This window comes from Leucopleurus acutus (assembly GCF_964270905.1).
Source record: "Leucopleurus acutus genome assembly, chromosome: 11".
Taxonomy (NCBI): Eukaryota; Metazoa; Chordata; class Mammalia; order Artiodactyla; family Delphinidae; genus Leucopleurus; species Leucopleurus acutus.
The window spans coordinates 37,901,037-38,045,215 of NC_139152.1; the positions used below are offsets into that span (position 1 = coordinate 37,901,037).

General features: G+C 38.3%; 1 protein-coding gene across 7 annotated transcripts; it reads right to left on the bottom strand.

The window, feature by feature from the left end:
- Nucleotides 1-2,089: 2,089 nt before the first annotated feature.
- Nucleotides 2,090-73,930, bottom strand: SCAF11 (SR-related CTD associated factor 11). 7 transcript variants are annotated; one of them, XM_082850793.1, is made up of 16 exons: nt 73,706-73,930; nt 51,731-51,784; nt 44,562-44,643; nt 42,294-42,451; nt 32,505-32,582; nt 29,240-29,340; nt 27,254-27,315; nt 14,946-15,004; nt 14,584-14,693; nt 13,514-13,615; nt 11,625-11,734; nt 8,276-10,978; nt 7,049-7,185; nt 5,599-5,817; nt 5,116-5,235; nt 2,091-4,835 (listed from the first exon to the last, which is right to left on the bottom strand). In XM_082850793.1, the coding sequence occupies exons 3-16, from the start codon at nt 44,620-44,622 to the stop codon at nt 4,689-4,691; spliced, it is 4,167 nt and encodes a 1,388-aa protein (XP_082706919.1). In that variant the 5' UTR covers nt 44,623-44,643; nt 51,731-51,784; nt 73,706-73,930; the 3' UTR covers nt 2,091-4,688. The 7 variants fall into 7 exon arrangements, with proteins under 7 accessions (XP_082706921.1, XP_082706919.1, XP_082706918.1 ...); XM_082850792.1 differs by having other exon boundaries at nt 6,950-7,185; XM_082850791.1 differs by having other exon boundaries at nt 5,647-5,817; nt 6,839-7,185.
- Nucleotides 73,931-144,179: the final 70,249 nt, after the last annotated feature.

Consider the following 144,179-nt stretch of genomic DNA (forward strand, 5'->3'; position numbering starts at 1 on the left):
TTTTCCCACTGAGACTAGATTGAAAGAAGGGAAGGGATGAAGAATGGTAGATTTGTCTACCAAAAATCTAAACAATGGCTTTGAGTTAATTGCTGGCCTCTGGATTTTTTTTACAAATTTTTTTACTGTGAAATATACCACCACATATAACAAAGTGCATAAAGAGTAGTTTATTATATAACAACTGACCAGGTCAAGAAGTAGACCTTGGTAGTCCCCCTCCTTCCCAGGCCTTTGTCCCATCTCAGTCACAGCCTCCTCCCTCCCCCATATCAGTGACCACTATCCTGATTTTGAAAGCAGTCACTCCCTTTAAAGGTTTTTTGGTTTTATCACCCTTCCTCGCACCTTATTCCCCCAAGCAAAGTCAGTTCTGTGCTCTCACTGTACTTTTTTATTTCAGCCATTACTCCCACATGTGGTATGTTGGTTTACATCTGTGAGCTCAACACCCCAAGTCAAGCAGACTTTGGCGTCTACCGATCCTAGGTCTGAATCCTGGCTCTATCACTAAGTAGCTGTGTAACTAGGTAACTCAGTTAAAGCTTTATGCATCTCAATTTTCTCATCAGTAGAACAAAGATATTACTAGAATTAGTTTTATAGATAAGGTAAATATGTCTGACAGAATGCCTATCACATAGTACAAGCTTCATATGCTATTATTGTACCATTCTTTTAGAAAACTGTGGTATGATTAAACCCGGTAATATGTGAAGAATCCAAGAATTCCTGACACACAGTAGGTGTGCACTGTTTGATAAAATGAATGTTCATTAAGACCCTAAAAACAAGAGCAATCTTAAATGCTGTCACAATATCGAAGTTGGAACTAAGAGTAAACTATAAGCTCAGACACTGTGGAGGGACTATAAATTAGGACTTTTCAGAGAGCAACTTGGCAACATCTATCCAAATGAAAAATGTGTATATCCTGAAATTCAATGTAACCTTGTATACAAAAAGATTGGCAGAGGTAAGTCACACAGGGTGTTAGTTAAAACATTGTTTCTAGTAACCAAAACTTGTACATAACTTAAAATGTCCATCAACAGAGGAACACGATATAGCCCCTATAAAATAGAACATGGACATGACTATACCTTCAAGTTATTAAGGGAACTAGAAATGCACACGTTTACAGGATATAATTCATGTACTGGGGAAAAAGATCTGTGAAAACTATTTTCCGGGAGCCTTAAAAAGCATCTTGTAAATGCATTGAAGCGTTTGGGAAAAATAACTTTCTGATGGTTCTCTTTGTAGAGACAAATCAGCTTAGGAAAACAATGGAGTTTTAAACTAAATATATTCAGTTTTAAACTCAATTTAAAAAATTACACTTCAAGTGTATGTATATAATTACATCTTAAATTTTAGGGGGAAATAAAAACTGATCAAGATATTCTACTTACAGGAATCAAGTCCCAGAAAATAATCTGAAACGGGTACAATTTATGTATAAAGATGTTTACATCAGTCATTTAATTAGTACAATTTATATTTTGCTAATTTTATTATTTATATTAGTAAAAATAGCTTAATATCCAATAGTGGAGGACTGTTTTAAGTAATGGTATATCCGTGTAATAGAATACTATTATAGCTATTAAAAGTCATGCTGCAGAATTTTTATTAAAATGGAAACTTCTCAATACATTAAGTGAAAAAGATGTTACAACACAGTTACGTGCAGTTTGATCAGTGTTAATAGTTGTTACCTTTAAGTGGTAGGATTACAGGCTATTTTTCTCCTTTTGTTTTTAGGTTTCTTCCTTCTTTTACAGATTTTTTAATTTACTAAATAAGCTTTTCTAATTTCCTACAATGATATGTAATTAGGAAAAAATGCTACTAAAATACATGCTTATAGCTAACTCCCCTTGCTTTACAACTTGGACATTTACGTTAACTGTGATGCTAAGCCTAACTACTTTGGTACAAATCCGAGAAATACTGCAACACATGTTTGGAAAGAGCTTATGTGGTGAAAGTCACCATTTCCCAGGAATCTTAATAATAAAATGTTAAAGACACTACTTTGTTTATCAAAAGAATTTATTAGAAAATATTACATACTACATATCTGTTTAATAAGAGTATTGTTTCAGTAGACAGCACTCCATCCTCATACTACAAACAACGTCTCACGGACCATGGAGCAAGCACTGTGCTCGTGAAGCTACATCTTTCGGATGGAACGTTCAAGCAGTACACACTGTGGCCATTTAAAGGAAAATGATGGAAAAATATAATTACCAGAGGAGAAAAATCAAAAATTTTGGAATGTTAAAATAACTAATTTTAGTCTCAAAATTCTAGGCGTCACTATAGCCTAAAACATCAGTCAATGTGACTAGGAAGTTAAAGAGACCAAGGTTTCAAAAGTTAATACTGAATCTTCATAAATAACAAGAGGAATCTGTAACCCCACAAAATGTTTTTAAGTTTGTGCACATGCAAAATTAATGTAAATTTCTGATAAAAGCAAGAATGGGAAATGTTAAAAAGCAATATATTTTTTTAACATAAAGCATGCACTTTCTAATACATTCTTAAATATTTCAAAGTTGATTCTAGTCCAGTAATATTCTTCATTAGCTATTTCAATTGCAGGCCAACCAGTACCCCAACCAGATACAGAGTAGTACACTGTTGTTATTCAAGAAAGGTGGAATTAATTCTTAGCACTGCTACCAAAGATGCGAGACTTTTAACTCTTGACCACACCACCTATTTTTCTTCAAAACTTTTAAACATGTTTGCACAAGCTAAACGGTATAAAGCAAATTTTAAACTGTCCTCCAACTCCCAAATGTCACTGAAAGAAAATGTCGGAAAAATATGTTGTGTGATTAATCAATTTAGGCAATTTGCTACAAAATTTTCTAAATGTGAACCAGCTTTAACCCAAAATAGATTAAAAATTCACACAATTGTTTCTAGAGTTCAAAACTGAAACAAATGAGGTGTGCATTGATATTTAAAACACTGTCTTAATATTTTATTAGAAGAAATATACTTCCAAAACTCTTTCCCCATCATAACCTAAACACAAACTTTAATTAAAAATATATATAAATCAGTAGAATACCATATTACAAATGCCCAGAAATGCAGAATAAAGATCAGAAACTGCTTGGAAATATTTCTACCACTTTTGGGATTATACTCATAATCTAATAAAGATTATGAACTAGCACAATCATTACTGGGGCCAATATTTCAAAATTCGCCTATCAAAGCTAGCACCAGGAAAGTATTATACACATAAAATTGAGAAACAGATAATCTTTACTTCAGAAAAGCACAGTCCTAAAGAGTATTGCTTTCACTATTTAGCTAGAACAAGGGTCAGTCTGTCTCACTGAGGCACAGATCCATCTTTGTGCCATTAAGATCTTATCTGAAGTGCCTTCCAATCATTTGGTATCTACTGAAAACTGTTACTGGAATGAAACAGTTTATCATGGAAATAATCCATTTTTTCTTCCAAGATGCCAAATAAAATAATAAGGCTAGAACATTTTAAACTTACCTTTAATAAAAATAGTACTAAAAAAAAAAACCAATCTCTAGTCCCTGAAAGCCTAACCAAGACTCCATTATTTAATTCCTCTCCTTTTTCCAAAACACCGGTTTTAATGTCTAGAATTTTGCAACATGGTTAATGGCCACCAAATGGTCACCAAATTAACACTTTATTCACTGTAAAGCATTTGGAGATTTCTAAAATGTGAGAAGAATTTCATTAGTAATTAGTCAGATGAGCAACAATCTGAAAGCCACTGAAGCAAATGTCATGTTTCTACCGCAGCCACAGGGAAGGGAGGGTCACTACGTAAAAGCAATTCTCCAATTGGCACAATCAATTTACCATCTCTGATAAGTAGAAGATGTTATGGAAGAACATAATTTTTACAAAGTCAACACTTTCTCCAAACAGGTCTTCTAAATTCAACAGAGCTTAGACTGCCGAAGTTGTAAATCTAGCAAATCAAATTGCTTCATCTCAACTGGGGGAAAAAAAGGCACAAAAGAAAACCAAGCAGCATAACCTTTATTTGGTGATACAACAGGTGAACAGTGTTCTAAAGTTTTGAACACTGAATTTTACTCGTGTGATAATTTGTTTTCTATCTAAGCAATTTACTCAGATGTGTGCTTTAAAAATACACAGTAGGAACCCTGCAATTGGTATGTTCTGTTATTAGAAATATTTTTCATGGTAATACATTATTTATCTTTGTATAATTAGAGAGAAAAATCATAAAGATCATACTTTATTTTTAGCCTGACAGAATAAATGTATTATATATATCTCTTCCAAAACCAGTGCACTCAGAAGTTCATTTATGCACTCCACTGTTCAAATCAAAGAGCTGTACATCTTCTTCCAGTATCCACAATATAACACAGTCCTTGTAAAAATGCACATTCCTTTAACCCCTTTACTTTCCCTTGAATTTGTTTTTTTTTTGGGGGGGGGGTGGAAGGGAGGAAAAGATATAGAAGTTGCGGTGCAGAACTATATTTATTTAGAGCAAAACATTATATCCTACATTAAAAAAAATAATTTTATCAAAACCAAATTTCAATCACAGTTACGTATGATTTTCCATTAAAGGTACATGTTGAAATTGCACTTTGCAGGTATCTTGATAGTGTCCTTTATAGTGCTCCCCACTTCAGCCTATGTTTTTATCAGCAGACACAGGTTCTTCCAGAGTTTTCTTTTGGCTTCCCTTCCGTGAATATTTGTATTTGTCTACATAGGCTTTAACCAGATTTGCCACTTTAGTAGAATTTACTTCTCCACTCTTACTATGACAAACCTATAAAAAAAAAGAAGGGGGAATATTTTTCTCATACTTAAACAGATTAAAGGAAAATAGCTTTATAAAAAACAAATATGCCAAAGAGATAACCAGACATTTTTTAATGTTTCATTATCTCCTGTTGGGTAGATGTTTCGTTATCTCAAAAGGTAAAAAAACAGACAAGAATGGTAGAAGCTACCTCTTACTATTTTAATTAATTTAATTAAGCATTCCTTTATTAAAACAGGCATGTTCAAAACAATATGTACATAACTTCACTAAAGCTATAACTTACTTTATCTACCGCTTTCCGCACAATCTCTTTATATTCTTCCTTGGTGATATCTTTATTTTGATAAAATGGCTTAATGGCCAATTTTACCTCCTGTGCTGCTTTTTCTTGAATTTGCAATTTCTGATAAGAGGAAAATGTATAATTATTATTTGCCCAATCATGTACTTTCAAAAAAAATTCTTTAAAAATATAAAATTGAAAACACTGTACATTTACATTATTGCAAGGAACTATTCAAATATTAGTGTTATAAATATAAAATAGTTATTTACTAACACATACCAAACATTTCTAAAAATAAATATGAAATACTACCAGTAATTCAATTGGCACCAACATATTCAGACAGAACCCTTTAAATAATATTGGAATTTAAGACTATCAACAATAAATTCCCTTCACCACTTATACAATAGAAAGCTGTTATTTTTTCATCTTTATCATATACAGAATCATGTAAGTTGCTCTCAACTTTGAACTTGCCTTGTCTGTCTTCGAGCTATCTGCGCTGGCTTCCACTGTAACACTTACTTTGCTTTCTGCCAATTTTACAGCAGCATTAGAAGCTCTGCTGTGACTTGATGACGAAGTATTACCAGAACTTGGTCCCTGAACTGTTCCCACATTTCCTGGGGCTGCTGTCGGAGCAGGCAAGACTGGTGTACTCATGTTATTACTTACATGAGAAGCACTAGGAATACCCTGTTTTAAAGAGTTATCATCAGTTAATGAATTACTTGTACTCAATAGAAGTCTTTTAGTCACCTATTAGAAATAACATCAAAAAAAAAAAATCAAAGCAATCCAATACCTAAGTACTTAAGGGAAATGCATATTTCAGGTCATTTATATCTAAAGGACTCTGAAGAAAAATGAGTAACATTCTTAAACAGAGCCCCATTTAAGTATTTCATGATGACTTTAAAAAAATATATATGTATTGTAATGTTCTGACAGCAACACTAAAACCAACAAGAAGCAGAGCAGCATTAATAACAGTATCTTTCCTACAAGGCTCTTGAGAGTAGATGCCCCCCCCTTCAAAGATGGAGGAAAGTGAGACTGAAGTCAAATGACTTGCAGTGAGTTGACAGCAGAAAAAGATACAAGATCCCAAATTCCCACTCCCCTGCTCTTCCAACTCTTGCTGTCAGGATTCTAGAATTTCTGAGATGTAGACATGAAACTATAATCAACACAATGTTTATAGATTATTATTGAAATTTTTCTATATTTAAGAAGTGCCTCAGAGGCACTTTTTTCACATGGTAAATTCATGAAAATGAAACACAGAGGGTAATGGACGATGAACAGCTTTATCTGGTGTTTGAACAAAACAGTACAAGGTTTATCACAGTACCCAATCACAACAAGTTCCCACCCCCTAAAAGTCCAATAAATCAGGGAAAGTGTCCACCACTTGATTCTAGTTTGGCTCATAATTTGGTCTTTTTAACCTGACCAAAAAACCTGTTTGGGTATCAGCAACAGCCTGTATGTAGCTCAGATTTGATACTATGCATTCAGTTCATTTTCTCATTTGGGAGTGGGAGGTTTGGGGAAGGACAGTGAAAAGGGGGTTATAAAGGTTTACCATAAACCTAACCGAATAAGTCACTGTGTATGGATATCCAGCCAGGAAGCCCTTTCTTGAACATCTGTCCCTAACAGCTAAATATTTACAATGGCTATGTTGATTAAACTTGAGTTGCTGAAAACATACCTGCAATTGCTTTCCATCTGGCTGTGAAGCAATGTAGCTGACTTGCTGGGATGGAGGGGGAGGGGGTGGTGGTGGTGGTGGTCCCTGAGATACACTGGTGGGAGCAGCTACCTGCATGAGAGGTACTCCTGTGTGCAGATGCAAGGGCAGCTGAGGATGAATGTTAAACGGATTGCGCTGGAGATTCATCAAAGGAGCATGAACACCCACTGGATATGGGAAGATATTCATAGGCTGGTGTTGTGCATTCATTTGTTGCTGCATTACATTCATTTGTGGTTGCATCATATTTATAGGTAGCTGAGAACCATCACCTTGTTGGTTTGTTTGGTCTTTTAGGTTAGAATCTATCAAAAGAAAAAAGACTTATGAAAAAAATTCATGTTACAAATTTCTTTAGCCAGAGAAACAAAGAACCACTGGTTACAATAAAATAGCAATTAACAGAACGCCTAAACCAATACCCAATTCTTCAGTTTAATCCTGTCATTCCTAAATAACGTGGGCTGATTTTCTAACTGAAAGGAAACATTCAACTAAAATTATTTTAAAGCATAACTTCACACAATAACATTGGTCAACACTCACAAAGAATCAGTAGCTCAAGAAACTTCTTAGTTAAAGAAATAATCACATAAAATTTAAGATCACTAAATTAGAAGGTTAATCACTTTTTAAAAATCTGCAACAGTTTTTCTTGCAATGTTCCCAAGAAAAGTCAAGGAAAGATAAATCTTTCTTTAGCAGAGTGACTTATTTATAGGAAAACGATAAAAAAATTTCAAGTGCAGGGCTTCCCTGGTGGCACAGTGGTTGAGAATCTGCCTGCCAATGCAGGGAACACGGGTTCGAGCCCTGGTCTGGGAAGGTCCCACATGCCGCGGAGCAATTAGGCCCGTGAGCCACAACTACTGAGCCTGCACGTCTGGAGCCTGTGCTCCACAACAAGAGAGGCCACGACAGTGAGAGGCCCGTGCACCGTGATGAAGGGTGGCCCCCGCTCGCTGCAACTAGAGAAAGCCCTTGCACGGAAACGAAGACCCAACACAGCCAAAAATAAATAAATAAATAAATAAATAAATAAATAAATAAACAAACAGAATTCAAATAAAACGTTAAAAAAAAAATTTCAAGTGCACACATCTGATCTAAATGAAACAGAATTTAAATCCTGCATAGGACTATCTCAAATTCTTCTACTGTAGCAAATTATACTTAAAATATTTATGTCTTTGGCAAGGTTTGGGGCAGGCATGGGGTGGAAAAAGAAAATAAATATTGAAGTGTGTATCTATTATACAATACAAAGTGACTTGTAAGTAACTGGGATTCGCTTTAACATAAAACTATAAATAGGGATTATTTCAACTCATATAAATAAGGTATTAAATGTATAATCTTTCTTCAAATAAAAGTGTTGGTAAATAAACACGTTACCCTGTTCAGCTGTTTCCTCCTCTTGCCTCATCCATGCAGACTGTGGACCTGCAGAATTCCTCCCTCGTCGTGAATAGTAGTTTTGTACATCTGCTGGCAGAGTCCTTCTCACAGCCCAGCTCGATGCAGATGTCCACCCCGACCTATCTGCCGGTGTATCAAATGAGAACTCTTGCTCACTTTTCCGTTTATAGGGCTGCTGTTCCACAAACTTGAAAGTCTCATTCCCTGAACTATTTGAATTCCCTGAGAGGGGTTTTCGGTTTTGCCACCTGTTTTCATTTTGATCTGTGTAGGCAAAACCACCTCTGTAAGCGCCTCTGCCACGGTTACCTCTACCACGGTTCGACATCCAACCTGAACCAAAGTTTTTATTCCAAGAATTCCCTGCATTTTCATTTCTATTTTCTTCCCAATGAGAATCTTTTAACTTTTCTGGATTTCTGGTCCTCGGATCAGGCCCAGAATTTATTTTTTCTGTTACCCAACTGGGACAGTCATTTCTATGTTTGTCAGCAGAATCTGAATCATCAGCATCTGGACTGATGTCATTTTTTTCTTTTCTTGTATTTTCATTCTGTTTCTCTGAGTCATTCTTTCTGTACCGATCATTTCCTCGTGGACATCTCCAACCATCATTTGCCCATCTTTCCTTCCATCGAGGAGAATAACTGACTCTGTCATTTCTACCAAATGATGAACTCTTACTTTTTGTTCTAGATCTTGATGGTGACCTAGAACGAGATCTGGACCGAGACCACCTTCTGGTTCTCCTTTCTCTATCTCGATCTCTCTTTGGCCCATCTCTATCACTTTCTCTTTCTCTGCTCCGGGACCTGGATTTTTCTCTTGGGGAGGAATCTTTCAGTCTTGACTGAGATCTTCTGTTCTCTCTAGAAGTGTCTCTTTTTGGGGAGAGTGATTCAGATCTTTTGCCTTCCCTAGTGCTATCTCTTTTTGGAGATCGAGACTGAGATTTCCTCCTTTCTCGTGGGTCCTTTTTTGGGGACTGAGAACGAGATTTTCTCCGTCCTCTTGCAGATTCTTTCTTGGGAGATGGTGATCGAGACTTCCTGCTTTCTTTTCCAGTTTCTCTTTTGGGAGATGGAGACTGAGACCACTTCTTTTCTCGTGCAGTGTCTTTGTTGGGAGACCAAGTTGTAGATGGAGAATGAAATCTAGATCTTCGAGTACGAGGCTTTTTGGCTTTATCTATCGTATCTATTGGGATTTCAGATGGCTGAGACACAGTTTCAACCTTTTCATTTGAAGGACCAGAAGATGACATATTCTTTTGTGAACTGTGCTCCACAGAATTTTCATTCAATTGTTTAGCATCAGCACTTACAGACGGTTCGAGTTCAGATTCATTCTGGTCACTGCAAAATGAATCACATTCCATAGGTATCATTTCATTATTGTCCTCACTAAAATGCTTCTGAAACAGTGCAACATGTGTTTTAGGCAATTCTGTAGATCTGGGATGTTCAACCAGAGATTCAGTCTTTTCTTCGAAAGATTTGTCCAATTTGGTGTTAAGATTTTTTTTTAATAAATTGTTTTCAGAGTCTTGAATACTATTGAAATTTTCATTCCCTGAAGTATCACATGTTGCAATTATTTCTGCATCTTCATTTTCAACATGCCCAAGCAAATGAATCTCTGAGCTCTCAATACATTTTTTGTCCACTGTTTGTATAATTCCACCCTCAGAAGATTCTAATTTGGGGCTGTCAATAAGATGTTCCGTTTTTACTGTAGAATCTTTATGATCAATAATTTTTACTGTAGGACTCCCCATAAAGTTTTCTTCATTAACCGCTGACTCTGCATTCTCAGGGATCTCACCTAGGCTTGATATAGGTTGGTGTACTTCGATTTCAGATCCTGAACATGTAAGAAAATCATTTGGAAGATGATCTGTACATCTATCAGCTTTTACTTCTGATTCTGAAGGTAAAGCTATTTGGTCTTGATTTTCCAATGGGTCACCTCCTTTTTCAGAAGTATTCTTAGAAATCTCACTTTCCAGACATAACATATTAGCCTCTATACCTGTATTCTCAACTTTTTGAATTTCCTCCTCCTCTCCAACTAGCACAGGAGGATCTTGGGTACCAGATTCAGAATATAAAGATTCTACTCTTTCCTCTGTATCATGGGTCTCACTATGTTCCTCACTTTCTTCTACTGGCTCACTGCAACTTCTCAAGCCATTAGCAGACTCATTTTCTACATTTATCTGCACAGTGTTACTACTTTCTACATCTGATTGATGTTCTTTCTCTAACACAGGTGGTATGTCAGATTCTATTATTTCTTCATCTACTGAATCACTGGAAGATGATTTTTCAGGGGGAGGTACAGAGCTCCGAAGTTTCTTTTTCAGTAAAGGTAGTTTTCTTCCTCTTCTTACAGACTTCCGTTTTGGAGCCTGCCTTGTTTGCTTTTCTGACTCACCTGAAGAGGAAACACTTACAGATGGATTATTACTATCTGGGGCATCACACCCAGAATTATTTGATACTGGGGACCTCTGAGACTGACTGACTGGTTCAGCTCTCGTGTTACGTGTAGATCTCCTTGTAGGAGTTGTTGCTGCTGGTTTTCGTCTTGATCCTCTGGTGTTTGAGGTACCAGAAGTTTGCTTCTTCTCTTCTCCTTCTTGAGTATGTGCTAATGCATATCCTTTGCAAGAAGTACCTAATAATACATGTTTTTTAAAAAGTAAAAAGTGTATGTTTCAAAAAATGATAATAGTTTGGCTTAAGCTTATTTTAGCATAAAATAGACATCTATAACAGAGTGAAACAAAATATACTTGTGAATCAAACTATAAATAAATGCATAGCTACTAACACCTGAGTAATACCAATTTTTTAGTGCTACTGAAATGAGTTATCCCAAGATTTGAATCCATGTGGGCAATTTTATAGGGAAAACAACAAAAGAAAATATGTTCGTCTGATAACTGCCATTTGCTTAATGAATCACTAGGCAAAAGCAAGAGACAACAGCTATCCACAAATAGTAAAGACTCAAACTATTTGTTCATAATTAATAGGAGATACTACTTTAAAGATCTATGGTTTGAACATTGAAGCCCTAAATAGAAAGGAGACTTCTAATCAGTTCCTCAAAGACATGAAGCTGTAATTTCTTAAAAGGAATTTTCTAGTTGGGACAATTTTAAAGTCAAGTCACTGTACAAATATTTATAGAAATATCTAGGACTTACTATCTATACCTTATTTTACACTTTTTCTAAGTCATCAACACTCATTCTTTTTATGAGACTGAAAGAGGCTAATAACTTTTTTTAAACTAGAAAGAATTTCAAAAACTTTACCAAAATTTTCTAAAGATATGGTACTTGTTGGAAAAATGGTTCTTGGCAACACAGAGGAGGAGATGAGAGGAAGCACTTCTGTTTCAATATTCCAGGGTATAAAACTAATTCTGAAAATTCAAAAAAAAAAAGACATTTTTGTTTAAATGGTTTAAAAATTAAACCAGCAATTTAAAGGTACTAATTTTCCAAATCAGGTTAGCGACATTAAAATACAGGGTGCTTAAATTATTTTTTGCCAAATAGCTAAAAATGTAAGCTCAACGTTACTCATTGTTCAAAGATGGTTACCAACTGGCTGCAAAAAACAAAAACAAAACAGAAAACCTTTTAAAAGCATGTTTTTTGATAAATTAATAGCAAAGGGAGATCAAAGGCAACTTAATACATAACAGTTGTTTCTTGTTTAAAGAAGTTGCAAGACTTTGTCAAAAATTTTTTTAGCCTTTTTTCCCTACCACTCTAAAAAATAATAAATTTGGATAATAAAATGCAGATAAATAAAATACACAAATGAAATGCACAGATTTTAAGTTCACAGTATGATGACTTTTGACCAATGTATACACCTGTATAACCTCCACCCCAAACAAGAAATAGAACATTTCCGCCATCCCAGAAAGCTCCTTCATGCCCCTTGCTCCAGCCCCCCTCCACTTCCAGGCAACCAAAGAGATAATTTAGTCGAGTTAATCAAATCAGGTTTTAAAGAAATTATCAAGGTCAAAGGGGAATCAGTCCATACATTTAAAAAAAGTAACAAAAACTGAAAGTAAAACTACATCACTTGAATTTTGAATGTGATAAAGATTATGGATGTTTATCACACTTTTTATTAGACTTCTTTATGCTTTTACAGCACATATCAAGGCCAAAAACATCAAAATAAATACATTTTTAAAAAGGAAAAAAACCACCTGATTTCTATTGCTACGTTATATTCTAAAATTCCTCAATCTGAGGATGATGGCTCTTCAAGGTTCCCAGGGTCTATATGGACCTGCTAAGACGCCAAAGTTTCTTCATTCACAACCAATCCACCCTCAGCTTCTTCCTACTCTGATTCATATTTTGTTCAGTCAGGTCTCATAACAAAAGACTATCTCACCCAGTCTAAGGTGAGATTCTGGAGTAGGAGGAAAGAAGCTTGAAGAACAATGTGCAACTTGCACATGTACAAAGAAAACAGCTCTAAGAAAAGGTTTCATATTATACATATCTGGACTTTCTAATTTTACTTATGTTCCACTGTTATTCCTAGAGGGTGAAGGCCCTTCGCAGAACTGTATTACAGTGATATCTAAAAGTTACAGTATGTTACAGGAATAAATATAAAACTCTGGCAAGGAACTTGGTCTTTACATGGGAACCTGATTTAAGTATACATCGTGTACCTACCAATGTGTTAATAGCTTCAGAAAAAACTAAGAAAGAAAGGGCTAGATTATAGAAAGTCATGAATGTCAGGGCAAAGTAGGGACTTGATCAAGTAGTGATTTAGAATAACACTGTGGAGATGGGAAGTGTCATGATAAAATCAGTGCTTCAGCTAATAGCACACAGGGAAGACTGGAATGGAGGAAAAGACAGAAGAAGAATGGAAGATCTGAATGCTATTACTAATAATGAATCTTATCATTTGGGTGCTCTCCCTGTTAAAGTAATCAAATATCTACATTTATTAAACAAATAAATAAAATATTCTTTACTTTTCAAGGGGTTCTTTAAATAGGGGCTTTTCATTAGGCAACTGAAACACCAAAGTTGAATTAAACAAAAGTTTCTTAGAAACATACCCATTGAATAAGATACCTCTGTGCCTTATTAATGATATCTTATGCACATGTTAGCATGTAGACACTTTATTTAGTAAACAATTTTTTTTTTACCTTCCAATTCCAGGTAATGTATCAGGAAACCATGACAATTCCAGTTCCTGTCTCTTCTGCCTAATCAATGCACTGATTTCATTGACTTCTATAAATTCTGTACTAAAAGATAAATTTTAGACCCTCATCAGAATTCCAAATATTTAAGTTCAGAATAACAACTGGGTTATACCATAAATAGCAGAAGTTTTTATACCTAGCATTATAAATCACATTTTTTAAAAAAAGAACATTTTTCTATTTAAAAACTTTCAAAATGAACTCATTCCTAAATTTTTTATATTATAAATCTAAATTGTACTAATCTGATTCATAAAAATAACACTTGAATTTCTATCTTGACAGAATTTTTAAAAAGTCAATTCAGACGAATAGCCTTATTATTGAGAGAAAAAAGCAACACTACTTCTATCCCATGAACCAAAGTTGCAGCAAGCAGTTCCACCCAGAATTCTAGGTGCAATAGTTGCCACCTGAAGCTAAGCGTAAGACGAAAGAAGAAAGTAAAGGAAGGCATGGTTATTTTTATAACCAAAAATGGGTACAGTTCGGTTTTTCAAAAGGCTACTCGGATGTAATTGTTTTCTTTGGTACCTTGCCAACCTCTAAAATTAAATCACAATCTTAATCTGTCTCGTTCATTCAACCAACTCCATGTGATTTTAAAACTCCAACTTAATCTTCAAATTCCACAAATATCTACTCATGATCTATAATGCCAGTTACTAAAGGATTCAAAGATGACCGAGTCTACTCTGAAAGTGTTCTGCTTTACTAGGTACTTCCCTCATCATTTAACAACTAGCCTACTTCTCTGTCACATAAAAACCTTGTGTAGAACAACTAAATTTATTATTAAGGAAAAGGAAGACCACTAGCATAGGCAGTCACTGCATAATAGAGGGTCACAAAGTAACAGGTTTCCCTTTATTTGCCAAAAGAAACAAAAACATAAAACAAGGTGCTTTCATAATGTTTGTTGAGCCAAGTTTAAATTTCTACCAAAAGTTAACTTTAATAACTAAAATATCAAATATAAAAAGCATAAATTAAAAGCAGAAAATACTAACCAGTAAGCTGTACTGGTAAAAGCAGATTCCCCAGTGTGACTACTAGAAGAGAAGATATTGGAGAAAAAATTTCTGAAGCACTGATTTGTACACGGATTTGATCTTTGAGGCTAGAAAAGTAAAGAGAGGTTGGTGTTACAGCAAACAAAATCTTTCCATAATAGGTAGGTAATATTGGGTTAGCCAAAAAGTTCATTTAGGTTTTTCTGTTAAATCGTACTGAAAAACCCGAACGAACTTTTTGGCCCACCCAATAGTTATATTTAAATATTTTGATATACGTGAGGCACTAGAGTTACGTACCAAAACAATAATAAACTGTTATTAATCTAAGAAAAATATTTTTCTTTATTTCAACAAACCTTATTTGTCTTTATTATTGCATTTTCTTTTCCTCCCATTTCACTGTGTTTAGAGTTTCCTGTACAAAGACACAAAAAGATCTTGCCTTAATTTTTATTTTAAAAGGTTTTAAATGCGTATTGATACTGGCATATTGACAAGAGAAGGTTAAAATGTGTAGAAAAGTTGTATTTAAAATAACAGTACTTGCATTTATATAATTTTTTTAATGCTAATTTTATCTTGTTAAGCCACAGACAAAAGGAAAATATAAGAGGGCGCAATACAGAGAACTAGTGAAGCATGTAAAATTGCTATGCTCAGAGCATTAAGTATTAAAATTCTAGTCAATATTTTCTGGCATCATGGCAAACTTAAACCGTCCTATAATGAAAAGCATATAAAAGAAGTCAAATTATTTAATATCAATAATGCACTTAATATATCCTTTCAAGTTATGACCTAAACAACAGGTACTGTTAACTCACCTCAAGTAGAAGCTGACCAGGGGAACTGGGGCCATCAGCCCTTGTCAACCATAAATTACCATTTGGCCACAGTCACCAATTTCAATTAAGTACCCTCCCCCTTCCTCCTCAAACTTTATAGAATTAGGAAAAGTAGAAGAGTTGATTAAAACAGCTTTCTGCTACAGCAACGTTTTTGGTTGTATTGCGTACAACTTATTTTTTGGTTTTACCTGTCCCATCTGAAAATTTATTTCTATGGATACATACTTCCAGGTTAAGGAAGATAAAGGAGGAATAGTTTCTGCTAACCACAAAAATTGTGTTAACATCTTTATAGATTACTGCTCTTGGTTTTCTTTATCATCAAACCTATGTTATTAGTCATCTCTACCTATCAATACACCTGTCTGCAATAAACTGCTGCTGGTACTGCCACTGCTCTCTCCTCAGAACTCTGGGAAAAGTTTACAGTACAATCAACAACTGGTCTTTCAATCTCCAGCCAAACTTGTCTCACAAAGGCCCTACTAACTTTGTTCAAAGTAAATCAACCTGACTGACTGGGAGGCCTGTTTCCTGCCACTGCAAGATTGTAAGTATTTTGGGTTTCTTCTGTCAGTCTAGTTGGTAACAGTCTACTCTCTACTTAATAACATACTAATTTCCTTTTAAGTTACTATATAACAGCTGTATGGTTTCATGCCATTATCCATCCTTCACACATGTCCCACCCAGAACTGCTGTAACAAATGAAATTTCATGCTGGGGAGAGGGGTGCTGGCTGAGTTCCAGGAACTTATTTTCCTACCCTTTGATGTATATTTAAAAGATGATACTGACTTTTTCAAGTGGTTAAAGAAGCCAGGAATAAAAATGTGTGATAGGTACCCAGCCACATTCTTAGAAATAACAATTTCCTTCAACTAGACTGAGAATTGCTGTGTTGTAGCTACACAGTATTTTTTACGCCCAAAGGGTGCTAAGTTGTTCTCATTCAGGTTTCATTCACTCAATACTGAATAAGTACGTACTGCTGACACAGCATTCCTTCACTTGGAAGCCTATGTCAAGAAGCCACCACAGATGAAATGCTCTCTGTGGGAAAAAATGTTAGTTTTCTGGCCAATGCTAAGTATGAAAATCTCATCCAAAAGCTATTTCACATATTTCTGGGTAATTCTCAGGTGATTATGAGCAGCTCCAATGGTGGATTTATCTAAACTGTGGTTTCCTAGAGACCATTTCACAAGTTCATTCTACTAATCTATCCTTTGGACAGCAGTGATACATCTTTTCATTTAATTTTTATCAAAGTAATGCATGTACATACTTTAAGAAGTCAAATAGCATTTCTAGACTTATTAAAAAAAAAAAAAAACTACAGCAATCCCCACTCCTGATTTCAGCTCCACCAAAGCACTCATCAAATCCTTTAGCTGTCTCCTCTCATATTTCACCTCTTTATTTCTAAATAACATGCTTACTCCACCTTGATTTTTTTGGTTTCAGATATTTTCCAATTTTTTTTTCTATAGAAGATAAAGACTTTTGCTCCTCCACCCTAATGTTCTTCTGATATGTCAACATTGGACATAAGCAATATTACATAACTATAACTATACAGACATTCTCGGCTGAACCATGTACTGAATTATGATTACTTTTCTTGCACAACTTCTTGCTTCTCCTAGGGATAATGACTGCTTTGTTTTCTTTTTTCTTTAACTATATTATCTATCATTAACTTAGCTAACTCTACAACAAAAGTATAAATCTCCTCTTAATACACTCAAATACATCAATTCATCCATCAAGTTTGCTCCCCACTCTCTTGGAAATACTCTTCTTTTGTCTTGCTCCAATCTGAACTGACAACTCTCTAAACACTGCTGTTCAACCGTCATTCTGAGACTATCCTCCATCATCGTCACGATCCCCTTTCTTCCTGGGTCAAAACTCATTTTATTATTTTTCTCCTTTCTCTGTTTCTTTTAGGAACTTATTTTCTGAATCTCACATTGTTCCTTTGTTTACTTTCTCATTAAGTGACACATACATATCCTCCAGTATAATTATGAGAGAGGATGTGTGAGAATGAATTTTTGAGCTCTTATGTATTTGACAATGTCTTTATTTTGCCCTATCACTTGACTGATGGTTTGGTAGTGTACAGAATTTTCTAGGTTAGTAATTGTTTTCCCCAGAATTTTCAAGGCAGTGCTCCACTGGTCCATCTGTTGCTGCTGACAACATTCTTTTACACATGGTCTCTTTCTCTCTCTAGAAGCTCTTCAAATATTGTTATATGCAGAGTTCTAGGATTTTATAAAGCACTTAGTATAGTTCTTTCCTCATTTACTAGGTATTAGGTTAATTATCTGGATACTCATACTCTACTATTCTGGGAAATTTTCTTTTGTTGTATTTTTCTTGATAAATTTCTCCCTTTTATTTTTTCTTTCTGGAATTTTAGTACTCAGTACTGGAACCTCATGAACTAATACCCTATCACCTCTTTGACTTCTGTCCCACTTTCTGAGGTTTCTAAGCTCGTCTTCCACTTCCGTTCAATATTTTAAACTTCTACTATAATATTCTAAATTTCCAAAAGTTTTCCTTTTTTAGTCTTTTCTTGTCTCACTGATGAAATATCCCTTCTCTTATCTCTGAGGATATTAATTTTCAAGTAGTTCCCTGTTTCCCAGCACTGGGTTTCTATCAGGATCCTTTCCTTTGTCTCTTTACTGATCTCTATTATATTGGAGGTTCCCTCAAATCTCTGGTGATCCTTGATTGTTTGCGGGACACTAAAATACTGATTGAAGATGATGTGGATGGGTGGTCAGTGCCTTTCAATGGCTTTCACTGTAAGGTGATCAAGCACAGATCTGGCTGCTTCATTCAGAGACACCCAAATGGCAGTATCTCCAAGTCCTTCAGGCAAGACAGTATCCTGGAAGATACCTTCTATCTCCCACTTTGGGAACAAGCAAGATTGCAAGTGCTTTGGGAAATGATCATGGGTAGGGAACTAGAGGCCTCAACATCTGACTTAATTTCCTTTTCTTTACTGTTGTTTCCTCTACTCCCATGTGTGCTACAGTTTAATCTAGTTCAACCGCTCATTCTAGAGAGTAAGCCTCCAGTCTTTGCCTGCATAGACTCCTTCCCCTACACTGGCCAGAAATCTGCAGGATATACTTCTCCTTTAAAAAAATTTAACCAATTCTGTTTTTCAGCACAACTGCATATACCTGCTTTCAGAGATAATAGAGGCCCCCAGACCCAAGACTAAGGTTCTATGGTACATGAACTGATTTGATTCTTAACCCCACTCTCTCCATGAAAGGTTCGGGCTTCAGCTTTCTGCTAAGACAGTTTACCATTCACCTCAAACAGTCATTTTCAAGCTTCTACTTTATGGACATCTCTTATCTGCTGTCCCTCCTCTCTAGTTCTCTTATCTTTCTGGCTTTAAATTTTTCTTTCCATTCTTTTATGGTCATTTCCATAGGGTTCTAGGAGGGATAAGAGAATTAAACAGGTGCTCAATCTGTTATGCTTAACCGGAAGCTTATCTCATTCTTTTGAATTCAGTATATCCCAAAAGATGTTTCATGACAACAGCTTTTTCTACAATACGAACCAGTATAACAAAGGCTCTGAGCTTAGAGCCTAGTACTTGGCAGGCACCCAATTAAAAACTTCGAAAAACTTGAAAAAAATTAAAGACACTAAACCGCATTGCTTCTGAAATCTAGCCAAGCAATCATAAAAAGACAGATAATATTTTCTCAAGAAGTTCTTTCATAAAAATAAATTTAAATTATCCTTTGGGCACCATGGTTCCTGCTCAGTCTAACTAGGTAAATACATAAAAATGTTCTTAATTTGCACAACTTCCCACTAACTCTACCTTCACCTTAACTTTCATCTTAGTTCCTTGCTCAGTCATCAAATGCCTACATTTAAGAGTCCAAGGTTGCTTCTCTTTTGCATGATAGGTTCATTATTGCCTCTAAACTTTGAGACAATTACAAGTAACTTTACAGATTCTCTTGGTCTTCTAATGAGGCAGTTTGTTAATAAATGATATCTAAGAAATCTCAATGTGAAAATTAAAGGTTAAAACCCTTAAAGGTTCTATTCCTATAGTTATGACTTATAAACTTGAGCCTGAAAAAAAACAAAAACAAAACCTGTTCTCTATTACATTTCTGAAAGGAAACACAAAATAAAGTTAATTACAAAGTTAATTGGTCTGCTAAGTAGGGAGCAGTCTGCTATTTATATCGAGCCATTAGAAAAAGACGATAATTTGAGTTACAAAGCTTGTGGACAACCACAAAGTGAGAGGCTTAAGATGAGTAATATTAATAATATCATACTTTAGCATTATTCTGCAGTGGTAAGAGGCATTAGACATAGAGTCAGAAGACTGGATCAAATTCTGTCTGCTTCCCTTTTGTTGATTGCATCTCCTTGTCACTTAACACGCATCTCTGTCTCTTGTATGTCTTATAAATTAGTAGTTAGATTTCTTAATCAGAAATGAGAGGCCCTCGTACCGCAAAAATAAATAAATAAATAAAATAAATAAATAAACTTTCCTTTACTACCTGTTCAATTACCTTGATGTATAGTTTATATACAAAAGGCAAGGTAGATGCTTGTATCTTTCCTTTCATATATTGGTTTTAAAAAGGAGTTAACTTCCTAGCATCCTCTAAAATAGACCAATTTGTGTTTGTTTACTTACAAGGTAGCATGATGAACTCATGAACTTAAACATATCTGACAGGTTTCAATAACTGTCCTTGACAGTTACTGAAGTTATTATACTCTTCATGCTCAGATTGTTCCATTTTTGCCTAAAGGGAGCCCAATCTAGTTGATTCTTGAGACTTGTTACAATCCTAGCACTGCTTTGAAAGTTTCCTTGCCTTCTGTTAAGAAAAAAATATTCTAGGCACATCTTATTTATTTACTATCTCAAACCTGTAAACAGTCATTTATTTCAAGGAGGCCTGGTTCTTTTATTAGGAAATGTTATTTGGAGAACACAATCTCTGCATCAGAGTTGGGTCACAGTGATTTCTCATCACTTAGAAATTTTATTTCAGAATTACTGAAAGAGCTGTTTTTGACCACCAAGCTGTTTTGGCCACCAAGTTTGTAATGAATTTTTTACAGCAGCCCTAGGAAACTAATATAGACCTAGGTACAGTTTTTAATTGACTAATAAAAGTGAATATACAGGCATAATAAATTGGTTAAGGCATTCATAAAACTTCTTTACATGCAAAATCCAACTTTTTCGAATTACTTTTCAACCCAAGTTTGTTGATGACCATTTTTCACATGATATCATCCTCTATGCTATCAAGAACAGTGGTGATTTGTGGAGAATACAGTCAATAAATTATGTAATATCTTTGTATGGTGACAGATGGTAAATGGATTTATCATGGTGATCATTTTGAAATGTACAGAAATATCAAATCATTATGTGTGTACCAGGAACTAACACAGTGTTGTAGGTCAATTATACTTCAAAAACAAACAATCAAACAAACTCATAGAAAAAGAGCTCAGACTTGTGGTTACCAGAGATGAAGGTTGAGAGGAGGGGGAATTGATGAAGGTAGTCAAAAGGTGCAGACTTCCAGTTATAGGATAAATAAGTACTAGGGATGTAACATACAACATGATAAATATAATTAACACCATTGTATGTTATACATCAAAGTTGTTAGAGAGTAAATCCTGAGAGTTCTCATTACAAGGAAACACTTTTTTCTATTTCTTTAATGTATCTATAGGAGATGATGTTCACTAAACTTACTGTGATAATCATTTCATGATGTATGTAACTCAAAACATTATGCTGTATACCTTAAACTTACACAGTGCTGTATATATCAATTATTATCTCAATAAAGCTGGAAGAAAAATAAAGAACAGTGGTGATTCTTCAGGAAATCCATACAAGAACTAAATCATTGGTGCTGGCCTCTTATACTGGCCTTTGCAGTTAAGTATGTATTTAATAGAATTAGCCAACTTATGACTTTCTTGGGAATGCTGGCGCATGTGTCTGATGAATTTCCCCTAATTCTCTTTCAGTTAGAGGTCTAGGGGTTAAGAAAATTCCAGGATTATCTATGGATCTTCTCCCAAGTTTCTGCTATCTATTCTCCAGATTTAATGACAGCACTTTGTATGTTCATACAATCACAGGCAGTGACAACTATGCAGCTGTGTGGTCAACAGTGATCATACGAGACAAATGATAAGATAGAATCCTACTTCAGAGATGTTACAATGGGGGAGAAAAAGGGTTCTCAGAATTGATCAAGTAAGGCGTATACTAAATGAGTCATAAAGACAAAAAAGAAACACAACCTGAGAAAAAAGAGACAGCTCTAGAATTTTTCAAACAGATATTTAGCTTCCTATCTTTTTGGAGTAACTTCTACCAAGTTTTCCTAAAATGGTTTCACCACATTGTAATCCAGTGGAAAAAAACCTTTAATGGTATCTTTTTGCATAACATTACTCCTTGTAAGATAATATGCAGAAATTTTAGCTTTATTGCTCAACTCTCTATGACAGCCTCAACCTTCCTTTCCAGTCTTATTTCTGATCATGGTCTTTATTAACATTTTTGCCCAAACTCAAGAGTGGGGAAAGAAATGATAACTGCAAGAAACCATCAATATGACTTAAGCGCCAAACACTAATTCACATATCAACATGACCAATTACCATTAAAACAATCTAAAGATGAAAAAATCTTTTGCATATGACATGCAAACATCCATATTTTTTCAGAGCATCTCTACGTGGTTGTAGAGTAAGCATCTTACATGTCCAAAAGAGAAATCTTTATTATACCATCCTAAACATTCTATTGGCCTTCCCCATCTCAGTAACTGGCAACTCCATTTTAACAGTTGTTCAGGCCAGGACTTTAGTCTCACCCTTGAATTCTTTACCTCACATCAATCCATCAGCAAATCCTTTTAATTTCACCTCTGAAATACAACATTTACAGAATTGAGCCACTTCTCACCACTTCCACTAATATCTGCCTGGCCCAACCCACCATAATCTGTGGCCGGGAATACAGCCACCAAACTAGTCTCTCAGGCCTCCTATGAGGACCTTGCCCTCCTATGAACTATTCTCTCCTTCACAGCCAGAGATCCTTTAATAATATGTCAGTCCATACTATCCCTGAAAATGCTTGCCATTTAGGAGGCGTTAAATGACCTCCCAGCCAATGGCTTAACTCTTCCTCCTCCATCTACGTAATTCAATTGTTCTAGTCATACTGACGTCCATGCTATTCTCTGAACATACCATGATTGCTCCTGTCTCAAGGCTTTTGCACTTGCTCTTCCCTCTCCTGCAACACTCTAGATACATTTATGGCTTGAACCCTTACTTATTCTAGATTGCTGTTCAAATATAATCTAATCCAAGAGGCTTTCCCTGATGCCTTATAATAATCACCTCCAGAATGTCATCATCCTTTGTCCCTTTACCCTACTTTATTCTTCTTTGAAGCACGTATAACACCTGTCATATTATACATTTATCTCTTTATTGTCCACAAAAGATACTCTGTTAGCAAGCACTTTGTCTCTTTTGTGCATTACCACAACCCTAAGAGTCCAGAGCTGCTTCAGAGTCTGTTGAATGAATGAGTTCATCTCAATTCCCTTTTGCTCTCCTAGTACGAACTTCTCATACTGAGTATGTGGTGAGTATGGATTTAGAATTTACATCTGAATAATCTTCATTAAACATGATAACTAAATGTAAGCTATTTCATCAGGTACATAATCTATCTCAATGCTAGAAGAAAAACTGTCTAAGTAAGATGTATTAAACGCCACAAGTAAAAAGCAACATCACAGAAAAAAATCTAAATGGGTAATCAGTAAGTACCCAATACCCTTCAACTAAATCCAGACTTGTTCAGTTAAGACAACTGCTAATAATTACATGATAGGTATTAGTACTCTTGTTCTACCCACTCATAAAGTATAAAGAATATTCTGCCTATCCTAAACCAAACAAATAACTTCAGGCATCTTAACATAAGTAGACATGGCATTAAGTTACAGGCCTTGGATAATGTTAACCTTCTGGCAGGAAATACGTTTTTTAAGAACTATAATTAAAAATTACCTATTCAAAATTTTAAAACTCCCAACAAACAAAAGTCCAGGACCAGACGGCTTCTCAGGTGAATTCTACCAAACACTGAGAGAAGAGTTAATATCTACCCCTCTCAAACTATTCCAAAAAACTGCAGAGGAAGTAACGTTTCCAAGGCCAGCAACCCTAATACCAAACCAGACAAAGATATCACAAAAAATAAAATTAAAGGCCAATATCACTGGTGAACATACACCCAAAAATACTCAACAAAATAATGGCAAACCAAATTCAACAGTACAGTAAAACGATCATATATGCCATGATCAAGTGGGATTTATCTCAGGGATGAAAGAATGGTTCCATATCCACAAAGCAATCAATGTGATGCTCATTAACAAACTGAAGAGTAAAAACCATAAAATAATCTCAATAGCTGCAGAAAAGCTTTTAAAAAAATTCAACACCCTTTATGATAAAAACTCAATAAAGTGGGTACAGAGGGACCACACCTCAACATAATAAAGGCCATATATGACAAACCCACAGCAAACATCACACTCAACGGTGAAATGCTGAAAGCATTTTCCTCTAAGATCAGGGACAAGACAAAGATGCCCACTCTCGCTACTATTATTCAACATAATTTTGGAAGTCCTAGCCACAGCAATCAGACAAGAAAAAGAAACAAACAGCATCCAAATTGGAAAGAAAGAAGGAAAACTGTCACTGTTTGCAGATGACATATTATACACAGAAAATCCTAAAGGCGCCACCAAAAATCTACTGGAACTCATCAATGAATTTGGTAAAGTTGCAGGATATAAAATTAACATGCAGAAATCTGTTGCACTTCTCTACCCTAACAACAAACTATCAAAGACAAATTAAGAAAACAGTCCCATTCAAAATTCCATCAAAAAGAATAAAATACCTAGGAATAAATCTAACTAAGGAGGTAAAAGATCTGTACTTGGAAACCTATAAGACGCTGATGAAAGAAACTGAAGACAACACAAACAGATGGAAAAATATATCATGTTCATGGACTGGAAGAATTAATATTGTTAAAATGACCACACTACCCAAGGCAATCTACAGATTCAATGCAATCTCTATCAAAATACCAATGGCATTGTTCACAGAACCAGAACAAATAATTCCAAAATTTGTATGGAAACACAGAAGACACTGAATAGCCAAAACAATCTTGAGAAAGAAGATTAAAGCTAGAGGTATCATATGATCCACCAATTCCATCCCTCGGTATTTATCCGAAGAAAACAAAAACAGTCATTCAAAAAGATATATGCACCTCCATGTTTACTGTAGCATTATTTAAAATAACCAAGAGGGCTTCCCTGGTGGCGCAGTGGTTGAGAGTCCACCTGCCGACGTGGGGGACCCGGGTTCGTGCCCTGGTCTGGGAAGATCCCACATGCTGCGGAGCGGCTGGGCCCGTGAGCTATGGCCGCTGAGCCTGCGCGTCCGGAGCCTCTGCTCCGCAGCGGGAGAGGCCACAATGGTGAGAGGCCTGCGTACCACAAAAAAAATAATAATAAAAAAAATAAAAATAACCAAGATATGGAAGCAACCTAAGTGCCCATCAATAGATGAATGGATAAAGAAGATGTGAGATACACACACACACACACACACACATATTCCACACAATGGAATATTACTCAGCCATGAAAAAGAATAAAGCCCTGCCATTTACAACAACATGCAAGGACCTACAGGGAATTATGCTAAGTGAAATAAGTCAGACAGAGAAAGACAAATACTGTATGATATCACTTATACAAACAAAATCATAGAAAAAAAGATCAGATTTGTGGTTACCAGAGGCAGGTGGTGGGGGAAGGAGGACCTGGATAAAGGAAGTAAAAAGGTATAAACTTCAAGTTATAAGATAAATAAGTACTAGGGATGTAATGTACAACATGATAAATATAATTAACACTGCTGTATGTTATACATGAAAGTCATTAAGAGAGAAAATCCTAAGAGTTTTCATCACAAGGATAAAATTTTTTTTTCTATTTCTTTAATGTTGTATCTATATGAGATGATGAATGTTCACTAAACTTACCATGGTAATCATTTTATGATGTATGTAAGTCAAATCATTATGCTGTACACTTTAAACTTAGTGTTGTATATGTCATACATAATTTATATATGTAATATACATAAGTTATGCACATAATTTATATACATAATTTATACATGTATATATATATTTACATACATAAATTGGAAGGAAAAAAATTAGCTATTCAACTGGCTTACGATGTCCCCTGAAAACTTGTTTAGTATTTCATATTCTGAATAGTAAAACAAATTCTCAAATCCAAATGAATCAGAGTCTTATAAATGGCCTTCACCATACTGAAGCACTATAGATTTAAGATTTGCCTATGTTCTCCTCTCTAAAAATAAGTCCAGGCAGGAGATACATACTTAAAGAAAATTACAGTAGTCTTAAAACTAAGATTATCATAGGGAGAATGGGCCAGATTATCTAGAGAAAATCTAAAACATCATTTACTCTTCCTTAGCAGTAAATTTTACATCAGATCCTAGAATTACCAAACAAAGGCTATTCATTAAAAAGGATGTTATTCTACAGCAATGACACAGAAAAACAAAGAAGTTTTGATACCTAAAGTTCTTTAACAAAAGAAAAATGCTTATCTAACCATAAAGTCCTTTTAGTGAAATTCCACTTTAAGAGTAAATTATCAAAGACAGACATTCATTAATCTGTAAATCTGGGGTTATCTATAATCCTGAGATCATGTTAATTCAAATAAAAAAGCCAATAACAACAACAACCAAACTTGGTATTCAAACGTATAAAAAATGAAGTTGATTATCATTTAGTTTTAAGATGAATTCATTAATTCTTTCTATCTATAAATAGAAATTAATTATAACCTGGCCTGGAAAATAAATGCTCACTTCTCCCTGCTTACAATTAGCCTATAGTAAGTTGTTCTTTGTAACAAGAATAAACCGCTTGAGCTCCAAAGAGGAGTCACAAAGCACTATAGTGCCATTTTTCTCAGGCCCTGCTGCAAAGCTTTCCTGTATTAAAGAACCATACACTAGACAACAAGAGACAGGCATATCTAACTGCTCATTTAGATAAATATGTAAGAAATGCTTTATTTCCAAATAAAGTTTCAAATTAAAAGTGTGGCTCAAAGCCAAACCACAACTTCCTCTGGGAACTATGAATTACCTTCTCACTGTCACAGGCTTCTCTTGTTACTGCTTACAGTTATTGTCCCACAAGGTATTTCATCTCAGTTCCCATAAGGACTTCTGCACTAATGAGTGGAGTAGGACCACAATGTAGGTTGCTAACCAAGGAGTTGGAAAACATCCTTTTCTCCTTTTTCTTCCCAACATACATGTGCGCGCGCGCACACACACACACACACACTCATTCACTCTCCCCTTCCCTCCTTACAGCTGAGCATGAAAACAAAAAAGGCAGGAAACAGTATAAATGACTCCATGAAAGCAGTTTATGTAGGACTGAATACAGTGTACAGAGCTCAGCAGAGTTCTGTGCATGACTATTTTCCAAGCCAAAATATTACTTACAAGAACTTTGGCACAAGCATTAAAGTAAGAAACAAAAAAAGGTAGAACACACAAGTAAGAAAGTCACTTACTGTATATCATCTTCAAGTCATAAAGTTTTGCACTTAATAGATCTTCTCTTTTGACTTTTTTTCTGTAAACACCAATAAAGAGATGAAATAAGAGAAAACTGTTACTTTGCTCATTTATTTTCAATCCACTGCCCACCAAATTGAAAGTATTATGCACTGAGTTTTAAATTTTAGCAAAGAAAGCATGATTAGTTGGACTCCCCACTTAGCTGCCACTCCAATGACTGCAATGGAGATTCACTAACAAGAAACAAAACACTCTTGCAACCCCTTTCCCTGGAACTGGGAGAAACTATCAGAAAGAGGAGTTTTACAGCTTTAGAAGGGAGAGGCAACACTGAATGGGATATCTTCTAAGTGCAGGAAATGAGGCATATGCCTCATAAACATAAGATTGAATGAGAGGAATTCTAAAAACATCCAAAAGACTCCCAAAATAATGTACAGTAAAAATCTAAGAGCTGACAGATTTTCCACCTTGGAAGAAATCATTAAGGGTATGACTTGGTGAGCAAAAGCAAATTATTATTTTGCATTAGTATTTTGCATTACATCCCTATACCATCCCTCTACCACAGTCCTTGAGAAAAAACAGTTAAGCATGTGGACTACCTCAGCTCTGTTAGACCCACTGTATGACCCTATCACAGGTCATACAATGATGAGCACTGCACTCTCAGCACGAGCCAAGAGAACTGGGTAATTCTGAAAAAATGCCTACCTATGACATTGTCACAGCCAAGAATAGGAGATGAATCAATAATGAAGCTAGCAAAAGGTATTTCTTCACTATGCTTGGGAAAAATGTGCTATTTACTACATAACCATAAATGGAAGACTCAAAGCTGACTCAGATATAATTAAAAGAAACTGTAAATAAAATTTGCTCTACTGCAGTTATTAACTGGCTTTATGGGTGGGCTCTTGAACAGAGTGTTCCAGGAATCCCTTAAAATCTAAAAACTTTTGTCTCTAAGTATGTTTTCGGATAGTAGTTGTCTATAGTTTTCTTAGGATTACCAAAGAAGTCTGTAACTTCCCAAAAGTCTATAACTTCTAAAGAGCTACAGCGTTCTAAATTAGTTGCATGATTCAATAAATCTCAAGGAATACTGATAACTGTTTTGGTAACTAATATATTTACTCTCTTAAGATATTAGTATTCTGATGAAATGTACTAATGAATCATAGATTTAATTATGACTTTGACAACTTTTGGACAGCTCTAAATATACTTCAGATCAAAAAGGGCTTCAATTTTAAATGTACTGTAACAAGTTATTTTAAGTATTAATAATAAATGAATCTCCAGTACACTATTAATTCAATTTAATTCAAAAATATGTTAATATCTGTTAAACCTGCGTACTATTTCTAGGCAATTATGTTTTAACAATAGCAGTTAATGAAACAAATCCAAACGTGTTTAAAAATTTTTTTAAACAATAAACATTTGTTATAGCAGTAGCAAGTGTCTGCTATAACACAGAGAAACAAAATGAGAAAGATAATAACTAGTTTCAATTACAACTGTCTCATGAAGAATGTTGTACTATATCTTTAGTTACTTTCTACTTTCTGTCCATAAATACTAGAGCAGTTACTCAGAATGTGGGCTGTGCACCAATGCTTATCCATATTTGTTTGTGATATGTACAAAAATGCGTAAGCATTCAGAAAATTTTACAGAAATTTTACACTGTTGTAACTTTTATTGTACAAAAATATCGATCTAAAACAAATTAGGAAAAAACTAAAAAAAACTAATTCATCAAAGATAGAGGTCAAATAAATTATATTCTCAGATTTCAGCTGGTCCTTCCTTAACTTATCAAGGGTGTGCTTTAAAAGAAGTAATTAAATACATTTAAACCTCACCTCAAATTAAATACAAAAAACCTCATTTTTTTAAGTACTTTTTTTCTTTTTACTAGCTATCTTCTGATTCTACACAGTTGGATTCCACTTCTGAAGTTCAGCACTAACCTCATACAGCTTTTAGAATTTTCCTGACAGGACAGCTGTTTCTTAAAAGAGCTTTCAATTTTCTTGTCATTTGTTTCTCTCAACTGTCTTTTTATGTGAACCTGTAAGAAAAAGCAAAATCACCTATTTAGACTGATAATCTGGCATCACAAATGATAACCTACACATTTCCCTTGAAAGGACAAAAAATTAAAGAAACAAAATTGTCTGAATGAACGTGCAGCCCAAATACATATGCTTATTAATTCAAGCATGCTAAACTATAAACTCAGTATGAGTGCTAAGCTCTGGGGAAACATAACAGTAAGAGAGGGGCATGTAAATAGATTAAGTGCTCATAACAAATATAAACACAGATCTTTGTATACATGTAGAACTGACTTTGAGGATATCAGAGAAGACTTTAATGAGTAGATGATTTATGAGTTGGTCTTCAAGAATGAGTAGGAATCTGTATAAGGAAAAAATATTCTAAATGGAGGGAACACAGTTATAAGAAACAGTAAGAAGCCAATGCAGATGGGGAAGAAAAAATTAGCAGGATATGAAGCTGATACAATGTATTAGGACCAGACTGTAAAGGGTCCTGAATAAGAAAATAATTCTATAGGAATCAGAAAATAGAGTTTTAAAAGCATGTGAATGAGATGATCAAATTTGTTTTCTTTGGCAGTGATATGGAGAATGAACCAGTTAAGGGAAACTATAGAAGTCAGGAAACTGGAAAAAAGTTCTTATAACAGTGTAGATCTATACTGTATGAGACAATAGTCACTAGCCACATACTATTAAGCATGTGAAATGTGGCTGGTTTAAATTGAGATGTACTTGTAAGTGTAAAATATACACCGGATTTCAATGAAAACAACAAAAAATAAAATCCTTCAATAATAATTCTTCTAAAATATTACATGTTGAGATAATACACTAGATATGTTGAATTAAATATAAAAATTCAATTTAACTGTTTCCTTTTGGTCTTTTAATGCGGCTACTAAAAATTTTATATTATAGAGTGGTTTGTAGTATATTTCTATTGGTAGAACAGGTCTAGATGACAGCATGAGGGCCTACAAAGAGGTAATGAAGTGGGAACAAATTTAAGACATTGTGCAGAAGGAACAGGCAAAAATAAGACAAAGAGAAAAGATGGAAAACTCCCGGATGTTTTTGATCTGGGTGACTGGGATTATGGTACAATACAACTGGGGTTAGGGGATGGGGCAGGGAATGAGATGAGTTTGGGGTTTGTTAATATTTAGATTCCTTTGGTATTCTACATGGAGATGTCCAACAAGTGGTTGAAAATATAAGCAATTATATATGACCCATTCAAGTTTAATTGTAAAGGGAAAAGGATAATAAAGATTCAAAAGAAGTAAAAGGGCAAAGGAAGATATTAAGAATATATGGATAATACCACACACAGAATTACCGTATGACCCGGCAATCCCACTACTGGGCATATACCCAGAGAAAACCATAATTCAAAAAGACACATGCACTCCAATGTTCACTGCAGCACTATTTACAATAGGCAGGTCATGGAAGCAACCTAAATGCCCACTGACAGACGAATGGATAAAGAAGATGTGGTACATATATACAATGGAATATTACTCAGCCATAAAAAGGAACAAACTGGGTCATTTGTAGAGTCGTGGATGCATCTAGAGACTCATACAGAGTGAAGTACGTCAGAAAGAGAAAAAAAAATATCGTGTATTAACGCATACATGTGGAACCTAGAAAAATGGTACAGATGTACCCGTTTGCAGCACAGAAATTGAGACACAGATGCAGAGAACAAACGTAAGGACACGAAGGGGGTGGGCAGGGGGTGGGAGGTGGGGTGTGGTGTGGTGTGATGAATTGGGAGATTGGGATTGACAGGTATATACTGATGTGTATAAAATGGATGACTAACATGAAGCTGCTGTATAAAAAAATAAAATAAAATTCAAACATAAAGAAAGAATGTATGGATAATATCACACATGATAAGGAATACCTTTTAAGTTTGACAAAATTAGATTAACACTCCCCCAAACTTTTAACTTAAGTAGCACTCAAACCCTATTAAATAAAACATAAATTTTTATTCCAAGCAACAGAACAAAATTCACATGAAGCAACAGAACAAAATTTTACAAAAGAATATCTTTGGAAGCTAGTTCATGCTAAAGAAGCTTCAGCAACATAATATATATAGTCTGGAAAAACAGAACATGTCTTTCAGAGAAGTGTTGCTTTAATTTTGATTATACTATCACACACATATATAATGTTTTATCTTTTCTCCAAGATATATACTAATTTGTATAGATGTCCAGAGTTAACACAATTACAACATGCAGTATCTTTCACATGTCATTTTATTTGAATTGCAATCTCATTTGTACCTTATGTCACTGAGACTTATCTGGAAAAAATATATCAAAACAAATTATAAACACCTACACTGAGAACATCTAATGCTTAAATAGTTTTATGTTGCTTACATGCCCCTTCCTATTCACAAAGATAGCAACGAAAGTGTTGGTGCTACTTGGGAAGTTTGTTTTTCCCATCAATGGCATCATATATGTATATATTGAGTATTCTCATTTTTAACTGTATACCATTCCTGACTTACTAATGAGAGCCTCAAGAAATCTTTCTTACACATTTCACTTTACGTAAATTACTACTTACTCTCTTTTCACTTTTTATTCATTAACTCAGGAATATGTTCCTATCTCTTTCTCCTTCTTTTATTTGTAAGCCAAAAATAAATGTGAATACAAATCATAATCATGGTTCTTAATCATAAGTAACATCAGCATGGTATGTGAATCTCAAGAATGTGACTAGGATTAAGCATTACAATAAAACTGTACGTAACAAAAGAAGTCATCTGCCCATGACAACACTGAAACCATGAGAAGTCCCTCTCAAGATCTTCACAAACCCCCTTATTCTTCTCGAATTAAACTCAGTTTCCTTCAAGCACCAGAATTTAAGAACAAAGACACCCTTTTATATTTAATTTTGTTTAATCTTCTCAACATTACGTTTTTCATGAAAATAAAGTTTTCAGGTACTCTGGACTTAAGTTTTTGTGGGGGTTTGTCTTTGAATCTAATATTCCATTCAAACATTTTTTCAATGGAAATTAAACACATTAAAGTTGAATTCACAAATATACTCAAACTGGAAATTTAAAGCAAAATCATCTCAATTAAGTTTAAAGAGTTTGTTTTACAAAATAAAATCTAAATCTTACCTTAACACAACCTTCCAATGCACTGAATTTAAACACCGCCTGAAAAGGTTTCCGGTCAATAGGACATGAAGCCAGTGTCTGAAAAATGATGAACAAATTATAACTTTACGAATGTCTCTTTAAAACAGATCAAAATTAAACTATAACAAACGCATTTATGGTAAGTTTTTCACCAGAAGAGGAAACCATAGAAAAATAATTTTTTCTTCTTTCAAAGATAAAGATGAAATGCTTTCCACCTGTATTACTCCACAAAGTAATAAATACCATAATTTTTAAAATTCAAACATTTACTGAGCACCTACTGTATGCTAAATAAGTGGAATACAACGATGATCAGAGAGATAAGATCTTTGTTATCAAGATAATACCTATTAAGACTTGCTGCACAGTTGAGTACTACAGCTATAATGAAAGGAAAGCTGGGCTGAAATCACTACCTCTCTGATCCAAAGCACTTGAGTAACTCTAAATAAGCTGTAAAAGGAATGGCTTGGACAGGTCCCTTATAGATTTTAATATTCGATGACAATATTTTCCCCCAAAATAATTTTGAATAGGCAGTTGTACCAGCAATAAAAAATATTGTAGATATGAAGAAAAGCAAGGATTCCTCTGCTGCTCCCTCAGCCATGTAGATGCCCTCTCCGGAAGTAGTTTCTTATGTATCCTTTTGGAGATACCCAATGTTTATGCATAACGTGTATCTTTTAAATATAAAATATAATTCAGATGCTGAACTGAATCTTGTTTTTCTCTTAATTACATATTTTAAGTTGGCTCATATTACTATTTCAGAGCTGTCCCATTCTTAACAGCATGGTATGTCATATAGTTTTAATTTACATTTCCTTTTATATGAGTAAGGTTGAAAATATTTCCACGTTTAAGGGCTCTTCAAAGTTCCTTTTCTTTAAACTGTCTATTCATGCCTTTTGCCTAACTTTTTTTATTAGGTTGCTGGTCTTTTTCAAACTGAATTGTAGGCTTTCTTTATAAATTAAGAAAAATTGTCCTTTGTTCACTCTGTAATTCTAAATCATCTTTATCTTGACATAAATATATTTCCTATACTTTCAAAATTAACATGCATCAACTATAATTGAGTTTCTCTGATAATACTATTAAATGTTTGTATCGGAATAGGCTTATATTATTTAAATAATTTAAGATAAAGTATGTTGTCTACTAGGGTAAAAGGCAAGATTCTGTAGCCTAAGAAGAAAATACTGAAAGGTGATATTTTAATACCTATGGTTATAAAAGTAAAACAGGAGTCTAGCAATTTAATAGCAATAGTCTAATAGATAATATAATAATGAAGTTTTGATAAATTATCCTATATTCCCTAGTGGAAAAATGTGATATTTGCTTTTCTGGACTTTGGCACATATCAAGATATGCTTACACAAAGCACAAGTACAACAGACTGTGTGTGGCCCTCGATCATATAATACATTTTCACAAAGCTTGTGAGTCACTTTGGAAGCAGCCAAAATATAAACAGAGTTACTTTTTACTACTCTGCTAAAAAGTGATTTTTCTTTTCTTAAGTAGGTAGGGCTTGATAAAATGCTCTACACCATATCTGAATTAGGAAATTTGACTTTCCTGACTGTATTAAACCAATTCAGATTGGTAGAACCCAGCTCAGCTTACTTCCAAGTACTATGCATTTAGGATGCTAGTACTTTCCCTTCAGAAAATTTGACCTTAAAAAACTTTGCTACAAGTAGCAACAAAGCTGTCCACAGCTTTTTTTTTTTTTTTTTTTTTTGTCCACAGCTTTTTAATAATGCATTACAAACAGCAATTCTAGTTCAAAGAACTCAACATCGTAACTATGTGATTGTTGTTTATATTACCATTTACTGCATGAAATTTCTTAGACTAGAGGTTATATTAACACATTTATAATTCAAAATAATACTTTAAAGTGGAAACTTTCAAGTATTTATTTTTATTAAAGTTTCAAGATATATTTGTATTTCTATTTTAAAGGTAAATTTAGATAAAATTCATTAAAAAGATAAAACAGGGACTTCCCTGGCAGTCCAGTGGTTAAGACTTCGCCTTCCAATACAGGGGATATGGGTTTGATCCCTGGTCAGGGAGCTAAGATCCCATATGCCTCGTGGCCATAAAACCAAAACAGAAGCAATACTGTAACAAATTCAATAAAGACTTTAAAAATGGTCCACATTAAAAAAAAAAATCTCTGAAAAAAAAAGATAAAACAATAATAAAATGTGTTTCCTTCAATGTTTTTTAAAAAACTATTAAGACATATGTAAGGGCTCTGGATTTACTGTCTATTTTTATATCTTGTCCTGTGTATAACCTTGAGCAAGTTACATAGCCTTCCTTTGTCTCATTTGTGAAAATGGGGATAATAATAATCTGAGGTTTTCACAGTAATTAATGGCATACACTAAGTACTGTGTAAAGTCTTCTAAATATTAACTAGCTTTACAGCACTAACAATAAAAAAGCTTGGCTCACTAACAAAAAGATAACTCACAATATGATGTACATATACATGTGAGAGACTGAATTCTTAGTGATTTTTCTTGTTGGAATTTTCAAAGTTCATGACATATATGGAAATTAAACTATTCCATTTTTTAATATCTATTTCAAGTTGTAACACTTACGAAGATCCAAAGAAAACCACTGTGTTAAAGAAATTTATTCTATATCAGATGCATTGAACCTTTCAAAAACTCTGAAATTACACAATCCCATTTTCTTCTTTATTAAATTTCCTCTGTTGACATCAGCTAAATGGCACTCTTCCCTTTCCCATGTTCAAACTGACAAGAGTTTTAACCTGAGCCGTTCCATTTTGATCTGTTACAGGTATTAGGGTTCTGAGTAAGATTTTGGTTTTGTTCTTTTTTCCTTAACTATAATTGTCATGGATTTGTCTAAGGTTTCATGTGGAGAAAGGGTTCCACTGCTATTTCAAAAACAAAAAGAAAGAAAACAGAAATAAAAAATAGTAGTCGGAAAACTACTGCTATCTATTATGATAATCTGTATATACTTACATTTCGTAAAAATAATCTACTTAACACTAGAAAACAAGTTAACAGATTTTCTTTGGCTCAGGCTTACCGTCAGAAAAATTTCTTAAAAGCAGGTTATCCTCCTCAGATTAAAAAAAAGCACAGGTCAGAAAATAAGCTACCTATAGTAGACAAAATATCTTTGCTATGGCTACTGAGAAATGATGATATCCATTTCTGACCTTAAAACAGTTTAGCAAAGCATTTCAAACGGGAAACAGAAAAGAAATTCAGTTATCCTGAGTTAAGTCTTCACAGCATACCTCAATAAATTAATAGTGACTAAAGAACTTAATGAAAAAGAAATCAAAACAGATTTTTAAAAACTAAATGGATCTTTCATTTTTTGTTAATGTATAATGTAAGAAAAATATAAGGCTACTTTACATTAGCATATTAGCCAAAGTTCAAAGACACTGTCATCAGTAGGTACTAAAGCATAAAATTATATATCACATGATGAGCAAACAGCTTTAATAGGAAAGTTAAAAAAAAAGGTTTTAAAAAATGGTTTGCATTGGCCTAATTTTAAAGCATTCCTAAGGAATCTTCATCCTTATAATCCCGCAGATACCCATTCAGAAAATCTCAAAGATATTTTAATCTTAGTTTCCAGAGTTTGTGTCACTAAAATAACTAATTTAGTTTTTAAGTTGTGTGGTTTAAAAAATTCACATTTAAAACTAATGGTGAAAAATTTTAGCTAATATACTTAATTCTTCTTTAAAATATATTTTTAGTTTTAAAGAAAATTATCCCAAATTTTATTTTTCTTGTATACAACAAAAATAAATACCCTTTGGTTATTCACCATTTTGAGTTCTTATATACAATAAAAATACCCTTCAATTATTCACCTATTTAAATTGACAATGGCTTTTATTTCAATAATTTTTCAAGTATCTAATTTAATTAGTTTCATAGTCAAAGTAATCCAATATCATCATTCAACTTTGTGATACAGCTACAAAATTAACAGAATTTGATCACTACTTTACAATGTAATGTGTATTAAAAAACAGAGCATTCATTTTACTGTGAATGCTCTGTACTGAGGTTATATCAGTTAAGGAGGCAATTTCGATAGAAAAAAATAATCTTCCTAATGATTTCAGTAAAACATACCCTAGTATTCTGAAGCGTTGTAAATTCCCAGCTCAGATAAACCCATATTTAAATGTAAGAACAGGAAACCTTCCTTATTTGGGAATTCAGGATTCTTGATTTCTAATATTTCTTGCTTCCTGCTGCTGCTCTATCCTCAATCACAAAGGCTGCCTACCGATAGCCCCTCCTAGAGAGAGAGAAGCAAGTGTTAAAGGTAAGTGCTTAAAGACTAAATCTCAGTACCTATGTTTTAGGTAGGTTTGTCTGTTCATGGGAATCTCTAGAACATTTATCTCTCTTACTAATAAATAGAGCACATTATATAAAACTGCAGTTCAAAATCAAATAAAGATGATTTAGGAATGCATACCATTAGAGGTTGCTGCTTATTTTAAAGCCATTCACTAGGACCTATCCTTTCTTCTTGATGGTCCCAAGATACCTCGTCTGCACCTCTAAAGAAGTGCTCACCTGTAGTCGGCCTACATGTACACTATCACATTTAACCAGTTCTTTCAAGACAGTCCTATCACATTTAACCAGTTCTTTCAAGACAGCTTTCAGGAATGTATCCCTACAGGGCAAATGACTGTCAGTAATAAAATTAACAGCAAGAAAACTTTTTATCCAACTACTCAAAAGGAACTCTTTCATATTCTTAAAAATAAATTACAACAGTTGGGTAGAATTACTTTTAACCTTTCTTTTCTTTTGACATTTAATAGTTAAGACTTTCATTTTCTAGCATAAAAACAGAAAATCCCATAAACTATCTGTATAAATCACTTTACAAATTCTGACATTTAAAATTAGACTATACAGAAATACACATTAATTTACCCAACTGGTAAAAACAGACTATTAAATGAAAACCTATTACATATGCTTTAGGTAATGAGCATTCACAATATAAAAATATTCTTTGCTCTACCAAAGGTTTTACCAAAGGATCAATACAGAGTGAAAACAACTAGGAATTTGGAATAATTAGTCACAAATTCAAGTTCTGGAGGAGTCAGAACTAGCAACCTCTCTAATCTACTTTAAGGATGAAGATAGACAGCTCTGAATCACCTATCACACAAGTTGTAATAATTAAATGAATTAATGTATTTGACAACGCTTTATAGATTATAAAGATAAGGACTAACAGTAGTGCTCCACAGATATGCTTACATTATTGTTCACAAAGAAGTACATAACAGAGAGGTTTGGTTTAGTTCAGGAATAAAGAAAAAATTTACATCTTAGGAAAAACTGTTGGGAAAATCCAGGCAATAAAACTTTGCTGAATTATGTTACCAAACAATAATCTAATCACTAGAATGATGTATAAGTTTCTACTCACTGCATAAGGGAACATCTGTATATAAAACATATCAGTAGTCAAGATATAAGTCAACGGGTCACATTTTGATTTTTTTTGGTATGTACTATTAATCCAAAAACATACTCCTCACCTGTCTGCATTGAACACTGTTGTCTGACTTCTTCAAGAACCGTACATCACCACAGTAAGACTCTCTTCATTTCTAGTCTCATGAGAGAAAACATACCTTTGCCAACTGTGCAATTTTGATTTCATTAACCTTACTTTCTCAAACTGAAGCTGTCAGCATTTGATATAAATGGAGGACTGAGAGAAATAAGTTGAGGGAGGATAATTTGCTTATAGTAGGAAAGTTAATCACATTTAAAAAATTACTTTAAAAATAAGGGAAATATTTACATTACTTAAAAGAGAAAAGAATCCCAGTGAATATCAAAAACCTCCTAATCACATACATTGCATGTTCCTTTAAATAGAGTAAAAACTCTTAACCACTTCAAACATGAAATGTCTCCAAGTCCTCAAACTTTAACCCTTTTAAGGGTCAAAACTGTAACCACTTCTTGGCAACCTGCCAAATCCTAAATCTTATTTTCTTAGTGTGTGTGTAAGTTACCCTATTGTCTATTGAGGATCATAATTATGATTGGCTGTCAATGCTATGGCCATGTGTCAAACTTCCCTAGCCTTCACTTTTCTAATTATCTACTTTAAAATGTGCAAACTCAGACAATCAAGATTAAACTTATGTGTAAACTAAATGCCCTCAATATGTTTAGACTGTATTTTTCCTCACAGTATGGATAAAATAATTAACTTTCTAAGTGGCTGATAAACTTTAGTGTATTGGTTCTATACATATTTCATCAGGTTAAAGGCCTTCTTTAGTTCCAGATTCTCAGTTCTAACACTGATGATTTAAATTAACAAGAACTTCAACTTTCCTAAGTGTCAATTACTGTGTCTTTGTTTAGATCAATATTTTATTCCTACATCATCATTTTTATTTTATAAACCAGCAGGCTTACCATCTGTGAATTTCTTGAAACTAAACACAGAATGGACATGTTTAATTTCAATTTGTTCTAGTGTCCCTAATGGGAGGCAATTAGGCTATGGGCCATGAAGACCACCAGCTTCCATTATTCTGAATCTTTCTGCCCTAGGTAAGTAGATTCTATGAATATCTAGAGACTAAATTCAGTTACTTAATTAGTCCTTAAATGGCTTTTGTTTTAAATAACCAAAGAACCAAAATTTTAGAACTTGAAGAGATTGAAACTGATTGTGACTCTGGATATAGATATTTTAAGAACATGAGAAATTTCAGGAATGTGTCCAAAATAAATATACTAGACTATTAAATACTTTAACTTTACTTCTTATGGAGAATTTCTTCAATGATTAAAATATTAAGGTGAAAGTAAATAAATGAGTCCTTCTTGGTTCTTGATACCTATTCTGAATCAAATTTTAATAAACCTTGAGAATAAATCTCAGATAGCTCAACAGAATTTCTGAAAGGCACATAAGACTAGGAAGGTGATCCTGAATACATTTTGTACTTTTTTCTTATTATGTAGATTTCCAACCACTGTAAATTTCACTTTTGATTTCTAACTCCCTACTAAAAGTGAACATTAGTAAAATTTAAAACTATGGATCAATTTTTAAAAATTATTTTAATTTCAGGCTCTTGAAGTATTTAGAAACAACTTAAGAGTTCAGGATCGATGCCTTGAATTTCAAATAAACATTAACATAGTAATTTAAATGAAAGAATATAAAAGAAAGCCTTAGCACAAGGCCGGGCCAGTTAGCAGAGTCTGAATACAAATGCTCTTTCCTAATCCTGAAATCCAAAGTAAACTACATGCCTCTTTTTCAAAACAGAAGGAGGCTGAGGAAAATGAGAAGAGAGATCTTAATAACTAATGGCCATGAATAAAAACACTAGTGAATATGAAATCTGCTTCTATTTGTCAAAGCACTGATACACTTCAAAACATATCTAATTTTTATCATACCAATAAAAGATTCAAACTGAAAATTTTGAAGTGATTTTGTTAACCAGTAATCAGTTATTAATTATAATGAACTTTTTTTTTTTTTTTTTTTGCGGTACGCGGGCCTCTCACGTTGCGGAGCACAGGCTCCGGACGCGCAGGCTCAGCGGCCATGGCTCATGGGCCCAGCCGCTTCGCGCCATGTGGGATCTTACCAGACTGCAGCACGAACCCGTGTCCCCTGCATCGGCAGGCGGACCCTCAACCACTGCGCCACCAGGGAGGCCCTATAATGAACATTTTATTAGTAGATTGTGTTCTTGTTACTGCTCAACTTAATGGTTTATTTAACTGATGTCTGCTATCCCCACTAGGGACAATGAAATAATTCAGAATATTCTGTTTATTCTCTGCTTTCAAGGTTAACTAGTTTTGTTTAAACAATACCTCAACTCCCCCACTGCCCATCACAATTTATCGCAGTACAGCCGATAAGTATGTTCTTTTAGAAGCAATTTGGCTTCAACAAAATGTTTATATCCAAAGGGGTAACACAAAAGAAGAAAAATATTACATGCAAGAAAAGTGCTGATTGCAATACTATGTATGTTAGCAAGTATTTTTAACTTAAAAATATTCAACAATAGTTAAAAACATGGACAAGTTTAGCACTATCTAGTGGAGTTGAATATGTACACAGTCTACAATCACTTCTAGATACTTACCCTAGAGACACCTGAACTTGTACACCACGTTAAAGCTAATGGTTGTATCAAAGATGCATGTAGTGTAATGAAGGATGACGAATCAAGCCTATTTTATACCTTCTAATCCTCAGAGAAAAACACATACTCAAATCATGGTTGTTGAACCTCCCAATTATGTGGTCACTGAATGCAATCTCACAAAAAGCACTGAATTGAAGCCTTCTAGCCATCCAGTAATTCTCTATTGGAAGCAAAATCTCCTCTATTTTTAAGATATCTAATCACAAAGCAAACCATGGTGCACTAAATTCAACACAGATGAAATCATTAGGTGGGTGGCAGAGAAAAATATGCATTCTTATTTCATTAGTCAATGCTCCTGCAAACACACAGAGATTTACAATTATATTAAATAATTAAATTAAACTCAAAATATTTTTTCCCAGAATACATTTTCACCTATCCTTAGTCCTTTCTTGCCAAAAACCAGTTTAGACTTTTATCTATTTAGAACTGTTTCCAAGTATACTATTATTAACTCAATTGATATAACAAATCTTTTTCTTCCCCCTCCCAGAACTTGGCCATAGAGTCAGTACACAGTTATGTTCTCTTTTTCATACTACTGATGAAATATAAGTTAGACACGGAACTCTGAAAACCCCAGTTATATAATAGACAATTAATTCCAATGTGCATAAGGACAACAAAGAATTTGAATGCAGCTAATGTTAAAAACATTTTTAAGATTTATCTCCTTTACTAATTTTTACACACTGACAAATTACTAACTCAGAAAATATAGCATGAGCAGTATTATAAATTTTTATTTCACAATTTCTAACAATGGGGCTCATAATGAATATTCAATATACAGTACTGTGATCTACTTGACCCAAAATGAATCAACATAATACATTAAAAGTCCCAAATTTTCCTGTTTCTTAATCATTAACTATCTATGAAGAACCTCAATAATATCTCTAACTTTGAAATTAGTTCAAAATAAATGAAACACAGGAACTAGAAAATGCAGTTATAAATTTATTTCTGTCTCTTAAGCTATGAGACCTTGGCCAAGTTATAGAACACAAAATCCAAGTTTCCACATCTGTAAAATGGAAAGACACTGTTATATCTGTTCTGGTTATCCCACAGGCTGATATAAGGAAGAAATTTAATAATCTATGTAAAAATTCTCTGAAAAATATAAAACACAAAGCAGAGAGAAGGTGTTATTATTAGTAGTAAATATAATCACAAGAGGGTCAAGTACACTGAAGATGAATTACTGCATTTCTACCAGAAAAAAATACTTAATCCATTATCCCGTTTTTTTAATGGTATGCATTTAAAATTTTTTAATCATAAAAGAACAAAAAGCTGAATATAAAAAATTTAGAAGGGAATATACTAATAAAATTTGAGCAATACAGAGATGTTTGTCCTAAGTGGAGGAAAACACATTACTGTGAAATAATTTATGAAAGGCAGTATCAAGTCTTTAGACTAGGTGGAATGAAATCATGCTAGGGAACTAAAATACAATAATATTTAATACTTAGACTCACCTCTGCCCATTTAAGAATACAGGTCAAACAGAAGACATGAGTACAGCTTTCTGGAAAACCAATTTCCTTCTCTAACAGGCAACTGAGACATATTGGACATCTATCAGCTTCACTGTACAACAGACCAATGGTAGCAGTATTATCTTTGTTTTCTTCACCTATAAAGTAAAGCAACGATATACGCTTTCAATTTCTCCAGACCAAATGACTAGATACTCTAAAAGGCCCTCCTTCTACAAAGTAATTAGATCTTAGATACACTATAAGAAACAAACTCCTTGAGCACAATAACCCCAACATTTACTGATTTATAATTTAAGGGAGGAGTGAAAAGAATTTTTCATGAATTAATTTTAAAATAGGTAATAACCATATAGTTCAAATATTTAAAAGTAAAAAAAGGTTATAGTGACAAATCTCCCAAGCAAATCTACTCCCATCCATCTAGTTCCACCCAATGCAACAAGTAACAACTGTTGTTTGTTTTGTGTTCTTCCAGAGACAAGATAGAATGCACAGACAAGCAAATCCTAATATATATTCTTTCAAACCTCCTTCTTCACACAAATGCTAGAACACTATACACAGCAGTCTGTGTTTTTTGTTGTTTCAACCTATGGATGGGACATTCACCTGTTTTCAAACTTGGGCTATTACAAACAATGCTGCAATAAAAAACTTTTCATTTCCCATTTTTAATAGTGTATCTACAGGATAAATTCTTAAAAATGGAATTGTTAGACCAACATGTACATACATTTGTATTATGAATAGATACTGCCAAATTATACCCCTTAGGGTTTGTACTAATTTAAACACCTACCAGCAATGTAACCAACACACAAGAAGTAAGCAGTGCTGGCTCAAAAGTAAAAGAAACTCCAAGATTCAACATAAAGCAAAACAAAAATATAGAAATGGTCAGCTGAAATGTGACCAGTATATGCCAAGCAAATGGAAAAGCTGACATTGCCCTGGAAACACATGTCCATACTAGTGTTCAGAACTGGAGACTAACCTTAGGACCAATCCAGGTAGGGAAACTGACCCTAGGAGATTCCAGTTTTAAGCCAAGACCCTCAAATGGGGTTAAAGTGGTCCCAGCATGGGTTCAGAAAAAAGCAAATACATACAAATCCTCTGAAGGAAAGCATCCCTAATTTAGGCCCTCAGGATTCCACAGATTAAATGGATCAAATATGAGCTCATAATCAAACTTTACCAAACACAAGAAAATACGTTGCCTTGAGTAAGAATCAGCAGAAACAAGAATGAGTTTAGATTTATTTTTATATTTATGTATTATATTTATTTATTATAAATTTATTTAGATGTCCACTGGTTTCAAATATCAGAACTTTCAAATACTACATAAAATAACTGAACAGCAATTAGACCCAGAAGAAAAAAATATTTGTGAACTGGAAGAACTGAAGAAACTACCTAGACTGTAAGAGACAGACAAGGAGATATAAAAACAGAGGTTGGGAAATGAGGTCAGAACAAAGTCTAACATATTAATTGAAGTTCAGAAGAAGAGACTAAAGGGCAGGCAATAGTTGAAGCAGTAATGGCTGGGAAATGATAAAACAAAAACATGATCCAACAGGTAAAGGACACACAAGGTATACTAAACAGGAGTAATAAAAATAATCCATGTTTAGAAACAAAGTAGCAAAACTGTACAATATCAAAGATGAAAACAAGATCTTAAAAGCAGAAAGAGGGAAAAGACAGATCATCTACAAGGGAATGACAATTAGGTTGAAAAGACATTCCTTGACAGCTAGTAAGAAAACTAGAAAATAGCTAAATAATATCTTCGAAGTGCTAAGAGACAAAAAAAAATTATCAATCCAGAATTGTATATCTTTCAATAGTTTTGAAGAGGATAAAATAAATACAAAAACTTAAGTTTATCACCAACAGACTTTCACTAAAGGAACTTGAGATTTTTTTCAGGAAGAAGGGAATGGAGAAAAAATCAAGGACAGTAATAATAACAACAAACAGAAAAATGTCATCCTAAATAAGTAGGGAGCAAAACTTAAGAAGAAAAAGAGCAGAGCTCAATGAACTAAAAACTGACTGATCAAAAATAAGACAAGAGAAGACGGGAAAAAAAGGTGTGCACTTCTTATTTAAGCAGCTTATTTCACAGTTTAAGAACAACAAAAATATGTAAATACATAAAACTCCTTGTTAACAAACAGTATGGAAACACTAACTTTTGCTTTCAACACACAAGCTTTATAAAAATTAAGTTACCTTCCATATCTTCATAGTCCTGATCTCCCACATTTAGGGTATATAGAGTTTTCTTCTTCATTTCTCCTTGAAAAAGGGTTTCCTATAGGATGAATTATAATAGAGAATTTTTATGTTTGCCTTGTCCCAATAATATACATATTAAAAAAAACCCAAACTGTAAGAAATTATTTTACACATAAAAGAACACAATACAAACCAAGCCAGTAAATTTTTTGGATAATCCAGTGCACTTTTATACTCCTTGCCACCAAGCACTGTCTTGCTGAAAGGAGAAGCCTTATATAAGTATTAAACAACAAAGAATAATGATAAATTTTTTGGTACAGACATAAATACAATCAGAGCTTAGAGAAAAGAGATCCATTTGGACTGAAGTTTTCATTGAAGTTGACAGGTTACATATGTTAAGGAGCTTAACACATTTAAGGAGCAAAACAGTATGAAGGAATAAAAAGGAATTTAGCTAGGCCAATCTGACAAATAAGAGTCAGTGGGTATAACAACTGACACTACAGAAATACAAAGGATCATGAGAGATTACTAAAAGCAACTCTATGCCAATAAGATGGATAACCTGGAAGAAATGGACACATTCTTAGAAATGCACAACCTTCCGAGACTGAACCAGGAAGAAACAGAAAATATGAACAGACCAATCACAAGCACTGAAATTGAAACTGTGATTAAAAATCTTCCAACAGGGCTTCTCTGGTGGCGCAGTGGTTGAGAGTCCGCCTGCCGATGCAGGGGACACGGGTTCGTGCCCCGGTCCGGGAGGATCCCACATGTCGCGGAGCGGCTGGGCCCATGAGCCATGGCCGCTGAGCCTGAGCATCTGGAGCCTGTGCCCCACAACGGGAGAGGCCACAACAGTGAGAGGCCCGTGTAATGCAAAAAAAAAAAAAAATCTTCCAACAAACAAAAACCCAGGACCAGATGGCTTCACAGGCAAATTCTATCAAACATTTAGAGAAGAGATAACACCTTTCCTTCTCAAACTCTTCCAAAATATAGCAGAGGGAGGAACACTCCCAAACTCAATTCTACAAGGCCACCATCACCCTGATACCAAAACCAGACAAGGATGTCACAAAGAAAGAAAACTACAGGCCAATATCACTGATGAACATAGATGCAAAAATCCTCAACAAAATACTAGCAAACAGGATCCAACAGCACATTAAAAGGATCATACACCATGATCAAGTGGGGTTTATTCCAGGAATGCAAGGATTCTTCAAGATACGCAAATCAATCAATGTGATAAACCATATTAACAAATTGAGGGAGAAAAACCATACGATCATCTCAATAGATGCAGAGAAAGCTTTCGACAAAATTCAACACCCATTTATGACAAAAATTCTCCAGCAAGGAGGCATGGAGGGAACTTACCTCAACATAATAAAGGCCATATATGACAAACCCACAGCCAACATCATCCTCAATGGTGAAAAACTGAAACCATTTCCACTAAGATCAGGAACAAGACAAGGTTGCCCACTCTCACCACTATTAATCAACACAGTTTTGGAAGTTTTAGTCACAGCAATCAAGAAGAAAAAGAAATAGAAGGAATCCAAATTGGAAAAGAAGAAGTAAAACTGTCAACTGTTTGCAGATAACATGATACTATACATAGAGAATCCTAAAGATGCTACCAGAAAACTACTAGAGCTAATCAATGAATTTGGTAAAGCAGCAAGATACAAAATTAATGCACAGAAATCTGTTGCATTCCTATACACGAGTGATGAAAAATCTGAAAGCGAAATTAAGAAAACACTCTCATTTACCACTGCAACAAAAAGAATAAAATATCTAGGAATAAACCTATCTAAGGAGACAAAATACCTATATGCAGAAAATTATAAGAGACTGATGAAATTAAAGATAATACAAACAGATGGAGAGATATACCATGTTCCTGGATTGGAAGAATCAACATTGTGTAAATGACTCTACTACCCAAAGCAATCTACAGATTCAATGCAATCCCTATCAAACTACCACTGGCATTTGTCACAGAACTAGAACAAAACATTTCACAGTTTGTATGGAAACACAAAAGACCTGGAACAGCAAAAGCAATCTTGAGAAAGAAAAATGGAGCTGGAGGAATCAGGCTCCCTGACTTCAGACTACACTACAAAGCTACAGTAATCAAGACAGTATGGTACTGGCACAAAAACAAAAATATAGATCAATGAAACCGGATAGAAAGCCCAGAGATAAACCCACGCACATATGGTCACCTTATCTTTGATAAAGGAGGCAGGAAGTTACAGTGGAGAAAGGACAGCCTCTTCAATAAGTGGTGCTGGGAAAACTGGACAGCTACATGTAATAGAATGAAACTAGAACACTCCCTAACACCATACACAAAAATAAACTCAAAATGGATTAAAGACCTAAATGTAAGGCCAGACACTATCAAACTCTTACAGGAAAACACAGGCAGAACACTCTATGACATAAATCACAGCAAGAACTTTTTTGACCCACCTCCTAGAGAAATGGAAATAAAAACAAAAATAAACAAATGGGACCTAATGAAACTTAAAAGTTTTTGCACAGCAAAGGAAAACATAAACAAGACGAAAAGACAGCCCTCAGAATGGGAGAAGATATTTGCAAATGAAGCAACAGACAAAGGATTTATCTCCAAAATTTACAAGCAGCTCAATATCAAAAAACAAACAACCCAATCCAAAAATGGGCAGAAGACCTAAATAGACATTTCTCCAAAGAAGATATACAGATTGCCAACAAACCAATGAAAGAATGCTCAACATCATTAATCATTAGAGAAATGCAAATCAAACCCCCAAGATATCATCTCACACTGGTCAGAATGGCCATCATCAAAAGATCTACAAACAATAAATGCTGGAGAGGGTGTGGAGAAAAGGGAACCCTCTTGCACTGTTGGTGGGAATGTAAATTGATATAGCCACTATGGAGAACAGTATGGAGGTTCCTTAAAAAACTAAAAATAGAACTACCATACGACCCAGCAATCCCACTACTGGGCATATACCCTGAGAAAACCATAATTCAAAAAGAGTCATGTACCACAATGTTCATTGCAGCTCTATTTACAATAGCCAGGACATGGAAGCAACCTAAGTGTCCACAAACAAATGAATGGATAAAGAAGATGTGGCACATATATACAATGGAATATTACTCAGCCATAAAAAGAAACGAAATTGAGTTATTTGCAGTGAGGTGGATGGACCTAGAGTCTGTCATACAGAGTGAAGTAAGTCAGAAAGAGAAAAACAAATACCGTATGCTAACACATATATATGGAATCTAAAAAACAAACAAACAAAAATGGTCATAAAGAACCTAGGGGCAAGACAGGAATAAAGACGCAGACCTACTAGTGAATGCACTTGAGGATAGGGGCAGGGGGAAGGGTAAGCTGGGACAAAGTGAGAGAGTGGCATAGACATATATACACTACCAAATGTAAAATAGCTAGTGGGAAGCAGCTGCATAGCACAGGGAGATCAGCTCAGTGCTTTGTGACCATCTAGGGGGGTGGGATAGGGAGGGTGGGAGGGAGGGAGACACAAGAGGGAAGAGATATGGGAACATATGTATATGTATAACTGATTCACTTTGTTATAAAGCAGAAACTAACACGCCATTGTAAAGCAAGTATACTCCAATAAAGATGTTAAAAAAAAAAAAAAGTCAGTGGGTGAAAGAGCAACTGTGTGTATATACTGAGAAGGAATGGGCATGTAAGCCAAGAAGTTCATCTGAAAGATTACAGTGAGGGTAATGAGAGTAATAAGCAGAGCAATATAAATCAAGTAGGGCTAGATTATAGACAGATCTCTAATGATTGACTGAGAGGTTTAGAGTCAATCCTATAGATTCTTCTGAGGACGACTGACATGAATATAAGCAATGTAAATGAATCTTTTAAAAGAATGATCTGCCTGCAAAGCACAGAATGGATTATAGAGGGGAGAGATTGGAAGCAGAGATGTTTGCATAGCTAGAGTAATTGGCTATGAAGTGAATAAAAAAGAAAGAAATTTTGAAGAGCTGAAGAATTTCTGACATTTGGCGACTAAATAAATACAAAGGAAGGAGTAAAAGATCATTTTGGCCTAGGGGACTAGGAAAATGGTGATTACAAGAGACAAAATGAGAAACAGAGGAAAGGAAATTAATTTGTTAGTTGAGGGGAACAAATTTATGAAGTAAAATTATTTTTTAAATCAACTCTTAGAATTCTTTCTTGATTGATGCAAGACGAGTGATTGCAATGAAGTATTCAAATATATTTTGTAATATCTAGGCACAAGAAATCCCCAATTTCATCAGTTATGATTCTTCCATGTGTACACGAGGTAGTTTTTCTATTAGTTTGTTAAATAACGTACACATGTGAGTTTCTACATTAAAGGTATGTACTGCCTAGGAAAATTCTGTATTAGATTAAATAAGGAGAAATGCAAAGGTCCATACTTTGATTCAAAACCCAAGCAGAAAATAAGAAACTAACACATACAAGAATAATTTAAAGGTTTTAGTGGGTTAAAAATTGGAAATTTGAGTCAGGACTAGAGTTACTTTTAAAACGTTAATTCAATCACAGTCTACCTTAATAAAAGTAGATAGAATGTCAAGAACAAAAGGAAAACTTCCCACTCAGCCTACATTAACATTTGTTTTAGTTCTGGTGCTATTCTTCAGGTATCAGGTAACAACTTATAGGCTAAGGTAAATACATTGGCTTCTTTGAGTGTGATAAGCCAGTAAGGGTTGTTTAAGGCAGAGGAGGCAGCAAAGGGAAAAGCAGAGGCCAGCAAGCAGACTACTGCAATAATCTAGAGGGGGAGATGACAGTGGCTTGTACTAAAGTAGTAGCAAGGTTGATGAAAAGTGCTCAGATTCCAGCAGTTTTCAAAATACAGCCATCAGGATGTGCTGACAGACTAAATGCGGCATATGTGTTAGAGCAAGATTCCAGGATTATTCCACAGTATTTTGATTTGAGTAACTAGAATGATGGAATTGCTGAGATAGAATACTTCTAAAAATATTCCGATAGTCACGGGTTACTATTCCACTTGGTATTTACTCAGGACAGTATCAATATCACCTGGGAACTTGCTACAAAGATACCTCAGGCACCACCCTAGACTAGTGAATAAGAATCTGCACTTTATCAAGATTTGTGCAAGATTCATATGTACAGTAAAGCCAACTTCCAAACTTAGCTGATTTTAGAATCATACTATGCCCCTGTATGATCTATAATTGAGTGTAATTCTTCATTTGGGGAAATTCATACCACACCATCTTACCCCATTATCCTAGCTACCTGAGAATTAAAAAAAAAAAAAAATTGTAATTTTTGTCATAAGCATACCTGTGCTTATGACACTGTCTAGCAATAAAAAGCATTCAAATGTTAACCATTACTATTAATGCACATTTTCCATCCCAATCCCAGTCTTAAAACCATTAAGTGCCTGCCAATTAACTACTCAAAAATTTGATACTCCCTCTAAGAATGTTATTTTTATTTTCCCTTGAAGAAACCATAAGCAAGGCTATTTGTTAGTGATGTCGGGGTGGCAGTGGGGGTGGGGGGTGGAATTCGATCCATTATTATAGGCCAGCGGTCAAAAAACTGGCTGTTTCTGTAAATAAAGTTTTGTTGAAGAACAGCCATGCTCACTCCTTTATATATTGCCTATGGCTGCTTTTGCACTACAATGGCAAAGCTGAATAGTTACTACAGAAACTGTATACTTGGCAAAGCCTAAAATAATTACGATCTGGCCCTTTTCAGAAAACGTTTGCCAACCCTATTAAAGACTATAGAAGGCTGCCTAGTTTGGAGATGTGGCTCAGTCTTTCACTGCAGAGGGCCCCTCAAGCTTTCCTAAGTAGAGGCATCTATTTACATTTGTATTCAACCTGTACTATGGCACAACAGCTTCTCATTACACATCTGAGTCAATGGTTCTGCAATGGTGTCCTTGAGTTTCTTTAAAAATGCCCTGAAGGCTATGTGATTTTGTTGATTTATCTACATTTATTTTATCAATCTGGCTTAAACTATCATGGATATTTGCCCTAGTGCTTTCCACTTGTTCGCTTCAGAGTAAGGTTAAGGCAATTACCTCCTTCAGCTTAATAGTTATTTCCTTTCCAACTTCTTTGCTACATAATCAACTCCCTCCTGCTTCTAATATGTCACTGTTAATTTTTAAATCCCTTGCAGAATGGTCCCTCTAATTTTTTTTCCTACCTGATTTCCACCATATAACACTCTTACCACACTTTGCAAGTAGACCTGTTTGCTTCAAGTGGGCTATTTTGACAAGTTTTTGTTTAGAATATCCTTCGCCTGGAGCTTTAATACCAGCACTCTTCAGTATAGATAGGAATGTCCCTTTAGCACTGGTTTTAGAAAAAAACTGCCTGGGTTCAAACATTAACTAGTCTGACACTTACTAGTAGTATGACTTCTTTAAGCCTGTTTCCTCATCTATAAAATGGAGATAAAACAGTAACCATTTCAGTCATTATGAAAATCAAATTACATAATCTCATAATCCATTTAAAGTGTTCAGACTAGCACAAAGTACTCAACAACAAACACACATGCACAAACACATGAATACCTCCCCACCCCAAACGGATTTTACGTATATCACAGGATTAAAACTGATAAATCTGTATGACTCAGATTTTCATTATTAACAAGTGAACAAATTTTAAAAACTCCTGTAACTCAAAGAATATCCACATATAGAAAGAAAGAGTAAAATGTTTACAAAATTTAAATTGTCAAATAGTTCTTCAAAAGGAACTTACACAAAGATAAATAAGTTCTTTATTCTACATTGATAATATTTATCAAGATTCCTGTTTATCTGGAAATAAAAATGTTGAAGCAAGACACAAAATCTAGGACTCACAAAGTAAATAGCCCTAGGATTTTTGTATCCTATTTTCTACTTTATATAGATATAGGAAATAAAACACTAAATGCTGTAACATATGGCAACTCCAGCAAAAAAGAAGAGGTCATGTTTAAGTGAAGCTCCAACCACAACTTCCTAGGTGGTACCTAAGAGTGTCATTTAGTTTTTAGTAAGTATACAAATATTGACAAGGCTTCTTACCCTTAAGATGCTTCAGGTCGAGCAGTCAGGTAATCGGTTTTCCATCAAACTTTTCTGGAGAGGGAATTATGAAAATTAGTCCTATTTCATTTCATTTTCACCTGGCTGCTCCCTTATTTAACTTGGGTACAGAAGAAAGGAGACTAGCAAAGTAGAAAGAAGTACTTATTACAGAGGGCCCCAGATGTGAGTATAATTTATCTAGAACATAAAACATTTCGACAGAGTGACTATATGCCTGCAGATATGAAGACACACATATGTACTGGAAGCAAACAATAATGAAAACATTTTGTTCAGGGAGGGAGAAGCACAAGAAAACACATTTCAGCATATAGGAGAAAACCGACTGAAAACAGAGCAATGGAGAATTAGAAGAAAATCTACCCCAACAAATACACTTAGGCTTACCACCTAAGAAAGCAATTTAGAAAGATATACAAAAAGATATTTAAAGAGCCCAGAAATTCAACTACTAGTATTTCAATTACTTCCTGAACTCCAGATTTTAGTATCCTTAGCCAGTAATCACTTTTCTCTTTTTTTTCTCTTCTTTTTCAACCGGCCCCACATCGGACTCCCCACATTTCTACAGCCTGCCTCTTTCTCTCCTCTTTCTCTTTCTCTCTCTCTCCCTCCCTCCCTCCCTCCCTCTCTCTATTTATTAAATATTTAGTCAGTGCTCCATATTTTCTAGGTACCACTAGACCTTAAGCACTGACACACCTGATAAAAACAAAAACAAAAATCAGTAACAACAGAGTATAGCAGATGCTGTAATGGTGGTAAGCACAGGATATTATAGAAGCACACAGTGAGCACTGATGTATCCTTGCAACACACGCCTTTGTAAAAAAAGGCTTCCCAATGAAGACCAAATATATTTAAAATGTATTTTTCTACCCCCACCCAACAATTCTGTACCATTATAGCATTTCCATCCTTAAAGGACTCAAAAATGGGATTGTCAACTTGAACATGATAGTGAGGATTTTAATTTTTAAAACAAACGAAGGATATATGCAAACAGGTAAGGCGATTCTGACTATTTTACACTTCCTCTATGGGAGTGACCATTAGGCAAACATGAAACACACACTGTACCTGATCCCACGCAATAAAGTTTGATCCCCAGAAAAAGCTTTTCAGACTAATGTTTAGACATATAGGTGGAGAAAAGTATCTTTTCTCTTTCTTCAAATTTTATAACATAGTACATTTTCATACAATGATCTGAGCATGTTAATATCTAACTGAATGTAATGAATTAAAAAAAATAATTTACAGGTCTTTAATAAACAAAGTGTTTGCCCTTCAACACACCAATCTCTCTACTCATGATCACAAGTTACATATTTTTTCAACATCAAATTTTTTTAGTTAAAAATAAAACTCTTTGGCTTCCCTGGTGGCGCAGTGGTTGAGAATCTGCCTGCTAATGCAGGGGACACGGGTTCGAGCCCTTGTCTGGGAGGGTCCCACATGCCGCGGAGCAACTAGGCCTGTGAGCCACAACTACTGAGCCTGCGCATCTGGAGCCTGTGCTCCGCAACAAGAGAGGCCGTGATAGTGAGAGGCCCATGCACCGTGATGAAGAGTGGCTCCCGCTTGCCACAACTAGAGAAAGCCCTCGCATAGAAACGAAGACCCAACACAGCAAAAATAAATTAATTAATAAACTCCTACCCCCAACATCTTCTTAAAAAAATAAATAAATAATAAAAAAATAAAACTCTTAATCAGAAAATAATTCAATGGAGAAACAACAAATTAGGATATCTATTTACAAAAACAGCAACAAAATTTTCATTCCTGCCAATACTTTCAATTTCACCCCAACTTTATAAATACCAACCAACACTAAAACTGAAAACTCAATCAATTTTTGTTTTATTGGATTCATTTACATGCTGCTATGGTCTTAATGTTTATATGCCCCCCAAAATTCACGGTGAAATCCTTATCCCTAAAGGTGATGGCATTATTAGTAAGGGGGGCCTTTGGGATGTACTTAAGAGGGTGGAGCCCTCATGAAAGGGATCAGTGCCTTATAAAAGACACTCCAAAAAGATCCCTAATCCCTTCCACCACGTGATGATTCAAGGGAAAGTCTGAGACCTGGAAGAGGGCCCTCACCCAATCATGGTAGCACCCTGATCCTGAACTTTTAGCCTCTAGAAATAATTTCATTCTCTTTTTTTTTAATTTATTCATTTTTGGCTGTGTTGGGTCTTCGTTGCTGTGCGCAGGCTTTCTCTAGTTGCAGTGAGCGGGGGCTACTCTTTGTTGCAGTGCACGTGCTTCTCACTGCGGTGGCTTCTCTTGTTGTGGAGCACGGGCTCTAGGCACGCGGGCTCAGTAGTTGTGGCTCGCAGGCTCTAGAGTGCAGGCTCAGCAGTTGTGGTGCACAGGCTTAGTTGCTCCGTGGCAGCTTCCCAGAACAGGGCTCGAACCTGTGTCCCCTGCATTGGCAGGTGGATTCTTAACCACTGCACCACCAGGGACTGTAAGGTCGGATCTTAACAAACGGCACCGCAAAACAGAGGAAAGCTTTAAGTGAGCTTTATTAGGGAGCGCTCCCGGGCGAGGTTCAATTGTCCGAGAGAAAGGGGCCAGAGAAGTCGCACCCGGGCGAGGGTTGGGCAAGATTTTATAGGGGAAGAAGGGAAAGGGGTGTGGTGAATCTGGGAGGGCACAGGGTATTCCTTATTTGGTGGTCTTTTCGGGTATCCTGGGGGACCGTTAGTCCCGCCCCTCGAAAGGCGGGAAGGCTGGGCCGGGTTCAAAGTCCCCAGGTCAGTTCCTGGAACTGGGTGGTCCGGAGAGTTTCGGTCTGATGCAACCCGTGAATCTGATTGTGCTCCCCTGCCTCGGGCCCGTTGGCCTTATAGGGAAGTCCCAATTTCGTTCTTTACAAGCCACGCAGTTTTGGTATTTTGCTATAGCAACCCAAACAGACTAAGACACATGCTCTGCTTCCAGTTACTATTGCATATGAGGCCCTGGAAATACTTTCTATCTAGTTCAGTTTTTGACAGGGTTATCAGTGATTTGGTTGCTTGTCAGCAGTTGATCAACAGTAGCAATTTCGAGGAATCTTTTCATATTCAACTCCTTCATTCTAGACCTATATCCAAAAAAAGGCTTGTTTTCTCAGCACCATTCACTGATGAACAGATAATCCTATGTTTTGTAGCTTACCAGGTAAACTGAAAATAAAGAACCTGAAGTCACCCACATTTATAGGTCTTATAATAAAACCAGCTTCATATATCGATCCAGGAAGTAAAGATATGCCTTCAGAATGTCTCTAACATTCTTACAGTGTCTGCAACAGGAAGTGAGTGCCAAAAGGCTCCACTAATATGAAGGATGTCACCTCATACTATGCTCTATGATGAGCAATAACCTAATTATTGAAATGAATCATTTTTTAAAAAGGTTAAAATGAATAAAAACTAAAACATTTCCAAAGTGAAAGGCAAGCCAGAAATCCTCAGGCAGAGAAAATAGATTAAATTGAAAATAGGAAAACAGTTTTTCAAATGTAATATAATTTTGGTAAGAGTTCATGAAAACTATGCTATTACTCTAAAAGAAAAATTAATGTTCCCATTTCCTTCTACACTTAATGTAGCATCATCTCCTTGACAAAACTTGCACTGTTATACATGGCAGGATCACATATATGTTGAAAAAAATAAGATATAATTGACAAACCATATTTAACTACAAAATAAGGAGATTCAAGTTGCCATGACATTCTAAAACAGATAATAAGTGAGACTGGGAAGTTTCCATTCTGTGTAAAATGGAATAAGCACATTCTCCCTTGTTAATCTCACTGAATGAAACTATAAAACCTAGACAGAATAAATGGAGCAGCTAACTGAAAATTAAAAGGTAAGCAATAACAGGTAGATTGGGGAAGAGCCCAAAATCTGATATATTATCAAACTGGTAGTGCGTTTATAATTTCTTCCCCATCCAATTTTCCCTCCAGCCTGGGCTTCATGAAGCCTGAAACCTATAAAGTGACCACTAGTGAGAGAGCGAGCGAGAGCGAGAGCGAGAGCGAGCGAGAGCGAGCGCGCGCGTGCACAGGCTAGCACTCTAAGAAAAGCCATCTAGCTCTGCCCAAGGAGTAGGAAAGGGGCCTCCCAATACTCAAGAGTGAAGGAAATCTTTTTTTTTCCTTCTGTTCTTCATTCCCCATGCCCCAGTTCCCAAGCAATCCTGTGGTGGCGATGGCTGCAACAGTGACAGCAGCAGGGTCAGCAGAAGCCTAAAACTCTAAGGGAAAGGTACCATACTCGCTGACTGAAAAACTCTGGGCTAATCTCATTGATTTTTCTCCCGTCTTCCTGTCATTCGGCTCCATATGCAACTGTGGAAAGTATACAGCACAGTGGTGTAAACGAAGACTGAGCTTTCTAGCCAGAAGACAGAAAAGTGTGTGTGGGGTGGGGGTGGGGGGGGTGTTCTAGGGATCTAGAAAATACCATGGTTATATAACAGAGAGGAAAGAGCTTGAGACAGTAACCTGTTAAGTTGTTCAAAATGTCCAAAATTACTTGGCATACACAGAACCAGGAAAATCTCAAACACTCGTGGGAAAAGACAACCCACAGAAACCAATACCATGAAGACACAGATATTACAGCACTGGGTGAATTTTCTGACAAAGATTTAAAGCAGGTAATAAAAATGTTCCAACAAGTAAAATCAAATACTCTTGAAACAAATGGAAAGCTAGAAAATCACAGCAAAGAAATAAAGTGCCGCCAAATGGAAATTTTAGAACTGAAAAACGTAATAACTGAAATAGAAAATACACTGCACAGACTCAAGAGCCGAATGGAAAGTCAGTGAACTTGGAAGACAGAGCAACGAAAATTACCCAATCTAAACAACAGAGAGAAAAACATAGAAAAAGAAAAAAATCATTAGTGCCTCAGGAAACTGTGAATCAATGCCAAAACCTTAACATTCTTGTCAAAAGCTCAAGAAGGGGAGGAAAGGAGAGTAATAATAAGAAATAATGGCTGGAAACTCCCCAAATTTGTTGAAAGACATAAACCTCTACATTCAAGGAGCTCATAAACCTCACACAGGATAGTTCCAATGAAATTCATTCCTGGACACACCACTAACTGCTGAAAATTACAAAGGAAAAAAAATCTTACAACTAGATTGAAATAACAATACATTACTTATGTGGGGAAGATAGGTTAATGATTTGAATAACTACTGATTTCTCATTAGAAACAACACAGGCCAGAAGGAAGTGAAACAACATTCTTAGTTTAAAATGGAAAAGAACTTTAAAAACCTAAAATCTTCAAGCTAGTGAAATTATCCTTAAAGAACAAATGTAAAATCAATGAAACTGAAAACAGAAAAACAAGAAAAAAAATCAATAAAACCAAAAGCTCATCCTTTGAAAAGATCAATAAAACTGAAACCTCTAGCAAGACTAATTAAGTAGAATAGCACTGAATAGCCCCAGTATTATTTAAAGAAACTGCATTTGTAGTTAAAAGTCTTCCAAAAAAGAAACCTCCAGCCCCAGACAATTTCCCTGGTGAATTTTACTAAACATTTCAATAACACAATCAGAGTTCCAGAGTTTGGAAGATAAATACTTCCCAATTCATTTTATGAATCCAGCATTACCATGATACCAAAACCAGACAAAAACAGTACAAGAAAAGAACAAACTGATATACTAGATTTCATCAAAATAAACAATCTATGATACGTTCATCCACACAGTGGAATACTACTCAGCCACGAAAAGAAATGAACTGGTGTTTCACTCAACAACTTACATGAATCTTAAAGGCAATATATTGAGTGAAAGAAGCCAGTCTCAAAAGATTACGGACATTCTCAAAAAGTCAAAACTGTAGTAATGAAGAACAGTTATCAGTGGCTGCCTGGGTCAGGGGAAGGTTAGACTACAAAGATAGCACAAGGCAGTTTTCTGGGAACCATTCTGAATCCTGACTCTGGTGGTAGTAATAAAAATCTATACATGTATTAAAGTTCACAGAACTACATACCCCAAAAAGGTCAATTTTATTATATGTTAATAAATGTTAAAATGTTTTTAAAAGTAAAGACTGACATGAGAGAGCAATCATGGGCTAGAATATAAACCAACTTTCTCAACAAAGGTACTTTTTCACTGACGACTTCACTCATACTCTCAGTCTTTATCACCAACACAGAGACCACCCAAATTACATCACCACATTTGAGCTTGAGAGGAGGTATCTGAGGGTTCCTGTATTTCTGTAGCACTGAAAGGTCTCACAGACAACACATACCTATTGCTTGGGGAGACACAGAGATTAAAAGCAACAGACACAACTTCACAACCCCACTAAATTCTAAGACAGAACTATAAAAAGAGATCCGTTCTAAGACCCCAGTGATGGTATAGAGCTAGCAGGTTTTTCATTGTATGGGGGAAGACAGGCACTATAGATGGCTTCCAGTTGGGTTACTCTTATGTGACAGTTGTCCACTCTATGAGAAGAATATTCCTACAATGCAGTACTTTAATTTAAAAAGAAAAATGAGTGCCTTCTACATGCTTGGATAGTTTAACCATAAAGAGTTAGATAAAGATACCATAATTATATGACAGGCTTCCACTGTTTCTCCAAATGAGAAACAATTATAGAACAGCAGCATGTTATATGTACTCTAATAATTTCAATATATATTTATGCAATTCTTCTCTAATAAATCCCACCCCTGCCTAAGGTATGGAGGAGGGAATAGAAGAAGGAAGTGATTATGTAATCTTCATTTGTCCTTGAGATTCTCACCTCCATGTTCTCAACCCCATTTACTAAAGCACTAATTTAAATGATAAAGGCAAACCTAAAGCTCTTACATTTTTGTTTCTTTCCATCACCCATTCCTCAACATTTATTACAGGTCTGCTGAAGGCAAGCGTTACAAGTCTGGAAAAGTAGAGTTTACATTTAGAAGATTAAACCTTATGCCTACTAGAGACAAAAAAGCAAAAAGAACAATGAGGTGTTAAGAGACTCACCTCACAACAAACCTCCCAAGAGGACTACAGGAGCCCTTGGATCAAGAGCAATGTACCCTCATATCTGGGCAGAATACCCAAGAGGAAAGGGGATCCTGGAAGGAAGCAAGGAAGCAGAGAAAGAACTGGAGTCTTTTTATACTTTTCTTCTAACCCCAAACAGGAAAACTACAGACCATTTCTTTAATTTAACCTTTAATCTACCTTAGACAGATTCCTGAATTTAAATGGTAATCCCTGTCTACCTACCTCCCAAAAAAGGAGATGGGAAAATTATGTAAGGCACAGGAAACATTCGCAAATAAACAAACAAATCCTAAGAATTAAAGGAGAGGAAACACAAAATAATGTACACAAATGCTTGTTACAGAGGAATGGAAATGAATTTCATCTATAGCAGTGGGGGGGAAAGGACAAGGTTCAAAACATTGCTTCTGAAATATTGCTCTGTTCTGTTTAAACAAGATTTTAAAAACTTTACATTATAGAATTTCAACTCTAGAAATCAGTCTCTTTTTTGCACAGATGTTAAATGTCATTCTTTGAGTGGTTCCTCAAGAAATGTCACTTCCTTTGTACTAATCCCTTCCAAATTGTGCAAGTTGCTATAGTGAAACTAATACGGGAGGAGGGGGAAGCAACTGTTTTGTATAGTACACAGGACATCCACTCTCTCTTTACTCTAGCTATACCTATTATCAGAACTTCTTAAACTCAACCTAGGTAGCTATCTCAGAGATAAACACAATTTTATTATGTTATGTAAGTATATGATGAATGTGTTCTCAAATGAATTTTTCACACATAATTTAAAGAGGCATTTCACAATCCTACTCCTATGATACACTACTATTCTAACCTAGAAATGTTATTACATACCATGAAAACTTACTTACTTTTAAAAAAAGCAAAAAACAAAAAAAAACAACACTTTTTCATGCTAGCATCAGGCATGGGCAGATACTGCGATCCTCTCCGAAATTTAATCTTATTATTGGGGCTTCAAATGCCCCAAGAACTGGACTTTTGGCTGTGATTTTCACACTGTTTCTAGCCATTACTTTCCCTTTTTTTTTAACACTATTAATTGCTTTACAATGTGTGTTAGTTTCTGCTGTATAACAAAGCGAATCAGCTTTATGTATATATATGTCCCCATATCCCCTCCCTCTTGCGTCTCCCTCCCTCCCACCCTCCCTACCCCTCCCCTCTAGGTGGTCACAAAGCACCTCGCTTATCTCCCTGTGCTATGCAGCTGCTTCCCACTAGCTATCTATTTTACATTTGGTAGTGTATATAGGTCCATGCCACTCTCTTTGTCCCAGCTTACCCTTCCCCCTCCCTGTGTCCTCAAGTCCATTCTCTACGTGTGCGTCTTTATTCCTGTCCTGCTCCTAGGTTCATCAGAGCCACTTGTTTTTTTTAGATTCCATATATATGTTTTAGCATACGGTATTTTTTTTTCTCTTTCTGACTTACTTCACTCTGTATGAGACTCTAGGTCCAGTCACCTAACTACAAATATTTCAATTTTGTTTCATTTTATGCCTAATATTCCATTTATATATGTGCCACATCTTCTTTATCCATTCACCTGTCAATGGACACTTAGGTTGCTTCCATGTCCTGGCTATTGTAAATAGAGCTGCAATGAACATTGTGGTACATGTCTCTTTTTGAATTATGGTTTTCTCAGGGTATATGCCCAGTAGTGGGATTGCTGGGTCGTATGGTAGTTCTATTTTTAGTTTTTTAAGGAACCTCCATACTGTTCTCCATAGTGGCTGCAACAATTTACATTCCCACCAACAGTGCAAGAGGATTCCCTTTCTCCACACCCTCTCCAGCATTTATTGTTTGTAGATTTTTTGATGATTGCCATTCTGACCAGTGTGAGGTGATATCTCATTGTAGTTTTGATTTGCATTTCTCTAATGATTAGTGATGTTGAACACGCTTTCATGTGTTTGTTGGCAATCTGTATACCTTCTTTGGAGAAATGTCTATTTAGGTCCATTTTTGGATTGGGTTGTTTGTTTTTTTGATATTGAGCTGCATGAGCTGCTTTGTATATTTTGGAGATTAATCCTTTGTCAGTTGCTTCATTTGCAAATATCTTTTCCCATTCTGAGGGTTGTCTTTTCATCGTTTATAGTTTCCTTTGCTGTATAAAAGCTTTTAAGTTTCATTAGGTCCCACTTGCTTATTTTTGTTTTTATTTCCCTTACTCTAGGAGGTGGGTCAAAAAGGATCTTGCTGCGATTTATGTCATGGAGTGTTCTGCCTATGTTTTCCTCTAAGAGTTTTACAGTGTCTGGCCTTACATTTAGGTCTTTAATCCATTTTGAGTTTATTTTTGTGTATGGTGTTAGGGAGTGTTCTAATTTCATTCTTTCACATGTATCGGTCCATTTTTCCTAGCACCACTTATTGAAGAGACTGTCTTTTCTCCATTGTATATTCTTGCCTCCTGTATCAAAGATAAGGTGGCCATATGTGCATGGATGTATCACTGGACTTTCTACCCTGTTCCACTGATCTATATTTCTGTTTTTGTGCCAGTACCATACTGTCTTGATTACTGTAGCTTTGTAGTATAGTCTGAAGTCAGGGAGCCTGATTCCTCCAGCTTCGTTTTTCTTTCTTAAGACTGCATTGGCTATTCGGGATCTTTTGTGTTTCCATACAAATTGTGAAATTTTTTGTTCTATTTCTGTGAAAAATACCATTGGTAATTTGATAGGGATTGCACTGAATCTGTAGATTGCTTTAGGTAGTACAGTCATTTTCACAATGTTGATTCTTCCAATCCCAGAACATGGTATATCTCTCCATCTGTTTGTATCACCTTTAATTTCTTTCATCAGTATCTTATAGTTTTCTGCATTACAGGTCTTTTGTCTCCCTAGGTATGTGATACTTCTCATTGCAACGGTAAATAGGAGTGTTTCCTTAATTTCTCTTTCAGATTTTTCATCGTTAATGCATAGGAATACAAGAGATTTCTGTGCATTAATTTTGTATCTTGCTACTTTAACCAAATTCATTGATTAGCTCTAGTAGTTTTCTGGTAGCATCTTTAGGATTCTCTATGTATAGCATCATGTCATCTGCAAACAGTAGACAGTTTTACTTCTTTTCCAATATGGATTCCTTTTATTTCTTTTCTCTGATTGCTGTGGCTAAAACTTCCAAAACTATGTTGAATAATAGCAGTAAGAGTTGGCAACCTTGTCTTGTTCCTGATCTTAGAGGAAATGGTTTGTTTTTCACCATTGAGAACGATGTTGGCTGTGGGTTTGTCATATATGGCCTTTATTATGTTGAGGTAGGTTCCCTCTATGCCTACTTTTTGAAGGTTTTTTTTCATAAATGGGTGTTGAATTTTGTCAAAAACTTTTTCTGCATCTACTGAGATTATCATATGGTTTTTATCCTTCAATTTGTTAAAATGGTGTACCACATTGAATGATTTGCATATACTGAAGAATCCTTGCATCCCTGCGATAAACCCCACTTGATCATGGTGTATGATCCTTTTAATGTACTGCTGGATTCTGTTTGTTAGTATTTTATTGAGGAATTTTGTCTCTATGTTCATCAGTGATATTGGCCTGTAGTTTTTTTTTTTGTGACACCTTTGGTTTTGGTGTCAGGGTGAAGGTGGCCTTGTAGAATGAGTTCAGTAGTGTTCCTCCCTCTGCTATATTTTGGAAGAGTTTGAGAAGGAAAGGTGTTAGCTCTTCTCTAAATGTTTGATAGAATTCGCCTGTGAAGCCATCTGGTCCTGGTCTAGCCATTACTTTCTGATATATCATAAGTTATCTCATTTAACTGTTAGAGTATTTTTTGAAGAAGGTATCTCCATTTTACATACAGTGAAATTAAGTAGCTTGTCCAAGGTCGCAAAGCCAGTGGTAAGTAGTAGGATTGGAACTCACCAGCCTTTTGCCGGAAAATAAAACAAATATTAATCCAAGTCACTAAATATTAAAAATATTCAAACAGTGAGAAGCAGTAACACCCTTAATGACTCAAATGACTACAAAATTGTTAAGCTGTGATCTGCCTTATTCACTATATAACCCAGGATCCAGCACCATGCCTTCAAATGAGTGCCCAATAAACAGCTTTGAATGAATGATTTATTAATATGTATAATAACCTTAGATAATATTTACCCAACACATTTGTCAGGTATGATTTTAAGCTAAATATATAAATAAGTTATGCTCCATGGGGAAGAAAGTAACACTTTAGAAATGAATAGGAAGACAGAGGTTCTCAGCAGATAAATAGTAACTATATTAAAAAAAAAGGAAATTTCAGAAGTGAAAAACACAATGTCTGAAATAAGATCTCAACAACAGGATGGAAATGCAAAGGAATGAGTCAGTGAATGTGAAGATACAATAGAAGTGATCTAATTTGAAGAATAGAGATATAAAAGACTGAAGGAAAATGAAGAGTCTCAGGGTCCTATGGACAATATCCAAAGTTCTAATCATGTCCAGAAAAAGGAGAAAGAGATTGGAACAGGAAAACATATTTGAAGAAATAATGTCCAAAAAACCTCCCTAACTTGGTGAAAGGCACAAATTTAAAAACTGACAGAGTTTTGTGTACATCAAATAAGACTAACTCAAAAGAAAAATGAAATGAAAATGGAAAAGATATTTCAGTGAAGAAAAACTAAGAAAATTTATCACCAGCAGGGCTACTTTAAAAGACAGGCTAAAGGAAGTGCTTCAGGCTGAAGAAAAATGACACGAGAGAAAACTGAAGTTTCATTAACAAAGAGCAACAACAAAATAGTAACTATTTAGGAATATTTAAGAAACTACTTTTTCTCCTCTAAAGTCCTTTTAAAAAGTGTATGATTATTGAAAGCAAAAATTGCATAATTGTCTAATGGGGTTTTCATTGCATGTATACGTGTTAATACATATAACAACATAAGATAAATGTCACTGGAGAATTATAGGGCTTCTACATTTACTTCAACCAGTAAATATGAATTCTAAGTAAATCCTCTGGCATATATATTATGATCCCTAGAGCAGTACTGTGCAACAGAAATATAATGTGAGCTGCATATGTAATTTTAAATTTTCTAGTAGCCATATTTTAAAAGTTAAAACAGATAAAATCAATTCAGTAAATTTTACTAACCCTATTATGTCCAAATATTAATACTGCAGCATATAATCAATAAAAAATATATTAAATGAGACATTTTATATTATTTTTGTGGTAGTAAATCTTTTAAATCTAGTGTGTATTTTATACTTACTGCACACTTCAATTCAAACTAGGCACATTTCAAGTTGTCAAGAGAAGATCTCAAGCAACCACTAAAAAATAATGCAAAGGGATGCAGCCCAAAAGAAGGGCCAAAGATAAATTTAAAGTAGAATACTAAAATGTATTCACCTAGTCCAAAAAAGGCAGTAAATGGGGAACAAAGGAACATATCATATCAATAATTACATTAAATGTAATTGTCGGATTGTCGGATTGGATTGTTAAAAAGACTGACTTACTTGGATCCACCTTCTAGAGTAATGAACATAAAAACAAAAATAAACAAATGGGACCCAATTAAACTTAAAAGCTTTTGCACAGCAAAGGAAACCATAAACAAAACAAAAAGACAACACACAGAATGGGAGAAAATATTTGCAAAAGATGCAACCAGCAAGGGATTAATCTACAAAATATACAAACAGCTCTTGCAGCTCAATATCAAGAAAACAACCCAATCAAAAACTGGGCAGAAGATCTAAACAGACATACAGATGGCCAATTGGCACATGAAAAGATGCTCAACATCGCTAAGTATTAGAAAAATGCAAATTAAAACTACAATGACCTCACACTGGTCAGAATGCCCATCAGCAAAAAGTCTACAAACAGGAGAGGGTGTGGAGAAAAGGGAACCCTCCTACACTGTTGGTAGGAATGTAAATTGGTATAGCCACTATGGAGAACAGTATAAGATTCCTTAAGAAACTAAAAATAGAGTTGCCACATAATCCAGCAATCGCACCCCTGGGCATATATCCAGAGAAAACCATAATTCAAAAAGATACATAAACCCCAATGTGCACTGCAGCACTATTTACAACAGCCAAGACATAGACGCACCTAATGTCCATTGACAGAGGAATGAATAAAGAAGACGTGGTACATGTATACAATGGAATATTACTCAGCCATTAAAAAGAATGAAATAATGCCATTTGCAGCAACATGGATGGACCTAGAGATTATCATACTAAGTGAAGTAAGTCAGACAGAGAAAGACATATATGATATCACTTATATGTGGAATCTTAAAAAATGATACAAATGAACATATTTACAAAACAGAAACAGACTCACAGACTCAGAAAACAAACTTATGGTTACCAAAGGGGAAAGGTTGGGGGTGGGGAAAGGATAAATTAGGAAGTTGGGGTTAACATATACATACTACTGTATATAAAACAGATAATCAACAAAGACCTACTGTATAGCACAAGGAACTCTACTCAATACTCTGTAATAACCTATGTGGGAAAAGACTCTGAAAAAGAATAGATATATGTATATGTTAAAAAAAAAAAAAAGCCCTAGGATAAGAATAAAAAAAAGGCAGTAAATGGGGAACAAAGGAGCATACCATATCAATAATTACATTAAATGCAAATAATCTAAATACATCAATTAAGAGATTGTCAGATTGGATTGTTAAAAAGACTGACATGCTGTCTGCAAGAAATTCACTTTATTTTCTTTTTCCAGGAAAGTAAATTTTATTGAGCTCCATGGCTGCCTTTAGGAACAGCCAGGAGGGAATCATGACATCATGGGGTGGGGTGGGGGGAGAAACTCACTTTAAACATAAGGACATAGTAAATAAAAGTACGGAAATAAAAGTATGGGAAAAAATTACATCATGCAAGTAATAATCAAAGAAAGTTGGAATGGTTACATTAATATGAAACATACTATAAACTTCTTTTAAGGGCTTGATTGAATTTGTTTCTCCTTCATGTTCTGTTTCAGTTTTATCTAATTCTGTAGCAGTTTTGAAACAATAAAGATATTTTGTTTCATGCATCTTCCTCATATTACTCATGTTTACATCCAAGTAACTGGACATGTACAACAGTTCCTAAAGAAATATGGCCTAAATCATTAAAGCTGTCCTATCTGAAGCCTTTTATTCCCCCCTAATAAATTCATTCATTTATTTATTTTTGGCTGCATTGGGTCTTCGTTGCTGCGCGCGGGCTTTCTCTAGTTGTGGTGAGCAGGGGCTACTCTTCGTTGCAGTGTGCGAGCTTCTCACTGCGGTGGCTTCTCTTGTTGCGGAGCACAGGCTCTAGGCGCGCGGGCTTCAGTAGTTGTGATGCGTGGGCTTCAGTAGTTGTGGCTCGAGGGCTCTAGAGTGCAGGCTTAGGAGTTGTGGTGCATGGGCTTAGGTGCTCCGCGGCATGTGGGATCTTCCCAGACCAGGGCTCAAATCCGTGTCCCCTGCATTGGCAGGCAGATTCTTAACCACTGCACCACCAGAGAAGCCCCTGAAGAAGGCTTTTCTGTGATAAGGTTTTCAGGTAAATGACAGCTTACAAAATTTTAAGTTATTAATATTTTATCCCCAGTTAGAACAGTAGTTTAAAGAAACAGTTTTCCTGACAGGCCATCCAGGCATACAAAATATTTATGTTAACAAATCATGTATCATTTGTAAGCTGTTTCACTGATCCCCGAGAATTTTCAAAGCAATGTTGCTGTGGCTGCTCTTTTTAATGTTTATATTTCTGTTTCTGTTTACTTTAAGCTGCTGAACTACTACTATGATTAGGGTATTGGGGCTGGCATTGGACTACAAAGACAGATTAAGATACTATATCCTTTCAAAAAGTGGAAGTGCAAAAATAGGATACAAAAGATGAACAACAAAATAGCATATGCTAAGTGCCAAATGTGAGGTACAGGTCACTTTTCAGGACTAATTTAGTCAGAAAGAATTCATTTAGGAAACTAATAGAAGATAAGGGCAAAGACATAATTATGGGCCAGAATGTAAAGGGACTTAAAGTTTAAGTCCAAGGTAGGACTTAAATTGTGTTTTGTAAAAAGTAGAGAATCACTAAGGAAAAATCCACCTCTCTCTCACTTATCTATTTTGAGAGTAGCTTCTGAGATGTTTAAATTGGGAGTTTTGAAAATAATCCAGCAGCAGAAAGGGGGGAAAGCGAGGAAGCTATGGAAAACTAGTTAGGACAAAATACAAACAACACTGGGGAGCAATAAAGAAGGCCTGATTAGGACTAAGCTCCCCAAGAGCAAAGGCCATGTTTCATCCCCAGACCTAATAGACACACAGATATCAACAAACCTGTAGCACAGAACTAAAGGTAGAGAGAATGCCTACTTTATATCAGGAAATGAACTGAATACTCTGGCACACCTTTGCACATTTAACCCTCAAAACACATACCACAGTACATTCTAAGAATTAAAACACCACCAAGATTCAATACAAGAACACTGCTAAAAAGGCTTGAAAATCACTCACTAAACAGAGCTAACTTAAGGGGATGAAAGATAGAGATGGAGTTAGCTGCTATTACCACTGGACTCAGGTAAATGTTACTTAAAATTAAAATAGGTGAGGAAACTGGGACACTGATTAAGTCACCTAGGAAAGGTGACAGTCAGTAGTATATGGGACAATCAGCATTCAAAGCCAGGTCTGATTGACTCCAAAACCTATATACAAAAGAACTCAACTAATTTTTACCTTACTACTAAAATTACATTAAGAAGACTCTCTCAAAAGTACATCTGAGAACTCTAAGGAAAAATGAGGAGGAAGATCAGTCTTATCACTAAGAGATGTGAGAATCTCAAGGGGGGTTAAATTAAAAGTTGAGAACATATCTGGTCATTAATTTTCACTATAACTTTTGGTGTAATAATCTTTTGTAAAAACAAGTAACTATAATCCTTAAAAGAACATGTCTGTATGCTGCTATTCTTCCTGGATTTGTGGGAACCCAACTCCGTGACCAAGGTGTCCTCATGAGGGATGGTGAAAGAACCCAGAGTGAGGTACTAGAACTCAAGCAGAATGGCAAGATGCTCTGCATGAGGTATAAGAGAAGCCTGGAATGAGGAATGCATCCTGGCACAAGGTGTCAGAGCCAAAGTGAAAATGTTATGCAAGACGGGGGAGAAAGCAGCAGTGGCAATGGGAAACTGGTTACATACCAGGGATTGATCATCTAAGTAAATACACTAAGGATGATAATGGGAGCTAGGCTATTCCTTTTAAAAGAAAGTAGTTACAAATTTTGAGAAGGAGAAAACTAAAGCAAACACTGTGTACTGAAATTGGAGAAACTGGTACCAACTCATGGTTTTTTACATATAGATGGAGACATAAATACAGCGCTCAAATCTTGGTTTCTAAATTCCTTTCTCCACTAAAAGAAACCACTCCTTGGAGAAATGGTTGATTCCAGGGCTGTGGCAAGGAAAGTTTAAGGTGAGCCTGGAACATTTTCTTGTATCAAAAAGTAAGGAAGTGCTCAAAGCAAGTCAAAAGAACACAGAAACTAGCTTAAAGGGGCTTTTGGTCCCTGGCCAAAGCTGGGACAATTTGAGCATCAACAAATAGCAAGTTTGATAAGGAATGGGCTTAATATGGTCTCAAAATACTTCCCCACAAAGTACTTATTAATTACTAAGACAGGAAAAATACTTGCCAGTGAAGAAGCTTAGGAGACTTCACCTTAATTAAGAGATCAAAGTGCACATCATCAGTAAGGGGACAAACAGAAACTGTTATTATGCCATCTGATAGGATGCCATGAGAAAACAGTATCATCACTGTGATACTCCTACCAAGAAATGCACAATCTGAATCCAATCATGAAGAAGTATCAGGCAAATCCAAATCGAGAGAAAGTTTACAACAAAACTGACCTGTAATCTTTCCAAGTGTCAAGGTCATGAAAATCAATAAAAGGTTAAGGAATTGTTCTAGGTTGAAGGACATTACAATTAAATGAATGCAACACAAAATTCTGAACTGGATCATTTTGTTATAGAGGAAATTACTGTGAAAACTGGCAAAACTTGGATGAGGTTTGAGGGTTATATAGTAGTAATATAGCAAGGTTAATTTCCTAATTTTAATATTGTTTATGTAACAGAAAGAAAGTCCTTGTCCTTGTTTGGGGTGATGAGCCTGCATCTGCAACTTACTCTCAAATAGCTTTGGGGGAAAAGTTCTTTGCATTGCACTTGGAACTTTTCTGAAAGTTTGAGATTGTTTAAAAAAAAAAAAGGAAAAGAAGATTACTTACAAATATTCATTTACAGCATCTAAAACTAGAATATAAGCAAAACAGTACTCCTTTCAAATGAGGAATATGTGTTTCCATCTCTAATAAGAAAAGACTCTCCTTTATTATTCATGGGATTCTTTTGATCTATATCTGCACTGTCCAACACAGTACCACTATTCTGTTCCCCGACTGCACTGGCTACATTTCAAGTGTTCAACAGCCACTATCTACTACAGTTACTATCAGCTACTATATTGGGCAGCAGAGTTACAGAACACTTGCATCATCACAGCAAGTTCTACTACTAGACAACACTGATGCAGAGTTTGGGAGGTCAACTGACGTAATGACTAACTAAAGGCCAAAGAGTCAGATGGACTTGGGTATAGATTCTTTGCAAGTGCTCTGACACTTAGCAAGTCATCTGACTTCTTAACTTCTCCAGAGCCTCAGACTCCTTTCTGTAAAATGGATTAAATACAACCAATACTGCAAGGCTGCTGAAAAGATCAAATGAAAATTCATGCAAAATGTCTAGAACAGAGTGTTTGGCACACAGTAAATATCTGATAAACATTAGGTCTCTTCTGTAATGTGAGTAGATAATTTCTTAATCTTTGATCCCAGTACTTTTAGATCTAGTTATGCAATTACTAGAGCATTGGTTTAAAAATAAGTTTACTATCCTGCTTGTTCAAAACCCCAATGAGCTCCATGTTGTTAAACGTAAACAAAAATCTTTTTTTTTTTTTTTTTTTGGCCACACCAGGCAGCTTGTGGGATTTTAGTTCCCAGACCAGACCAGGGATCGAACCCGGGCCCTCAGCAGTGAGAGCGTGGAGGGCTAACCACTGGACTGCTAGGGGATTCCCCAAAGAAAAATCTTTCAGCTCTGACCTTATTCAACTCTCATCATCACTTGACTACTGACTACTCTCCCCTTGAAATACTCTCTTCCTTTGGTTTCTGTAATACCACACTCACCTCCTCTCTGACCTTCACAGTATTCTTTGGGCGCTCACATTCCTCCAACAAACTTTTTTCTTTTTTTTTTTAATGTTAGAGGCCACTGTGATTCCATTTTAGCATCTCTTTTTTCCAAGTTATATTAGCAGTTTATGCAAAAGAATGAGACTTGCATAGTCTCAGGTTTCAAACCACAATTACTATTTTTAATGTTTTCTAGCTGAAAGCATGTTAATTCATTACGTATTTGTTAAGTATCTACTGTGCGTCAGACATTGTTCAGTGTTTGGGGACAAAACAGTGACCCAAACTGACAAACCCAATTCTCATAGAACTTGCATTTGAGTAAAGAAAAAAATATCATAAACTTAAGTTAGTAAATTCTACAGTATCTTGGAAAGTGTTAAGTGCTATGGAGAAAAATCGGGCTTAAAAAGGGCTAAGAAATGTGGGAGGAGGGCCTGTGTTTTACGGAGTAGTCAAAGAACACTTCAGTAGTACAGTAGAAGTGTGGCTACAGAAAGAGTGAAGTAATGAAGTCAGAGAGGATGAAGAGACTCAAAAGGCTCAGAGCCTGGGAGACCATAATAAGGATTATGGATTTTACTACTACTGAGAAGGGAAGCCATTTGAGAAGAGAAGTGACATGATCTGATATATTTTATCAGGATCACTCTGGCTGTTGAGTGTTAAAGATTCTAGGTGAAGAAAGGTCATGGTGAAACCTTTTAGGACATTATTTTGTGAGAGGACAATGCTGTTTTTAAATTTTATATTGAACTTTTATGTGCTTAAGTACCAGGAATTACAAAGCCACGGCTTTAAATAAGAAAAGCAAGGACCACAACAATGCAAAGATGAGTCTTGGGAACAGCAATAAAATGATAAAGGGTATTTTAACTCTAGGCTCTAGTCAGTGCTACTAAAAGTTAGCCCTCGGATGCAAGATAAGATACAAAGCTATTAACTTACTCTTCAGGACAGAGGATACAATTAAGATTATTTCACTGGGGCTTCCCTGGTGGCGCAGTGGTTAAGAATCCGCCTGCCAATGCAGGGGATGTGGGTTTGAGCCCTGGTCTGGGAAGATCCCACATGCTGCAGATCAACTAAGCCCGTGCGCCACAACTACTGAGCCTGCATTCTAGAGCCCGCAAGCCGCAACTACTGAGCCCGCGTGCCACAACTACTGAAGCCCGCGCACCTAGAGCCCGTGCCCTGCAACAAGAGAAGCCACCGCATTGAGAAGCCCGCGCACCGCAGTAAAGAGTAGCCCCTACTCGCCACAACTAGAGAAAGCCTGTGAGCAGCAATGAAAACCCAACGCAGCCAAAAATAAAATAAATTAATTTTAAAAAGAAAAGATTATTTCACTGGGCAAGGTAAGTCAAGATCCAACTTACATCACTAAAAGACAAGGGTAAATGATGGCAGAGCTTACTAAAAGGAAGTTACAATGAAAATTATTCTAGGGCTGATTCTTTATTACTTTTATGCCTGCCACTCTCCTTAGTAAGGTTTTACAACTATTTCTCACTGATGAAACTAAAAAAAAAAAAAATGTTCTGTATTAGGTAGATGAGTAGGATAATTCTGCACTCTCTTATTACTAAAAGATGCTACTGATGAATCAACATCATGTAACAGCATTGATTCATCCTATCTCTGATTAACAGCACAGCTTTTAAAGAAAACTGCTTACTTTAAAGAAAATTGCTTAAAGTATTGGTTAGTCCCCAAAGAATCATGGGGAAGCTGAATGATCTCTGAAAAGTTTCAATCTTAACCCAAGAACCCCGTTACCACTGCCTAAAGGCATACAAAAAAATTTCCCTTAAAAATTTCTCCATGACATATGTTTCAGGCAGCATATTTAGGAACAATTTTCCATTTTCTTCCACAGTTCTTTTCCCCCTTAACATAGTGAAGAGTATCTTTACAGCATGAATACAATTAGAGTAAGCAGATATCCAAATCTTACCCAGCCAAAAACTTAAGATGTACTCAAATTATCAGGCAAAAACGTCACTATCTGAATGTAAAATGGAATGATTATTACTATACTTGCAAGCACCAAAAAATCATACAGCGAAAAAATGCAGTTACAATAAGAATTTCTAATTTTTTTTAAAAAACCTTCATAATGCATAAATAAAATACAAAGTAAATTCAGATTATCTTTGATAGGATAGTATAAGACAAAAGAAATCCAAAGACAGTTTCATTTCTTCTGCCCAGTAAGTTAAACAACAAAAACAAAAGTCCCACAAACTTTTTACTGAAGCTCTTAGCCAAGAGCAAAAAAAGTGAAATGATTAAGCCAACTGCCAAAGAAACAGGAAAGAGAAAGGAACAGTCTGGAAAAAGACTTGATTACATATCAAAATTTTAATACCAATAAAACACAAAAACGACCAGTTATTTAAGAATGTACTTCAATACCTTGCTACTGAGGTAAGTGGTCACATGTATGAATTAGCTTCTCTCTTAAAATGAAAGAAATGCATCTATTAAACATGCTCTTTCCAATATTCAGTTAATTTCCCAAATTGGGAAAATTTTAGAACAGCATCTACTAGCCAAAGCATTACATTAAAAACGTTTTGGTCAGTTTTGCCTAAAAATCTTAGTTCACTAGTAGTATGACAAAGATGTTAAAATGCAATCCAAAATGAATGAAAAACGCTCACCTCGTAGACACTTTATGTAATGCGGTACAGAAATACTTTGAGGATATTTTAAAATTCCGCATTCGAGTCTGAATGTTTTAATCAACTACTCTAAATCAGGCGCTTACTTTTAGAACAATTTTTCAAAATGGGGAGCAAGACGGCCAGCCATCTCTAAGATTTGACTTCAACGGTTCAAAATTCCTAGTATCTGAGGAGGGGCGACTGGTGCAGCTAAGTTTAGATCTCCCGGCCCTTTTGTTGTCAGTCCAGGAAATTGGTTTAAAAATCGGCGGTGGGAGAAGAGTTTGAAATTCAGGGCATGGGGTAAACGCGGATGCTCAGAAGCGCCGGCACTTCCCTAGTCGCGCACTCCGAGAGGTCACGGCGCAGTAAAGTTTGGTTTCACAAGCTGGCTTGGACGCTACTGACAAAAGCAAAGTCTCCCAAGTCAAGCGGGCGCGGGGGTCAGGGAGCGCCCGGAAGCCCAGAAGGACACGTTTCCCCGGAGGGAGGGGGTGGACGTGTAGCGACCCTGTAGCTGAGCCTCTAGCCTCAACCCACTCCCCCAGGACCCCCGGGCGGGTACGGGCTGCGCCGGCGGAGGCGGCGGGAGGCGGGTAGGCCACAAGGAGGAAATGGGACGGGGTACCGACAGCTAGGCGGCGGCGGCCGAAACGGGGCCGCCCTCGTGGGGTGGCGAGAGGGAAGGGGGGGCCCTCCCCGCCGCAGCTTTCCCCGCTTCGAGAAGCGGCTTCAACTTTCCTCCGTGCGCAGAACGCCGCCTGGGCCGCGCGGATTCCGAAACTTTGTCGGCCCTCCCGTCGCCCCGGGCCCGCTCACCGGCTCTGCGCCGGCCCGTAACCCCCACCCTGCCCCGACAGCTGCCCGCGCCCGTCCACCCCCAGGGTCGGCCCGTGTTTACCTCCGACTGAGATCGAGGCGCTGGCTCCGGCGGCGGCGGCCCCACTGCAAGTCCCTAGGTCCCCGTCACACCGCCGCCAAGTTCCCCAACATGGACTCCTTCGTTCGCTTTGAGGTGTTCCGGGGGCCGCGGGGGCGCCGGCTCTGCTGCCTGGGGCGGGTGGCAGCGGCGGAGCAGGGAGCGGACCGGGGCTGCGCGGCTCCGCGCGGCTTGCGCCACCGCTGCTCCCCCTCCCCCCGCCTCGTCTGGCCTCCTCCCTCCCCGCTCCGCGCGTCCTCTTCCCCCTCACCCCCCGCTCCGCTCCTATCCACTCAGCCGCGCCACCACAGGTCGGCGCGCTACGGTGACGCCGGCGGCGGCGGCGGCTGCGGCGGGACCCTCCGCGCTTGCCCTACTCGCTCGCTCTGGCCCTGCGTGCACGGCCGCAGCGCTCAACCGGACCGCAAGGGGGCGCTGGCAAACCACCGTTTGCGACAGAGGAACGTGACGGGCGGAGTCACGTCACGCGGCCTGCGAGCGAGAGGGAGGCCGGTAGCGAGTGGCCCGGGCTTCTGGGAAACATCCTCAGAACCTCAGCTCTCCTCCCAAGTCTCGGGTCCTGCGCATGCGCCATGCGTGGCACGCTGGAGTCCGCCCTGCTTTGGCGGCTGTACGGGCTAAACTGCTGAAGACAATGAAGAAGGGTCTTGGGGACCGGGACGTGAGGGGGTTTGCGCGGCATTTGCTATTCTATCTTTATGGTAATCTGATATTGAAAAGAGTGTTGATATGTTGTTTGGCTGTGTATTGAATTTTCACCCAGCAGCGTTGCCCGCCTGAATTACATCTTGAGAGGAGGCTGAAGTGGCCATAACTTGTAAGCCCATCTCTTTTTTCCCTCCGGGTGGGCATTTGTAAAAGGCCTTGGAGAGGTTTCCCACGTGATTCATCAAGCCTAGGCATATCCCCGTGTCTTAATTACCACAACAAAAAAATTAAACTTGATCCGGATCCACTTGATGGTTAGATAGTGACATGTGATGATTCATTCAAGAATATGTCGGAGCGTGCGATACTGAACGTGCGTGCCATTGTCAGTTCCTTCTCCGTCGGGTCGTCAAATCTTTTATTTTACCTCAAAAATACCTTTCACGCTGTTTTTTAAAGTCACTGACTCTTTAATCTTATAGTTTCTCTTCCGGTCAATTTCTTCACGCTCCTGACTACTCTTCCTGCCGTCGGTGTCTACTCTTTTACCAGCGGGTCCTTGCAGCCCCTCCCCCCACCCCGCCCACGTCGTTGTCCAGCCAACAGCCCCGAGTGATGAAGCTCTGCCTCCGGGCCACCCCGCAGACTTGGTTCACCCAAGTCTCAGTTACATCCAACCTTGCCGCTCGCAACTTTTCGAGTCGTCTGCCCCTTCCTCCCTTAACGTGCACGTTGCGCTCTACTAGCCACCCCGAACCCTGCCTGGGATGACTTTCCTCCCCACTTTCTCAGGACCCCGCCGACTGGGTACCTCCTTGCGGCACTCGCCCAAACTAGGCTGGCTGCCGTGCCCCCTCCTTTCTCTGACAACCCCATCCTGTTCAGCGTGTTTCGTCTGCTCAGTGCCTGTCTCACACAGTGAGCCCTGGGAACAATGCCGTAACACTTTGCGAACAACAGCTCCTGGCACAGTGCCTGTGCCTCAGTAAGGACTTGGTAAATAATTGCGAAAGGATCATATAGGAATATATGAATGGCAGCCTTGTCTGTTTTCAAAGTCTTGGGAGTTTTACGATGTATAGTTTTGGATATGAGCTTTGGGAATTTAGATGGGCTCTACTGTGTTTGGGATTTGAAGAAATAATGATATAGAGGAGTTTATAACAGTACATTATAAAGAATGTGATAAAGGATGACTAAGACAATCATTGAAAACTTTGTTTAAAGAATTATGTGATGTAACCAGATCAACAAGCACTGTTATGAGCCATCTGACTGAATGTAGCTTTGTTACATATATATGCACGTCCTCACCCAGGAGAATCCAACCTCTAGGAGTAAAACTCCAGATAGTGACTTCTGGTACAACATTCTTCTTTCATGTAAAAACTTATTGTAAGGTCGGATCTTAACAAACAGCACCGCGAAACAGAGGAAAGCTTCAAGTGAGCTTTATTAGGAAGCGCTCCCGGGCGAGGTTCACTGGTCCGAGAGAAAGGGGGCCAGAGAAGTCGCGCCCGGGCGAGGCTTGGGCAAGACTTTATAGGGGAAGAAGGGAAAGGAGTGTGGTGAATCTGGGAGGGCGCAGGGTATTCCTTATTTGGTGGTCTTTTCGGGTATCCTGGGGGACCGTTAGTCCCGCCCCTCGAAAGGCGGGAAGGCTGGGCTGGGTTCAAAGTTCCCAGGTCAGTTCCTGGAACTGGGTGGTCCGGAATGTCTCCAAGGCAGTTTCTGGAACTGGGTGGTCCGGAGAATTTCGGTCTGATGCAACCTGTGAATCTGATTGTGTTCCCCTGCCTCGGGCCAGTTGGCCTTATATCCCGACATCTTTGGTGTAATGGGGCGGCGTTCTGATCTCTGGCTACTTCATGCTGAATGGGGGCGTCGAAATGGGAGTCGGGCGACCAGAGGTCCGAGGCTTAGGGGAGACCAGTGGGGGGTTCTGTAGGAAGCAAGGTGTAAGGACCGAGGAGCATTTGGGTTGTGGCCACCCGAGAGACTTCCTCCATGCGCCTGCGAAGGAACCTAAGAAAACAGGGAGCGAGCATGCTACGAAGAGGGTGCGGTCCGGGTTTGAAAGAGGGGTGTCAAAGAGTCCGTCTCTTGGTGGTTTGAAGGCTTCTATGACATGAGGGCAGGAATGCGATGGAAAACCCCCGGTGCCAGAGATAGGCAGGAGGGAAGCCGGGTTCAGGCGAGGGGAGAGATCAAGAGAAATAGCTGGGTTTTCAATGAATAGTAGGTGGAACTCCTGGATGCAGGAGGGGCCCAGGAGGGAGAGAGACTTGTGGCCTAGGAGGTCGACCAGCCGGTGGGAGGAAAACGGTTGCCGCTGCTAGGGCCCGAAGGCATGGTTGCCATCCCCGAATGGCTGGGTCTAGCTGTTTGGAGAGGTAAGCCACGGGGCGGTAGGAAGGCCCTACAGGCTGGGCAAGGAGTCCAGTGTCTATTCCGGCCCGTTCATCCACAAAAAGGTGAAAAGGTCGGTTTGGGTTGGGCAGAGAAAGGGGAGGAGAAGTTATCAGAGCGTTACGGAGGGTGAGAAAGGCGTGTCGAACGGCGGAAGGAGAGGTGAGGGGTCCTTGAGGGGTTTCTTTAGCGGCTAGATATAAGGGTTTAGCGAGGAGAGCAAAGTTAGGGATCCAGTGTCGGAAAAATCCTATAAGGCCCAAAAAGGAGAGAATTTGTTCTGCTGTTTCCGGAGGCTGGAGTTCACGGATAATCCGGGTGCAGTCGGCTGTTAGACCTTTTGTGGTAGCGGTAAGGTGGAACCCCAGGTAGGTTACAGAAGATACAGATAACTGAGCCTTGGCTGGGGAGACCCGATAACCGCAAGAGCCAAGGTAATTGAGATCTGCAGTGTGTTGTCTTGAGAGGCTGAGAGATGGGCTACAAAGGAGGAGGTCATCTACATATTGAAGGAGTGTGCTGGGGGTAAGGGAGCAGGAAGTGAGGTCCCGTGCCAGCGCCTGACCGAAGAGGTGAGGACTGTCGCGGAAGCCCTGGGGAAGAACTGTCCAGGTGAGCTGACTGGAAGTATGAGTATCCGGATCCGTCCAGGTAAAGGCGAAGAGGAAATAGGAGTCGGGATGTAGGGGGATAGTGAAAAAGGCATCTTTGAGGTCCAGAACCGTAAAGTGGGGTGTGGATGGGGGGATATGGGAGAGCAAAGTGTATGGGTTTGGTACTACTGGGTGGAGAGGAATTATGGCCTCATTGATTATTCGGAGATCCTGGACCAGGCGATAATCCCCAGAGGCCTGGCGGACAGGCAGGATGGGGGTGTTGCAGGGAAAGTCCGTGGGGATGAGGAGTCCCTGGTTTAGGAGTCTGGTGATAATAGGTTGTAGGCCCCTAAGGTGAGTCTCAGAGATGGGAAATTGGGGCCTTGATGGAAATTTGGAGGGATCCTTTAGGCGGATGAGGACGGGGGAATGGTGTGTTGCTATTATGGGCTTAGAAGTATCCCAGACTTGGGGATTGATTGGGTTCGGTGTGATTGGAAGAGGGGGATAGGAGGGGGAGGGTTCTAGAGACAGGCCGAGAAGAGGAAGCAGGAGTTGGGAGGAGGGGACCTTAGGGTCAAGTCTAACGAGCTGGAGGGAGGCCCCTAAGTGGAAAAGGACATCTCGGCCTAGCAAGGGAACTGGGCAGGATGGTATGACTAAGAAAGAATGAGTAAAAGGGAGTCCTTCGATATGACATGGGAGTGGACCGGTCTGAAGTGGGAAGGATGGTTTGCCATCAATACCCACGACAGAGATCTGGGAAAGAGAAATTGGCCCGGAATAAGTAGGCAGGACCGAATAGGTAGCCCCCGTGTCCACCAGAAATGAGATGGACTTACCTGCTACCTGTAGCGTTACCCTGGGCTCGGCGAGGGTGATGGGGGTCTTCGAGTCCGGGCGCCGTCAGTCATCAGCCAATCCCAGCAGTTCGAGTGGTAATGCCGTTGGGTCGGCCTGCCCCCCGCGTGGAGATGCTGAGGGAGGGCCAGTCGTAGGGCAGTCACTCTTCCAGTGGCCCGTTAGCCCGCAGCTAGGACAGGGCTTAGAAGGAGGTCAGGGATTGGGACATTGGCGAGCCCAGTGGCCTTCTTTTCCGCATTTGAAGCAGGCCCCCGGCGGGGTTGCCTTTTGCGGACCCCGTGGATGCTGTGATCCATGGGAGATGGCCGGCCTTAGGGCGGCTACAAGAGCTTGGGTTCGGAGGGCCACCTTCTGGTGCATCCGAGCCTGTCGGCTGGATTCTGCCAAATCCTCATGACCATTATAGACTTTAAAGGCCATCTTTACCAGATCTCGAATAGGGGTTTGAGGGCCGCCTTCTGCCCGTTTTAATTTCTTTCGGATGTCCGGGGCTGATTGGGTGATAAAATGGGTGGCTAGGACCGCTGCCCCTGCCGGGGTGTCGGGGTCCAGCCGGGTGTAGAGAGTTAAGGCCTCTGTAAGGCGATTGAGAAAACTGGATTTTCGTTAGGTTCTTGGGTTATCTCTTTTAGTTTTTCAAAATTGACTACCTTATGAGCGGCAGCCTGCATGCCAGCCAGGAGGCATTGGATCATGAGGTCGCGTTTACGACGGCCATCTTGGCCATCCTGATAAGTCCAGCCTGGATCGGTGCCAGGTACGGCAGTCGCTCCGACAGGCATGGAGTTGTCGGTAAGGTGAACCTGATCTGCATGGTTTCGGGCAGCAGTTTGAATTCTTTCCCTCTCGTCAGGGGTCAGAGTAGAAGATAGGATCACAAAGATATCGTGCCAGGTTAGATCGTAAGCTTGAGAGAGAGAGCGAAATTCTTTGATGTAGCGGGAAGAGTCGGCAGAAAAGGAGCCTAATCGCTTTTCTATTTGAGAGAGATCTTGGAGAGAAAAAGGGACATGGACTCTGACCAGTCCTTCCACTCCTGCTACCTCCCTCAGAGGGCAGAGGAAATTTGGATCCTGGGAGTCGTGAGAGCGTGTAAGCAAGGGGCGTGGGAGGAGAAACCACAGAGGGAGGCGGGGGAGCTGTTGGAGGGGCCAGAGCGGGTTCGGGAGGAGGAGGGACCGCTTCAGGGTAGGGTGGAAGTTGGAGAGGAGTTCTGGAGCGGGGAGAGGCGAGAGATTCAGGAGGGTCAGTTAGTGGGGAGGAATCCAAGGGGATTGAGGTTTTGTATGGAGGAGATGTTTCACAAGGAGGATTTTGAGAGGTAGAACAATTGACGCAAAGGGAGGGGCGGGAGCGCAAATACCAAAAAACCTGGACATGGGGCACCTCAGACCATTTGCCCGTCCTGCGGCAGTAATTATCTAGATCACGGAGTATGTTAAAATCGAAAGTCCCTTCAGAATTGTCTAGAGGATATTGTGGCCAGGCCACAGTGGAACAGAAAATAAGCCGTCGGCGACGGAGATCTTGGGAGAAACCGAGGGCTGTAAAATTGGCTAGGAGACACCCCAGGGGCGTCTTAGAATCTGGTTTCGATTGTGAGGTTCCCATGACCCCCAGTCTGTCCCTGAGTGAATGGAGAGGGAGAGAGGCGTCCCTGGTCTCAGTCTCCAATTCACGGCAGGTTGGAGGGCAGTCAGGCGATTGGGACGTCTCCACAATCACCCGAGGCCCGGCGGGTCGGAGAGCGGTCAGGCAATTGGGACGTCTCCACAGTTGCCCGAGGACCGGAGAGAGGACAGAGGAATCCCTGACGCGGCCGCGATTAAGGACAGGGAGTCCGGTGGGCAGGGACTCTGAGGGTCAGAGGGAACAAGGGAGGGGGACTTACCCCGTTTTCTGCCGGATCGGGTGGATGAGTAGAGGTTCCCTGGTTGTCTCCTGGGGGAGGGGAGGAGCGGCTCGCGCGGTAACCCGCGGGGCTTGGTACCCCTCCCGGGTTTCGGCACCAAATATAAGGTCGGATCTTAACAAACGGCACCGCGAAACAGAGGAAAGCTTCAAGTGAGCTTTATTAGGGAGCGTTCCCGGGCGAGGTTCACTGGTCCGAGAGAAGGGGGGCCAGAGAAGTCGCACCCGGGCGAGGGTTGGGCAAGATTTTATAGGGGAAGAAGGGAAAAGGGTGTGGTGAATCTGGGAGGGCGCAGGGTATTCCTTATTTGGTGGTCTTTTCGGGTATCCTGGGGGACCGTTAGTCCCGCCCCTCGAAAGGCGGGAAGGCTGGGCTGGGTTCAAAGTCCCCAGGTCAGTTCCTGGAACTGGGTGGTCCGGAATGTCTCCAGGGCAGTTTCTGGAACTGGGTGGTCCAGAGAATTTCGGTCTGATGCAACCTGTGAATCTGATTGTGTTCCCCTGCCTCGGGCCAGTTGGCCTTACACTTATGTACAAATCTCTTTACATATTTCTTTTGGGGGAAATGTTCTCTCATAAAAATCAATCAGAGGTCAAATGATAGCATTTGCCAAAGAGAAAACTATAATTTTTATTTAAAAAAAACTTTTCCACATCCTTATTGGAGTATAAATGCTTTACAAAGTTGTGTTAGTTTCTGCTGTATAACAAAGTGAATCAGCTGTATGTATACATATATCCCCATATCCAGTCCCTCTCCGTCCCACCCTCCCTATCCCGTCCCTCTAGGTTGTCACAAAATATCGAGTTGATCTCCTTGTGCTATGCAGCAGCTTCCCACTAGCTATCTGTTTTACAGTTGGTAGTGTATATGTGTCAATGTTACTCTCTCACTTCATCCCAGCTTCCCCTTCCCTCTCCCTCCACCCCCGTGCCCTCAAGTCTGTTCTCTGTGTCTGCGTCTTTATTCCTGCTCTGCCACTAGGTTCATCAGAACTGCTTTTCTAAATTCCTTATATATGTGTTAGCATGTGGTATTTGTTTTTCTCTTTCTGACTTACTTCACTCTGCGTGACAGATTCTAGGTCCATCCACCTCACTACAAATAACTCAATTTCATTCCTTTTTATGGCTGAGTAATATACCACTTTATATATGTGCCACATCTTCTTTATCCATTCATCTGTTGATGGACACTTAGGTTGTTTCCATGTCCTGGCTACTGTAAATAGAGCTGCAATGAATATTTTGGTACATGTCTGTTTTTGAATTATGGTTTTCTCAGGGTATATGCCCAGTAGTGGGATTGCTGGGTCATATGGTAGTTCTGTTTTTAGTTTTATAAGGAACCTCCATACTTTTCTCCATAATGGCTGTATCACTTAATGTTCCCACGAACAGTGCAAGAGGGTTCCCTTTTCTCCACACCCTCTCCAGCATTTACTGTTTCTAGATTTTTTGATGATGGCCATTCTGACCAGTGTGAGGTGATACCTCATTGTGGTTTTGATTTGCATTTCTCTAATGATTAGTGATGTTGAACATGCTTTCATGTGTTTGTTAGCAATCTGTATACCTTCTTTGGAGAAATTTCTATTTAGGTCTTCTGTCCATTTTTGGATTGGGTTGTTTGTTTTTATTGTGAGTGTGTGTGGTATGCGGGCCTCTCACTGTTGTGGCCTCTCCCGTTGCGGAGCACAGGGTCCAGACGCGCAGGCTCAGCGGCCATGGCTCACGGGCCTAGCTGCTCTGCGGCATGTGGGATCTTCCCAGACCAGGGCACAAACCCGTGTCCCCTGCATCGGCAGGCGGACTCTCAACCACTGCGCCACCAGGGAAGCCCGGGTAGTTTGTTTTTTTGATATTGAGCTGCATGAGCTGCTTTGTATATTTTGGAGATTTTTTTTTTGTCAGTTGCTTTGTCAGTTGCTTCATTTGCAAATATTTTCTCCCATTCTGAGGGTTGTCTTTTCATCTTGTTTATGGTTTCCTTTGCTGTGCAAAAGCTTTTAAGTTTCATTAGGTCCCATTTGTTTATTTTTGTTTTTATTTCCCTTACTCTAGGAGGTGGGTCAAAAAGGACCTTGCTGTGATTTATGTTATAGAGTGTTCTGCCTATGTTTTCCTCTAAGAATTTGATAGTGTCTGGTCTTACATTTAGGTCTTTAATCCATTTTGTGTTTATTTTTGTGTATGGTGTTAGGATATGTTCTAATTTCATTCTTTTACATGTATGTGTCCGTTTTTCCTAGCACCACTTATTGAAGAGGCTGTCTTTTCTCCATTGTATATTCTTGCCTCCTTTGTCAAAGATAAGGTGACCATATATGCATGGGTTTATCTCTGGGCTTTCTATCCTGTTCCATTGATCTGTATTTCTGTTTTAGTGCCAGTACCATACTGTCTTGACTACTGTAGTTTTGTAGTATAGTCTGAAGTCAGGGCGCTTGAGTCCTCCAGCTCCGTTGTTCTTTCTTCAGATTGCTTTGGCTATTCAGGGTCTTTTGTATTTCCATACAGATTGTAAAATTTCTTGTTCTAGTTCTGTGAAAAATGCCATTGGTGATTGATAGGGATTGCATTGAACCTATAGATTGCTTTGGGTAGTATAGTTATTTTCACAATATTGATTCTTCCAATCCAAGAACGTGGTATATCTCTCCATCTGTTTATGTCATCTTTGATTTCTTTCATCAGTGTCTTATAGTTTTCTGAGTACAGGTCTTTTACCTCCTTAGGTAGGTTTATTCCTAGGTATTTGATTCTTTTTTGCAATGGTGAATGGGGTTGTTTCCTTAATTTCTCTTTCTGATCTTTCATTGTTAGTGTATAGGAATGCAAGAGATTTCAGTGCATTAATTTTGTATCCTGCAACCTTACCAAATTCATTGATTAGTTCTAGCAGTCTTCTGGTGGCATCTTTAGGATTTTCTATGTATAGTATCATGTCATCTGCAAACAGTGACAGTTTTACTTCTTCTTTTCCAATTTGGATTTCTTTTTCTTCTCTGATTGCTGTGGCTAGAACTTGCAATACTATGTTGAATAATAGTGGTGAGTGGACATCCTTGTCTTGTTCCTGATCTTAGAGGAAATGCTTTCAATTTTTCACCATTGAGAATGATGTTTGCTGTGGGTTTGTCGTATATGGCTTTTATTATGTTGGGGTAGGTTCCCTCTATGCCCACTTTCTGGAGAGTTTTTATCATAAATAGGTGGTGAATTTTGTCAAAAGCTTTTTCTGCATCTATTGAGATGATCATATAGTTTTTAGTCCTTAATTTGTTAATATGGTGTATCACATTGATTGTTTTGCATATATTGATGAATCCTTGCATCCCTGGAATAAATCCCAGTTGATCATGGTGTATGTTTTTGGGGGGGGTTTTTTTGCATTACATGGGGCCTCTCACTGTTTTGGCCTCTCCCATTGTGGAGCACAGGCTCCGGACGCACAGGCTCAGCGGCCATGGCTCACGGGCCTAGCCGCTCTGTGGCATGTGGGATCTTCCAGGACCAGAGCACATACCCACGTCCCCTGCATTGGCAGACGGACTCTCAACCACTGTGCCACCAGGGAAGCCCATGGTGTATGATTTTTTTAATGTGTTGTTGGATTCTGTTTGCTAGTATTTTGTTGGGGGTTTTTGCATGTATGTTCATTAGTGATATTGGCCTCTAATTTTCTTTTTTTGAGATAACTTTGTATGGTTTCAGTATCAGGATGATGGTGGCCTCGTAGAACAAGTTTGGGAGTGTTCCTCCCTCTACAATTTTTAAATTAACAATAACAGTATACCATTTCAGCAAGACTAAACAACACAAATCTTTTGATATATTTATTTGCTGGCAGATAGTAAAATTTTCACTTTTTTACAATTGGCTGCCTAGGTGTTATGAGAGCATGTTTTAAGAGAAAAACACTCTTGTGCTAATGTGCTAGTGGTTTTTACTTTCATGTGCAAATAGAAAAGAGGATGATGGTTTATGATAGGCCATCTCTTGCATCCCCAGGGAAAAGACCATGTGTATTTCTGTACATGCAGTATTCTCCTAATAATGTTTGCATGATGAAGATATATTATTCTCTCTATTGTCTCAGTTTTTTTATTTACAATATAATAAAGAGATACTGAGTTTTAAATAAATAAAAGATGAACTATAAAATGTAGGAGTAAAGATTGATATACCAACCACCACTGTCAAAATTGTAGATTTTATTATAACCATAAAATACACACATGATATGCATCATAAAACAAATTTCAACTGATTGTCCAATTGGAATGTTGCACTTTACCCAGCACTTAACATATCAAACATGTCATGCAGCAACAGAAACCTATATTAGCATCTTTAGAAATGAAAGGTAATCAGTGTATCATTTTTGACAGAGCTTTATCAGAGATAACAACTATCATTAATTTAACTCTTCTGAATTCAATACAAAATAAAAGTCAAATCAAGAGGGGTAATTAATCATGGTATAAAGACACTTGGTTACATGGGGAACGTGGTTCTAATATAGACTGTCACTTAAGACCTTTGCAGTTTTGTTTTGTTTTGTTTTTTGCGGAATGCGGGCCTCTCACTGTTGCGGCCTCTCCCGTTGCGGAGCACAGGCTCCGGATGCGCAGGCTCAGCGGCCATGGCTCACGGGCCCAGCCGCTCCGCGGCATGTGGTATCTTCCCGGACTGGGGCACGAACCCGTGTCCCCTGCATCGGCAGGCGGACTCTCAACCCCGGCGCCACCAGGGAAGCCCAAGACCTTTGCAGTTTTGAACAAATTGTCTAATTTTACTGGTCCTCAGTTTCCATATCTATTCCAATGGAAGTTTTTAGTTTAATGATCTCTGTGGCATTTTTATAGCAGAAGTGTATGAATTCAAAGGATGTACAGTTTACAAGCAAACCATGACCAAATATACAGTATCTTTGTAAAAAATGAAAAATGCATGCTAAGTTAGTTTACAGGAATATATTTTGAATGCCAGTGGTTTATTCTTGCTTTCACAACTGTGAAGAATTTTAATCAGGATGATACTGATTATTGTCCAGTTGTCTTCTGTGTGGAATTAAATTTATTTCAGCAACAATCAGTTGGGTCTCTACTATCTGAAGGGTGCTACGATGTGGTTATAGATAAATGAACAGTGTGTCAGAGACAGTTTAGTGGGTACACATAAGTACATAAACTAAGGAAGAATATAAATGACCTAATAGGAATAAAAAGAAAGTGCTGGGTCGAGGCAGGGATTGTCAAATAAGGGAGAGAATACAACAAGGACCAAGGACAATTTCATGAAAGAGCAAATCTAAACAAAATATAGTCAGACATTATTCCAAATGTGAAGCCTCCAGTTTCTGTCAGGTTAGTCTCCAATTCCCCACAGCACCTCCTCCACTATTTTACCACTCCCTTCAGGTCTCACCCTACAATCACTCCCCCTGAGCCCCTCAACCTTGAACCCAGCAGAAGATCTTACCACCGTCTTTATAGCAAATAACTTCCTCAACTTCTTTCCCTGTACCTACAAAGTCTGTCTATAACTGTCTGTATACACACACACTTGTTTTCCTCCAGCACAGAGGAAGAACTATCTCTTCTCTCGATTAAGGCTTAGGTTTCTACTGGTGCTGTAGATCCATTTATTCCAGACTTTAGGATTTACAGGCCATTACCATTTCTAACAGTTTGGGAACTGACATAGGACTGCTAACTTTTTTTTTTTTCCGGTACACGGGCCTCTCACTGTTGTGGCCTCTCCCGTTGCGGAGCACAGGCTCCGGACGCGCAGGCTCAGCGGCCATGGCTCACGGACCTAGCTGCTCCGCGGCATGTGGGATCTTCCTGTACTAGGGCACGAACCCGTGTCCCCTGTATCGGCAGGCGGACTCTCAACCACTGCGCCACCAGGGAAGCCCTAGGACTGCTAACTTTTTAATCCTGACAAATAACAGTCCACCCGTCTCTTTAACATCATGATTTCCTAAAAGAAATGTATTTGCAACACAAAAAAACTAAATTTTTATGAACTACACTTTTTTTGCATTTCCTTGTGGAACAACAGTGAAGTCATCAGCCTTGGTACAGTTGGGACTCGGCTCTGAAACAGATCCCCTGAGGGCCTACTCCACAGGTTACTCTGTCTTCACATTTTCAGTCTCTTCTCTACTGTAGATTAATTTATCTCTTCTCTCTAAATCTAAAAATAGTGTACTTTTTTTAATTTAATTTTTTTTATTTATTTACTTGGTTGCGTTGGGTCTTCGTTGCGGCACGCAGGCTTTCTCTAGTTGCATCGAGCAGGGGCTACTCTTCGTTGCGGTGCGTAGGCTTCTCTTTGCAGTGGTTTCTCTTGTTACGGAGCTTGGGCTTTAGGTGCACGGGCTTCAGTAGTTGTGGCACTTGGGCTCAGTAGTTGTGGCTCGTGGGCTCTAGAGCACGAGAGCGCATGGGCTTAGTTGCTTCGCGGTATGTGGGATCTTCCCGGACCAGGGATCAAACCCGTGTCCCCTGCATTGGCAGGCAGATTCTCAACCACTGCACCACCAGGGAAGTCCCTTGTGTACATTTTAAGACACTTCCTCATTTTACTTTCCATTCACTTTTTTAAAGGTAATAAATATTCATTTCAATAATTCAAACAACACAGAAGTATATAAAGAAAAAGATGGTATAAAAAGAAAAAGATAGTCCTAGGTAAAACCAATTTGAAAAGATTGATGTTTCTCTCCATACTTTTTCCAAGATACACATACATATAAATACAGGTTTTGATTTTTATTTTTACAAATAACACATCACATCATATATATTTTTCTGCAACTTCGTTTTTTTACTCAACAGTTTACAATGGGTACTCTTATCTAGGTCATTTTTTTAACTAGCTGCACAATATTATGTAGTATTCATGTACTGTTTTTGAAGCCATTCCTTTATTGATAATGCAGATTTGTCCGGATTTTGTGCCATTATAAACAATGCTGGAGTAAGTATCCTTTGTATGTATCTTTTTTTTTTAAGGTTTATTATTTATTTATTTATTTTATTTATTTTTGGTTGTGTCAGGGCTTAGTTGCAGCACACAGGATCTTCGTTGCAGTGTGCGGGCTTCTCTCTAGTTGTGGCATAAGGGATTTCTCTTCTCTAGTTATGGCGTGCGGGTTCCAGAGCACATGGGCTCTGTAGTTTGCGGCACACGGGCTCTAGTGCGGTGCCCGAGCTCAGTAGTTGTGGCATGCAGGCTTAGTTGCCCCGCGGCATATGGGATCTTAGTTCCCTGACCAGGGATCGAACCCACGTCCCCTGCATTGGAAGGCAGATTCTTAACCACTGGACCACCAGTGAAGTCCCAGAAGGATCCACTTCTAGGTTCACTTAGGTTGTTGGCAGAATTCAGCTCCTTGAAGCTGCAGGGCTGAGGGCTCTCATTTCTTCCTGGCTATTGAAGGGCCACTGTTTTCAGCTCCTAGAGCTGCCCAGTTCCTGGCCCTGTGGGACTCACCAACATGGCTGTTTTCAAGACTCACCTGTGGAAAGAGTAAAGGAAGCAGGATTGGGCAGAGGAAGAAGTTGAATTGTGATGCAGTCTAACAAAGGCCTCAGCCATTCCTACATGGAACTCTGAAGACTATATTCTACCTCAATGACCAATCATTTTGACTAAAACCTGAAAGGCAGGGTGGCTCTCTTGAGCCAGGGGTAAGTTCTGGAGAAGGATTCAGTTGAAAGCTTATCAGCCTCCAACAATTCCAACAGCTGGTAAAATGACTTCTTCAGTCCTGGACTGGGCGATCTCTGCACCAGGATATTCATGACTGTCCACCCATTTACATATAATAAGATCTAGGAACAACTCTTCAAAAATTCTGTTGGGTCTTTACTCCTGGAGAAACTTACTAGAAAAATGTTGGTGGGATTAACAACAGCCCTTGAAGCTGCTCTTGGGGCCATAATTGAAGCTGAGCATCTTCCGCTGCCACTCTTTGTAGACTCCTCTCACTCTCTGCAGGTCTAGGTAGCTTACTTAGTGCAGTGACCCAGACCCTCTTCACTAAGGGGCCTGACACCTTCATCACCAGGTCCTTTTCTAGTTGTGGCTGCTGTACCTGTCCATGTACCATGTAAATTAGGCAAGTGAAAACCAAAACACAGATGGATAACCTAAGTATCAAACATATTCTTTCTTATCCCTATTGCCTAACAGCTGCCATTATAATGAAGATCGAGGTCAATTATCCTTGCCTGCTGGTTTCTTGGAATGATGAGCCAGAAGTGACCAGGCAACAGCTGGGGTTTAGTAGGACACTTCCTGTGTCCCCTAGTGGAAGCATTTCCCCTCTGGAGGCCAAAACCTCTTGCCTCTGGGGAAAGAAGGTTGCAAATTCCCCAGATGGATCACTGGGAACCAGTATACAGAGGTACTCCCATTTCCACCCTTTAGCCAATGGATTCACGTACTCTCTCTACTGGGGACCCTGTACCATATGATGAATATCAATTTAGAGTGTACCTTGAGTCCTGGAAGGTGGTGCCTCTCCTCACAAGGTATTCTTTGCAAGCTCACACCTCATCTGAATCTTTGACAGGTCATTCCAGTGCTCTATCAGTCAGCAGTTTGTCTAGGTGGTGGTGTATGTGAAAGGATCAGTGGAGCCCATGGTCATGTGCCCACTGCTGCACCAACACCTAGGTCAGTAGATAAGACACTTTAAACCCTCAGTGGTACTTGCTAAGACCCTTCAGGCAGGAGGTCTAAGTCAGAATATGTTTAAATTCCGGTCAAAATAGATTGATACTACTTGTAGGAATGAATAGGTCCAGTGTAGGGAATGGGTCCAACTTGCCACCAAGTAGCTGGTAGCTTTTCTAAAGGGATGGTACCATATTGGGAGCCAAGCATTGGTCTCTGTTGCTGACAGGTTGGATATTTGACAGTGACAGTAGGTAGATAAGCCTCGGTAAATGGGAGCCCATGCCATTGGGCCCATGTATAACCTCCATTCCTGCCCTCATTCTTACCACATGCCTGTTGGACCAACACTAATGTAGCTAACAGCAGAGCCTGACTGATGTCATCTGGACAAGCCATTGTTTCTAGTGGTTGTTTAGTGCCTCTTTGATGGATGCTCTCTGTTGGGCATTAACAAGTGAAACAAAGATCTTCACATTTTATACCCACTTTTATAGCTTCATCCACCTGTCTCTTTTCCCAGACCTCTTTATCCCCCTTCTCCATCCTTCTCCCTTATCTGTTTTTTTTTTTCTCATGAGTTAGGGGGACAAGGGCTGGATCCCATCAAATACCTTCAGGTAGTCCAGGGCTGGGCCTCACACTTGGTCTTGAGTTGGCAAAGCGCTTCACACGTTCTTCCAACAGAAGCAGGAAGGGGCCTGGAAGTGTTAAGGGCCCATATGTTGTAGGAACCTCAGGACAAGTTGGTGTTTATACATTTGTGGAAGAAGACCAGGTACTGCAACTTCCTTCTGCAGAAATTACCAGAAGTGTGGATGCCCTCACAGCATATGACCACCACTTTCCTGCCTGGGAGTAACTACTTAGCTATGATGATTGCCTGGAGACCAGGAGATGGCCTCAGCTATTCAAGTACCAGGACCTGCTCCTCCACTTCCTTTGGCAGCTGTCTGGGGAAAGCCAGAAACTATTCTACAAAAGGTATATAAATCTCCACCGCAGGGCTTCCCTGGTGGCTCAGTGGTTGAGAGTCCGCCTGCTGATGCAGGGGACACGGGTTCGTGCCCCGGTCCGGGAAGATCCCACATGCCGCAGAGCGGCTGGGCCCGTGAGCCATGACCGCTGAGCCTTGCAACAGAAGAGGCCACAGCAGTGAGAGGCCTGCATACAGCAAAAAAAAAAAAAAAAAAAAACTCCACTGTAAATGATGTGTTGTCACTTGAGAACACTAGGGATCTGTGTTGTTTTTCTCCCATGGGGGCTTACCATAAAGTTAAATGTTTACACAGACAGGAAACTTCGAATATACAAATTTATAAGAAAAAAATCCTTACAAATCTCATTATTAGGGACAATTCCTGTCAAATCATCAACATCCTGATGAGTCTATTTTTAGACCTTTCTATATGTATTCACATAAATAAAACATCCTATGTAATTGCTGTTTTACAACCTGCTTTTTGATTCAACAATTTGTCAATGAATCTAGATCTACATCACTCCTGTGTTTGCCTATATCATAAATTATTTAACCAGTTAAATAATAGAGTAAACTAGGTGGTACTGCCCTCTAGAGTATGTTTTGTGTCTAGGGTGTTTACATATTGAAATACGTATTATTTTGTTACAAATTACTTTCCTTTTATTGTTTTTAATATAATAATTAGGTATATTTTGTTGTAGGTATCTATGACTTTCATTTCAGGACTGTAAAGGAAGTATTATAAAATATTCTAAGAAGGGGATTGAGTTGGCTACGGTTGAGAAGCTTTGCTTGTAGATGGACATCGAGCATTTCCAATTCTCAATATCACGAAAGCTCTGATGAACATCTTTATGCATTCATCCTTTGGAGTGGGTTTGCTGTAGTAAAGGGTATGCATGTTTAAAGTTTTGACACACTGCACCACTTTACCCACATACCAACATGGCATGAGAGTGCCAGTTTCTTCATATACTCACCAACAGCAATGTAATCTTAATGTCTATGGAAGTAGCTCTTCCCATAAGAGGTAGATAAAATTTTCTTAAAACTTGTATTTTATGTCCTGGGGTAAATCTAGAGTCCCCCAACTCCTTTTCTGAAAGTTCCAGGAATGTACTTTATTCCTAGTCACTTCTGGGTTTAATTTCTGACTTCAGTTGATTTCTCTTTCTCTTCTGTTTTTTTGTTTGTTTGTTTGTTTGTTTTTTAATTAAATCTATAGGGCTTCCCTGGTGGCATAGTGGTTAAGAATCCACCTGCCAATGCAGGGGACATGGGTTAGAGCCCTGGTCCAGGAAGATCCCACATGCCACGGAGCAACTAAGCCCATGTGCCACAACTACTGAGCCTGTGCTCTCGAGCCCGCGAGCCACAAGTACTGAGCCTGCACGCTACAACTACTGAAGCCTGCGCGCCCAGAGCCCGTGCCCCGAAACAAGAGAAACCACCGCAGTGAGAAGCCCACGCACAGCAACGAAGAGCAGCCCCCGCTCGCCGCAACTAGAGAAAGCCTGCGTGCAGCAACGAAGATCAAACGCAGCCAAAAGCAAATAAACAAATAACTTTATGAAAAAACCATAACATCTATATTGAGATATACTTCACATACCATACAATTCACCCATTTAAAGTATACAATACAGTGGTTTGTTGGTATATTCACAGAGTTTTGCAACCATCACCACAGCCAATTTTAGAACGTTGTTTTCAACACCCTCCTTCCCCAAATCCCATACCCGTTGGCAGTCATTCCCCATCTCCCACCCTCATCCTCCAGCCTTAGCAGCTACTAATCTACTTACTGTCTCTATGAATTTGACTATTCTGGACATTTCATATAAATGGAATCATAAAATATGTGGGTTTTCGTGATTGGCTTCTTTCACTTAGCATAATGTTTTCAGAATTCATTCATGTTGTAACATGGAGGAGTACTTCATTTTTTTAAAAAAAGTATTATTTGTTTATGTATTTTTATTGTTGAATAATATTTTGTTGTATGGATATACCACATTTTATATATCTGTTCATCAATTGATAGCCCTTTTGGTTGTATCCACTTTTTGGCTATTATGAATGATGTTGTTATGAATATTCACGTACAGGTTTTAGTGTGGCAAATGTTTTTATTTCCCTTGGATTTATACCTAGGAGTAAAATTGGTGGGTCATATGGTAAGTATGTTTAACCTTTTGAGGAGCTGCCAAACTCTTTTCCAAAGTAGCTGCACCACTTTACATTCCCATCAGCAGTGTACAAGGGTTCCGACTTCTCCACACTCAACAACACTTGTAATTTTCTGTGTTTTTGATTATAGCCATTCTATTGAGTGTGAATTTGTATATCATTGTGATTTTAATTTGCCATTCCGTGATAGCTAATGAATCTTTTCATGTGTTTGTTGGCCATCTGTGTATCTACTTTGGAGAAGTGTATATTCAGATCATTTGCCCATTTTTAGTTGGGCTATTTGTCTTTTAACTATTGAGTTCTAATAATTCTTTATATATTCTAGATGCAAGTCCCATGTCAGATATATGCTTTGCAAATATATTCTCCCATTCTGTGGATTATCTTCACTTTCTTGACGATGTCCTTTGAAGCGCAAATGTTTTTAATTTTGATAGTGTCCAAATTTATTTCTTTTTTCTGTTTTCCTTTTTTTTTTTTTTGGCCATGTCACACAGCTTGCAGGATCTTGGTTCCCCGACCAGGGATTGAACCCAGACCCTGGCAGTGAAAGCACCGAGTCCTAACCACTGGACCATCAGGGAATTCCCTCCATTTTTTTCTTTTGTTGTTTGTGCTTTGGTGTCTTATCTAAGAAACCATTGCCTAATTCAAGGTCACAAAGATTTATGCATATGTTTTCCTCAAAGAGTTTAATAGTTTTAGCTCATACATTTAGGTCTTTGATCTGTTAATTTTTGTATGCATATATGTATAAATCTTGAGTTTATGCAGCTTCAGTCTTTTGCATGTGGATATCCATTTGTTCTAACATCACTTACTGAAAAGACTTCCTTTCCCCATTAGATTGTCAAGCATCTTTATTAAAAATCAATTGACTATAAACGTGAAGGTTTATTTTTAGACTCTCAATTCTATTCTATTGAATTATATGTCTCCTCTTGTGCCAGCTGATCTTATGTCTTGATTACTATACCTTTGTAGTAAGTTTTGAAATTGGGAAGTATGGGTTCTTCAACTTTGTTCTTCTTTTTCAAGATTGTTTCAGCTAATCTGGGTCCCTTGAATTTTCTTATGAATTTTAGGATCAGCTTATCAATTTACGCAAAATAAAAGGCAGCTGGAATCTTGATAATGATCAGGTTGAATCTATAGATCAATTTGGGAAGTATTGCCATCTTAACAACATTAAGACTTAACATTAAGTCTTCCAATCTAACACATGGGATACCTTTCCATTTATTTTGGTCTCCTTTCATTTCTTTCAACAGTGTTATATACTTTCCAGTGAATAGGTTTTGTGGGGTTTTGGTTAAGTTTATATTTTATTTTTTTTTGATGCTCTTGCAAGTGGAATTGTTTTCTTACTTTCATTTCAGATTGTTCATTGCAAGTGTATATAAATACAGTTGACTTTTGTGTATTGATCTTACATCTTGCAACCTTGCTTAACACATTTATTAGTTCTCATAGTTTTTTTTAGTGGATTCCTTTGGATTTTCTATATGCAAGATTATGTCATCTGCAAATAGAAAGTTTTACTTCTCTCTTTACAATCTGGGTGTCTTTTATTTCTTCTTCTTGCCTAGTTGCCCTTGTACAATATGAATAAAAGCAGTGAGAACAGACATCCTTTCTTGTTCTTAATCTCAGGGGTAAAGCGTTCAGTCTTTCATCATTAAGTATGATGTTAACTGTGGGTTTGCACTGAAGTCTTTCATCAGGTTGATGAAGTTCCTTTATATTCTTAGTTTGTTTAATGTTTTTATCATGAAGGGGTGTTGGATTTTGTCAAATGCTCTTTCTGCATCTGTTGAAACAATCATGCCGTTTTTGTCCTTTGTTCTAGTGATTCTGGTGCATTACATTAATTGATTTTTCTCATATTAACCACTTTGCATTTCTGGGATAAATTTCACTTGGTTTTGGTGTACGATTCTTTTTATATGTAGCTGCATTCAATTTGTTAGTGCACCTCTGTCTTTTGCAATTGATTCTTCATCAATGTCCAGCTCTTAGCCCAAATATGGGGCATGGCTACTTCTCCTTGATTTTCCTCCAAATACCGCTGTAGTGATCATTTCTCATTTACCTGGTACCTGAAGTCTGAACTTCTTGTGAGTCTTGGTAAGGAGAAAAATCCATTTCTCACTGCAGGAATTAAAGCAGTTCACTTCTGCAACCTCCTTTGGTTCTGGGACAGGGGCATACGATCAATCAGACACACGTTAGTTTGTATATAATTTTAGATCTAATGCCACTAAAAGTAAGGTAAAACTCCCTCTCTCTCTCTCTCTCTCTCTCTCTCTCTCTCCACAGTGATAAGTGTTTCCCTACCAGAACCAGGCTTCAGGCATGATTTGGGTGTTTTTTCCAGGCCCAGTTCTCTAGCCCTTCTAGTGCTTCGGTAAGCTGCCCAATATTTTTTTAAATAAATCCCTTTTTGCTTAACTCAACCAGAGTCCACTTTTATTAATGGCAACTAGTAGCCTTGTCAGATAAAGGCAAGACATTAATGTTACTTAACTTATACTGCTAATTCAGGAGATGATGTCAGAGACTCATCAAAAAACCATAGAGCAAATAACTTAGAATTGAATATCTGGCTTCCCTTTTAAAAGAAAAGAACCTTGGCCCTTTCTCCCAAAACAAGCTTCAGCCTTCTGTAAGGAGCTTTACCCCATTCTCTTTATTTTTTCTTCTCCCTGCCCCATCCCCAAATCCCTGTTTATTTCTTAAGTAGAGTGACTTATCTAATTCTCTTTACTTTGCCAATCCCAAATAAGTTACCAAGATATTTTCACAGTAAGTCCCCTACATACAAACTTTAAAGTTGCGAACTTTCAAAGATGCGAACATGTGTTCACATGTCCAATCACGTGTTCACGTGTCTGGCGTACATTGTCACGTGCATGCATCCTCTACGAGTGGTTGTGCTTGTGTGTACTTTACAGTATTGTATAGAGTACAGTAGTACAGTATCTTTATTTTAAGCCCGGGAGGTCCAGAAGCAAGTGTAAAAGCAGCAGTGATGTAGCTGGTACTGCTAAGAAGGGCCAGCTATTGTGCTGTACTTCTGTACTTTTCAAGATACTGTACTGTAAGATTAAAAATGTTTTCTTTATTTTTTGTGTTTGTTTTTTAATGTATTATTTGTGTGAAAAATATTTTAAGCCTATTACAGTACAATACTATATAGTCTATTGTGTTAGTTGGGTACCTATGCTAACTTCGTTGGATTTGCAAATGCACTCTCGGAATGAAACTTGTTCGTATGTAGGGGACTTACTGCAAAGGCAGCTCTTTCCCTAAAACAAACTAGTCACATATTTTTTTTTCATTCCACCATGCTAGATATTCCCTGTTGTTTTGTCATAACCAATCTGACAAGTAACAAAGATATCACACTTATAAAAGCTTGCATTTGTTGAGTCATTTCATTTTTTAAAAAATTGGAGACTAACATTTCTTCTTTTGGAAATTACCTGTGATTTTACTCATTTTTCTTATTTGAATTTTTTTTCTTGTTATTTTGTAAATTCTTTCAAGCTCTTTATATATAGGGAATATTAGTATATGATCATATATATTGCAAATAATTTCCCCAGGTGGTTGTTTGCCATTTGGCTTTGTTTTTTCTTTTTGGCCACACTGCACGGCAAGTGGGATCCTAGTTCCCCGACCAGGGATCTAACCCATGCCCCCTGCAGTGGTAGCACAGAGTCCCAACCACTGGACCACCAGGGAATTCCCCATTTGGCATTGTTTATAATGAAGTTTTGTTTGTTTTACCAAGCAGAAATTTTGGTTTTGGTTGTTAGGAAATAAAACCTTTCAAACTTTTCCTTTATGATGTCCAGATTTGTGCCATGCTTAGAAAAGCTTCTCTCACTGACTCTGGCCCCAAGATCATATACATGTTTACCTGTTTTTTTCCTTCTCCATCTGTAATTCATTAAAAATTAAGAAGCTGATGTCCAGATTGGTAAAATGACTTGCCCATGTTTATACAACTAATTGAAGATAGAAATAGACTACAGAAAAGATGGCAGTTCTACTCAAAGCAGTCCTAAATAGTGGTACTTTGTTTAATTTAAAATGTTTATTTAATGTTAAGTGAGATTTTTTACTCCTTAAAGATTCTGGCTATTTTCTAGAAGCTCTCTTAGGAAATAGGAAGAAAATACTCTCTCAAACACTGACAACCCAAAAGACACAATGGGATTTATTAGACAAATATATGCTCACCCTTGAGAAATTCCTTTATTAAAACGTATGGGAAAATTTGCATCAGTTTAATAAACTAGCCACTTAAGTCCCATTACCCTAGAGCTACCCTATAATAGTTAGAGCCAACAGAAAACAGGGTATTCAAAAAAGCTACCATATTCTTTCTTAAAACGATATTTGGCAGGGCTTCCCTGGTGGCGCAGTGGTTGAGAGTCCGCCTGCCGATGCAGGGGACACGGGTTCATGTCCCGGTCCAGGAAGATCCCACATGCCGCGGAGCGGCTGGGCCCGTGAGCCATGGCCGCTGAGCCTGCGCGTACGGAGCCTGTGCTCTGCCACGGGAGAGGCCACAACAGTGAGAGGCCCGCGTACCGCACAAAAAAAAAAAAAAAAAATTTATATACTCATATTCAGCTAACAACAATACTTTGCCAGCTACATAAATTATTATTATTTTTTATTATTTATCAGAATATGTAAGGAATTCTTATGTCTTATTTTTAACAAGCATATTTGCACACCTCTCAAACCAGCAGAATATTAACATTCTATATATATATGTCTGCATTTCTTCTGAATTCACAAATGAGTTTCACTGATTTCTGCTTTCTATTATAGATTCATTTTTAAATAATATAACAAACATCTTTGAGTTGAAGTTATTCTCAGAAAGATCTATTTTAGTATGCAAACAGGCAATAATTGGTTATTTTCCAAATTGAATCTTTTCTTAGTTGGATTTGGTTTCAAACAAATTTAGCCTCAGTGCTTTCTATAACAACAAAAAACTTTTAAACACAGTCTTTACTTTGATTAAGCTCTAACATCCGGGAAATATCTTCAGAACCTGCCTCTTTACACCTGCTTTTTACAATAAATAAAAGTGAATTTGTTCTTAATTTTTCCCTTCCAATAATTATGATGAACATTGAACAACAGTAAAACAACTCTAGAATACAGAGCAGGAGAAATTAGCAATCATCATCCCACTCGTATAATATTTTTTTCATTTATGCATGTTTTCTTTCAATATTTCTTCATATAGTACACATAGCACATAGTTACAATTCAAGTGTTTATACATTTTATGTTTTTATTTTTCTGTTATTATGGCATAAAACTTTTGCTATTGGCATTTGATTGACATGAATTGAGTTACTACAATATTCCTATGAGGATGTTTCACAATTTAATTAACTGTTTTTCTTTCTAGCTACTAGAATATTTCAGTTATGTCTTTGTTTATATTTCACATACTTGAAAAACGATTTGAGGCTGTATAAAAACAAAAAGATTATTGAAATAGAAATAAAGCTTTGTAAAGTGTTTAATAAAGAAGCTAAGAAATAGTGTTAATTTAATTAAATAGCTCTAAGTTTCCACAATATTCCTTCATACAGCTGTGTCTAATAATAAGACAATCTAGGTCTTACTAGAAAAGTGTGAGCCTGCAAGTTCATAGATGTGAGTTTACATGTATTTGGGGATGAATATTTGTTTACAGAAGTATTTATTTCCAGCCCCTTTAACATGAAAGCTTCATCTATTTTATTTAATACTGTCTGTCAGATTTTTGTGTTAGGGAATGCTGCCCTCATGAAATGAGTTAAGAAGTGTACCCTTATTCTCTAATTTCTGGAAGGTTTGTGTAACATTAGTAGTATTTCTTCCTTATATATTTTACAGAATTCACCAGTGAATCCATATGAACCTGACATTTTCTTTCTTTTGTTTTCTTGGAAAATTAAGTACATTTTCAACGATTATTTTTCCAAAAAATTTTTTCTGACTCATTCTCTTTTTATTTTCCTTCTGTGACTTCAGTTTCAAATATCTTGGGACTTTGGTATTTTCACACATGTTTGTTAATGTCTCTTCATTTTCTTTCAATCACTCTCTGTTCTTCAGATTGGATAATTTCTATTGATATATCTTCAAGTTTACTGATTCTTTCCTTTGTTATCACTATTCTGCTGTTAAAATCAGTGAATTTTTGTTTCAGATATTGTGTTTTTCAGTTCTAGGGTTTCCATTTGATCCTTTTTCATAAGTTTTATTCCTCTTGTGAGTTTCTTTTCAATTTATTACAGTACATTTTTCTTTACCTCATTAAGTCTGGTGGTGATAGCTAGATTAAGTTCTTGTCTGCTGACTTAGGTCTGCTAATCCAATATCTGAGTCATCTTTAGATTGGCCTCCATTCATTGTCTTTTCTCTGGAGAGTAAAGCACATTTCATGATCCTTCATATGCCATGCCACATAATTTTGAATTGTATCTTGAATATTATGAATTTTACATTGTGGAGATTTTGGATTCTGTTATAAAGACTGCTGATCTCTTTGGATGAGCTTGCAGTTAACTCAGGTATTAAACAGCAGACTCTTTTAGTGACAGACCAAATCTCAGTTTAGTTCTTTTATACCTGAGCTATTTTCAGTGTGCTCATGCTTCAGGGATCAGCTAGAAACTTGTTTATATTTTAGATACAGAATTTAGGCATCCCTCTTTGGTTCTCTCTTTTCTAGGATTCCACTCACACCTTCTAAGGACTCAGGTTGCCCTGAACTCTGTATTTTCATTCTGTAGTTCAGATAGACTACAGATTATTTGAGTCCTGAACATGGTCACAACTGTGGCCTGACCTCAGGCTAAACCATCTTATACCCCAAAACGTGAAATGCTTTGTGCCACCCCATCTCTCAATTTTAAAATTTTCCTCCAAGAACTGCCTGTTGTTTCTTACTGCACTTACTCTCCAGAATCTTCAAGTAATTGTTGTATTTTGTCCGAAGTTTATACTTGTTATCTGTAGAAGAATCAGTGTTTTAGGAACTAACTGAGTCACCTAAACAATTTCCTGTTCAATTTTTTTCTTTTGAAAAGCTGTTTAATAAATTCTCACAAGTGCCCTCTGCAAATTGCCAAGGAATATGGACATATTCAAAGAAAACAACTACTCCTTTTCTCCTCTCTTTGTCAACTCCCACCCACTGGAGGTGTCTACTATTAACAATGCAGACTGTCTCCCTCCTTACCAGATCTCCAGACTTACACGCTGTTATGTTAAAATAGACAGGATTTTTCTTTTAAAAAAATGAAATCAAATTATACCCATTGCTACAGAGCTTTCTTTTCTGAATGTGTCTTGGTCAAATTTCTAGGTTAACATATACACACCTACCAAATTTTTAGTGATTTCAAAATCTAGATTTTTGACTAACCATATAGCATATGGGAAGATAATGTCTTGAAGATAGAAGTGACATTTCCCATCAGTTATTGCCACCTCAGACCCCAACCCTAGTCTGGATTAGCAAAGAGAAAGAAACAGCAGCCTCCATACTGGTTTTACGATCCTCCTAGATTAAAAGAAGACTAGAATCTTTTGCTACAGAGGATTAGAGCCACTATTATTGGAAATTGTTTAGTGTCTTCCTCATACAAAGAGAGTTTCCTGGGAACATTATAAATAATCAGAGAAGAACACAGAAGAGAATTTTCCACTATTAAAACAACTAATGACACATTTTTTTATGACAACACTCTAAAGCTTTGTGTAACTGACCTCTTTTCCTTGTATGGTGGGTCATTAGAGTCAACTGGGAGTAGTTCCATGATAAAATAGAAAACAGAATAACAGGACTGGGTTTTTTAAAATGCAGCTGACTTTACGACCATTTTTGGAATATTTAGCTGGAAATTATAAGTTTATCTTATCCGATGCCTATTTAATCATGTTGTCACTTGCAGAGCTGGAAGAATAAATTTTCCTAAATCTCACATCAGTTGAGCTCTTTATAACTAATTTAATCTATCTTTTCCCTTTTGATCATATAAAACTTTAACCCTTTTCCAGAGATATGAGACTTTTGCCTGACAGATCTGTATGTGTCTGGCTGTTTAAACACAATGCCAGAACATTCATTATATATGTGTGTGCATAAGTACAGAGATACCCAGATTGACATTTAGATAGAATTGATTGAATTTATTGTGATGTTAATATAATTTAAACCTTAGTAGTGTTTCATCAAGATTGCTTTATACTCTGGCATGGGCTAATGTAAAGGATCAAGGATTTTGATTGCATATATCAGAATCTACTCTAGGAAGTTTAAGCAAAAAGGATTTATTAGAGGTTAACAGGTAGTTTGTAAAAACTGTGAGAGGACCGGAGAACTAGATGTGGGTTGCGGCACAGCCAACAGCAACAGCAGCCAGAAGAAGCATCCGACCACACCACAGGACTGTCCTAGCAAAATACCCACTGCCACTACCTCACCCTGACTGTCACCTGTTATTCTAGGACCAGACATTAGCACCTCCTCCAGAACTTCTCCAGAAAAACCAGTAACTTTGCCATCATGTTTGCAAGAAGGATCAATTTCCTCATGTGTGACTTATCTCACATTGCTCACTTCTTCCTATTAAGTCTTGTGCAGCTCTGTCTGCCTGGAGGGACCCAGGCCACTTCTGGAGCCCTAGGTGTAAGGGACACCAGGAAATGTAGTTTTCGTTCCCCAGCCTCTACAGTTCAAGTAGGCACACCCGAGAGGGGTTGTGATGGGTGCTTACCACCACTCCACTATAGTGTGTTTGGTGCAGATGATGTTTGGAGTACTGAGATATACTCTGTTTTTATGAAAAAGAAATATTTTCCAATACATGGGAGGCTTAAATGCTTTGGTTTTATTTGAGTTAAATGTCACAAAAAGGAAGCCAAATGAGACAGGCACTGGATTGAGTTGACTCAGGCTCGGTAGTTTGTGCTTATTCTCCCAAGATGCGTTTTGGCTACAAAATATTATGCCCAAAGGAGCAGCCCTGTGCAAAGAAGCCTCTTCACCATACTCAACTGTAGCTGAAAGTGGACTTGGACGATAGTTAAGGTGTCCTCTGCATCATTAGGATGTGATTACTGAGTAGAGGAGAGTCATCAAAAAGTGGGTATGAACATCTGTAATCAGAAACTTAGACTACAAAATATAACTTTATTTTTATATAATTGAATTTACTTCCCATCTCAAGGCCCCTTTCTAACTGATTCAGAAAACTTAATCTCATCACTTCCAGATCAACTCAGTCAAAGCAGTGCTTTGCTGCCATTTCATGTTTGAATTTAATTTAAACCTGGTTAATTCAGTTTTTACCTCCCTCTTCTAGGGAAGTTTCTGAGTTTTGGGAGAACTTAGGAGTCAAACCATGGTAGACAAAAGGGTATCTCATTCATGATCTCTGATCTCCACAGATTCATCATAGGAAGGTGTACCTTGTTCCTAGTAGGTCCTTGGGCATGAGCCTCTGTTTGTGATGCATCTGCTCATATCTGTGGCCCTTCTTACTTGTCAGGGGAACACAATGGCATCCACTCAGCGTGAACTGGAGCCTCTCAACACCCACTGGTCTCTCTAAGCCACTTTGTGCCCTCCTCAGGGTCTTGGAAAATTTTCATATGCTCTCCCTTGATCATTTGGGGGTCCTCATAGAGTTTGGGGGAGGGATGTCTGGCCCTCCTAGCTTAGACGTGCTAGGACTAACCTCACTAATCTGTATGGAGGATTTCTCTATCAGGCTTGCTGCCTTAAGACCCATTTACCTCCCCAAAGCCTCAAAGCTTCTTTGGGGTTTCTCTGGCTACCAATCCAGAATTTTTCCCAGGGTGAGTATGCAGTATGCACTCACATCTGTGCCTATTTCTCTCCTTTTTCTCTTTTCTCCTTCTCCCGTTAGGGCTGATAAACCTTAATCTAGTTTTGGATTGTAGAAACTTAACATCGTCCCCAATTTGCCCAATTGTGTTTTTTACGGCATAAAGGCTCACAGATTTTGAGAACTTAAAACAATCCTTCCCCCTTTTTAAGCGAAGTTTAGCTCTTGCAATTACTGAAATCCTTGAATCTTATCAATAAAAACCTTAACATCCAAGAATTTTGACCCTCTTAAGAATTTCAAAAGCCCACTTGGGGATATTTGACTCTTTAAGCAATACACCTCAGTCTTATCATCTCTCTAGATCTATATCTAGATAGACAGATATAAAATTTGTAAAATTTATTTTTTAGAGAAGTTCTAGGTTCACAGCAAAATTGAGTGGAAGGTACAGAAATTTCCCTCCTACCCCTACACATGCATAACCTCCCCTATTAGAAGCATCCCTCACTAGAGTGGTGTCTGCGTTACAGTTGATGTATCTACAATGACACATCATTTTCACTGAAAGTGTATCATTTGGTGTTGTACATTCTATGGGTTTTGATAAATGTATAATGACATATTTCTACCAATATAGAATCATACAGAATAATTTCATTGCTGTAAAAATCCTCTGTGTTCTGTCTATTCATCCTTCCCTCCCCCACAAACCCGTGGCAACCACTAATCTTTTTACTGTGTGCCTAGTTATGTCTTTCCCACAATGTCTTATAGTTGGACTCATACAGGTTGTAGCCTTTTCAGATTGGCTTCTTTCACTTAGTAATATGCCTTTAAAGTTACTCCATATCTTTTCATGGCTTAATAGCTCATTTCTTTTTAGCACTGAATAATATTCCATTGTCTGGATATGCCACAGTTTATCTATTCACCTATTAAAGGACATCTTGGTAGCTTCAAAGTTTTGGCAATTATGAATAAAGCTGCTGTAAGCATCCACATTCAATTTTTGTATGAACATAAATTTCCTTTGGGTAAATAGGAAGGAGTGTGATTCCTGAATTGTGTGGTAAGCATATGTTTAGTTTTTAAGAAATCACTAAACTGTCTTCCAAAGTGACTGCACTATTTTGCATTTCACCAGCAATAATGAGAATTTCTATTACTCTTCATCCTTCCAGCATTTGGTATTGTTACTGTTCTGGACTTTGGCCACTCTAATAAGTATATAATGGTATCTCATTGTTTTAATTAGCATTTCTCTAACGACATATAATGTCATTATACTTAATATGCATAGACTTATTTGCCATTTGCATATCTCTTTGGTGAAGTGTCTGTTAAGATCTTTTAGTTTGCCCACTTTTTATTTGGGTTGTTTGTTTTCTTACTCTTGACTTTTAAGAGCTCTTTCTATATTTTTTTATAACAGTACTTTATCAGATGTGTTTTTTGAAAATATTTTCCTTCAGTCTGTGGCTTGTCTTTTTTTTCTTCCAGTTTTATTGAGATATAATTGGCATACAGCACTGTATAAGTTTAAGGTGTACAACCTAGTGATGTGATTTACATACATCCTGAAATGATTATCACAATAAGTTTTGTGAATATCATTATCTCATATAGATACAACATTAAAAAAATAGGAATTGTTTTTTGTGTGTGATAACTCTTATGATTTACTCTTTTAACAACTTTCATACATAATACACAGCAGTGTTAATTATATTTATTATGTTGTATATGATAGTACTTATTTATTTTATATTTTATTTATTTATTTATTTGGTTGCGCCGGGCCTTAGTTTCGGCAGGTGGGCTCCTTAGTTGTGGCTCACAGGCTCCTTAGTTGCTGCTTGCCTGCTCCTTAGTTGTGGCATGTGAACTCTTAGTTGCAGCATGCATGTGGGATCTAGTTCCCTGACCAGGGACTGAACCTGGGACCCCTGCATTGGGAGCATGGAGTCTTAACCACTCCACCACCAGGGAAGTCCCTACTTACTTATTTTATAACTACATCCCTGGTACGTATTAATCTTATAACTACAAGTTTGTGGTACATTTTGACTGCCCTTATCCAATTCCCCCTCCCCCCAATCTAGCAATTGGGGTGGAATTGTTAGATCATATGGTAGTTCCATTTTAAGTTTTTTGAGGAATCTCCATACTGTTTTCCACAGTAGCTGCACCAATTTACATTCCCACCAATAGTGCATGAGGGTTCCATTTTCTCCACATCCTTACCAACACCTGTTATTTGTTGTCTTTTTGATAATAGCCATTCTGACATGTGTGAGGTGGTTATCTCATTGTGGTTTTGATTTGCATTTCCCTGATAATTAGTGATATTGAGCATCTTTTCATGTGCCTGTTGGCCATCTATATGTTGTTTTTAGAAAAATGTCTATTCAGACCCTCTGCCCATGTTTTAATTGGGTGGTTTGTTTTTCTGATGTTGAGTTCTATGAGCTGTTGATTGTATGAGCTGTTTGGATATTAACCCATTATCAGGTATATCACTTGCAAATATCTGCTCCCATTTAGTAGGTGGCTTTTCTTATTAATAGTTTTCTTCACTGTGTGAAAGCGTTTTAGTTTGATATAGTCCAATTTGATTGTTTTTACTTTTGTTTCCCTTGCCTGAGGAGACATATCCAATAAAACATTACTCCAACCAATGTCAAAGAGAGAACTGACTATTTTCTTTTAGAAGCTTTATAGGTTCAGATTTATATTTAAGTATGTAATCCATTTTGAATTTATTTTTGTGCGTGGTGTGAGAGGTCCAATTTGATTCTTTTGCATGTAGCTTTCCAGTTTTCCCAACACCATTTATTGAACAAGCTGTATTTTCCCCATTGTATATTGTTGCATCCTTTGCTGTAGATTAACTGCCCATATAAGTGTGGGTTCATTTCTGGGCTCTCTATCCTATTCCATTTATCTATGTCTGTTTTTGTGTCAGTCCCATGCCATTTTGATGACAGTAGCTTTGCAGTATAGTTTGAAATCAGGGAGTGTGATACCTCCAGCTTTGTTCTTCTTTATGTGTCTTATCTTTTCATTCTTGTGGCAATGTGTTTTGCAGACCACAAATTTTCAATTTTAATTGAACTCAGCTTACCAATTATTTCCTTAATTGATAGTGTTTTCGGTGTTGTATCTAAAAAGTCATCACCATACTCAAGGTCATCTACCTTTTTCTCTTTTTATATTATTTTCTAGGAGTTTTAGAGTTTTGCATTTTATATTTAGGTGTGTGACCCATTTTGAGTCAATCTTTGTGAAGGGTGTAAAGTCTATGTCTATAGTCTTTCTTTTTCTTCTTCTTCTTTTTTTTTTTTTGCATCAATTGTTCTACCACCATTTATTAAAGAGGCTCATCTGTGCTTCACTGTATTGACTTTGCTCCTTTGTCAGAGATCAGTTGCCTATATTTATTTGGGTCTATTTCTGCACTCTCTATTCTGTTCAATTGATCAATTTGTATATTCTTTCACCAATACTACATTGTCCTGGTTACTGTAGCTTTATAGTAATTTTTAAAGTCAAGTAGTGTTGATTCTCTGACTTTGTTCTCCTCTTTCCATATTGGGTTGACTCCTCTAGGTCTTTTGCCTCTCCATATAAACTTTAGATTCAGTTTGTTGATATCTGCAAAAGAACTTGCTGATATTTTGATTGCAGTTGCATTGATTATATAGATCAAGTTGTGAGGAAGTAACATCTTGACAATACTGAGTTCTCATGAAATAGCTCTCCTTTTATTTAGTTCTCCAATTTTGTTCATCAGGGTTTTGTAGTTTTCCTCACATACATCTTGTATGTACTTTGTTAGATTTATATGCAACTATCACATTTTGGGGAGTGTTAATGTAAATGGAATTGTGTTTTTAATTTAAAATTTCAGGGACCTCCCTTGTGGTCTAGTGGTTAAGAATCCACCTTCCAATGCAGGGGAGGTGGGTTCAATCTCTGGTCAGGGAACTAAGATCCCACATGCCGCGGGGCAACTAAGCCCATGTGCCGCAACTACTGAGCCTGTGCACTGCAACGAAGAGCCCATGCACTGCAACAAAAGATCCTGAGTGCTGCAACTAAGACCCAATGCAGCCATAAATAAATAAATAAATAAGTAAGTAAGTAAATATTTAAAAAAATAAAATAACATAAAATTTCACTTATTCGTTGCTGGTATTTGGAAAGCTGCACTCAATGCTATAATGAATTCAGTTCCCTCTGATCACTGCTTTTGGTGCATCTCACAAACTTTGATAAGTTGTGTTTTTAATTTCATTTAGTTCAAAATAGTTTTTAATTTCTTTTGAGATTTCTTCTTTGACTCATGTATTATACAGCAGCATGTTGTTTAATCTCCTCATATTTTGGGATTTTCCAGTTATGTTTCTGTTATTTATTTCTACTTTAATTCCACTGTGGTCTGAGAGCAGGCATCGTACGATTTCTAGTCTTTTAAATTTGTTAAAGTGTGTAACATGGTCCAGAATGTAGTATCTTGGTGAATATTCCATGTGAGCTTGAGAAAACTGTATCCGATTGTAGTTGAAGTAATCAATAGATGTTAGTTAGATCTAGTTGATTGATGGTGCTGTTGTATTCAACTATCTTCTTACTGATTTTCCACCTGCTGTATCTGTCCATTATTGATAGAGAGTGGTTGAAGCCTGCAACAGCTGGATTCAAGTGGATTCATCTGTTTCTCCTTGCAGTTCTATAAGTTTTTGCCTCATATGTTTTGGTGTTTTGTCACTAGGCACATACACATTAAAGATTGCAATGTCTTCTTGGAGAATTGAATGCTTTATCATTATGTATGCCCATCTTTATCCCTGATAACTTTCCTTGAAGTCTGCTGTGTCTAAAATAAATATAGCTATTCCTGCTTACTTTTGATTAGTTTTAGCATGGTATATCTTTCTCTACCCCTTTACTTTTACTCTATATATGTCTTTACATTTAAAGTGGGTTTTGGTGGAGGAGGATCAAAATGGAGGAGTAGGAGGATGTGGAGCTCACCTCCCCCCACAAACACATCAAAATACATCTACATGTGGAACAACTGTCATGGAAACTGACAGAAGAACTTCTGTACAAACAAAGCTACAAGAAAGATCAGCACACAACTGGGTAGGAAGGAGAAAAGGCATCTGGTTGCGACCTGAGCTCCTTGGAGCCCTCTTAAAGGAAAAGGAGGTCCACAGAGGTGGATTCTCATCCTGGGGAGCAAGCAGGGTGAGCCACAATCTGGGTATCCCAGTCCTGGGGTCCTGTGTGGAGAAGACAAGCCCACTTGGCTGCTGGAAGAACCACTGGGACAGACAGAAGGGTTGGAGAAGCCTAGACTCTACTTGCAAGGAGTGTATGTGTACTGACTTGCCAACAGGGTAGAAAGACTCTTGTACTGACGGCTACTGCCTCACCACACTCTCCAATCCAAACAGGGTGAACACTGTAGCCCTGCATACTCCACATCATAGCCTGGCATGAGGTCTGGGCCAATAAGTCCCTGGAAAAATACTCAGTCTAGGTATACAGAGACAGACCAGCATGGGGGAGACCTGGGGTGTGATTTGGGTGGGGCAGCAATAGCCATTGTCAACACAAGCATGGAACAGTGCCACAAGAATGTGCAGCGGTTTAGCGCCGAAACTCGGGCAGACGGGCCCTGGGAGAGGACTCGATCTAGCTATGTAGAGACAGCCTGGGGGGCTTGGGGTGTGGTCTGGGTGGGGCAGCCGTGGCAATGTATACATGGGGCACCACAGGAACACACAGTGGTTCTTCTCCCAGCAAGAGTGGCCTGATCCCACTCCACACCCGAGCTTAGTGTTCGATATGAGGCAGACAGGCCCTGGAAGAAGACTGCCACAGAGGCAGCCCAGGTCTCTGACAGCAGTGCAGCTTCCTCAGTTTCTGCAGCCACAATGCCCTGACCCCCCAACCCCAGGCTAGGCTTGCACTAGATCTGGGGTGAAAACAAAACAACAAGGGAAGGAATGAGGCCCTGGGCTGCTTCTGAGCAGAGCCACAGATACCTACACAGTCAGTGCATACGTCCTCTGTGACCACACCTCATTTGCTTCAGCATTCACCTTTTTTGAGGGAGGGCATGCACTCAAGGGCAATGGAGCCTGATTGAACCTGACCCTCAGAGCTTCTACTCCAACAACTGGGGAGGAGGTCCCCACGCCTGACAGGGCAGCAACGGCCATGCAAAAGAAAGGAACTCCCGCCTCACACCCTGCACGGGTTTTAGATCTTCCAATCACCAACCACACCCCTTATCAAGGGGTTAACAGTCAGCACACCCTGAGGAAAGACTTGACTGGCATCATTCATATCAAAACCAGCTATTGCACTAAAGACACTGGACACACACAATCTACACAAGGATACTCTCACATAAAAACACCCCTTCAGGGGCTTCCCTGGTGGCGCAGTGGTTGAGAGTCCGCCTCCCGATGCAGGGGACACGGGTTTGTGCCCCGGTCCAGGAGGATCCCACATGCCGCGGAGAGGCTGGGCCCGTGAGCCATGGCCGCTGGGCCTGCGCGTCCGGAGCCTGTGCTCCGCAACGGGAGAGGCCACAACAGTGAGAGGCCCGCGTAACGCAAAAAAAAAAATAAAAAATTAAAAAAAAAAAATAAATAAATAAATAAAAAAAAAACACCCCTTCAAGACCACAATAGATAACTTTTTCTCCTAAATTCATACAGAAAGAAAAGTAAAGTGAATGGGCAGAGGAACTACTCCCAGTTAAAGAGCAAGAGAAATCACCTGAAAGAACAAATGATAAAACAGAGTTCACCTGTCTACCAGATCCCAAGTTCAAAAAGGTGGTAATAAATATGTTAACTGAATTAAGAAAGAATATCAACAGAAATGCAGATCACTGTAACAATGGGCTAGAAACTATAAAGATGAACCAATCGGGCTTCCCCGGTGGCGCAGTGGTTGAGAGTCCGCCTGCTGATGCAGGGGACACGGGTTCGTGCCCCGGTCTGGGAAGATCCCACATGCCGTGGAGCGGCTGGGCCTGTGAGCCATGACTGCTGAGCCTGTGCGTCTGGAGCCTGTGTTCCGCAACGGGAGAGGCCACAACAGTGAGAGGCCCGCGTACCGCAAAACAAACAAACAAACAAAACAAACAAACAAAAAAAGATGAACCAATCAAAAATAGATAACTCATCACTGAGATAAAAAGCAATCTAGAAGCAATAAATACCTGACTAAATGACACAGAAGAATGAATAAGTGAACTGGAAGATAGAATAATGGAAACCACCCAATCAGAACAACAGATTGAAAGACAAATGAAAAAAAAACAAAAACGAAAGCAACATGTGAGACCTATGGGAATATAAAACATGCCAACCTACCCATAATAGGGATCTCAGAAGGAGAAGAGAGAAAGGGATCAAAAATATATCTGAAGAAATTGTGGCTGAAAACTTTCCAAACCTAAAGAAGGAAACAGATATCCAGGTACAGAAAGCACAGAGGGAGGGTCCCAAACAAGATGAAGCCAAATAGACACTCACCAAGACATATCATAATTAAAGTGGCAAAAGATAAAGATAAAGAGAGGTTTCTACACAAAAAATAAGAAGAGAAAGAGAGAGAGAGTAGAGGTTTCTAAAGGTAGTAAAAGAAAAACTAAGAGTCAGTTACAAGGGAACCCCCATTAGGCTATCAGCTGATCTCTCTACAAAAACTTTGCAGGCCAGAAGGGAGAGTCATGATATATTCAAAGTCCTGAAAGGGAAAAACCTGAAAACCAAGACACTCTACTCAGCAAGATTATCATTTAGAATCTAGAAGGAGAAGTAAAGAATTTTTCAGACAAACAAAAACTAAAAGAATTCAGCAATACTAAACCTACCCTAAAAGAAATATTGAAGGGTCTTCACTAAATAGAAAAGAGGCAAGAATCTATAGGAAAGGAAAAATCACAATATGAAAGGAAAATATATAGCAAGAATTGAAGACCACTTAAATAAGCCAGTACACAGATTTAAAAACAATCACAAAAATTGTAAACGCAATAATAAGTACAATAAATAGTAAAAGAATAAGCATGGAGATGTAAAATAGGACATCAAAATCACAAAATGTGGGGAAGGAGAGTATAAAAATGTAGGTCATTTACAAAGTGTTTGAATTTGAATAACTATCAGTTTGAAGCAAGTAGATATAGTTATAGGTCCACATACTTGAACTACATGGTAACCAAAAATCAAAAATATACAATAGATTCACAAAATCCAAAAAGAAAGGCATTCAAGCATACTCTAAAAGAAAATCATCAAGCCACAAAAAGAGGAAGAAATGAATAAAGTAGAACTATAAAAACAACTGGAAAACAAGGATTAAAATGGCAATTAGTACAAATCTGTCAATAATTATTTTAAATGTCAATGAACTAAATGATAAGAAGACATAGAGTGGCAGATTGGTTAAAAAAACAAGAACCTACAATATAGTGCCTACAAGAGACTCACTTCAGGGCAAAAGACACACAGTCTGAAAAGGAGGGGATGGAAAAAATAAGTGAGGGTAAAAATGACAAAATAGACTTTAACACAAAGGTCAAAAAGAAAGACAAAGAAGGACATTACATGATTTACAAGGGATCAATACAAGATGAGTATATTACACACATTAACATATACACATCCAATATAGGAGCACCTAAATATATAAAACAAATAGAAACAGAAATAAAGGGCATAATAGACAATAATAAAATAATAGTAGGAGACACCCCCACTGACATCAATGAACAGATTACCCAGACAGAAAAATCAATAAGGCAACATAAGTCCTAAATGACACAATAGACCAGTTGGACTTAATTGATATCTACAGGACACTTCATCCAAAAAAACAAAAACCAACAGAATACATATTCTTTTCAACTGTGCGTAGAACATTCTCTAGGGTAGACCACATACTAGGTCACAAAGCAAGCCTCAACAAATTTAAGAGGATAGAAATCATTTCAAGCAACTTTTCTAACCACAATGGTTTGAAATTAAAGATCAACTAGAGAAAAAAAAACCAGAAAAGAACACACACGTGGAGACTAAACAACATGCTGCTAAAAAACCAATGGGTCAATGATGAAATTAAAGAGGAAATCAGAAAATACCTCAAGACAAATAAAAATGAAAGCAGAACTTTACAAATCTATGGGATGCAGCAATATCAGTTTTAAGAAGGAAGTTCATAGTGATACAGGCCTTCCTCAAGATATAAGAAAAATCTCAAATAAACAACTTAGCCCACCAAAAATGAACAAACAAAACCCAAAGTCAGCAGAAAAAGGAAGTAATAAAGGTCAAAGAGGAAATAAATAAAATAGAGATCAAATCAACAATAGAAAAGATCAACAAAACTAAGAGATAGATTTTTGAAAAGATAAACAAAATCAACAAACCTCTAGCCAGGCTCACCAAGAGAGGACCCAGATAAACAAAGTAAGTGAAAGAGGAGAAATAACAGCTGATACTACAGAAATACAAAAATATCATAAGAAAATACTATGAACAGTTATGTGACAACAAATTTGACAATTTAGAGGAAATGGATGAGTTTCTAGAAACACACAGCCTGCCAAGACTGAGTCAAGAAGAAACAGATAATTTGAACAGACCAGTCACTAGAAGTGAAATAAAATCTGTAATAATAAAAAAAAATTCCCAGCAAACAAAAGTCCAGGACTGGATTGCTTCCCTGGGGAATCCTACCAAACATACCAAGAAGAACTTATACCTATCCTTCTTAAATGATTCCAAAAATTTGAAGTGGAGAACACTCCCAAATTTATACTATAAGGCCACTATCACCCTGATACCAAAAGCAGACAAAGACCTTAGGAAAAAAAAAATTAGAGGCCAACAATATCTTTGATGAGCATAGATGCAAAAATTCTCAACAAAATAGCAACCCCAATCCAATAATACATAAAAAGAATCATACACCATGACCAAGCTGGATTCATTCCAGGGACCCAAGGATGCTTCAACACACCCAGATCAATAAATGTTATACACCACATTAACAAAAGGAAAGACAAAAACCATATGATCCTCTCAATAGACACAGAAAAAGCATTTGACAAAATTTAACATCTGTTCATGATAAAAAGTCTTATCAAAGTGGGCATAGAGGGAACATATCTCAACATATTAAAGGCCTTTTATGACAAACCCACAGCCAACGTAATAATCAATGGTGAAAAGTGAAAGCCTTCCTGCTAAATTCAGGAACAAGACAAGGATACCCACTCTCACCACTTCTATTCAACATAGTATTAGAAGTCCCAGCCACAGCAATCAGAAAAGCAAAAGAAACATGAGGTATTCAAATTGGAAGGGAAGAAGTGAAATTATCACTATTTGCAGATGACAAGATACTCTATATAGAGAACCCTAAAGTCTCCACACAAAAATTATTAGAACCAATAAATGAATTCAGAAAGGTAGCAGGATACAAGATTAATATACAGAAATCTGCTGTGTTTCTTTATGCTAACAATGAAATATCAGAAAGAGGAGGTAAAAAACAATCTCATTCAAAATCGTGTCCAAAAAATTACCTAGGAATAAACTTAACCAAGGAGGTAAAAGACCTATATACTGAAAACTATAAAATATTGATAAAGGAAATTGAAGCTGATTCAAAGAAATGAAAAGGTATCTAGCGTTCTTGGATGGAAAAATCAGTATTGTTAGAATGGCCATACTACCCAATGCAATCAACAGATTTAATGCAATCCCTAGCAAAATACCCAGGATGGTTTTCACAGAACTAGAACAAAAAATCCTAAACTTTGTATGGAACCACAAAAGGCCCAGAACTGCCAAAGCAACCCTGAGGAAAAAGAACAAAGCTATAGGCATAACCCTTCCAGACTTCATACTATCCTACAAAGCTACAATAATTGAAACAGCATGGTTTTGGCACAAAAACAAACATATAGATTGGGACAGAATAGTAGGTCCAGAAATAAATCCATGCACCTACAGTCAATTAATCTATGACAAAGAAGGCAAGAATATACAATGGAGAAAAGACAGTCTCTTCAACAAGTGGTGTAGGGAAAGCTGGACAGCTATATGCAAATCATTGAAATTAGGACATTCTCTCACACCAAAAACAGAAATAAACTCAAAATGGATTAACGACCTAGATGACATCATAAAACTCCTAGATGAGAACATAGGTAAAACATTCTCTGACGTAAATTATAGCAATGTTTTCTTATTTTCCTAAGGCAAAAGAAATAAAAGCAAAAATAAATAAATGGGACCTAATCAAACTTAAAAGCTTTTGTAAAACAAAGGAAACTATCAACAAAATGAAAAGGTAACCTATGGAATGGGAAAAAAATATTTGCAAACAATGAGACAAACAAGGAGTTGATACCCAAAATATACAAACAGCCCATACAACTCAGTATTGAAAAAATAACCCAATCAAAAAATGGGCAGAATACGTAACCAGACATTTTTCCAAAGAAGACATACAAGTGGCCAACAGGCATGTGAAAAGATGCTCAACATCACTAATTATCAGAGGAATGTAAATCAAAACCACAGTGAGATATCACTTCACACCAGTCAGAATGGCTGTCATCATAATGTCTACAAATGACAAATGCTGGAGAGGGTGTGGAGAAAGAGAACCCTCCTACACTGTTGGTGGGAATATAAATTGGTGCAAGCACTATGGAAAACAGTGTGGAATTTCCTTAAAAAAACTAGAATAGAGCTATCATATGATCCAGCATTCCCACTGCTGGGTATACAGCTGGAAAACTCTAATTTGAAAAGCTATATGCACCCCAATGTTCATAGCAGTACTATTTACAATAGCCAAGACACGGAAAGAACCCAAGTGCCCATCAACAGACACTTGGCTTAAGAGGATGTGGCATGTAAATTACTCAGCCATAAAAAGGAATAAAATATCGCCATTTTCAGCAACATGGATGTACCTGGAGATGGACGTTATGCTTAGTGAAATAAGTCAGAGAAACACAGATACTATATGATATCACTGATATGTGGATAAGTGATATACTATTTCCTATAATCTAAAAAATAATACAAATGAATCTATATACAAAACAAACAGACTCACAGGCATAGAAAATAATCTTATAGTTACTGAAGGGTAGAGGGAAAGGCGAGGGACAAATTAGGAGTATGGGATTAACAGATACAAAGTACTATCTATAAAATAGATAATCAATAAGGATTTTACTGGGAATTATACCAAATATCTTGTAATAACTTATAACAAAATATAATCTGCAAAAAAACCCACAACTGAATCACTATGCTGTACACCTGAAACTAATGCAATATTGTAAATCAACTATACTTCAATTTTTTAAAAAGTGAGTTTAATGTAGATGACAGGTTTTTATCCACTTTGTCAATCTGTCTTTTGATTGATTATTTAGATCATTGATGTTTAAAGTGATTATTGATATAGTTGGATTAATATCTACCACATTTTTTACTGTTTCTTATTTGCTGCTCTTGTTCTTTGTTTCTATTTTACCTTCTACTCTTTTTCTGCCTTTTTTGGTTTTGATTGAGCATTTAACATGATTTCATTTTCTCTCCTTTATTAACATGGTTGTTTCACTTTTTTTGTTAATTTACTGGTAGCCCTAGAATTTGCAATATATTTTACAACTAATCCTAGTCCACACTCACCACTATACTGCTTCATAGGTAGTATGGGTACCTTATATGATAAAATAATTCTAATTCCTCCATCCCATCCCTTGTATCATATATTATTGCTGTCACTCATTTCACTTATATAGATAAATTTATATGATTACATTGTTGCCATTATTCTTGGACATTAAATTTTTAAAAATATATTTTCCAGCTTTATTTAGATACAATTGACATATAACATTGTGTAAAGTTAAGGTGTGCAAAGTAGTGATCTTATGTATGTATATGTTGCAATATGATTACCACAGTAAGTCTAGTTAACGCATCCATCACCTCCCACTGTTACAATTAGGGGTGGGAGGTGAGAACTTTAAAAATCTCCTCTCTAAGCAACTTTCAAATATACAATACAGTACTGTTAACTATATTCCCCATGCGGTACATTATATCCCCAGAACTTATTCATACTATTGCCAGAAGTTTGTACTTTTTGACCATCTTCACCCATTTCTCCCGCCCCATCCCTCATGATCACCAATCTGCTGTTTCTATTGTTTTGTGTGTGTGTGTGTGTGTGTGTGTGTGTGTGTGTTTAGATTCCACATATAAGTGAGGTCATACACTATGTGTGTTTCTCTGACTTAATTTACTTAGTGTAATGCTCTCAAGGTTCATCCATGATGTCATAAATGGCAGAATTTCCTTTTTAATGACTGAATAATATTCTATTGTGTGTGTGGTGTGTATCACATTTTCTTTGTTCATCCATCAATGAACACTTAGGGTGTTTTCATGTTTTGGCTGCTGTAAATAATGCTGCAATGAATATAGAGGTGCAGAAATCTCTTTGAAATAGTGATTTCATTTCCTTCAGAGACATACTCTGGAATGGAACTGATGAATCCTATGGTAGTTCTATTTTTAATTTTTGAGGAATTTCCATACTGTTTTCCATGGTGGCTGAGCCAATTTACATTCCCAACAACAGTATACAAGGATTCCCTTTTCTCCACGTCCTTACCAGCACTTTTCTTTGATTTTTGACAAATTTATTATAATATATTTTGGAGAATGTCTCTTTGAGTTTGTTTGGGGACCTATGGGCTTCATGAACTTGGATGTCCAAATCTCTTCCTGGCATTATTTCTTTAAATAAGTGTTCTACCCCTTTCCCCTTTTCTTCTTTTTCTAGGACTCAATAATTTGCAGATTTTTTTTTCTGGTGGTATCCCAGTCTCCAGGCCCTCTCCCTTTCCCAGAAGATAGGGCTGGGGTAGAAAGTTCCAACTTCTAATCATGACTTGGTGTTTCTGGTGAACAGCTTCCATCCTGAAATTATCCAGGAGTCCACCAAGTCTTCATTAGAACAAAAGACACTCTTATTACTCAGGAATTGCAAGGGATTTAGGAGCTCAGTGTCAGTGACAGGGGTCAAAGACCAAATATTAGAAGAAAAAATGCTTTTAATATTCTTATCACTTAGGAAATTACAAAGGTTTTGGGAGCTTGGTGCCAGGAACTAAGGCAGATATATATATATATATATATTTTTTTTTCCTATTATTTCACATCACAGTTGGCCCTTGAACAACACAGGTTTGAACCATATTGAATCTACTCATATGACTTTGTTTTTCAATAAATGCATGCTACAGTACTACACCATTCACAGTTGGTTGAATCCATGGATAAGGAGAGCCAGCTGTAAAGTTATATGCAGATTTTTGATTGCACAAGGGATCAGCACCCCTAATCCCTGTGTTGTTCAAAAATCAGCTGTAGTTGTCCCACAGTTCTTGGTATTCTATTCTGTTTTTTACTGTTCTTTTTTTCTCTTTGTTTTTCAGTTTTGGAAGTTTCTATTGCAATATACTCAAGCTTAGCTTTTCTTTCCTCAGTTGTATCTTCATTTCTATTACCGAGTTTTTGACCTCTAGCATTTCTTTTTGATTCTTTCCTGGAATTGCCATCTCTCTGTTTACATTGCCCATCTGTTCTTGCATGCTGTCTACTTTGTAATAGAGCCTTTGTCATATTAATCATAGTTGTTTTAAATTCCTGGACAGATAATAGTAATATCCTTGCTGCATCTGAGTCTGGTTCTCTGATGCTTGCTCTGTCTTTTCAAACTGTTTTTTGCTCTTTAGAATGACTTATAATTCTTTTTCTTGATTCAGTCTGTGCTATATGTTTGTGTCCCTCCAAATTCAAAGTTTTCCCACAAAATGTTGAAACCAATGTGATGGTATTTGGAGGTAGAGCCTTTGATTAGATCATAAGGGTGGAGCCCTTACAAATGAGACTAGTGCCCTTATAAAAGAGGCCCCAGAGAGCTCCCTTGCCCATTTTGCCATGTGAGGACACAGCCAGAAGTTGGTTGCCTGTGAACCAGGAAGTGGACTCTCACCAGATACTGAATCTGCTGGCACCTTGATCTTGGACTTTCCAGCCTCCAGAACACTGAGAAATATATTTCCGTTTTTTATAAGCCAGCCAGTCCATGGTATTTTTGTAATAGTACCCCAAATGGACTAAGACATACCAGGTTAAAGTAACTGCTTTAAATAGGACTTTAATATTATACTATGGTGGTAAGTTTTGGGGAGAAGTGAAGCCTTCTGTAGTCCTAATGATTAGGTCTCAATCTTTAGTGCGCCTATGCCTCTGAACTGTGAACCTCACAAGTTCTTCTTAGCCCTTTCACTTCCTCCTAAATGGGACATTATGACTGAGTGTGCTGGAGGTGGATATTTCCCTTCCCCAGGTGAGTTAGACTCTCAACTCCGATAGTTTATGCTCTGCCAAACTAATTTCTCTTGAGGGTGGGCTCTGTTAAGAACAGGATGCTCTGGCATATTTCAGAATTGTTCCTTTCCTTCTCCCCCTGCTGGAAGCATAAATGTATTTTCCTTCCATAGTCCTTATAAGAAATTGGTAGGGCTCCAAATTAATACTCATCAAAGTATCAGGACCCTTTCTGTGACCAGGTCTCCCTGGAGTTTTTAACAATCAGAATTGTCCACGCTGAGCTTCCAGAAATCCACCAGTGATGGTTTTGGTTTTCCTACCCTGGCCATGGTTCCCACTGAGATTTCTGCTTGTGGGTTTCTGCTTCGGTAAGTTGTGATTCTTTGTATCTGTCTCTATGTCTCTCTAATTTGGGGAAGAGTGGTTTGCCCTGTGACCTCACTTCTCTGACAGATCTATAAAGAGTTTTTGATTTTTCGTTCTGTTCAGCTTTTTACTTGCTGTTGGGATAGAGTAGCAACTTCCAACCTCCTTATACGTTGGATTGGAAACCAGAAGTTCTGTGATGTTATTTTAATGATGAAAAGACTGAGGAGTAACAAAGAATTGTTGAATAAAAGAAACAATAGTTTAAAATTCAAATCTTATCCTTCTGTACACTTCAAATATTATCAGTATTCAATTTAAATATTATTCCTCTGTATATTTAGTAAGAAAAAACATTTTATCAATGCTTTCCTCTAATTGAACATAGAGATTCTCAGCTTGAGACATGGCCATATTTTCTGCTGGTGGAATAGGGTTTGAGTATAGCTCAGTGATTATTACTCAGTCTACCTTGGGTCTAGCTCCCTGAACAAATTTCTGGGTCACAGGAAGAGAAAACTAAATGGCTTTAAGTAAAAACAGAAAGAACTCTTTTACTAAAATCTTTAACCCACTGGGTCCCAAACGTTTTTGGCACTGCACTTAGAATAGTTTAGAAATCTGAGGGAACCATCTGCCCATTCCTGCTCTGGACAACAGTGCAGCTTGGGCACCATGAGAGCTAAGTGTGGTTGTCTCTGGAAAACTGCTGCGCCTGGCAAAGCTGTAGGAGGGACAATGAAATGCAGAGGAACAGCATGTGATGGTATTAAGTTCCCACCAGTGCTCAACAGGGCAGCAGTAGTCATCAGCAAAGAATTACTTTGTTAGATAGAACAGTGGGAGAGCGTTTTTGTTTTTTTGTACTCTAATAGAATAAATATGGTGGGAGTTAAGGACAAACAAGACATCTGAGGACTACTTAGGGGGTACTTTGCAAGGGATCAGAGACTCTACATCATCACTATGCAGTAACTAAGCAGTAAAATTTGGGCCTTAGTAAAAATGTGACATAATTTGCGATGTCAAGTGAAACTTGGCTACATTATATTAATATCTACTCAATATCTTGACATGTAAGCCCTTTTTACCCTTGTTACTATTAGTAAAAAGCAGCAGATATTTTTCTTAGCCTAAAGCTGTTATCAATGAGTGAATGAGACAAATAAGTAAAAGAACCCCTGCTAAAATGACATATACTCAGCTGATAAAGGGATAAAGTAAAACCCGTGTCAAAAGGGGTAAAGCAAGACAGTATTAATTACCCATAAGTCACAATATGCCACTTTCAAAATGAGTTTTTTATTAGCCATATTAAAAAAAGGACTCATCCTAATTTCTTTTAAGGAAATTGAAAAATGACTCACACCACTCCCAAACACAGCTGAAAATAAAGGCAATGCTAATGTAGAGACCACCAACATTAACACCTTTCCTTCCAAATTACAACACACAAAGGAAATTTTAATAGCATCCAACAGAAAAAGTTCTCATTGTAGAACCTATAAGAAAGAGTTCCTGTGTTTTGGAGGAACAAGGAACTGAGATGTTAGATAATTAAATATAAAATGCTACTTTGCCATATTGTCTCCTAAGGAAGATATTAAATAGATGCTTTCCCTTAAGTAGAGATCAAGTTATTTCAAGTGGAATCACCACTGATTATTTTAATATCATTTTATTTTAGTTCTAACTCTTAACATTTTCTGAAGATTCTGAAACACTTAGTACTAAGGAGAAGATGCTAAAATTTATATTACTCGAAGGAAGAAATGAGCATTGTTTCTTTCTAGACAGTGATAAAAATAAAATTCCCTGAGCTTTCTTGCTTGTTTGAAAAATCCATCATTCTGAGTACTTTGACTAATTTGGAAGGAGGAACATTAATTATGTGACAACTTTGCATTGCCCCTTAAGCTGAAGAAGCTCTTATAGTCCTTTGGAAGAATATTCTGTCATGATGATTCTTTTTCTCAGATTTACTAAATTTCTCTGGAGACATCAGGAATAAGTATAGGCACTTGTTCATCTTAGCAACAAATTCATTTTAAAATTTTATCATTGGAAAAACTAGTATAGAATGTGACACACTATCTCTTAGGTGATTTTTGTCATAGACATTGTTTTTTATCAAAATTCCAACATTTTTAGTTATTCTATTTTTAAAGGATAGGCTTACTTGTGTATATTGATTCTAGTAAAATTGTATCTTTGTCAATCATAATGTTATAAGAGGTTTTGGTTATGGTGAATAGGTTCACAATTTCAAACACTGACCTAAAAAAATCTTTTGCCTGGTAATCATGTATGAAATGTAGGGATCTAGGATGGCAGTTTTAATAACGCCACATTTTCCACAGTGGTTTAGAGTAGTAAACCTTGTAAATTTTCTGCCCTTCCTTATGTTTTTTTCAACAAATTTTTCTGTGCTTTTTATGATTGCCTAGCAAGGGACCCTTGGAACACCTTTATTCCTCTTTCTCAAACACATTTACCTAATATTACATACTTTAAAGTTCACCATGCTTGGCAATTGTTCTGGTATGGTGTGTTTGAAAAAGATAATTAAAGTAAAAAATACAGATCTGAACATAGACTAGCCAAGACAAAAACTTAAAAAGAAGAGTAAAATTGGAGGACTCACGCTACCCTATTTCAAATCTATAAGCTATAAAGCTACTGTAAAAGCCACTGTAATCAAGTAGCATAGTACTGGAAAAATAATAGACACATAGATTAATGAAACAGGATAGAGAACCCAGAAATAGAGTGACACAGATATAGTCAACTGATTTTTGCAAAGGTATAAAGGCAGTTCAATGGAGAAAGAACAGTCTTTTCAACATATATTGCTGGAACAATTGGACATCCATATGCAAAAAAATAAATACAGACACAGTCCTTACACCTGCACAAAAATTAACTCAAAGTGGATCATAAACCTAAGTATAAAATGCAAAACTGTAAAGTTTATAGAAGTAAACATATGAGAAAATATACATGATTTTGAGTTTGGTGATGAGGTTTTTGATATAACAGCAAAAGCATGATCCATGAAAGAAAAAAATGGATTTTAGACTTTATTTAAATTCAAATATTTTGCTCTGCAAATGATACTGTTAAAAGAATGAAGAGACAAGTCATTTTCTGGGAGAAAATATTTGCAAATCACATATCAAATAGAGGACTTGTATTCAAAATATACAAAGAACTCATAAAACTCAACAATAAGAAAAACAATTTTTTTAATGGGCAAAAGAGAGCTATCAGTGAAATGGTAGAGTAGAGAACCCCAAAAGTCTATCCCTCAACAAAAGCAGTGAATAAGCTGGCAAAAACTGTCAGAATAAACTTCTGGAGGAATATGGAATCTAAACAAAAGCTCACAACAAGCAGAGTAACCATTAATATAGAAAAAGAAAACCCTTCAGTTTAGTGAAAAGATAAATAAAGTCATAAGGGTGGGGCCCTGATCTGATAGAGATGCCACAGATTGCTCTTACGGCATGCATGCACAGAATAAAGGCCATCCAAGGGCATAGCAAGAAGATGCCATCTGCAAGTTGAGGAGGGAGACCTCACCAGAAACCAACCCTGCCTGACACTTCAACCTTGGACTTCCAGCCTCCAGAACTGTGAGAAAAATTAATTTCTGTTGTTCAAGCCACTTAGTCTGTGTATTTTGTTATGGTAGCCCTAGCAGTCTAAAATGACCAATAATTCTATATCCAGCAAAACTATCATTCAGGGATGAAGAAATTAAAACACTCCCAGATAAACACAGATAGCTAATAGACCTGCTCTATAAGAATGTTAAAGGGAGTTCTTCTGGCCGAAATGAAAGGACACTAAGCAGTACTTCAAGTTCACTTGAAGAAATAAAGAACATTTGTAAAGATAATGACATAAATATGAAGTTAGTATTAATATATTTTGGGTTTGTAACACCTCTTTTTTATACATGATCTAAAAGACAAATGCATAAAACAATAACTATAAGTATATATTAATGGGCACACAATGTATAAAGATGTAATTTGTGACAATAACATTATAAAGGGGATGGAGCCATATAGAAGCTATATTTTTGTAGACTACTGAAACTAAGCTGGATTTGAACTAAGTTCTTATAAATTACGATGTTAATTGTAATCACCAGGTAATCATTAGGAAAACAACTAAAAATATACAATTAAAGAAATGAGAAAGAAATCAAGGTGGTACACCAGAAAATATCTATGAAATACAAAAATGTAATAGAGGAATTGAGGGGAAAAAAGATATGACGTATAGAAAAATGGTATAAGTAATTCCTTTCTCATCAGTAATTACATTAAATGCTAATGGATTAAACTCTCCAATTAAAAGACAGAGATGGTAGAGTGAATTTTAAAAAAGATGCAACCATATGCTGTCTACAAAAGAATCACTTTAGATCTAAAAACACAAATACACGGAAAATGAAAGGATGGAGAAGATTATGCCATACAAATAATAAACAAAAGAGAGTTGGGATGGTTATACTAATATCAGACCAAATAGACTTTAACCCAAAAGTTGCTTCTAAAGACAAAAGACATTATAGACTGATAAAAGGGTGACTCTACTATCATACTGAGTGAAGTAAGTCAGAAAGGGAAAAACAAATACTGTATGCTAACACATATATATGGAATCTTAAAAAAAAAAAAGGTTATGAAGAACCTAGGGGCAGGACAGGTATAAAGATGCAGATGTAGAGAATGTACTTGAGGACATGGGGAGGGGAAAGAGTAAGCTGGGATGAAGTGAGAGAGTGGCATGGACTAATATATACTACCAAATGTAAAATAGATAGCTAGTGGGAAGCACCCGCATAGCACAGGGAGATCAGCTTGGTGCTTTGTGACCACCTAGAGGGGTGGGATGGGGAGGGTGGGAGGGAGACGCAAGAGGTAGGAGATGTGGGAATATATGTACATGTATAGCTGATTCACTTTGTTATAAAGCAGAAACTAACACACTGTTGTAAAGCAATTATACTCCAACTAAGATGTTAAAAAAAGGGTGACTCTATCAAGAAGATGTAATAATTATAAATATATATGCACCTAAAGACAGAGCCCCCAAACATATGAAGCAAAATGGACAGAACTGAAGGGAGAAATAGGCAATTCAATAAGAGTAGTTGGAGACTTCACCACCTCACTTTCAATAATGGATAGAACAACTAGACAGAATATCGAGAAGTAAATAGAAGACATGAAGAACACTATAAAATAACTAGAACTAACAGACATACAGAACACTGTTCGACAACAGAATACATGTTCCTATCAAGTGCACATGGGACATTCTACAGGTTAGATCACATGTTATGCCACAAAACAAGTCTCAATAAATTGAAAGTAATAGAAATCAGAGTATCTTCTCCAATCATGATGGAATGAAAGTAGATATAAATAACAGAAGGAAGTCTGGATAATTCACATATATGTGGAAAATAAATAACACAATCTTAACCAATGGTCTAAGAAGAAATCACGTGGGGAATTAGAAAACATCTTGAAACAAATTAAAATAAAAACAAAATGAAGCAAATTAAAATTAAATATCTTGAAACAAACAAAAATGAAAACACAACACTTACCAGAGGCTGGAGGTGGGAGAAATGGGGACATGTCAGTCCACGTGTACAAACTTCCAGCTGTAAAATGAATAAGTTCTGGGGATCTGATATTCAACATGGTGATTATAGTTAATAATACTGTATTATATACTTGAAAATTACTAAGAGAGTAAATCCTAAATGTTTTCACCACAAAAAAGAAATAGTAATTATATGATGTGATGGAGGTGTTAGCTAACAGTATGGCAGTCATGATTTTTCAATATATAAGTGTATTAAATCTTAAACTTGTCTTAAACTTACACAATGTTATACCTCAATTATACCTCAATAAATTTGGGGGAAAAAAGAAATCACAGCATACCCAAATTTATGAGATGCAGCAAAGACAGTGTTAAGGGGAACATTTATAGCTGCAAACAACTATATTTAAAAAGAAAGAAGATCTCAAATTAATAACCTAGCCTTCCCCTGAAGGAACTAGAATAAGTTCCTTATATAAGGAGAGAAAACTAAACCGAAAGCAAGCAGAAGAAGGAAATAATATTAGAGTTAACAAGGCTAAACATAGCCTTACCATATGATTCTGCAATCATGTCCCTAAGTATTTATCAAATTAATTTTAAAATTATGTCCACAAAAACTTGCATGCAAATGTCGATAGCAGGTTTATTCATAATTGTCACAAAGCTGGGAGCAATCAATGTCCTTCGATAGTTGAACGCATAACCAAACTGTGGTACTTCCATACAATGGAATACTCTTCATAAAAAAAGAATGAGCTATCAACCATGCAAAAGCATGGGTAACTCTTGAATGTATGTTGCTAAGAAAAAGAAGCTAGTCTGAAAAGGTTATATCTTGTATGATTCAATTTATATGACATTCAGGAAAAGACAAACCTGTAGAGATGGTAAACAGATCAGTTTTGGAGGAGGGAGGTTTGAATAGGTAAAATAGATTTTTTTATGGTGGTAAATATTCTGTACGGGACTGTAATAATAAATACATGCATTGGGTATTTGTTAAAATCCAAAGAAATTTACAACACAAAGAGGGAAACTTAATGTATTGATAGCAGATTTAAATAATTTAAAAATTATTTAGGAGGTTGGGGAATCCCAGGATGGAATGCAAACTGTGAGAAAAGAATATAACTATTTCAGGGAGTGGGGTCAGGGGATGTGCTGACCTAACTAACTTTGGAAATGAGTGGGAACAAAGACTAAACGCAAAAGGAACTGTACATAAGCACTGTACTCTAGTTGGTAAAGTCATTTTTCATGGAGGTATGAGTTAACAATTCTGAAATCACTAAAAATGTATGCTGGAATTAGTGAATGAATAGCAGATTGTAGGAGCTACGTTTCTTACTGTTGAAGTAGGAGGTTATAGACAAGAAAAGAGGCAAAGTTTGGAATGATTTATATATGTGGTCAAGGATTTCAGTGACAAATGTCAATATGAACTCATGTTTAGCCTAATATAGGTACAGAGGGATACATAAATATTCAGATATGTGTGCATATGTGGGTCAGCACACAAACATGTATTTCCTTTCTCTGTCAGCTAAGAGAGCCTAGAAGCTATGACACCCCAGTAGCAATGGACACACCCAACACCCAGATCTTGGTTTCTAATACTGTTCTCCTTGGAACCAGGGTTTTTTGGAGAAAAGGTTATTCTAGAGCGGGGACAAGGAACATACATTATGATCCTGTAGTGTTTTGTAGTTCCAGAAAGTAAGGACATGCTCAAAGAAATAAAAACCACAACAATGTGGTATGTCAGAGGGACACAAGAGCCAGCTGAAAGAGCTCCCAATGGCCTAAGTTGGAACAATTTTAGCCACAAAACAAATAAGTAGTATTGGAACATAACCTAAATAATAAAATAAATATCTATGAGTCCATACTGATATAAAGAAATGATTGAATAAATAAATAAAATAATTACAAATTTTCTATGCAGGAGCATTCCAAATTATTTATATAGATACTTTGCTCTCAAGGAGGTAGAGCATATCTCCCCACCCCTTAAGTGTGGGCTGTGCATAGTGACTTCCTTGTAAAGAATACAGTATGGAAAGGAGGGGAGAAAAGTAAATTTACAGTGGAGAAACCTGACAAATACTACCTTAGCCAGGTGATCGAGGTCAACACCAGCATGTTGGTGGTAGGTACCCTTGATATGTGTTGAGACTGGTACTTTACCTCTGCAGTCTTTCTCTCCAAAATGCATAAACCCCAGTTCAATCATAAGAAAAACATCAGACAAACCCTAAATCGAGGGACATTCTACAAAATACCTGACCAGTACTCCTCAAAACAGTGAAGGTCATTAAAAGCAAGGAAAGTCTGAGAAATTCTGTTAGAGAAGACATAATGCCTAAATGTAGTATGAAATCCTGGATAGGATCCTGGAACAAAAAAGAGATGCTAGGTAAAGACTAAGGAAATCAGGATAAAATATGGACTTCAGTTAATAATCATGTATCAATATTGGTTTATTAGTTGTGACAAATGTACCATACTAATGTAAGATGTTAACAAAAGGGGAAAGTGTGTGGGAGGTATGTGGAAGTTCTTGTTCTATTTTTGCAACAGTTCTGTAAGCTTAAAGTCTTCTAAAATGAAAAGTTTATTTTTCAAAAAGACATGGAACTTACTTATCACGTAAGGATGCATTAGTGGGTGATATAGGTAGATAAGGTCTTCCTAGGCATCAACAGCGCATATGAGACTGTGCCCACCGAGTCAGAGGAGACCTCAGTGGTGGGGTGCTCTGGACTTAGAGCCCTGCCCTCAGCAGTCACAGTAGACATTTTTATTAATAACCCTTACTGAAGACAAACAGGAAAGAGCTGTGACCAGAGACACTCACACAAAGGCATTCACATAACTTGCAGGTATAGCTAGTCAGCTCTCCTTTGCTTCCTCTGCACCCACATCTCATACCACTCTTCCCTTAACTGTTACATTTAGCCATACTAGATATTTTTAGTCCCTTGTAGAGATAATACCCTCTCTCAGCTCTGGGTCTTTTCCTTCTGCTTGCAATTCTCTTCAAGCCCCAATCTCCATCTTCTCTCTGTTTGCCCAGGTAATTCTACTTCATCCTTCAGTGGAAATGCTAATTTTTCAGGAAGACCTTCCCTGGCATCCTAGACAGCACACCGTGCTTCCGCTTTTGTGGCATGCATCCTACTTGCAATTATTGTTTATTCTGACTTCCCCCACTAGACTATAAGCTGCCTAAGGATAGAATTGTTGTCAAACTCAAGTTCATGTGCCCAACACACAGTGAGAAAACAATCCAAAACATTGGAGTTTGGAGCAGAGAAAGGTCTATTGCAAGCCCATGCAAGGAGAACAGGTGGTTCGTGCTCAAGACCTGAACTCCCTGACAGTATTCAAGGAAGGGTTTATAAAGGCAACGTGAGGGAGGAGAATCATGGGGTGTGTGATCAGCTCCTGCACAATTCTCTGGATGATGGTGAGGCAACAAGGTGGTGTCACAGGGGTTAACATTTTCAATCTTCAGGCTCCAGTAGGTCTGGGGGTTATGTGTTCATGGTCATCAAGCAGTTAACGTCTATTTGGTGGGGGTTTTAGTATCTGTAAAACAACTCAGGAAATGTGCATCAGATACTGTTATCTAGGTACTTCAGGGAGGAGCTTAAGATTCTGTGACTGCTATATGGCTGACTTACCGTTTGAATTATTACCCGTTCTCCTGGCCCAACTGCTATTTTTGTCACTACACATTCACACTCTTTCAATTGTTAATTATTCAGCCAGGCTTTTGTGACTCAGGGGAGGCCTGGGTGACGACAGCTTTTCTACAAACAAGAGGCAGGCAGAGGACATGGGGAAAGGGGTCTGTCCCAAGAAGGCCCCATAGGGTCCTGCTCAGTTACAGAATTGCTGTACCCCAGTGCCTAGCACAGGGCTTGCAACATCCGAGGTGTTTGCTAAGTATCTATTGAATTGAAAACAATGAAGGAAGGTTTAGAACTGAGCATGACATTTAGCAGAGCAAGGGCTCTGGAACGACTGGCCCTAGATAAGATTGAAAAAGTAGGTAGAAGAGAGACTGTGAAGGAATTCATAAAGGCTGACTGTAGAGTTTGGACTTTAACCCATAGTCTTGAATGGTCTAAAGCAGGAGAATGATACAAGTCAACTTATACTGAATTTCCTGGAATCTTACATGCTGAAAATATTTCTCATTAGTTTTTTTTTTTTTTTTTTTTTGCGGTACGCGGGCCTCTCCTTGTTGTGGCCTCTCCCGTTGTGGAGCACAGGCTCCGGACGCGCAGGCTCAGCAGCCATGGCTCACGGGCCCAGCCGCTCTGCAGCATGCGGGATCTTCCCGGACTGGGGCACGAACCCGTGTCCCCTGCATCGGCAGGCGGACTCTCAACCACTGCGCCACCAGGGAAGCCCTCTCATTAGTTTTATACTTACAGAACAGCTTAGCTTGCTATAAGCTTTTCATAGTTCACTTCCTGTCTTTCAGACCCTTATAGACTGCAGCACTACCATACAGCATCAAGTTTGGTTATGGTGAATTCTGAGGCCAAACCAATTTTTTCCTTGTCTATGACCTGCTTTTTCCACTGGGATGCTCCCATCATTCTTTATCCTGAAATTTTAGTCTCTATACCAAGAGATAAACTAGTGTTATTTACAATGAATCAATTTTTCCTGGGATAGGATATGCTTTCTAGTTCTGCAATTTTAGAAGACTTTCTTGACTTCAGAAATGTTTTGAGTGTTTAAGAGTACAGATTGTTAAACCAGGCTGCCTCGTTTTAAATCCTGGCTCTACCATTACTGTGTGACTTTAGGAAGTTACCTAACTTCTCTCTGCTTCAATTTTCTCACCTTTAAAATGGGAAGAATAATAGTACTTACCAGGATTGTTATGAGGATTAAACAAGGTAATCCTCAGAATACTTAGAACAGTGCCTGGTGCATAGCAAGTGCTCAAATAAATAGTAACTATTATTATAATTACCACTGTTATCAGATTAAAATTTTTTCCCTTTGTTTTGCTTTCTTATTCAGAAACACAAATAATAGCTATTTTGTATTTACTGTGTCTACCATGTTTAACACGTTCACAAGAATCATCTCTGTAGTTTGTTCCATTTTATTTTATTTCCTCATACATACTGTCCCCCAGAAATGTGCTTAAATTTTGTTTAGTCGATTTTCATTGCTTCTAATGTGGCTTTTTATCTCTGTGACAGTTTTATTTTTCTTTCATTTCTCTCCTAAGCTTTCTTGGCTCACTATTTTTTAGTTTCCTTCTATTGGCTTATAAGCTCTTCTTTGAATTATTTTGTTTCTTTTCTCAGCTCTTTTTTTTTTAACATCTTTATTGGAGTATAATTGCTTTACAACGGTGTGTTAGTTTCTGCTTTATAACAAAGTGAATCAGTTATACATATACATATGTTCCCATATCTCTTCCCTCTTGCGTCTCCCTCCCTCCCACCCTCCCTAAACCACCGCTCTAGGTGGTCACAGTCTCAGCTCTTTTTTTTTTTTTTTTTTTTTTTTTTTTTTGCGGTACGCGGGCCTCTCACTGTTGTGGCCTCTCCCGCTGCGGAGCACAGGCTCCGGACGCGCAGGCTCAGCGGCCATGGCTCACGGGCCCAGACGCTCCGCGGCATGTGGGATCTTCCCGGACCGGGGCACGAACCCGTGTCCCCTGCATTGGCAGGCGGACTCTCAAACACTGCGCCACCAGGGAAGCCCCTCAGCTCTTTTTAATGTAAGGTCGTGTTTGTAATTTCTTTGAAACGATTTCTTTAACTTTTAAAAACTCTGTTTCCCTGGAAATTTTTGTTGTTTTTTTAGATACATGCTTCTGTATTTCTTTGTATTTCTCTTTCTGTCTCTTATTTCTTCCCTTAGGTTTCCTTCCTTTCTTCCTGCCTTCTCTCCCCCTCATTCACTATTTCCTGCCTGACTTTCTGCCTATTACTCATGTTTGCTGAATAATATAGGAGAGATGTTGGGAGGGGGTGGGGTAAAATGCAGAGGGATGAGCCAGAGCAGCCCTGCTGCCTCTCCTAGATAGAGTTGCTAGGTGCACCGAATAAAAATATAGGATGCCCAGTTAGATTTGTATTTCAGATAAACAACAAATAATTTCTTGGTATAAGAATATCATGAATGTTGCATACTATATTTTATCTGGCAACCCTATCCCTAGAGTTGTTTTTGCCAGTATCCTCTCTCTAAATCTGATCTTTCCTTTCCCCTGGACGCCCATTTCACCTCAGTTTCTGGTTTTCCAGAGACTGATGGGCCTCAGAGCAAAGTCTCCTAAGATCTTCCTCCTTCATCTTACTGCATTTCAGTGGGGAATATAAGTCAGGTGGCTTGGACTTAGGTATTAGAAATAACATGGTCTCTCTATCTGCTTCACTGCCATTTTTTACTGTAGAATTGGGTCTCTACAGGATAGCACCTTCTGTTCTCATGGATGATTGAAACCGCTTGATTTTACCATTGTCCTGATCAAGAATAACCAGCCCTTCCTTTCAGTAGGCCTGTCCCTGTGTAAAGTGCACAGATGGGACCTCCGTGGCTCTGCTCTGCAACTCAAAGGGGTGGCACATATGTGCATGGACCCCCTAGCTCACTTACCTAAGCTCCTTTCCTCCACACAGCCCAGCATTCACCCAGTGGTCACCCCTTAGGCCTAGGGGTGCACACCTTGCAGAAGAGGGGGTGGGTGGGAGAAGTCAGCTCTGCTGTATAACTCATAAGTACACAGAACAGAAAAAGAAAGCCAGGCAGCTGGGAGATGTAGAAAAGAAATTTTGCTCTGATGTTTAGAGGGTTTGTCCTGGCTCATCTTAGTGAATATATTGTTTGCCAAGATGGTCCAATTTGCCTACATTTCTTGAATGTTTTTCTTTGTATTTGATAATATTATCATTTTTGTATCCTACAAAACAGACCTTGTATATTTATATGTTCTGCTCTACAGTGGTTCTCTGAGTGTAGTTTGTTTTATTTAGCTTGTACATATGTATTTCAAAACTTTTAAACCTGGAAAATAAATAATCATTTAATGTTAAGTATGTGTTTATCCTGCATGTGTGTCTGAGAACAAACTGGCCAGAGAGCTGTACAATAAAACTGTTAAAATATAATAAAAATACAATATGTCCAAGTAGCTTATTTTAAAAAAACTGTCCTTATTTTGCAAAATTCTTTTTTCTGTTCAACCTGGGTAATTTCCACTACTCTGTTTTCCAGTTCACTGATCTGTTTTTGTGTATCATCTAATTTACTGTTGATTCCTTCTAGTGTTTTTTGTTTTCTGTTTTTGTGGTACGCGGGCCTCTCACTGTTGTGGCCTCTCCCAGCACAGGCTCCAGATGCGCAGGCTCAGCAGCCATGGCTCACGGGCCCAGCCACTCCGCGGCACGTGGGATCTTCCCGGACCGGGGCACGAACCCGTGTCCCCTGCATCGGCAGGCGGACTCTCAACCACTGTGCCACCAGGGAAGCCCCTTCTAGTGTATTTTTCATTTCAGTTGTTGTATTCTTCAGCTGTTTGGTTCTTCTTTATATTTTCTAACTCTTTGTTAACATTCTCACTGTATTTATCCATTCTCCTCCGGAGTTCATTGAGAATCTTCGTGATCAGGTTACCTTGAACTCTTTATTGGGTGGATTGCTTGGCTCTACTTTATTAAATTCTTCTTGTGAAGTTTTGTGTTATTACTTCATTTGGAATATATTCCTCTGTCTCCTCATTTTGCCCACTTCTCTGTGTTTATTTCCATGTATTAAGTAGGTTGGTTACTTTTCCTGATTTTGGAGAAGTGACCTTATGTAGGAGACATCCTATGGGGTTCAGCAACGCTGTATGCTCAAGGGGTGCCCCTTATGTGGGCTGCATGGCCCCGTCTGCTGTGATGGGGTCGATTACTTTGGGTGTGCTTGTATGTGGGGCTGGTTCCCCGTGTGGCTGGCTGTTTGGCCTGGGAAGTCCTGGGACTGGTGCTAGCCCACTGGTGGGCGGGTAAGCCCCCAGAACAAACAGGCTAGAGGGAGAACTCCAAATAGTGCTTACCAGTACCAGTGTCCTTGTGGTAGAATCAGCTCCCCAAAATGGCTGCCACCAGTGTCTGTGTCCCCAGGAGGAGTCCCCATTGCCTCTTGCCTCTCTGGGAGGCCCTCTAAGATCAGCAAGTGGGTCTGATTCAGGCTCCTTTCAAATTACTGCCTCCGCACCGGGATTTGGAGTGTGTGAGATTTAGCATTCACCCTTTAAGATAAGTCTCTGTTTCCTACAGCCCTCTGGCTCTCCTGTACACAAGCCCCGCTGGCACTGAAAGCCACATGTTCTGGGGGCTCGTCCTCCTGTTGAAGGACTATTGGGCTGGGAAGACCCCTTGTTCTTCGGGGAGAACCTCTGCAATTGTGACTATCCTACTGTTTGTGGGTCACCTACCCAGGAGTATGGGTCTTGACTATGCTGTGTGTCCATCCCTCCTACCCATGTGATTGTGGCTTCTTCTTCACATCTTGAGATGTGCATGCCTTTTTCCTGTTAATCTTCAGGTTGTTCTCATAGATGGTTGCTCTGTAAATGGCGCAGTTGTAGTGAGCCTGTAGGAGGAGGTGAGCTCAGGGTCTGCCTGCTCCATCTTGGCCAAACACCAGGAAGATATTACATTCTAAGCCATAGCCAGCTGGAGCCAGGAACCAGGAGCTTCACTGACAGTTTTTTGCGAGGAAGGAAAATTGATATGAGTCATCCAGTGCTGGGAGAGGCCAGGACAGAAAGAACATCAAAAGTGGGCCAATGTTCTCTCTGTTTTTGCCTTTTATCTATACAGCCTTCCTATTTTTAAATTTCTCTCCTTCTTTACCTCTTTCAATGTGCTATTTCTGCATACAGATCTAAAGTGTTTACGTTTTTATGTTCAGAATTGCTTTTGAAATAATGATTTTTAAAAGTCATTTGGAGTTTTTCACATTTGTGCAGTTTAGGTGTTCTGAAAGTTTTAATCTGATTCCAGTCACTGCTTCTTGTATAGCTTTGGGCATCATTGACATTTTGTGGCTAAAAATCTCAGAAAGTCTTCCCGTCTTACAGACTCAGATATAACATCATTTTAAAAAGTATTTTGAGCGAGTATGTTCTGTAATAGTAACTTGATGAACTAAGAGTAGTGTAAGAAATTTGCGACTGATGAGAGAAAAGTAAACATATACAAAAATTTTAGGGACTTACCCTTAAATTTGTGCTCTGCAACTATTTTACAACAATGAATTGTTATTTTAAAAATCCCATCTATGTCTATTACAATGATCTATGCTGCTATTAAGTCATGCTCATAGAAAAAATTTCTCCACCCTAAAATGGAAATGTAAAAGATAAAAATCAACTGTTCTTTCCAGTACAGTTCACATCACTGAAGTCTTAAACTCAAAGTTTAATTTGGACCTTATGTTTTCTAGTACATTTACAAACTGAGGATGAGTTCTGAAAGGTGTAAATAGTACCATATGTAAGTTCAAGTAATATGGTAAAGTTATTTTCATATTACAATGTGCTTCCTTTTAAAAACTATTAAATTCATGGTTTTCCCCTTTCCTGTCATAAACAGATTTGTTCATGGAAACTTTCAGGGCTGAGATAATAGCTTATCTTCTGATATAATTTTATAGGAACAATTATGTAGCCTACTTTTCTTTAGAAATTATGATGATTTTCACTCCTTAATAACTCTGATCATACCAGTTAATTTCAACCTAATGAAAATGTATTGCAAGGAACCAATAGGTGTCTGGGCAGAAGTTGATACTTTAGGGGGATTTGAAAAAGACTTATTAGCTTTCAGAGTTCCCCAGCCATGTCTACCTATGAATGTATACAAATTGCTTACCTCCTGTGTCCATCCCTTTTTTCCATGTCTATAATCTGTCAGGTTCTATGTTGTATTTTAAAGATGCTAGTAGAAAGCAAAAGTAAATCTACCTGCAGGATTATCTGGTTAGGAACAATACCAGTTGGCAAAACCGGATTCTTCAGGGATGTCCCTAAGTCCTGTGGACACAGGCTCCTGGTATCTCATTACTACACTCTATTGATGTCCTCAGCCTCTTTGTCTTTGCCTCTTTGATCACAGCCTGTCTTCTGCTCTCTGTCACTCTCCCCAGCATGCCACCAGTAGCCACTTCTTCCTCTTCTCGGACTCTTCTTAATCAAGCCCTCAGTTGTTACTCCTTACCACCAGTCTCTCTACCTCGTACGTCTCCTCTCATTCAATCCTTCCTACCCATTAATGTCATGTTAAGTCTCCAGAATGTACTTCTCTGATCCTGGCACTAACTCTAAAGACCCCTTATGGCCCACTGGATTAAATCCAAAATCTTCAGTTAGGGCCTTCACAATGTGAACTCACCTTTATTCCCTGCAAGGCTCCACTACACATTTTTTTACCCCACCCAATCGAGTCCCTGAAGTTTGCAATGAACTAGAAGACATTGACCTTCTAGGAGAGAAGTCAGGAAACTTTCTCTGTAAAGGACCACATTGTAAATATTTTCAGCTTTGTGGGCCATACGGTCTTTGCTGAAACTATTTAACTCTGCCATTATGACATGAAGGCAGCCATAGGCAATATATAAAGGAATGAGTAGGGCCATGTTCCAATAAAGCCTTATTAATGGACATGGAAGTTTTAATTTCATATAATTTTTGTGTGTTGATTTTTTCCCAGCCATTTAAAAATATAAAACGCATTCTTTGCTCATGGGTCATACAAAAACAAGTGGCAGACCAGATTTGACCCATGGACATAGCTTGCCAGTCCCTGTCCTAGGTGATCACTGACCATGGCCTTGAGTCAAGCAAGGCTGAGGACCGCAGGGTGGCAACAGCAGCACGTCCTCTCCGCATGATGGTGTCCTTTGTCACCCATTGTTAGTGTTCATCTGTATAGCCTGTGTCACATGAGGTGCCCAACATCTCTGAGTCTCTATACCTACTGAGAAGATGGCCTCCCACTAACCGCCCTGTCATGAGAAGGTGGAAACCACACTAAACGTGGCTGGAGGACCGGGCTAGGGTCAGTGGTGGGTCCTTGGGAGGGAGGGCAAGCCCAAGCTACCGGCAATACGTAGTACCTCCTTTCATCCAGTCCCACTGGAGTCCTTCTAAGAATTAGACCCTCACGACTGAATTGCTCCCTTTCAGAGTTTAGAAGAGGCAACTCTCCTGGGGGTGGAGTTTGCTGACAGATTCCTGGCAAAGTCTGCAGATGGTGTCAGTGGTCGTACCGCTGGAGGGGTTTTCTGGATGTCCACTACCAAAAAGAGGCACTGCTGACCTTCAGATACCCCCTCAAGTTTGAGAACCAGAAGACAACCCTCTTGCCTTGCTTGAAAACCATAGATAAGCACTTCTAAAAGAGGGAGATTAAAGTGTGTCCAAGCTGTCTGTGAATTTCTTCGGAAGGAGTGGTAGCGGAGAGGGGACGATGTTGGAGGTGATGGTAGGAGAGTGTGCAGAGTTCTCCTTTTCAATTCCTATCCTTGCTCCTGCAGTTGGATTTCTACTACTGAAAATGATGTCTTCGAGAACAGCCCAGAGGCGAGAGTCCGGAGTTGCGCTGACATTGCAAGTCTGTCAATGGCCACTAGAGGGCGCAAGAGCTTGAGTTTGGGGAGCTTGAAGAGTCATTTCCTCGTATGGCCTGGAGAATTATTAGCTAGATAAGAAGCAAAGGAAATACACCCTAAGGATGCTGCTCTGCCTATGTGGAGCAAGACAAGCAAGATCACAAAAAGTTCGGAGCGCTAGAGTACAACAGACCAAGTGACTTCCTACTTTGTCTAAGGACAATGACTGAGGCTGGCATCTCATGAAACTGGGCTAGGCTGAGAATGGCTTCATGGCTACAGTGAAATAGGCAAACTCCCCCCCCCCCCCTCTTGGATCCTATGTTGAAATCACTAAATAGAGTTTTTCTTTTAAGTGCTAAGAAATAAAGAATAAGAAATGGGTAGAGGTATAGGGGCTTGGATAGAGAGTGGTCAGGACCATGTTCAGATCAGAGCAGGTAAGGAGATGAGAAAAGGTAAAAAATGCTCCTTCCAAGGGTTCAGTAGAGATCAAAGCCAGGAGCTGAGGCTTGGCCACAGAGGTATTACCCACTCTGCTCTCTGCCTCTCCCAATAGTAACTGGCCCCATTTGCTTTTAGAAATCCTTCAAAGAAAAGTATGTGGAAAAAGTATGTGGAATAGAGAGGAAGATGGTCATTTACTCAAAAGTCTGTTTAAGAAAATAACATTTTAAAATTGGCATAATAGCCTGGAAACTGGTATTGGTTGTAAAAAATTAATAACAATCTGTAATTAAAATCCAAAGAGATTTAAATCAACATGGGTGATGAAAGGGAGAATTGGTCAAATACAGAGGGCAGTAAAATCCTGTCATGATTCTTATATTTTTTAGGGGATATAGATTCTGATTAATGTTGGCAATTGTTAGAAAAAACATTTTAATATGTGTGTTAATAATAGAAGCCATTAAAAGAGAAATAAACTATACAATTTTCAAACCATTTGAGAAAAAATGAACAAAGAAAATTCAATCAACTCATCCAAAGTCAAAAAAAAAAGGAGATGGGGAAAAGAAACAACCAGAAAGGCAGGGAAAACAGAAAAGATAAGATAGCAGAAATAAATTCAATATCACAATGAATGAGTTAAATGTACCTAATTAAAATACAGAGATTATGTATTAGGTTAAAAAAATCAAATGACTGTCTATAATAGACACATATAAAGCAAAATGACACAGGGAAATTGAAAGTAATAGGATAGGAAAAGATATACTAGAAAATACTAACAAAGAGAAGGCAGGAGCAGCAGTGCAGATGGAAGAAGATGTTGATGTGGCTTCTGTGTCTCAGTTTTGGTTGATAGCGCCAAAGCTACCAACAGTACAGTGGGTACCAAAGACGCCACAATCTAAAGGCAGGAGCCAGATTCTCCAAACAGGACATGCTACGAAATGGTAGGACTGATTCCCTAGCCTCCAAAGAGTAGGGGAATGAAAGATGTGCTTTGGAGAGAGTTTTTGGATGCTGTGTGCTTCTTCCACTGTCATGGGGAGAGGGGAGGGTGTGATTCCCCTTCACCTCATGTCAAGTGAAGAGCGCTTCATTTAGAGAGTTTGACTGGAGTGTCTGGAGTTGGGGGAGCATATGGGCTGTATGAGAAGCTGGGGCTAGATTGGCTCAAACAAGCAGAGAAGGAGAGTAGGCAAACAAGGGAACCTGTTGTTTGTTCTCGCTTCCCCCTGCTGCAGCAGGGACCCCAGTAAAGCCTTCCCTGAATTTCTTGTCTGGCCTCTAGTTAATTTCTATTAACTGGGGAAGGCCAAGAACCCTGGGTGGTATCAGATTTATGGCATCCTACGTCGGGCCGTTGTCCCCTTCTGGGGAGAGGATCTGGGCACCTCCAGGACCACCGCACGCAGCTTCCCCGTGGGTGACAAGTGGCCACCTGAACCTCTTATTTCAGCATCACTGCGTTTGGTAAGTCTGTCTTCCTGGCCCCTGGGGAGCTCCGGACCCTCATTCAGGCAATGCTTTCCCCTCCCCCTTGTCCTTTTCCCTCTCCTAATATCTCTCTACTTCTTCTCTCTCTGTCCTCTGTTACTTCTGTCTTTTCCTTCCAAGAGAGTGACATCTGGCAGCTACAGTATCACTCCTCTCAGCTTGTGAGACCTGCTCCCTCTGGCCGGCAATGGCTCCCCTTGATGGGTGGCAAGCAGAGGTGGGAGAGGCTCGCCTCACACCGTGCAGATCCTGGTCCAGCAGGCTATCCCTGACCGGAGATTTATGAGAATGATAGAGGTTTAAACCTCATATCGTGTAGCGGCTGGAAGTCTGATTGTCCCAGTATTCTCACCTTTATGTTCCTGCTGTCTCTCTTTTTCTTTTTCAGTCTTTTCTGTCCCTCCTCCCTTTACCTCTCCCTTGATCCTTATACCTGCACTCCCATCCCCTTTATCCTGAAAGCTTCTTGCTTGTGTCTTTAAGTTTTTATCATTGGCATCTTGGTTTTATGTAGTTTTGTCTGTCTAACTGCTCCTGCAAGGCTCTGTCAAAATTGTGGGCATGGTGGAGCATTTAAACCTTGAAATACAAACGCAGCCCACATTGCCCGAGACTCCAGTCTTGGATTACTTGGTGGGATTTTAGAGAACAAAAAGAAAAGAAAGGAGCTTGCATTTTCCCCTCCTCTGCCTTTGCAGTGTAACTATTCTTTCTGCCTGAGCTGGAGGGACTTGCATCTGTCTCCTCTGCTTTTGCAATATAACCATCTGCCTGGGCTCTCAGGAACTATCAGATTCTTCTGTAGTTCCCAGACTGAGGGAAAAAAAGGGCCAATTTAAATTCAAGTGGGAAAACGATGAGACCTTTGGTTCTGTAGAAGTTGGTTTGTCTGGCTTAAGCTTGTGGGTTTAATTAATACAGACCTGTGTTTAGAGTCATCAGCATTAAGTATAATATTTTTATTGTACCTAGGGTTACTGAAAGTCAGTAAGTGCATATTGTTTTTGTTATGAAATTTGTCAACAGGGAAAATAACCTGATATGATTAAATTTTAAAGTAAATGTAACTGGAATAAGACCTTTTTGGTAAACTCTATAGGAATAATTATGTTTTGGAAACATCCATCTAAAACAGTCTCTTCAAATTTTGGTAAATTTGAAACTAAATTAAGTTAAATGATAGGAATTCATTGAGTATCCAGGCCATTTCAAATAAGATTAAATATTGGGAACATTAATTGCTAAACAGGTCTAAATTTATCTACTTTTGTCTTCTTGTAAGAGAGAAACTAAAGCTGTTTAGTGCCACCTTGAGGTGTTCTCTACCAATCTATAGAATGCTAATGAAAAAGACAGTTCATGGTTGCTTAAGGAAAGTAGGATGTGTGTTTTCAGAAAAGAAGGTATGAGGAATGGAAATATATTTCGTTAAAGGAAAAAGGGTGACTTTGTCCTAAGGCTGGTTATTTCTAAATGGAAAGAATATGGGACAAAGTATGGCTACAGAAAGTTGCAGAAGGTTTGCAGAAGAGGAACATGGAGAAAAGAATTTTGTATGTGGTCAGGGTTTTCTAAGGTTGGATTAAATTTAATTAGGTAAATGGATTTTACTAAGAGTAGGCTGATGTAAGACTGGATTTGGTTTCTCTCTCTCATAAGAGAACAAAGTTTTCCTGGAATGTTGCTTTTGATATCAGATTGTGTGAGTTTCTGTGCCTTTAAGTGATCTGTATTTATTTTTGAATTTTTTTTTCACCTTAGCTCAAGGAATAATTGTTTCACAGTGACTTATGACTCTGACTAGGTGTTTTAAAACTTCTTGAGATTTTTTGATAGACTTCCCAAATATCAAATTCTAACTAAAGTTCTTTTTTTTTTTTTTGTGGTACGCGGGCCTCTCACTGTTGTGGCCTCTCCCTTTGCGGGGCACAGGCTCCAGACGCGCAGGCTCAGCGGCCATGGCTCACGGGCCCAGCTGCTCGGCGGCACGTGGGATCTTCCCGGACCGGGGCACGATCCCGTGTCCCCTGTAACGGCAGGCGGACTCTCAACCACTGCGCCACCAGGGAAACCCCTAACTAAAGTTCTTTTGACTTCCAACTAACTTTGGGGTGCTTCAAAGTGCTCCTCAAGCATCCCAAAGAGAAATCCTAAATTAATTGAATTCATTTGGTATGTTAAATTACATGGGAAACATTGTCCAAATTCACTGTTGCCTGTTTCAGATGGAATCATCAGGCTCTCCCCAATTTTCTCGTAGCTGCCAGACAGGGGAAAGGGTTATGGGTTTTCTGCTATCTAGTCTTTCACCTTACTCTACGTCCAAAAAAAATCCCCTGTGGGAACGCTCCCACATCTAGGCCCTCAGGTCCTGACCCCATGGCATTTTCCATTGCGCCCAACCCCAATTCCTCCAGGAGTTCCTTTGTGCACCTCTAAGCCTGCACTCCAGGCTTTGGCAGCCCAAACCTTGTTACAGACTACCTACTGAGCTGGCTATTTCCAAGCAGCCCACATCCTAGGCTTTATAGATGCTCAGTCTCAAGGACTACACCACAACGTAGGGAAAACTGTTATAGGACATAAGCTTTACAGACAACAGATACCCCTCAAGGAGAGTCCTGGCAATGCACTGGTACTGGTTTAAACGTCCCCTATCAGGGACTCCTCGCCTGAGGGACCGACGACCAGAGATGTCTGGTTAGGCGAGGGACAGTAGAGGATGCTCAAAATCCCATTAGGTAAGAAGGGAATTTGGAGGACACTCCAACCCCCTTCCAACAAAAGCCTCCTGGTAAATGTCTCCGGGATGCTGGACTTCATTTCTAGGAGCGCCCTTGCTTGCAGGTTACTCAACATGGGAGGATCCTCTTCTAAGCCAGAAAAAACACCTCTGGAATGAATCCTTAAAAACAACTGGAAATTTTAAAAAATAGAGGGGCTGAAAAGGGAAAAACTTAAACTCTACTGTAACACTGCCTGGTCTTTATATAAGTTGGGGGATGGAGAAAAATGGCCAGAAAAATGGGTCTCTAAATTACAATATCATTTTGCAATTGGATCTTTTCTGTCACAAGATGGGAAAATGGACTGACATTCCATATGTCCAAGGCTTCATAGTCCTTTACCAAAACCCTGCTCTATGTGGCTCCTGTAATCAAAAGCCTGGGGAATCAGAAAACACTTCTGACATTTTATATTTTTTGTTTTTTTTTTCTTTAGCGGTACGCGGGCCTCTCACTGCTGTGGCCTCTCCCGTTGCGGAGCACAGGCTCCAGACCCGCAGGCTCAGCGGCCATGGCTCACGGGCCCAGCCACTCCGCAGCATGTGGGATCTTCCTGGACCGGGGCACGAACCTGTGTCCCCTGCATCGGCAGGCGGACTCTCAACCACTGCACCACCAGGGAAGCCCACTTCTGACATTTTAGATGATCCCCTTTTAACCTTCCCCACATTTTCAGGGAGAAAACTAAGTATCCTCTGCTTCTCCAGAGCCACCTGTTTACTTCTCCAGATCCCTCTGACCAATCCCACACTCTGCCTCCCTATGTCCCTTTATACCCTCCATTACACCAGAGGGGAGAGACTAGTCCCTCTGGGGTAACGCTTAGTGGAACTTCCTGTCACCCAGGATCAGGAAAAGTGTGCCCTTTTAGGGAAGTGGCAAATGGCCAAGGGACAATCAGAGTACGGGTGCCCTTCTCTTAACAGATTTAGCCCAATGCAAACAGAGACTGGGCCAGTTTTCTGAAGACCCTAGTAAGTCTGTTGAAGGGTTTCAGGCCCTAACTCTGGCCTTTGATTTAACTTGGAAGGATGTCCAAACAGTCTTATCTACTTGCTGCACCCCTGAGGAAAAGCAGAGAACTTGGGCAGCAGCCCAGGGACACGCTGACCAGCTTGCCAGGGACCAACACAAACATTTTGTTATGGCTGGAGACGCAGTCCCAAATCAGGAGTCCACTGGAATTATAATTCCCAGGCGGGAACAGAAGCCAGGAAGCACATGGTCCAATGTATACTAGAAGGGATGAGAAAGTGTATCAAAAAGCCAGTTAACTATGAAAAGGTTAAAAGGATTGATCCAAGAAAAAAAGAAAATCCAGCCCTCTTTCAGGGATGGCTAGTGGAGTCTTTTAGAAAATTTACTAACATTGATCCATCCACCCCTGAGGATCAATCCCTGCTGGGACAACATTTTATCAGCCAATCTGTCCCTGATATTAGGCAGAAACTCCCAAAGTTACAATTAGGCCCACAAACACCAATGACCCAACTCCTAGAGGCCTTTGGGGTATTTAATAATTGAGATCAAGCTGAGGAGGAAGAGAGAAACTGATGTGAAAACAGGCAGGCCAGGACTCAAGCTAAACTGATGGCCGAAGCTGTCAGCCATGCCTTACAACCCCAGGACTACCCAAGGGGGCCGAGGAAGTTTAACCATCCATCCGGAGGTAAAACCAGCAAGGGGGGATGCTTCAAATGTAAGTCAACTGGCCACTGGGCCCAAAAGTGCCAAAAAGAACGCCCTGGTCCATGCGCAGTCTGCAAACGAACAGGTCATTGGAAGTGGGACTGTCCCCAGTCCCAAAGCGGAAGGGGAGCTCCTGCTGCTGAGATGGCCGTGCTGCATGACTGAGGCGGCCCTGGGATTCTCCTGGCTCCCCGCAATGAGATGTCTATCTCCATCGAGGAGCCCCGGGTGGTCCTTGACGTGGCAGGTAAGAAAACCAGTCTTTAATGGACACAGAAGCCACTTACTTTGTCCTGCTCTCTCCCTCTGGGCCTCTCTCCTCCAAAAGCTGTACTGTGACTGGTGTCAACGGAAAGCCTTGCACCTGTTTCTTCTCTGGGCCTCTCACTTGCCAATTTGAGCCGCGTTTAATCTCACATGGCTTTTTAGTTGTGCCTGAGTGTCCGACCACATTACTGGGGAGAGACCTCTTGGGGTCTCTTGGAGCTGTATTACGATTAGGAGGTCCCAAGCAGCCCTAACTTGAGACTTAACCTTGGGGGAAGGAAAAGTTATAAATATGTACACAGACTCAAAATATGCCTTCTTTGTTTTACATGCCCATGCAGCTATCTGGAAAGAAAGAGGACCTTTACGTGCAAAAATTCCCCTGTACTCTAAAATATGGGGCTGAGATTTCACATCTCATAGAAGCGGCTCAAAAACCAAAGCTAGGAGCAGTCATTCACGGCTGCGGGCACCAAAAGGAAAATTCTCAAATTACCCAAGGGAACATCAGGGCAGATTGGGAAGCAAAGAAAGCAGCCCTGATGTCCATACCAAGTAGAAACCAACATTGAGAAAATTTGCCAGCAAGCTACTTGGCTTCAGCAGACAAATAACCACCAATCCTCGCTATTCAATATGAGCGGGGAAATTGAAAACTGGTTCTCTAGTTTGATCTCTTGAATCCCACAGGGTATAAAAAATTTCTGGCAAGAGGCTTTCATTTTCTCATAACCCTTTTCCTTTCAGTCATACTGATTTATGCCATATTTCGTCTAGTGCTCTGTTGTCTTCCCTACTACTGTAAACCTGTGACTAAGGTTTTTCAGTCCAAGAAGGAGACCTGGGACCAGCAGGTCCAGATCTTCCATTCTAAAAATAGAGAAACATGTTCAACTTTAACCCTGAGATTAACAAAAATATATACCCAAGAAGAATGGCTTCTTGGCGGGGGCGACGTCACCTCCCTTGTCTGGTCAACAGTTAAGGAAGCCCTCCCAGAGTTAACCTGATTCCTTCCCTTTCTAGGCCCTTTAATGGCTACTGCTGTTCTCCTTTTAGGCCCTTGTTTATTTAAACTTTTGGTTAAGTTTGTGTCTTCCAGGCTCCAACAGTTTGAAGTAAGGCTCATGATGGTTCAAGTTCAACCCATTCAGCAGGGAGTGGCCCAGGTCCCTACAGGTCTTTGGAACAGTCAGCAAGGGACTTCTACACCTCTACGGAAGGCTAGGGTCTGCGGCCCGTGTGCAGCAGGAAGAAGTTTCAGAAGAAGAGAACTTCGGCCCCTTCCCCTTTAAGAATAAGGGTGTTGAGGTGCTTCCCTGGTGGCGCAGTGGTTGAGAGGCCGCCTGCCGATGCAGGGGACGCGGGTTTGTGCCCTGGTCCGGGAAGATCCCACATGTCGCGGAGTGGCCGGGCCCGTGAGCCATGGCCGCTGAGCCTGCGCGTCCGGAGCCTGTGCTCCGCAACGGGAGAGGCCACAACAGTGAGAGGCCCGCGTACCGCAAAAACAAAACAAAACAAAACAAACCAATAAGAGTGTTGAGTCTCTCAGGCGGGAATGAGACAGGCTGAGACCTGGGCCCCTTTGCTGCAGTGCTGCAGTGCTTGCACCTGGACACACCTCTCCCGGAGCAACAAAATACTAAGAAACTATATGGGACTAAAAATAACTGCGTGCATGCGCAGTTGGGGCAAATTCTAGACAAAAAGATACCAAAGACCGAAAAACCCAACTGCCACTTTTGAAGAGCCTGGAGCAAAAACAGGGTGTTGGGAGCAAAAGCAGGGTACTGAGCATGCCCCCTGCACACACCACCACCTAAGGGGTGGGCAAAACACCTAAGCCACCCCTCCGGCCTGACCCCTGGACACATCCCTCCCCTCCCCTCAGGAAGCAAGCAAGCGAGGGAAGCTGTTGTTTGTTCTCACTCTCCACGGTGCAACAGGGGCCCCAGTAAAGCCTTGCCTGAAGGAAAATAAAAAAGAAGCAGAGGAGAGAGAAGCAGAGCTGCTTAGGGAGCACGCCACAGCTGGTGGTGGTGGCACGACAGCTGGGGCAATTTGCATGTTTCCTGTGGACCGGAAATGAACCACGTGGGGTTGGGGTGGGATAGATGAGCTTCCCTGAAGTCTAGAAGAGGAATCTGCCCCCTCAGGACGGCTGAGAGGGATGATGGCATCCAAATTCAATGGTGAGCCATTGAAGCCGAGGGTGGAGGGAGGAGTAGAAAGCAGCCAGCTGGTATCAAGGGATCAACAGTGGTATGTTTCCACTGGGGGAATCTCTGAGAAACCCACAAAATTGCTCCTCAAGAAAATGAGTCGGCTTGGAACGTCCAGATCACAATAGTATTAGTACATAATACTCCTTCCAGCCCTGGAGGAAGGAGGTGAGCAACGGAGAGGGAAGTGGACCACACCCCTCTGCTCTGTTGCAGACTTCCACGAC

Excerpts from the sequence above, each read along its gene's own strand:
- SCAF11 (XM_082850790.1), bottom strand. The coding sequence starts at position 44,622 with ATGAAGAAGAAAACTCTATATACCCTAAATGTGGGAGATCAGGACTAT. Across the intron at positions 29,341-32,504 it reads CATTGGAAGGTTGTGTTAAG|GTTCACATAAAAAGACAGTT; the intron begins GTAAGATTTAGA and ends TTTTTCTTACAG. Across the intron at positions 4,836-5,115 it reads TGCGGAAAGCGGTAGATAAA|GTTTGTCATAGTAAGAGTGG; the intron begins GTAAGTTATAGC and ends TTTTTTTTATAG.